This window comes from Vidua chalybeata, chromosome 6 (genome assembly GCF_026979565.1).
Source record: "Vidua chalybeata isolate OUT-0048 chromosome 6, bVidCha1 merged haplotype, whole genome shotgun sequence".
NCBI classification, from domain to species: domain Eukaryota; kingdom Metazoa; phylum Chordata; class Aves; order Passeriformes; family Viduidae; genus Vidua; species Vidua chalybeata.
Window position 1 is genome coordinate 30977886 of NC_071535.1, and position 123856 is coordinate 31101741.

The following is a 123856-nucleotide window of genomic DNA, read 5'->3' on the forward strand; positions in this document are numbered from 1 at the left end:
TAATAAAGCTTACATGTGTGACTAGATTTAGTTCAGCAGTTCTATAAAGACAATTCCATTGCGTTGATTACTTATCTAAATGAAGCATGGCTTTAAAATAATCATAATCATGTGCTCCATGGTAACTTACTGAAAAAAAATGGGCAATATTTTCACTTAATGGGGTTCAGAGAGTTTCTGTTACTTGTCTGACTAGCGTTTGCTTTTATCTTTTACCCATGAAGGACAGCTTAATTTGTAGAGTCTAATGACCAATCAAGGAAATAATGCCTACAACTTCTGTTCCCACATAATTTGTTTAGGGGCAGCTTTAAAAGATACCTTCAGATATCTTAAAAGAAATGTAAATCTTCAGGTAACTTAAAGCAATGCCATATGCTTATATGACTATGGCATTTGTAACAGTTGAAACCTCATGGGGAATGCTGTATCTTCTGTCTAACAAAAAAAAAAAAAAAAAAAAAGGAAAAAAAAAAGGAAGAGCATATTTTTAGTATATTTTTACTGTCTGTGTCTTATTAAAATTAAATGCAGCAGCAAATGCTAGCCATGGACTTAGATTCACCTCAAATTCCTTAAGCAGCTTTAGGACAGGTGAAACTTGATGGTTTTGCTATGCAAAGATTTGTGAATATTTATTTCTTGCTACATGCAGAAGATTTAAAATGAGCTACAAATCTAAGTGTTCAGACTGCCATGTTCTCAATGTTTTCCTATTATATTGGTTCTGTTTCTCAAACTTCCAGAAACCTTGTTTCTCTTTAGAATATGCAGTAAGAATCTGTGTTAAAATTCAGTCTCTGCCCATTAGCACTTCAGAACCATGAGCGTTGTATAAAAGAGATTATCCCATACTTGTTCTTACACAGAAAACAGGAGTTGACTTGCTGTTGGTTGTGTTTGGGATAATGGTTAGTGACATTATTTAGGACATGGGAGATGGAGAGCTAATGTCATTCTCAGCCTGAGGGTTTTTTAATCTACCTCTCTCTCTCCTCTTTGTGGCAATTCTGTAATCATCCACTAACAAAGCAGGGTGGGTGAGATGTGGTGATACTGAATTACCACAGAACCACCAGACAGGAAAAAAAGGTTACTCTAGTCTCACTGTGTAAAACTCAACCAAGTTATTTTACAGCACTGAATTGGCAGAATTTATAAGTAAACAGAGACATAAATAAGTCATTTTGTGACTGTTGTGACAGTGTAATAAAACCAGTTTACAATAATTATCTGTTTGTATAATTCCCAGAAAATATTGATATTATTTAGACACCCAAAGCATCTAGCAGCTTTGTACACTAGGCCTTCATCAACATAACATTACATGTTTAAGTACTTTGTTGCATTAAAAATTGTGTAGTATCTGTTTCTCATCAGACATGATAGTTAGATGAAGAAAGTATTTTATAAAAACTTAAAAATTTGTTGTCTCTTTATGCTTGTGAAATTAGAACAAGTTAGATGAGAATCATCATTCTCACTTGTAAATGGAAAAGCTTAAATTATTTTTTCAAGTAGTTTATGCAGCTACGGTGGCAGTTTGAAGTAAGGCTCTTCTGGCTGCCAAATTAGTGTGTCTTCCTTAGCAGCACAGAATGGTTATTTTCATCTGTAGAGAGTTCTTGTATTCAAAATCTCACCCTTTTTTTTATTGTATTTAACATTTTAGAATACACTTCTGCCTAAGCACCTTTTTCAGTAATATTCTGAAGTTCAGCCTGTGCCATATGTGCTGGAGCATGAAAGGATGGCAACACTCCAAACTTTAATACCTAAAGTGTATTACAATTCCTGCCATAAATTGGAGTACACATAGTCAGTTAACTGAAATTTGTACTGTAGCAGCCTGTGAAATATGATGCAGTGCTGCAAAGTTGTCTTAATTCTTCTTGTACCTCCATGGAGTCCAGCAAATGGAGCACCCAAAGGATTTTTTATCTTTTGAAGCAGTTATACCTCCTTAATCGTAGGGATTGCCAGCATCTGTCTACTTTGGTCTGAGCAAGAAATCAATGTTACTGTCCGTGGAGTACTCTGAATTTTATAATAAAGTGAAATTATGGGAGAAAGACTGAAACAAATACATGGATGTAGAGAATACCACTCCCTTTCAACTGAGGGTCACAAACAAATCGGATATCAGTCACAGGCATTATGGTTTTACTGAGTTTTGAACAGCTTCTGTACACATCATCAAAAGAAATATCATCTTCATCTTCACCTGATGTTATTTGCTTCACATGTCTTCAAAGCTTACAAGCACAGAAGTACTATAGTAAAAAAATCAAAATCTCACCAGCCCAAAAAAGGTGTCAAAAAAGTCATGGACAGCTGTTTTTTATCAATCTTATCTGAATAATTTCAACACCTTCAGGCATCAGTTAAAGATCCACACTCCTCTCTCCTCGGTATTGCATATACATTAACTTAAGACTGTACAAAGTTTCTTCCTGTTTTTCCATCTGATATTAATAATTTTAAGGGGATTTTTTTCTCTCTTTGTTAGATTCATGTAAACAGATCCCAGCTTCCATGAAGTGAGTGAATTTCTCTCCAGTAGAAAGAATTAGATTAAAAGTTCAAGGCTGATAAGAGCGTCACCACCAATCTGTGGCACAGAGCACTGCTGCTGAATGCAGGGGCCACAGTAAAATTAGTCCACTTGAGATGAGAAAATCCTGAGAACTCTTTTCTTTCCCCTCTAGTTTCAGCTTCCATTACCTGATCACACACATATTAGGTTTGTTGTTTTCTTTTCCTTTGGGCTAATTATTGTGTCAGAAAGCCTGTCCCAGGCAAGATTTAGTCCAAGTCCTGCCTGTTAGATCCTGGTAATTACTTTGAGAAGTAAACTTCTAATTCTGCTTTTTTTCCAGGTAACAGGTAGGACAGTTTAATTTGTATTTGATTGCTTCTCTGTAGTTAAAAGGATTCCTGATGGAAACTGGCTTTTAAAATAAATCTGGTCTCTGTAGTAGGCTACATCCTGGTCAGGTCATTGTTGGGAAGGGGGAATGGGAAGAATATCTGAACTCCTCAGGTCATTTAAACGAGGAAAAAAAAATTAATGGGCTCCGTAAGAAATTCAGTATTGTAATACACTTGTAAAAAGGCCTAAAATTTAGAGAATTTTCCTAAGTCTGAGAATTTAATTAAATATGTTGTAGGTTTGAATATGAAGATATTTCTTGACCTTTATTCTCCTGTGGTGGGAGAAAGGAAGAGCAATATTGACTGATTTCACAGGTGAGCATTCAAGATGATACATGTTTATATAAGGCTTTGATTATGTAAATTGATTTAGTAGAATGAGAATAAGCAAAAGCCATATACAGTGTATCATTCTAGTAGTTTATGTGCATTCAGAGTTACTATTTGTTACATAAAGTATCAGAGTTATTGAAATCTCAGATCTTTAAAAAGAAAATTAGGATATTTCAAGCTGGAGTATGACTCAGAACTCTGTCCTTAAGATCCTTTGTGCTGTCTGAAAGATCCACAAAGCAACAGGGGGGACAGACTTTATATGAGAAGCAGCAAAAATGCTGTCAAAAGCGAACATAAACAAATATAAAATATAGAGAAAAATAAATGTGTTTTGCCATTCTGTATGACTCAGCGATGCATTATGTTTAGTAGTGTCAACCATATGTGTTTAAGGCAAAAATGTGATTGTATTTCAGCTGATGCTTTTTCTTTGATTTCACAATATACCTGAATCCTGCGCAGCTCTGTATTATTCACTGAGACAAAGGATGACAGCAAATGAATTCAATACATCAAAAAATTACAATTCAAATTCTTCAATATATATTTACTGCTAAAGACAGTAAGAACAAGATAATCAAGCTCCTTTCTGCTTTCCCTGTTCATCTCTTTGGCCCTGTTTGAAACACTTCAGTGTTTTTCTAATGGGGTTAAAGGAGAGTTAGCAGGCAGTGTAGAACCATTTTTACTGTATTTCTCTGCGTTACTAAGATGATGGTACCTGAATTTGTCAGCTTGGCCCCCTCCTTGCATCTGACATAGTTTTAGTGTAGAAACAGGAACAAAGACTTGTTTAAAACAAAAAGAAGCAAGAAGCAGGGCCCAAAATTATAAATGCATATTAAGAATGTGCACAGCTTGGGAAAATAATCTCTTCTCTCCTACATTCTCCAGTTCATCCGTTTCTTAGAAAATCACAGCTATTCAAGTTTATAGTGATCTCTTCATAAGTTGGACATTCAGAGATTTATGGAAAGATGATAAATTTGACAAATAGTATTTATAGCAAGATGAGACCAGCTACGTTTACAGATTTTGACTTACTAAAAAACAGTGCTGACAGATGTTTCTCAGTATGGAATCATCTAAACAACTAATATGTTATTAGGGCAGAAGTAATAAAAGAGGAGTTGTAATTTAATCCATTAGTGAATATTTTTGCTACTAAAATGGTTTCTGTATTGCCCCTCAGAGATGGCTGTACTGAAGTGAGAGATGTGATAGATACAAAGTGTCTAAGCCCTTCCAAAAGAGGATATAAACATTACTGTAACAACTCAAGAAAATTCTCCAGAATGAATGCCATTTATAAGAGTTATATAAAAATATTTCTTCAAAAAACAGAAATATAAAAATATTTCTTCAGAAAACAGGAATATAAAAATATTTCTTCAGAAAACAGAAGACAAAGAAACTAAGAAACAAACAAAAGAATTGCTTATTTGTAAGCAACAAATAGTCAGTAGATTTATTTTTCTTCAAAAGTAGAATACTGTGTGTGCCCTAGAATGCTTCTTAAAAAAATATTTGTGCTTTCCTGGTATTTGTAGAACTTTCTTTGATAATTGAAGAGTGAGTTCATATGCTATCACTTCCTACTGATTACAAAATATAAAAAAAAATTTTATTTTCTGAGACAAGGCCTTTACAGAATGTTGCTTTACAGAATATTTTATTTACTGATTTAAATTCTATAAAGGAAAGAGTTATTCCCAATAAGGCTTAGAGAGGTTTTGCAATAAAGCCTGATGACATAGTCAAAATCCTAAAATGATTATACAGAAAAAGAGGGCAAGGGGATAAAAATTAACTATAAAGGCTTTAAATCTGAACTTCATGATTCAGTGTTTCTCAGCAGTAATTTACTATAACTGAAATGAGGACACTGTGCCCTTACATGACTGATGCCAATTTGGGTCTAAAACATAGGACATCCCTCATAATGAAGTATGGGTTTGGGTGTGTCAGATCTGTGTGTGGCTTCATTTGAAATTAGCTCCACAGCTGAACATTACAGGAAAAGAATATGCTGAAGTTTCTTCCCATACCATAGCAGAGAATGTCACAAATGAGTGACTCATTGCCTGAGCTATATTTTCAGTTTCTGTTGTGTTTGGTCATCTTTCTCCTGCGTGGGAAGATGGCATATCTGGTCTCCTAAGCCCCACTTTATGTGCAGTAGCTGAGACATAGCCAGCCGCAAAAATGAAACAATTGTAAAATATATCCCTTCCCCTTATTTTTCCAGTGGACCCATGTCAGACAGCTGGAAAACCTACAGTGACATTTCATTGACTGTCTGCTCTTCCACACATGGTCTGTAACACACAGAGTAGGTTCAACTCTACAATACACTATCCTGTGCTTCCTATGTGTCTCTCAAGGCCACTAATGTGGCACTTTGGGATATGGTTTAGTGGTGAACAAGGCAGTGCTGGGTTACCAGTTGGATTTGATTATCATAGAGGTCTTTTCCAACCTTAATTTATGATTCTAAAGGTTGTAACAAGGCAGGGGTCAGTCTCTTCTCCCAGGTAAAAAGCAATGGAAAATGGAAATTAATGGAAGTTATACTGGGGAGGTTTAGATCAAATATTAGAAAAAAATTCTGCCCTGAAAGGGTAGTCATGCATTGGAACAGGCTACCCAGGGAAGTGGTAGAATCACCATCCCTGGAAGTGTTCAAAAGGCATGTACATGTGGCACTTGGGGATGTGGTTTAATGGTGAATACAACAGTGTTCATTTAAGTTGGACTTGATGATCTTAGAGGTCTTGTCCAACCTTAACAATTCCATGATTCTTATGAGAAGACCTCCATTATCCATGCACATCTGTGACAATCGGTATCTCATCTTTTCTTTTTTTGATTTTGAAGATAGCCTATTTATGTAATTTCAAACAGAAGCATTTAATATGAATAACTATACTCTTGCATATAGAGAGGACAGCTGATGCTGTTTCTGGGGAAAAAAAAGAAGAAAACAAGATTAATATTTAGGACCTTTTCAGGACCCTTCACAGTAAATGGAAAATATCAAAATTGACATGATTGTACTGTGGATTTTACGGACTACATTCCCTCTAGTATCTACTTTTATCAGGGTACAAAAGTCACTGAATGTCATGGAATACAACCTGTGGCAGAATTTCTGTCCAGACCTTTCAACAAATGTTATTTAGCCAGCTTCAGTTTCTAACCAGAGCCCTCACTGTATGGAAGCTACATATGGCTCTTGTGTATCTATGTCTTTCTTTTCTGTTGCTTGTGTTTTATTATTTCAATAGTAGCTCAACCAAATCAGTTTCAAGCAAGCCTGCCAAGCCAGAAAATGCAAAGGTCGTCATATCAGCATGGATTCTCATGTACTGCACTACCCACAGTGCAGTATTCCAGGGTGTGGAGGACAAGCTCATTTATGTAGATAGTACTTGTTGGTGATAAATTATTCCTCCTAAAATAATAAAAGAAATAAGTGAACACGCTGCAGCAATAGAAAGAAATCTGCAGATGATTTACACACGAAACAAGAAAGAATACTTCCATTTGCTTGACAGAGTCTTCTTGCTCTGAATTAGCTCACTCCTTTTATTCCACTCTTTTTTCTCTTCAAGTTGTCCTACAAGTTGGCTGAGTGCTTTACTGTGGTAAATTCTGGCATTTATGCAAGTGGACTGAGTACTTGCTATACATCTTTGTACACTAGAAGCTGAACTTCAATACCCCTGTTGACTGTTGAAAAGATGTATGGTGTGTATACATGGAGGAGGAACAATTATGGGGCTTCCTTCCTATTTGTCCTTGTTTTCTCTTCCTTTTTCCAGTTTTGTGCATCCACTGACTGTTGTCACAATCGTATTTCTTCTATGTGATAAAAAATATAATAGCACGAAAAATGTATTTGACATCTCCTTCAGCACCTCATCTTAGAGCCTTACATGTTTTACATCTTTCAAATACTTAAAACAAAGTGCACAGTTCTCATATCCTGTCCTTCCCACAGAGATTTGGTTGATCTCATATATACACTCATTTCCACTGGACTTCACGAGCATCATGATAGATAGCAGGACTGTTTGGAATATGATGATCTTTCTGGCTTATTCCATTACTTTCTTTTCCTTGATGATCATTTTAAGAGAGATGCATTTCTTCCTCTGTGCTCACAAAATTCATTATTTCTTTGTATGGAGATGTTGCCTTGTGTGCTCAATCACTTCCTGTCTATGAGAAATTCATTAGACATAGATACAGTCACTCATGGTATTTCTTAAACTCTGTTGAACATGTATTTCTGACAAATGCTATGTGTTCACTCCAAGGCATGATGCAGTGTTAGTCATCTTTATGTATTCCTACTAAAAATAGTCAACCCCACAGCCAACTACCTCTGTGTTAGTAGAAGCCAGCTCTGTGACTGTGGAAGAGTGACTAACTCCTAGAGCAAACACTCTCCAGAATGCCTCCGCTTACTCAGTTTATCTAGGACATTTCCTCCACTCTCTACATGATTAATGTTCTAACCATTGTCTTCAACATTAGCTTTGTATTGACAATGGTAATGAGATATATTTAGTGTGAATCTTTGTTCCAAATTTAAAAGATGCTCTTTAGGAAGTTAAAGGGGATCTCTTTATTGTTTGTACTGCCTGATGTTCCATTTTTGCTAAAGCACATGAGATCAAAGTATGCCCTAAGGCATCTTACACCACTGCTACAGTTTAAAAATTGGCCAATAACTAACAGCAATTGATTGCTGTCAGATTTCACCAGGCACCACAGAAGGGGTCAAACTGATAGCAAATTTTAGTATCTTACAAGAGAATGTGAGAATCTCTCTGGTAGCAGAGAAGAAAACTGTTACTGACCTTTCTGTTCTGGACTAAGCCAGATCTCTGCAATGCCAAATAATGGGTACAGTTAGCAACAAATTGTACATTGTTATGTCTCCTAATTGTATATGCATGTTTGTATACATTTGTGTGTAAAATATTTCAATGTCAATATATAGATATTATTGATAAATAAAAAGATGTATGGACAAAAATTGACACCTGTCATTTCCAGCTTTTATTTTGGCAAACTGCATTCCAAGTCTTAGTTCTGAACTTAGCTTAACTTAACTTAACTTATAGGTCACTCTTTAACTGAAACATATTTTCAGAAACCAGGCAAACATATATCAAGCCAAACTATTAACACCAATTAGAAAGCAAACACCAGTTTGAACTTCCATCTGGAACTCGAAGCATTGTTGTGTCCAGTTCTGGGCCTCTTGCTTCAAGAAACATGTCCAGAGAAGGGCAATGAAGCTAGTGAAGGATCTAGAGAGTCCGGGCTATGAGGAGCAAATGGGAGAGCTGAGATTGTTTAGCCTGCAGAAAAGAAGACTCAGGGGAAACCCCATTGCTCTCTACAACTCCCTGAAAGGAGGTTGTAGTGAAGTGGGAGTCAGCCTCTTCTGAGTGACAGGACAAGATGACATAGTCTCCAACTGTGCCAGGGGAGGTTCAGGATGGACATCAGGCAGGAAGAAATCCTTCATGAAGGTGGAGCCACCATCCCTGGAAGTGTTCAAGAAACAACTGGACATGGCACTTAGTGCTGTGGTCTAGTTGACAAGTTGGTGACTGGTCAAAGGTTGGACTTGATGATCTTAGTCTTTTCCAACCTAAATGATTCTGTGGTTCTGTAATATATAAAAATAATAAGTTCAGAGGAAAAATATCAGAAGTTATCCTACAAAGTTGTTTTGATGAAATGTGGTTGAAAAGATGAAAGGACAGAGATTTCAATCCTTATGTTTAAAGCTGAGTATTTGTTTTGTTATTATATTACTGTTTGAAGAAAAGTTGGACATAAGCCAACAGTGTGTGCTCACAGCCCAGAAGACCAGTCACATCCCAGGCTGCCCCAAAAGCAGTGTGGCCAGCTGGCCAGGGCAAAGGAGGGGATTCTGCACCTCTAGTCTGCCATTGTAAGAGTGCAGAATGTCCTACCTGGAGTGCTGCATCCAGCTCTGAGGTCTTCAGCATAAGAATGATGTGGACCTGTTGCACAGAGTCCAGAAGAGGGCCACGAAGATGACCAAGGGCCTGGAGCACCTCTCCAGGCTGAGGGAGCTGGGGTTGCTCAGCCTGGAGAAGATTTCAAGGAGACTTTACAGCACCTTCTAGTACCTAAAGAGGGATTATAAAAAGTGGAGAGACTTTTTATACAGGCAAATAGTGACAGTGAAAGGGTTTTAAACTTGAAGAGGGCAAATTTAGATTAGGTGTTAGAAAGAAATTCTTTACTCAGAGGATGGTGAAGCACTGGAACAGGTTGCCTGGAGGGATTGTGAGTGTCCCATCCCTGGAAGTGTTTTGTGGCAGGTTGGATGGGGCTCTAAGCAACCAGATATAGTGGGTGGCATCCCTGCCCATGGCAGGGGGCTTGGAATGAATGAGATGATTTTAAGAGCCCTTCCAACCCAAACTATTGTCTTGTTCAATTATTCTATGATTCTGTTTGAAATGAAAGCTTGTCTGCTCCCTGAATCTCGGACATTTTCCTTCCAGAATTTAAACAGAGGTACAAGAAACTGTTGTTAGTTAATTTTATTTCAATGCTAGTCATTCTAAAAACAGCTATCTCCACAAGGACCTCAGAAATTAACAATTAATGCTCTTACTGAACGTTCAAAATATTTTTTATTGTTTCTAAATGTACTTTTTGTCAAGAGCACACCACTCTTGACTAGCTTCCTGTCTGCTCTTGACACAGCAGAGATCTAGAACAATATTAGCGTGACAAACAGAAATAACATCAAGGGGCATTATATACAAAACAAATTACTTGCTTTTACCTCACTGACTGCCCAGACTGTCTTTATAAATAATACCCTGGCTCCCATTCAACTCCCTGCTTGCAGTCCTAAAAATTATGACAGAGACTGTGTTTCAATGTGTGTACTGAAAAAGAAAGATCCATGCTCAAGAAAAAAAAAAAAAAAAAAAAAAAAAAAGAGAGAGTTCAGTCCTTAGCTAACTAAACATAAATAATCTCATTTCTAATCTGGCCATGGAAAAGAAGTGCAAAAATATCTCTCATCTGGTGTGTACAACAGTTTTAAAGTAGTATACTCTAGAGGATCAAATTATTCAGGCAGCAGAATGAGAGGCAAAACAAGAGCCAAGGATTTTGAATAAATACTACAGCTGTGGGAAATGAGTTGCAGAAATAAAAGGAGGAGGGACCAGCTAGTTTTGAGGGTAATAAGCATATGAAATATCAAGGAAACAGAGCAAAACTGACTCTGATTTATACCCTAAATAACTTCATTGAGTTCATTAGAGTTCCATAGGATACTGAATACATCATCTCAGAAATTGGTTGGTATATGATGGCTGTGAATAAGAGAGAGGGAATTCTGCAGAAACACCAGTCCTTTTGTCTTAAGGTTTTCATATTATACTATTTCAGAAAACTTGGAAAGTGACAGACCCGGAGCGGTAGCTAGCGCCAACAGTATTGCAAGCAGGTGTTACACAACTCCCCAGCTCTCCCAGCTCGAGTGCTCTGCCTTCACAATTCCTCTGCTGCTCTCAGTTTGGATCACTTTATGCTGTAAATTTTGTGATGAGCAGGGTAGTGCTTTTGTTAGGCATACAGATGTGCAGCACTGAGTAGAAACAGATCTCAAGATTGTTTCCACTCCAGGCATCTTGGCCTTTTGTCAGAGCTTTTCTGTTTTTCCATGCTTTCCAGTCCTCTGTTTGTAAGGTTAAAAATAAAATGGGCTGAGCCACCCAAAAGTGATTCTACACTAGGGACTGTTTCTGCTTCTGCAATTCTGTTCTGTGCACCCTTCCTTCCTGTTGACTCTGCTGCTTTGGTTCTCCCAAGCTAAGTCTCTTATTGCCAGGGAAAAGACTTTGTTGCTCTCCAACAGTCTGTCCTCCCCACCATCCCCATTTGTGTTTGGGCATGACAACGAGATGAATATTGCTTCATTGCCTCCTGTCTGTCAGAAAAAGTGTTCATTTCTGTCTGTAGCTAAAAGGTGGAGAAACAAATAGTGAATCCTAATTCACATGGAAACGGTGTTTTATTTAAGATACATTGTGTCTGAAAATATACACGCAGCAGCAACTGTGACTCCCTGTATCAGACCCAAGTTTCTCTATCCTTCTGAGGTGGCCCTTTAAAGTTTCACCTGTTTCACTTATTTCCTATGAGCTTTTACAATTTTTCCTAGCTTTACTGGAGATGGAAGACAGAAACCTGAGATTAACCCAAAGAAGGAAGCCTACCACTCAGGAGTATCACGAACCAAATAGGCTTATTTTCAACAGGTAAAGACCTGTGAAATCAAAAAGGTGAAATCTCTGCCAATCCCACCCCTCTTTCTTGTTCAAAGGACTCCTTGGTCAAAATCTTGAAGTTCTTAGATGCATCGCATTTGCTTTTTGCATACAGCTGAAACCAGGTCCACCCATCCTTCTAACTACTAACATCAGGCAGTACTCATGGTCAGCCTAAACTGTTGTCATTTAGAGTACAGATATTCTGTGCAGGAGACTGACTCAGCTTCACGTGCTGGACGCACTGCAACAAGAACCCAAGTCATGTAAAAATGTGTTGATTTTGCATTCAGTTTCTTCAGAACAGAATAAATGTCATAAGTGATACTTCAGTCACAGACCTAAATATTAAGAGTCCAATGCATTTGGGATTCGGGAGGGGTTGGCATTGTCTTGGGGTGCCCACCAAAGCCACCCTGTCATTCACCTCCTCAGCTGGATAGGGAAGAGAAAATACAGTGAAAGTCTCATGGGTTGAGATAAGGACAGAGAGAGAACACTCATCAATTTCTGTCATAGGCAAAGCAGATTCAGCTGGGGGAAATTAATTAGATTTATTAATAAGCAAATGAGAGTAGGGTAGTGAGATATAAAACCAAGTCTTAAACCATGTTCCCTCCACCCCTCCCTTCTTCCAGGGCTTAACTTCCAAATTCTCTAACTCCTTCCCACAAGAAGCACAGGGAATGGGAAATGGAGGCTGCAGTCAGTTCATCACACATTGCCTCTGCCATTTCTTACTCCACAGAGGGGACTCCTGATATGCTTCCCCTGCTTCACCATGGGGTCCTTCCTCCAGGAGACAGTTCTCCAAAATCTTCTCTAATGTGAGTCCTTCCTCCAGGCTTCAGTCCTTCACAAACCATGCTGCAGAATTTCTCCAGCATGGACTTCCCACAGGATCACAATCCCCTTCAGGCATCCACCTGCACCATTATAGTGTTCTCCACATACTGCAGGTGGATACGTGCTCCACTGTGGCTTCCATGGGCTGCAGGGACAAAGCTGCCTCACCATGGTCTTCTCCATGGGCTGCAGGGGAATCTCTGCTCTGATACCTCCTCCGCTTCCTTCTTCACTGATCTTGGTGTCAGCAAAATTGTTCCTCTCACATAGTCTCACTCCTTTCTCCTGAGTGCTGCTGGTGTTGTGCAGCAGTTCTTATTCTGTAAGGCTTGAGGTGCTAACACCATTGCTGCTGAGCTCAGCCTTGGCCAGCAGTGGGTACACGCTGGAGCTACCCGGCATTGGCTCTGTTGAACACAGGGGAAACTTACGGCAGCTTCTCATAGAAGCCATCCCAGTAGACCTCTGCTACTAAAACCTTGCCACACAAACCAAATACAAGCACAAAGAACAAATTAAACTAGAGGAAAGGATAAAGCAATAAAAGTTCTCTACTTATCACCCACATTTATAGAAGAAAAAATTCTGGGGAAACATGATCTGGAAGGAACTTTTTTCCTCACCTGAGCTGTTTATTTTCTGCAGTAAACTTCTAGTTGTAGTAACAGTAGTACTAGGATCATAGGCAGTAGGCAAAAGAAGCAGTTGAAAAGTAAGCTATTTCGGTGGGAAGATCTTTCCAAGAAGAACCAGCAATTCAAGATGTTTATCATAAAGGGTGGAAAAACACATGAGGGAAGCAAACCAGTATTTGGTGCAGTATCCTTCCAAAGCATATAATTACAGTTACCTATTCTCATGAAATCAAGATTAAATCCATTGGAACAATGAATATACAGAGGTTTTAGGTCCTTACATGTTCAAATGCTGAAATACAGTTTTGAAAACTTAATCTTTTTTACTATGGTTAATTGAAAAAAATTGTGGATATGCTTGGAAAGACAACAAATGGCTCCAAGCCACTGGATTGTTCCACACATCCTGTGACCCTGACCATCTTTAACTACAGGTGTCTTTATAAAGCTTTCTATCATGAGTTTGGGAGAAGGCCAAATTATCAATTGTATCTTTTCTTCCTTCCAGGGGCTTCTCTCCCAAAGCAATGTGGCCAATATTTTGGTAGACGTTACCAGTTTCTGCCTGGCAGGAAGGAAGGAGAAGCCTGTATCACATGAATGAAAGATAATTATGAGAGGTTTTTTTTTTTTTTTTTTTTTTTTTTTTTTTTTTTTTTTAGAGCAACAAATGTAGGGCTTCTTTTGTTATTCTTTCTTCTGTTGTCATTTCAAATATTTTCTATGGAATTGTTCTTAGAGTACATACACATACATACACTGAAGTGGTTCGCAGTCCACATATGAGAATTTGTTCACGGATCTCAAAAAAAAAAAAAAAAAGGGAAAATACTACTCTCACATCTGGCAGTGATTTGTTCATCATAGAACTGTGCATCTAAAAGCATTGCATAATAGATATGCAGGGCCAAAATCATCCTGGGTGTAACAGTACTGACGTCAATTCCCTTACACCACGAAAGAATTTTTTGTGTAGAATGCAAACTGTTTTCATGAAAGACAGAGAAACACTTCAGTATGGATTCTTCTTGACTTTATTTTCTTTTAACAGCTGGCAGCTAGTAGACATTGGCTTGCTGGCCACTTGCAATAAATGAGATGGACCATGAAAAAACAAAAAGGAGAATGGGTATGGAGACTAAAACAATTGGTTCTGAGGATTTTAAATGCTATGTGCTGTATGTAAGGGATGCTATTTCAGACTATCTCTAGAATGGTCACTTGATTTGTGTACCTACTATAAGCTAGAAAACACAGGGTATGCTCCTGAAATATCTAGGATTTTTTAATAACTAACATGCTTGGATCTCCTAGAAACATGAATTATTTCCTACTAACAAAGGGTAAAAATTTTAGGCGTACCTACATGACCTAAAAAGCAGAAGAACTCTTCTGAAAAAATGCAGGAGAAATTTGCAATTCTTGTGCTGTCACTTAAATTTTAAATCTCCAAGTATATTTCTTCTCTTGTTTTCAAGATGGCTGGTCCTTGGAGTACTCCCTAACTCACAGCATTACAAACAGGCAGACTCCTTTAGCTGATACTTGAATTTACCTCCTGGTTTCATCTATTGCGGACTGAGAACAATTCTACTAGCAGAGAAGCAGCAAGGGAAATTTCTTGCAGAAAGGTCATGAAAAATGGGACTATTAATATCTGGACAAGCTGACTGATAGCTGTCAAATTAGTATTTCTCTAAGTTTTGTGATGTTGCATTTTGTTTTTGAAATCCAGAGGATTTTTTGGCTGATCCTTTGTGTCCTAAGAAAGGCACATATTGTACATCTCCTAAAAGCAACAATGCAGATTATCAAAAATATTACCATTGAATCATAAGACATTATAAAGGTTTAGGTTCTGCGTATTAAGAAATCATAAAGATTTAGAGTCTGCATATATAATAAAATTATATAAACACTCATTAATCACACATCTCTGTAAACCTTAGCTGCAAAATTTCAGGGTACATTTGTGGCTTCAGTGCAATAAATGGAATCTCTGCTATAAACAGAACTTTACCCTTAGCCCAAAATCAATAAAAATTGTTTCACAGATTACCTATGCTTTTTGCAAGTAATGTCTGTGATTTACTAACTGTGTTTGTAATTTGCTAACTGTATTGTCCTGCACAGAGGAAACAGCATGACACAGCTTCCTCCCTTATTCCTCCACGTCTTTGGGTTCCTGACCCTGCTCAAAAAATTCCTGAACTTCTCTGAACAGAGTCTGCATTTGCTGCTGATACTTACAGTAAGCACAAAACTAAGTGGAGATTATGCCACTTAAAATGCTAAATCAGGTCTTTTCAGTTAGGAATATTACCACTTCAAAAAAGTTGTTGGGTTTTTTTTTTAAGTTGTACAGCTCTTTTTTAGAGAATTATAATCTTAAATGTACCTGATCAATAACTTCTGTGTGGTTTTTTTAAACTTCTGTTCCTTTACAGTGTTCGCTCTTTGATTCTATTTAGAGGGAACAAGATCAGGATACAGGATCTGGACACATACACATTTAAATATACACATACAAACATTTTAAAAAATTATTAAGGATATATCCCTTATAAATTTTACATTGGAGTTGGTTGTGAATTTATATATTTTATATTGTTCAGGTAGCTTGCTTCAAGAGAAATTTCTCTAAATTCAATTGAACTACATATAAACTAGCTGCTAGAAAGCAAAAGGAAATATCTCTGTGTGTGCATATGCACAGCTTTGAATTAAAACTATTATTATTTCTTCAACTGAGCAATTTGAGACTGAAAAAAAATCAACATTTGCAACTTCAAACACAAATCATAAAATAACATCCTTACTCTAGTCACAGTTAACCACATAGTGACTAAATATAGCATCAGCCTGTCCTCAGGATGTGTCCACAATAACAGATTACTCAAAATGTTCTGCTGCTATTCCCTACCTAATATTATGTCTACAACAAAATGTGGAAGTTTAAAATATCTCTGTAATTATGGTAAACAGACAACAATCACTAAAATTGCAGAGTACTGTCCACTTCTCCTAACCTACAGGCTGTATATAGAAAACTAAATCAAACAATTCTGCCTACTGCTAGTAGTCAAACGCAGACTAAATTCCAGGTATTGGAACACAGTGGAATCATATTTTGAGTGAGATATAAATTCCAATCCTGATTTTTGTTAAGATTTTTAGATGATTTCTAATTCTGAACAATTAATGTGTGTTTCCTTACTAACTGTGTTGAGAATTTTCATAGACGTTTTAAAATGTAGAAGTCATTAGAAAATTGACACTATTTCCTCTTGCTTCCTTACATTGAAATGGGGAAATTACTCAATGTCCAAAAGCCTTTATTCAGAAAATGCAAGCCAAATTCCTCTTGGAGTTGAATGCAGAAAGAAACAGGTATCCTTAAGTGTCTCTCCACCCGTGTTTTGAGGAAAGCATTCCTTATTTCCGGGCATGGCTTCCACCCCTCCCTGCCTGCGACCCCGCCGATGCCCTTCTGCTTACGTACAGCAGCCATGGAGTGAGAACAGGAAGAGGCGAATAAAAGAAGCAGCTGTTCTCTGAATCACAATCCTCTCTGGATTTCTCTATTAAAAAAAAAAAAAAAAAAAAAAAAAAAAAAAAAAACCAAAAACCAAAACAAAGTAATAGAAAGACAAGACCCAGAAGAAGCATAATATTCCTTGAAGCCTCCTCTGCAGCTGCTACCAAGAAGCTCAGCATCACTGTGATAAAGACGGGTGCAAGTGCACACAACATTTTTTCTTTACAGATTGTCTCTTTCCATTTGATTTGTACAGTCTACAGGACTGGATAGCTACAAATTCAGACTCATTTGTACAAATGGTCTGTTAGAAGCTGCCTTAGTTTGGCTGCAGAAGCTTTCCTTCTATCACACCCTGAGTAAAGTCTTCCTAAGTCCACTTTTAATATTTTCAGTTTGTATTTAAGAATCAGCTCTGTCTTTGCTATTCAAATATATATCCATTTTCAGTCTACTTGCTTCCTGGCCTAAATGAGCATGTAGAGGCCAAAATCTAATATCAACACCCTGTAAGCAGATTTCTATCAAGACACCTAGGAAAAATTTATAGATTTGAATAAAGGTTGTTTTGCAAATTCAAGAAAATATTTCCTTTTTTGTTTTAGAAACACCAATTTGTATTGTATTTTTCTGAATGCAGATTATCTGTTTCTTAATTACTTCAAATGCTTTTTCAATGAATAGAGCTGTAAGACATCCTGAATTTCAAAATAAACTTTCTTTTGTCTTTCATATATCAGATGAATTAGACAGTTTCTGTACAAGATACTCTCAAGATATTTGTAAAATAGCCAAAAATCAGAGCCATTTGTTCTGAAATGCTTAGAAACATGACTGAAATGATAACCTATAAATATGGTTCAAGTTTTCTAGCCAGAGACCTGACCTTCTGTTCATGCTTTGCTTGTAATTTCATCAACAATTAGAGGTTACTAGCAAGAGCTAAGATCATAAAATCATAGAATATCCTGATTTGGGAGACGCACAAGGATCACCGAGTCCAGCTCCTGGCCCTGGACACCCCAAGAGTCACACCCTGTGCCTGAGAGCGTTGTCCAAACACTTCTTGAACTCTGTCAGGCTGGTGCTGTGACCACTTCCCTGGGGAGCCTGTTCCAGTGCCCAGCCACCCTCTGGGTGAAGAATCTTTTTCATGATATCCAACCTAAGTCTCTCCTGACAGTCTCATGCCATCCCTTTGGTCCCGTCACTGGTCACCAGTGAGAAGAAATCAGTGTCTGCCTCCTCACTTTTCCTCATGAGGAAGTTGTAGACAGCCATGAAGTCTCCCCAGAGCCTCTTTTTCTCCACGCTGAACTAGCCAAGATGTTCAGATGCTCCACATATGTCTTCCTCTCTAGAACCTTCAGCAGCTTCACAGCCCTCCTTTGGACACTCTCTAATACCTCTATGTCCTTACACAGCAAAATGAATGTAGGCATTCCTATATTATTAGAATCATAAATGACTGTGCTTTTGCCTCTTCTGCCATTAAATTGTACCCAAAACTGAGAGGTACATTCACTCACAACTGATCAATTTCCATGCTAATTGCTGAAAGCTTCTAAGACTTAATTCTCTCAGCTGCTATTTCCCTTGTGCTATTTAGAGAAACAAAAAGAAAAACCACCCAATCCCCCCCCCAAAAAAACAACCAACCCCCCCCCCCAAAAAAAAAACCCAAGCAAAAAAACCCCACCAAATCCCCCCTGCAAAAAAAACCGCATTAATGACTCTCCTTCCTGGCTCATAGTTCCTTCCTTTCTTTCTGCCTTTACTGAGAAATTGTATTCTGTGTGATCCTCTTGAAAACTAGACACTTGGTCATTCCATAATTTATGTATCAAATCAGATGCAGACTTTCTTAGATTAATAGATATTAATGTTCCCTAGACTGCCACTTGTTATGTTCTTCCACAATAGCTACATGGTTCTAAAGTTTTACCTACATTCTTCCATTTTCCCATTCAAATCTAGATTTTTTCATAGTCTAATGTCATTTTGTTAAAGGAATCCAGGAACTCCTTTCAGTGGGTCAATATGAAAAGAATTTCTAGAAAGTATGCACTCAAACTACAGGAGCAAGCTAATGAGTATTTCACATTTAGTATAATAAATCCCTGCCACTTAATCTAGCAGCCTCTTTGGTAAAATTACATGAACCACCCTGGAAATGTTCAAGGCCAGGTTGGATGCTACTTTGAGCAACCTGATCTAGTGAAAGGTGTCCCTGGTCATGGCAGGGGGTTGGAACTGGATTCTCTTTAAGGTACCCTCCCACCCAAACCACTGTATGACCTTATGATTGTGCCTCCTTGCAAAATCTTTACATTCCTTCAATGAAATAATAGGTGCATATGACTAATGGAAGTGGCTACATTGAAGAATACTTGCAGTTTTGAGGATATAGAACAGGTTTTTATGTGTTGAGGACAAAATTTGTCACTCACATATTAGATTTCCACTGTCTGACACGAAACCAGAAAAATGTGGCCACAGCTTACTTGCAACATGTTTGTGGACAACATGAAAAATGCATAGACCTCATTGGATAAGGGAACTGCCACATTCCACCATGACTCAGTTTAAAATGAAAGCATGATATGCAGAGTGTGCTGAAATTGGACATTTGCTACCGTGTTGTTTTGTAGTCATTAAAAGTCACTATGGACCTTCAGAAACCTTTTCTTGCATTCACTGTGTTTTTAAGCATAGATGTTAATAAATTTCATAATGTAGAAGATGGCAAAAAAAAATAAGTCGCTCTTCTGACATTATTAAAACTGTGTTTTAAATTCCCATTCTGGTAAGTTTTGTAGACCTTTTCTATATATTTTGCCACATATATTTTACACGTGGTACTAATATGAGCAGAAAAAAGAACTTTCCAACAAGTTTAGTTTGTGACCTTGGATGACACTTTACATTTCATAAAGTGTGACAACAGACTACTTGATTACTTAAAATCTTTGTTTTCTTGATTAAACATTTCATGAATACATGACTAATTTTCACTGTAACTTGGGTTTCTGAATGGAAAAGTCACTGTTGAAAAAGATCTTAGATGCCTGACTTGGATTTTTTTTTTTATCATCCTTTGTTAGCTTTAGCATTAAAAAAAAAAAAAAAATTGAAGCACACATTCCTGTAATATTTCATCTGTTCTGACTAACAGAGAATCAGAAATGTTCTAAAATGTACAATTACAAACAGGCATAAACTCTGAGACATTTTTGTGGTTTCAGAGAAAACGGACTTAAGTACATACGTCTGGAAAGTCCCACCAAGAAGCCACTTCTGTATTTTCAGGAAATTAAGCAAAAATGCCTACTGCAATTTTTCTATTGTCATTTGTTTATTTATTTTAAGCCACATAATAAGCAGAAATTTGTAATCGTAGGTGCAGTATTTACACCAAAAAAGGATTTTTTGGAAGATAAAAGAGTTGTTTATATAAACAACCGTTCTGAAAAATTTTAAGACCAATTCTAATGGTCTTATGTTCTGTGAGACTGTGAATAGTGGGAAGGTTCAAAGCTTTGTAGCTGTGGAACCAAGTCATGATCACAGTAATTCTCTTAATTGCTTTGTTTTTACTTCCTTTTTCTGGAATGACCCACGGAGACTACTGGACAGATAAAAAGTAGAAGCACATGCCAGAAGATGCCCCTGAAAAGTCTTGATAAAAGAGTGACCGGAAGAGTGGTATTCTGAATCATACCCTGAATTGCTACTCTTGAGCATAACAAGAGCTGTACTAGATCTGAAGGACCCCGTCCTGGCCCCAGCACTGGTGAAGAGCAGGGACTTGCAGAAGAGTAAAGAACAGGAAGACTATATAATCTTCCCTGGTATTTGGAAGATCCTGATGACCAGCAGTTTGGAATCCAGAAATTTCTTTATATAAGAGCCTTGGGTTTGTCTAGCCCCATATTCTATCACCAAAAATATCCATAATTAGATGCATAAAATCCAGTAAAAGTGGGTTAAATATACACTTTTCCTAGTCTCTTGATTCTTTCAGATTTGAAGACTTCCTAATTCTGATAACCATTTGTGCAGTAATCCAGGTCTCTCTCCCAATTAGATAACCTTTCCCCGAAATGCTGTAAATTGCCAAAATCCACAATGTCCTTTGGCAATAAGTTTCACAAGCCTCCTACCCCTCCTCCTTTGAATTTTACTTCCAATAGCTTAATTTGACGGTCACTACTTGCATTTGATAAAGACTGTGAGAAGTTGGTCCATGTTAATAAATGTTAGAACTGTAAAAATTACAGTCAGTGTGTTTCTGATGTAGCTCAGAATCACATTTCCCCTTTTCAAAAAGCAAATGTCTTTATCATGCCTACTCTCTGCATTGACAAAAAGGAATTTTTTCCCCTTTTTTTTTAGGAGAGTTTACCAGATCAAAGGCTTTTCCAATTCTCTCAGAGTTTCTGGATTTCAGCAGCACTTTCTGTCTAAAGCCCTTGGCAATCCAGAACCCAGGCAAAAGGTACTTGAAAGATTTCAAGCATGAGTAAAGAATCCTCTTCCAATCCTGAGAAAACAGATAAGGAAACCTGGAAACCAGACTTTTTGTAATAATACAGATATCAGACAATTAGAGACTCACAGCTGCCAACTGAAGCCTGATCATTCAGGATACTTTGACTCTGTCCCAGATGACTTCTAAGCAAAATTCCAAAGCTGTGAGACTCAGAGTGAACTCTAAGCTGCACAATTAGTGATCATGATGGATGGATCACAAGTTCAAGTTTTAGAAAGTATCTGCTTCATATAATTGCTGGGCAGTCTTTGCACCTTTGTGCTGAGAAAAAAAATGTAAGTTCTGTAGCACTAACAGAAAATGGAAGGAAACAAGAATATTTTTCACACTGCCATAGTAAGTACTGTAGTTCTGTCATATTTCTGCCACTGAAAGAGTCATGAGCTCACATAGTTTGTACAATCTCAGCACATGCAGATTGTGGAATGTCCAGCAGCAGTTAAAGACACTGTTCCTTTGTTCAGCTGCCTCTTTGGTCTTGTGAAAGCGTCTGTCTTCTGATAATGCAGGGTGTCTTTTCATATTACTATCTTACCCTTGGTTTCTGTTTTCTATTTTTAGGACAAGGTCCCCAAATGTCTTACCTTACTAAAGGTAGAATGTCATATAGAGTAGGCATTTTTGTAAGGGTTTCATTCTGAAAACTGTAAGCAGCGATGTGAATTTACAGAAGAACCATCCTGTCATCCTGCATCCTGCTACTCCCACACACAGCACAGTGCTGTGTGCAGTGTCACGGCCTCACCTCACATAAGCCTCCAATCTGACAAGACATGACAGCCGAGCTTGCACACACCACCATGCCTTAGTGAAATTCTAGGGCTTCTTATGCATAGTGACATGCTGATAAACTCTTAATTAGCTGCTGTTTATGAGTGTCTGCTTCTACTGTAGATCCTAATTCATTTGCCTCTGCCTATACTATGTCTCTATGTGCCAACTATGGATTACATTGCAACTGGTATCCTCCTGTGTGTGCCTATACAAAGGACGATTAGCTGTAAAGCCTTCTGTGAGACATTTTATATGGAAAAACTACTTACAAAATATATCATATTTCACCAGACAGCTGCCTAAATTCTGGAATGAATATCTGCTAACCATTTATATGCCAAGATTGACATTCAAAGTTAGTTGTAACTCTATCCACTAAAGCGAAAAAACTATTTGGCAACTAACATTTTTCTGACTCCCAGTTGCCCTGGTACTCAACATTATACCAGCCCAGCACAAGGGTGTCATTATGCTTTTTCTCATGTTACCACTCTCTGTCGTCTACTGTGTTGTCACTCAAAATTTCACGTCTGTTTCTAATTGAATGCTTCCTTCTGTGATAATAAAGGTGATTCATATAGAGATAAAATCTCCTAAATATTACATGATGCCTTTTAGAACACACTTTAATGCCAATCAGTACTATTCTTTCATTATACATGTTTTTATCAAAAGGGGGTTAAAAAAGACAGTGAGGATTACAAATAATATGACCTCTAAAGAGATTAAAAACGGTATAAAGAAATAAACTTTTTTCTTTGCACTGGCATCAGTGAAAGCATTTCTGACACAACTCCTTTTGTGACAGTATGTATATTCTATGGTGTCTTCCCTCTTTCAGACATACGACATTCTTTTAGAATATGTTCTTCAGTAAAGATGCTGAACAAAATTAGGCTGTACTTAGAAGCAGATACCTGTTATATGCTGTCTTTGAGCAGCAATGAGCACAGTTGAAATCTGTGCTTCTGTTGGAATCCCTTGTCACTCCCACAATTAAAACAACATGACTATACTGAGTAGATATGACCTCGACATTTATGTATACTGCTTTTTTTTATTATTATTATTTACACCCACATTTAGATTTCACTCTAATTTAAACTGTTCTGTCATAGGTCATAATTTATGTTTCACCACCCAGTCTTTTAATTTGCATTCCAATCGTAGTAAAGCTTGCAAAAAAGAGAACCCTGTAGAGGGAAATACAGAGAAACAGTGAAGGCTGTTTCACTAGAACAAAAGAATTTTTCCCTCTTCAGATACCAAGAGGCTTTATCTGTGAACCTAATGGGTGACCTTATCTCTAAAAATTCACAAACATGCTGAAGTCCTGATTCCCTGCCACTTTAGGTTTAGCAAAGTAAAAAGAGTTACGAAATGATCCCTGTGGCTTGCTACTTAATTTATCTACTCAGTTATTCCTCTCAGAACATAAAAGGATGGGTAAAAATAATATTCACCCCACCTTGCCACCCACTTACATTGCCCTTTTTTACCTCTCTGAGCTTTTTCTTGTCTAATGGACATGGAAGTGACAGCAGAACTTCCTTAGTTTGGCTGACAAATCCTCTTTTATTGTGGGAGTTGGGACACCTGCTAGGAAAGGTACCTTCTGCATATTCAGATTTGAAGGTCATTGTCTGGCTTTATCTTACTTATGTAGTAAGCCCAGCACTGATAATACAGGATCCCTTCTTTGAAGCTTTAACCCGAAAAGGCACCATTTCCATTTGGCAGTAGTTTCTGATTCACATGTTCACTGAAGCCAGGCTTCCTCTTTTGAGAACTGGAGTAAACTAGATTTGTCATTTGAAATGTCAGCAGCTTTTACATAGAAAAAAAAAAAAAAAAAAAAAAAAAAGGATGGGAAGTAAAGCCAGTGATTTGTACTTCTATCATAACACTGTCAAGACCTCCGAAAACAGGAACAAGAGTAGGTCTTGGAATATTTTAAGTGTGGTGCCAAATTAGTTCCAACTTGCATCTATTAAAAAATAGAAGTCAGCAAGAACATAAAACACTGCTGATTTATGTTCCTTAATCTCCTCCCAATGTCATATTACTCTCATTGTACAGTTGGCTTTACAAGCTCCAGCAAAGCACTGGTATCACCAAGGGCTATGGAAAGCCCTGTGTACACATGTAAAGAAAAAGAATGTCTTCTCCTTAAATAGCAATCTTACTTATTTCTCTCAGTGTGAGATTAGAAATGGTAACATACCACTGCCAAAATACACTCTAAAAATAAGAAAGAAATCAACACAGAACTGTCTTTGATAAACTATTTTACAAACAACCTAAGGACATTATTGTCATGTGGACAGAAAATCAGTTTTTGTCAGAATAAAGTTAATTACAAAATCTAAAACAATATTTACATATTCAAAACACAACCACATAACGACGCTGTAAGGAGCCTCTGTGCAGGACAGTTTCTGATCTATAGTCCATTAAAATGGGATCATTTGGCCTATTTTCAGAAAATCTACCTTGAATCAGGTCAGCAGTCTGGTGACTTCACCCATTACAATCACATTTCAGTGCATTCACAACAAGAGACTGAATATAAGACAGACAGACATGAAACTGAAGAATCAATCAAAATAAAATCTGTGGATATTGTAGTCTCAGAGCATCACACAAAACCCAAGGTGAATGAAATGTTTGTAGATACAGGAGTGCCACCTTTTTTGACACAGGATGACAGGTGGATAAAGGTGTGATTCACAAGCATTTACTGAACAGAGAATTAATCTCAATATTACAAGCAAATTTGTGCTGCAAAGGAAAGTCTGAGAGAGACCATATGGCTTTAAGTCAGGAAAATAACAGGTTTGCTGCCTGTAAAAAAAACTCTCTTACTGAGTTATGTGGTTTTGATGGCAGATTTAGCAAATGATTGGCACAATATAATAGAGTGTAATTTTAAGAACCACAGAATTATCCTACATTGGTGGTACATGCCTTTATTGTATGGGCTGAAGTCTCAGCCTGGCTTCTAAATGTTTTTTTTTTTTCAATATTCATTATTAATTTTTTTCATAAAAGATATTTTGCTTCAAGGAATGTGTAATATATCATTCAATCTATCCACTGGATTTGGCTACTTATTTGGGGGAGAGACTCTAAAAGCAATTTATTTCCATTTGGAAATGTGAAAATTTAACAGGAAAATTCTGTTAGCATCTGATAATTTCTTTTTATGGATGCATAAGTCAAAATTGAAAAAATTCACATTTGACAAATTTTGTCCCATTTTGCAGATGAGATTACATTCCTCCGCAACACTGAAAAAAAAAAAACCAGGCTGAGGAAAATCACTTATGTGTTTAGTCTAAATATTTTCGATGTATAGAGGAAAAAATATCTAACTGTATCCTGTTAAATATTCCTGGAAACTGGTGGTGACCTTAACAAACAGGAAACACAAGGCAAGGGACAGAACATGATGCAGCAGTGATGCAGCAGCTTCCAGAAGTCACACCTCAGCTGCACATAAATGAATTTATACTGTGTGCATAAACTAGAGAACTAGTAGACAACAAGTGCACTAAGTCCTTTCCATGGAGAACATTCACACTGCTCCCTTCTCTCATAAAGTTCCCAAAAGCCCATGGAGTCCACTGGCAAAGGTGGTCCTGTGTCAGCTGGCTACAAGAGCAACGCCTGGGAAGCAGTGTGGGGGGCAGAGAGGAGCAGCCAGCGCGCAGAGCTCCCCTCCAGCAGCACTGCTGTCCCCTGCTGCCACGCTTCCTGCCCAGCTAGCAACCCCTCCCTCCCAACCAGCCCTACTCTGGCAACAGACCTGAGCAAATTGCATGCATGAAGTCCACTTTAATCACAACCCTTGCAGCCACAGAGACAGAACTTGTGATGCATCTTCTCAGTAATTCACCCAAAGGCAGACCAACCAGCTGAGGAAATGAACAGCAATTCCCCTCAGAACATTTGCATCCTCTTTCCAGTACTTCCTCATGTTCCTCATTGTGTCTTTTCTTCTCAATTTAGAACTTCAAATATATGCATGCATAATTCAATTCTGTATTACACAGCTTCTTCTGTGATTTTTCCTATCCTTTTTCAGTTTTAGCATGATTCTCTCCATATTTCTCAAATGTGGGACTAGAAAACATTAACAAAAAAACCCAAATCTGAAGTGCTTCCTAGCAATTTTTGCATTTCCATGATGATGTTCAGTCTTCTGTGTAGCTGTGAAGAACCTTTATCTAGTTTGTCAAAATCTCTTTTGACCACTTTTATAAATCTAGTCAGGCTACCAACTCAAGTGCATAACAGCAGTCCTAAGTGCCCCTAAATTACCTTCAGAAAATACCTGAGATGCCTCTCTTCCATTTACATGCCTGATTAAGTGCTTATTTGCTATGCAGAGCAAAGCTCTTGCTTTGAAAGTTCTGTTTACTTAACAATTATCTTTTTGAACTAGAGCAATGCTAGAGGTTTCTACTCTGGTATTTCCAAATCCCTTCTTGGCATGGTTAATCAATCCAAAAGCCTTTTTCTTGTTTAAACAGAAGACTGGATTTATGAAGGCCACAAATCAAGTTTCTTTACTTGATGTAAAGTTTGAGTAGTCTCTGAATTTCTCATCTGTAATATGAAGACACTGACCTACAGGCCAGCTTAGCAGCTCTGCTCCAGTGAGACAAAACAGTTTTAACTACTGATAGGCTTCATAGAAAGATTATTCTTTTCACTTTCCTTCTGTAATGGGAAATGGCTTTCCCTTTTCCAAAGACTTGGCATGAACAGCTCTCTGGGAGAAAGCAGGTGTGTTCCTCTCAGATTCATCTCTGCCTGAAATGTGGAGTTTAGGCAGCGTCCTTTAACTTCTCTGAATGAAAAGCTTTTTCTTTGTTCACTCTTTGTTCTTTTTCAGAATGAGTTCACTTAAAGGAGAACATGATCTGTCACCTTCTGGTGAGACTGGATTTATTTAGCCCCCAAATTCTGTAAACAGAAAGAATTTATTTAGCTATGCTCACATCCATCTTAAGAGAGGCTCTCTTTGTGATTTCAAGCACGCTTCAGTATTTGCCAATATATAAGGCAAAATGTGTATATTTTAATTCTTCCAAGAATAGCCTAGTATTAAATAACCATAAATCAGCTGGAGACTGATCCCAGCTGAGATCACAACTCAAAATTCCAAAACTCAGAGCAGAGCCCAATATTTGAATCTCTTCTATCCAAAATTATATAAATCCTTCATGAATGTGGCCAAAGTACAATATAGACAGCATCAATTGCTTTCTGTATCTACTTAGCTGCTTTCATGGCCTCAGTCTTGTCACTTTATCTTTCTCACACAATTTCTCCAGCTATAAAATGGTGTTAAACTGTACTTCTTTGTAAGGTATTTTAAGATAAACTGGGGAAATATTTCTGTAGTTCTGGAGTTTTATTATAGCGATTGTGATCAGAACCCTAAAGATTGCAATGAACATAAGCAAAAGATTTCTGTGCCATTCATCACAGGTACAAAACCAAAACATTTTTCTGGATATCAAAAGTGACTGGACTGCAGTTGCTGCTCTCCAAGTAATTATCCATTTGTGAGGGACAGACACAGTTACTAGGTTATGTATAGCACAAAGTATTGACCTGAGAACTCCCAGTAAAATTGATACCCTTGTCCACCTTTAGTTTGTGATCTGGCATATAAATGGAAAGTCAGATAATTTAAAAGTTTTCCATATTTGATGTGCATCTTGGTAATATTAAGACTGGAATTTGCTAGGGAAAGCATTATTTAACCAAAAAGTACCACCACTTTGTGGTGGTGTGTTTTTGCGTTAAATTTGTATTTGTTCCCTGTTCCTTTCCCTAATCCCTCCTCTCCCCCATTGTCAATCTTCCCAAGCCCATCCCTAACTTCCTCCCTTCCAAGTTGTCAATCCTCCCATCCCTGCCCCCTCTTCCAGAACTCTCCCTGCCAATCCTCCTTGTCCCAACCCCTCCTTCCAGAGTGTTCCCTGTCTGTTTTGTTATACTCGACACCCCATTTGTTACTTTGTGTTGTTCTACTCCCCTATTTCCCCTGATAGGTTTACAATAGTTTAGTCCCACCTTAGACCACTCCCCAGCTTTATCTTCATTGGTTAATGTTCCTACACCCCTCCTCCTGAGTTACTGTGTAAAAACTTCTGTTCACCCCCCAGCTTTGTATTTGGTCTTTGGTTTTAGTTTTGTCCACCTAATAAACTCATCCAGCTTTTACCCCAAAGACCCATGTCATCGTTATCTGTCCCTGCGCCAGACCAGCGATTACTGGGAATTGCAGAGCTCGCAGGCGGACGGTCGCGCCGCCTGCTTTCGCCGCCCAGCACGCCCCCAATGGCACGCGGCAACACTGCTTCTAAAAGACAACACGCATTTCTGGCAGGCACTTCTCAATACAGGACAGCAATGAATCTTTTACTGCTTTGCACATGCAGGTCATTGCCAATTATGTAAATAGGGTAGATAAGAAATTAGAGAATCTCAGATTGGAAAGTGCTCTTTACTAGGATAAATAATTCAACAAATGTAGAAGTAATCAACCTTGGAAGGTTAGGTTTACTTAAAAAAAATATCACTTTTACAGTAAATTCAGTTACCCAGGCCTTGCATCATTTGCCTTACAAATTGGCCACATACTCATGCTGACCTAAATTACTGGTTTGTAATTGGACACAACCTTTGAAAAGTTTCTCATTTGGGACTGAACTTTTTATGACCTGCATAGAAAACTGCTATTTGAGGGGAAAAAAAAAAAAAAAAAAGATCATAATTTGATGAGTTTTTCTCATAGGGAGACAACAATTGATTTGGGAATTTAATTTACATAGAGATCATTCCAAAAAACATTTTACAAATACAACAACCATAGAATGTATTTCTGTTAAAGAGTTAAATCTGACCCTTAAAAACATTTAAAGCAATTTCTGACTGTTTTCTTTTGGCTTTCCTGTCCTTTCATACTTTCATGCATGAGATGCAAAACAAGTCCTTCACCTGGGATTTCTATGCAAAGGTTAGGCCACCAGCTTAACTGCTGAAATTGGTTGGTTGTCCCAGTGATATATTAGTGATTAGCTAAATAAAATCATTCTGTGCTACAGATTTATTTGCCAATGCTGGGCTTATGTATGTGGACAACAAATATGAAAGTATGGCTCATCTTGTAGCCAAACAAACCTGAATTTGAACATACCCAGTTTATAAACTGCCAGCTAGATCTAGACAAGCTGACTATAGATAATATGTAGTTTTTGCCTACAAAGCAGGGGTCCAATGGGTCAGAGTTACTTCACTTACAACTTTTCTTCAGAATACTGGTGTAGACAGTTATTAAGATCAAAAATCTGCTCAGCAAAGAAAGCAATATAAGCAATAGTTTGCTGAATCATCCATTTTTACAGTTGAAGGGCTTCACTCTTTTTTCTTGCATAGCAATTGCACAAATGCAGCCTAAACTGGGTATAAAATGCTCCTAAATGTGGAGATGTTCCTTTGTACTCTCTGCACTCAGTTAGTTCCAGTACAAATATTACTCACGATAAATAAAGACTAATGGCAAACAGAACCTGAAGAAGAAAATCCAGGGCACAAAATATTCTATGCTATCACATGCTCTATAGAATAAAACATAGAAATTCACACACAGGAAAAAAAAAGAGGTTATACTGTTATATATTTTGCAGCTTAATTATTTATCATGTTGCTGTGGGCCAAAGATTCTATTATTAGGGTTTAGAAATAACATTATGTTTATATAAAAAAGTATCTTATTTCAAACCAGTTACTAGTGCTAACTTTGCTTTAGAAAGAGTTTGTTTTGAAAAAAATTTGAACATGTTCACTTCATTAATTTTGTGTTAGTAGCATAATATCTGACTTATAAGTGCTTCTGGTAGGCATTACATAAGTCAGAACTTAGTTCCTTATTTTTAATTGACTTATAAAATAGGAAGAATTAAATCATGTTTTGCAGTATCAAAGGATCTTCATAAAAGATTCATTATTGAAAGTAACTTCTATCTCCACTATGCCTTTTGCATAAAATCCCCAAGGGACTGTACAAATATTTAAAGCTAAATCTCACAACCCTAGCATGAAATACTGATAATAATGTGGGCTTAGGGGTACAGAAAGAGCTCTATAAGATATTAGGTTCACTGTTCATCATCATCATCATCATCAAAACAGCCAGGCCTGAGAAGAAAATAATTTGAAAAGTACCTTGCATCTGAAAGTCAGCAAGAAAAACAGCAAGGAAAGTGCTGAGACAAGATTGGCTGGATTCAAACTTCCAGTCTTTGCAGACTTGTTACTCTGTTCATCTCTGGAACTATTTTCAGTGCTGGGAATCTTTTGTCATAAATGTATGTTTTACATTTGTCTATTTCAGTAGTTGTGATAGTGATAGTGGTATATATTATTATTTCCTTCATATGCAAAACACCAGTTTCTGGGCACCAAGGAAACCCAAATGTCCATGATCTCAGGCCGGACAAAAGTTGGGTTACTGGACAAAAACTAAGCTGTACTGAGTTTCAGCAGCATGGATGTCCATAGGTTACTGTGATTAAAGCACTATCAAAACTTAGCTTGGTTCTCTGATTTTTGTTGGAGCAAATGACTGTTTCAACTTTTCATTTAGAGCTAAGCCTCCTACCAGAAGCGGCTTCTGGAAGATGCATTTCTTGAATGCTTTAAAATAATATTAAGAGAAGTGCTAACACATAAGCAACTCGATGCTGCTCTTTAGGAAAGAAGGTGGAGACTCTGACACGCATCAGAGTAAGAAAAACTTTTCTCTCTGCACATCTTTTCTTGAGGTGCAATGTGATTGTAAAGCTCCATTTTAGAAATACAGAACTGGTCAGGCATTAGTTCAAAATACATTCATGTTAAGTTATAAAATATGACTGTACTATGAAACTCTGAAATGGATTTTGGAAGTTTTTGGATATATTACCAGCCCAAAATTATTTTCATTCATTAATAAAAGAAATTAATCTATTTTCCATCATTTAACCAAAACTAAGAACTTCCTGAAACCCTTAGCATCTGTGTTACAGCACACAAACTGCCTTAATGAGCTTGCACAAATCTACCTTAAGGGGGCTTATTTGAACATTGCTATCCTCATTGTAAAAGCCACAGTCACCACAGCCTTCTCCATTATGGCAAAGCTGTAGATCCACCTATAGATACATCGAGGGACGGCTTTTGCCTCGCACTTAAGGTAGGTAACATTCTCTTTGTATGCAGGTGTCTTGTCAAGTTACTCATTTACAACATTCTTCTCCATCTTCTATTCTATATGTGTATAGATGAGTACAGAAAGACACATATACATTAAGATGAAAACTCAAAAGCACACATAAATATCCAATCCACAAAGGGTTTTCCAAATCCATAACACTTCACTCTTATCAGTACAACCAATCTCACTGATCTTTGCTAGGAAGCAGACATTCCAGGATAATAATATGACACACAGGGTTGTTCCCTTCCTGCTGAATGAAATGTGGATTTAAAATTTAGGAAATATTTACTATATATTTTAATATACTCAAATGCATTTAAAGTATTTTATACAGCAAGATAATTGTTAATTAAATGATCATGTTTCAGTTCATTTACATGTGTAATATTTGCATGATAAGGTGTTGTGTTATGCATTTTGTTGACATTCTTAAACTCTGCCAGAGAATATGCTGCACAGAGTTAATGAAAGAAATTATATGATTTTGCTTGTAATGTTTATTTACTGTATTATCACCATAAAATTTAATTATTCTGAGCAGTTGAGACCTGACTGTCATTACACTCATGCAGAGATATGACAAACATTTGGAACTGTAATGGTAATACTCTAACCACTTTGCATGAAATTATAGGCAATATTTAAATTTCTCTCCAAACTTAGAATAATTTCAGCCTGGGAACATACGTTCTACTTCAGGTTTGGGGGGCTTGTTTATTTTTGTTCCTAATAACCAGGGTTATTTCTAAGTCATTTGAGTTCCTTTAAAAATCAGGCTATTGCGTGCATATAGATTTGCTCTTGAATGTCTAATAAACAGTTTTGATTTGGAAATTAAAGTTGGCAATTGATCAGACCACTCTGGAGCACAGTATAGCTCCACTTGATGAGAGCTACTCATATAGATTTTACTGAAGTGAGGCAGTGCAAATTGCAGCTTATATACAAGCACCTTTCTTAGAGAGCTAAATGACAGATACTTGCTCTTTCATTGACTTGAACTTACTTGCAACCAATAACATAGACATGATAAAAATCTGGGCAGTAAAAAAGCATTTGCTTAGATTTTAAATGGCTTGTTTGAGACCTAATCTTGATCTTGTTAAATTTGCTGGTAAAATTCATGTAAACATCAATTGGAGGTTTAATCCTTTTGTGCATTAAAATGTTCTTGCCCATAAGTGGAGATATTCGCTATTGGTGCACCTGAAAAAAAACCTGTATAATAATCATATCTGCCTGAGTCTAACTTAGATGGCTCCTTCAATATTAATACATGTGGTTCAGCAGAGGGGGAGGTTATCTTTCACAAGGCGCACTCCTTTAGACTTACTGAATAATTCACTAAAAATGAATACTAGAAGAAATGTACTTAATTCTTTACTCAATTCTGAAAGTCTGATCAAAATGTGTGACTGGATCAAGCAGAAGCTTGGCACTAAATCTGATATGCCTTTTTCTAAGGGGAAGATGCTCAAAAGATCTGGAGTATTTTGGTTGGTAAATTGGCAATTGGGATTGCCTAGGGGTAGAAACTCTTTTACTGAACAGATAAGAATTCTGAACACAGCAGGAAACACAATCTACAATGCTTTCCAAAAATGCTGGTACTAATATTAAACATGTATACCTCATCCCACTTGAGTAATAAGAGTACTGTGACTTAAATTTATTTCTCATAGTGGGGAAAAGCATGTCCCACTGTGATAAAGCACTAGAATAACAATGAGACAACCTGGAGCATGAGCTCTGTGCTCTTCACTGTACACCTGTGCTGTAGTACCTGCCAGCCAGGCCCCATGGCCCCTCCATCCTATGTCCTGCAATCCTGTGCCAAATTGAATCCCAACTAAAAGACTGCTGGTAATGTTGCTGTGCTGCATGACTTCCAAGCTGAAGTTCTAGCCGATGAGAACTAATGGCAATGGTATTAACTATTAAAGCACTATTTGAATGCTAAAAGCATGAATTCTATATTGTTTTGTACTTCCTGCTAATTTTTCCATCCTGATCCAAGAGGAACTGCAACAAAGGGTCTGTCCCTGTCTTCCAATATCCTTATTTTATAATCCAAGAGAATCTGGGATATAGAAAACACTTCTGGTCAGTGGGAAAATATCTCATCTGCATAACTGCAAGGTCCATTTCCTAGAACTTGCCTGACCCAGTTCCCTAAATGTGTCAATTCCTACTACGTTCCCTGGACAAGCTCAGCACAGTGTCGTGCACGTGTCCCATCTGCAGGACGCTTACCCTGATCCAAGGATACCTGCAACAACAATGTGGTTTTACTGCTGAATCTTTTTCAGGATCAAAAGAAAGATGATGTTGCTTAAAGCCTTCCCCTGAGTGCCACAGCCAATCTTACTCCACAGTAAGAAACACCCCTTGCTTTCTCGTCCTTCTCTCCATTTGCTCTATATCAAGCTACATTTGGATGTGACGGGAAGTACAGCCTCTACTTGAATAATAAGGAAATGTTGTTATGCAGTAGCCCTTGGTGATTTATTGTTCTTTAAAGAAAAATATGGGGAAAGGAGCCATCAAACAGTTCAACCAGGACACCATACTTCAAGTTGCATCTCCCTGTGTTTAGCAGATGACAAAGACATTGAACATCAATAATGAAACCATATGGACTAAATTTCTTACCCACTCCATTCCCAGTTCCACTTTTTCTTGTGGCAAAGTCTGGTTTTGGCATTTGATATGTTCCAGTCACCCTCCCATCCCTTTGACTAAATTAGTTGCATATGTAGATCTGTGTTTGTGTGTTTTCTAATATCAGATAGCATCTAATACTGCATCTCTTTCAAATGAGAGTCAGAGGAATGGGCACAAGCTACATTTTGCCAGTAGGTTTCCCTACTGTCTTCTCAAAGAATGTAACACTCTTCTCCTCAGACTTCTCTCTTTTTTTGCCTTATCTTCATATATCTTGAAGAGTTCTTTGCATGTTAATTTCTGGTAGCTAATTCTCCTCTATTAAAAATACAAGGATTGTATTAGTAAAACACATAGAAATACATAGAAATAAAAAATAAATAGATAAAAAAATAAAGTTTTAAAAAAGCTGAAAAAATCAAATTACATTAAGAAAATAGCAACAGGCAAATGTGATCCCACACTATTTCCTAACTTGTGGTGTATGAGGAGGCAGTGATGGATTTCAAGCTGTGAGTGTTTTATAACTATACTGAAAAAATAGCATTTTATTGTAGGTTTGTTTCAGACCTCAAAAGCCTAATGATGGTCATGCCAAAATAGCACAACATGGAAGTGGTAAAATAAACCCCAAGCAGATGCCTCGTAGGAATATTCTGTGCTGTATGATTGCAGGGTTTTACTAGGGAAGGCTTTCTCATGCAGATAGTCCAATAGATCAATATGAACCTGCCAGTCTTAGTGAACATTTCTGTTCTCTGTGAAGATATAATTCCTCTTCCTGGTCCTTAAAACTTGTTTACTCATGTATTTTTGCATTACAAAACCTGAGAGATTCATATATCATGCTAAATATACTAGATCACTAATGCATTGCAGAGGAAGTCTACTGAAAGTAGAAAATAAAATTTTCAGTGATACCACTATGAAAATATTTTGTAGCCTTTTCAGGTGCATTACTGCAATTTTCACCAATTCTAGTTTCCATATATGAGTTACCAGACACATGCATTTGAGAAAAAGGATGTGTAGTATACATAGAAGAATGACTCACAGAAGAAAAGGGCAGAAAAAGAAGGGAGAGAAATATCTAAAACTGGTAAATGGGTGGCAAAAGAGAACAAAAAATCAGAAAAGTGTGAAGCCAAATCAGGGACAGTATAAAATCTAAAAATAAAGCTTTCAAATAGATACAAATAGGAGTAGAATTAGTGTGATCTTCTATAGGGGATCTCTCCTTAAAATATTATTTGCAGTCAGATTGAAAGGGATTTTATTTTAAATGCTGATCATATTTGTGAGGTGCAGCCTGAGAACCATGATTTATGTAAAGAGACTCCTACGTAATATTAAGGAGAATTATTTGAAGCTAGAGAAAAATATTCCAGCTCAGCTCTTCATCACATTGGCTGATTAATATTGACTTTCTAGCCTTTTGTGTATTGCCTGATACCTGCTACTGCTTTTTCCAGCTGGTTATTATCTGCTCAGCAGTAAGAGGAGAGAGCACCATTTCTTTTACCTGGGTGGTAGTTATGTGTTAGTAACAATCTTGCTTGGAAAGACCAAGTGATTCATCCAATGATGGAATGGGGTATCCTGATCCATCTGAAGGTGGCACAGAAAGAGCTTCTGAGTCTCTGTGGGTTTTGAGATGAAGTAGGATTTATTCGTGATGGTGCAGCAAAAGAAATGTTCTCAGAACTGTTTCTAAGAATAGCAGGATGACTTCTATAGCAATCCTGTGAGTAATTTGAGAGCAGCATCTATTCTGTGTTTCTGAATTCCATGAGAACATTTGAAACATAAATATATATAATTGTACAACAGCCTTTTTTTATCTGATTTTTTTTCATTTAAAATAGCTTGACTTGCATAATAAATTTTCTGTGGTCTATAGTGTTTGAAGAATCTTTGTGTTATTTGGAAAGCAAAAGCATGCACCAAACTTTGGGCTTCATATTTCATTACCTTATTCTGCGAGCTAATGACAAAAGTTTATGGAAATGTAAGTGGCAGATTTGAAAATGAAAGATCTGGGAGCTTTAGCAAGGCAGCTGAACCACAAGAGAATCATTCTCAGAAGATTCATTAAGATGCTGGCAAAGTTTCTTCTATGTGTTTCATTTAATAGAAGCAATCACTATACAGTAGCTAGCATATATGATCAGTGAAATATGCTCGTGGCCAACATAGGAGATCGTAATGGTCTCACAGTTTGAGGTAATCCCAAAGCAAATATCAGCCACTCCCCAGTCTTGAAAGCCATTGATTAAAACTCTATTTCTAATGGAAAATCAAATAAAAGCATTGACATGGTTAAAGAAAGGAAAATGCGATGCGGAAAGATTAAAGGACAGACATCCCGATTTAGCTGAACCCAGCTGAATGCAGCTGAAATGTTCAGATGATTAGTAGTGGCAAGAGGCAGCTCCTTTTGCATTCTCAAAATCTTCAAGTTGTTGGTCCCAACGTCAGACTGCTTCAGGACTGCCTTGTATCTAAATCATGAGATCTAGAGAATGTTACTTAGCAAATTATTGCAAAACTATCTATTCCCAGTAACAGTGTCTTTCCTTTGGAGACATCCCTTGTACTGCTGGGTTGACAGATATCAAAGAGACTATTTCCTGTAATCTAGAAGAATATGATTTCTTTACATGTCATATATATTAATGGCTGCCATAAGCTTATATTTCTCGATAATATAATTTTACATTCTCACACCAGGCAGAAATTTAATCCCAAACCTTCTATAAGCCATACAGCAGCATTTCTAAAAGCAAAACTGAAACTGTATAGGTAAACATATGCATATTTGGAAGTTTGTAATATTTGTTAGATCAGTAATAAAGTGAAGCACAGAAAATTCCCAACAATAGGCGCATATGAGTCGTAGAACTTGAAAATATATACAGGAACAATAGGCCATAAAGAAAGATAGCCTGAAAGTTCCAGTTAACTGCTACAGTCAATCTGAGCTACATAAATGCTAAAGTAATAAAAGCTAGAAAAAGCTTATTGCTACATATTGCAATCAAGTTCTCCACCTCAAAATTCAGCAATATTTTGAAAGTTTATAAGTAGTAAGAAATTTAGCACCAGATCAAGAAAAATGGCCTCCTTGATTATTGCAATATCTTTGTCCAATTTTGTCTATTCCTGCACTTTAAAAAAATTTAACAAAAATCATTTATCCTACCAGATCATTATTAATGTGAAGCAAAATTTTTCTGATGGTTTCAGGATAAGGGACAAAAAAATAAACAAATGTGCTGAATGACTGTTTTGCTTGACTCCTTCTCATCCCTGTAGATAAACTTACTTTCTTTATCTGTTTTGAACAGTGTTTATAGAAGTGCTTTTCAGATGGTATTTTTATTTTAAGAGAGGTAATTACTATGCTGATTCAGGAGGGTATAACAGCAAAGAGATGGTATCTCAAGACTTCATTGCTGGTAATCTAAAAGACAAGAGTCCAAAGAACATGCTCAAAGAGTATTTTTCACTCTTTCACTCAAAGGATGGCTTTTTGCAGCTCACCAGGAGTCTGTGTCCTCAGCACAGCATATTTCTAGTCCAATGACTGAAAAAAAAAGTTATTTGCTTTTACATTAACATTTGCTTTTGCACACTAGGTGGATTTCTGTATAAAATATTTGTCAGTCAGCGGCTTTCTCCATTGACTTTAAAGAAAGTTTTACTCTTTGATGCTCTCTTGAGGTTTATATTTTTCATTTCCCAAAATGCTTTACCAATCCACTTTTAGCATGCCCACTCTTACTGTTCTAAATTGATGCATAGCCAGTCAAGCTAAATAACAGTTCCCAGCAATCTCAGATATGCAGCATTTTCAGGTACACAGTTTCTAGTAACAGCAGAATAACGTGCAGTTAACATATCAGAGTGAAATCAAGAGACCTAGAATCAATTCATGCTCTTACCACAAAGATTCAGTACAACCTTGGGCTAATCATAGCAGAAAAAAAATATACAACACATAATCCTTGGGCCTCTGATGACTTAGGTGTCTCACTCACAATCTAGTCTCCCTAGCCAATTCCAGGCAATAGACAGATAATAGGTGTCTCCCATCTCTGTCTGCAAACATGATTGGACTTCCACTCCTCATTGGATTATTCTCTACGTGCTCATTCAATGGCAGTGCAATGAAGCCCAGATTTTGAGAACCGGAGACAGCAGCATGAGAGCCTAGCAGGCAGGTATAACGTCATGGAAGAAAAATTGCTGGAAATGTTTATTAATTTTGAACTGCTTCATTTTTCAAGAACAATTGAGATATAAATTTCCAGAAACAGCTGGAACATCCTCTTCTGAGGATAGGCTGCCTCAAGAAGAGACAACTGAGAAGCAACCTTGTCTGAAGGGAGGTGGTCAAGAGGACGGAACCAGATTCTTCTCAGTGCTGACTGAGGAATAGGACAAGAGGCAATGGGCAGAAACTGATGCACAGGAGTTCCATTTAATTATGAGGAAGAACTTCTTTACTGTGTGGGTGACTGAGCACTGGAACAGGAGTCTTTCTCACTGGAGATATTCAAGAATTGTCTGGACACAATCCTGTGCCATGTGCTCTAGGATGACATGGAGGTTGGACCAGATGACCCACTGTGGTCCCTTCCAACCTGACTCATTGTGATTCATGTACGAGATATGTGTTCATATATATATGTATGTGTATCTGTGCACACACTTGTGTATGTGTGCATGGCTATACATGCATGTGTGTCCATGAATGAATGTGTGTGTGTGTGGGTGGGTGTGTGTGTATGAAAGACATTTTAAAAATGAGGGTACTTCACAAGCATTTAGAAGATTGATTTAGCAATAGAAGAATTCAACCAAAAACCCAGAGCACATTTCCAGCCATGTGCTCTTCATTGTACTTGTCTGCATTTCCATCTAGAATGAATAACTGGAAACACTCTGTCAGTACACCAGATCACAAGAGAAGCAGGATGCTTCTTAACTACCACACATTTCATAAAGGAGAAAAGGCTGTTTGCTGTAGTGTAAGTCAGATCAGGCTGAAGAGAAGCAATTCTGTCTCTTCCTCCCACACACAGACAATTTACACCTGCACAATTCAGCTGTGCTGAAGCATTTTAATCAATCTCAGAAAATCAAGAATAGGGTTTAAAATTCCCTTCTCAGGGAAGATCAAAGATATAGGAATGTCATATCATATATGTTGCAGCTGTATGTGCAATGGAAAGAATTAAAAATAGTTTCTAAAACCATACTATTTTTTTCATTTACTTGTGAATTGGATTTAGTCATTAAATTAACTGAACACTGTTCTTTGTACAGCAAATACATGTACTTTGTTATTTACAGTGGGAGATTTTTTTTATCCTTACAGAATGTGGAGGCTAAGAGGAAATATGTAAAGCATTACTATTATCCATGATTCATTGACAACAGGGCAGTTTTTGTCCATACTTCTTCAGAAATGGTGTTTCTTACAATAGTGCCAACTAAGAAAAGGAGCCCATTTTTCTAAGCACTATGGAAACAGAATAATCTTAAAACAAGCCCTACCTCAAACAGTTTACAACCTAAGGAATGAGAGAAAGCAGATAGGGGTTGTTACTCTTTATGTCTTGCCTTGTATAATGAAACTGTAAAGAATTATATAAATTGTTGCTAGTTCTGATGTAGCTCTGTGGTTTGCAGATTAAACTGAAACTAACTATGGTTTCTGCCGTACTGTTCCAAGACACATTTGAATGTCTGGATCTGAATGAACCTGACAACCTTCTTTCTCACAAAGGCATTTAGTTTTACTTCCACAGTTTTTTAATCAACCTTAGATGAAAGGGGAGACATGCTGAAGGTTTTCTGGTGCCTTCTAATCAGAATTCTAAATCAGATGAGGCTTCAAAATCAGATCACATTTCTTTATACTTAATCTGAATATTAATACTGTTTATTTGCCCTTAATTGTTCTGAAGTTGTTAAAATGCTCTCATATAAACTAGTGAATTGCCTGCAAATGTTAGCAGACTGAGGTAGCAGAGGGAAATTTGGTGGACAAAAATAGCTTTAAGGCCTTGAATGATAATTCTAATATCTTTGGGAGAAAAAAAAAAAAAAAAAAAAAAAAACAAACAAAAAAAAAAAAAAAAAAAAAAAAAAAAAAAAAAAAAAAAAAACCAACCAGTTATCCTGTCTCTACTTCTTCTGTTTACAAAATGCCACTTCAAATCTCATTTAAAAATAATATGCAGGAGCAGTGGTCTCCATGCCACCTTACAAACTGCAGATGTGTTTCTCATCAATTGTTGAAAGGAAATCATCAAGCTGCAAAAAGGCGGCAAGTAGAGTTCCCAAAGCACTGCTCTTGGATTAGTCCTGTTTGCATCTGGATGGATGTAGATGTCACTGAAAACAGCTGCGCTTATGAGATGGACTAACAAAGCAAAATAATGGCAACAAAGGGAGATATTGCACCAGAAAAACTGGGTAACTCTGGGGACTGGAGTAGCAGAAATGAAATTCAAACATTAAAACCAAGCATTTTTAAACTAAGAACAAAAATTCTACAGTAAAATCCAAGCTTTTTAGCTAGAGGACACCCAGGAGGAGAAGGACGTGTAAACATCAACTGGATACAAAACTATTTGAGCTACCAATCTGCTATAACCAAAGAAAAAGAGAAATACATTAATAGGCTATATCAGGGATAGGGAAGGATTAGTACCACTAGTGTAGAACCCTGGCAATCACCCATATGAACTGTTCTGCAAAATTTTATGTTCAAGAAGAAAGAATTCAAGCTAAAGTAGTTGCAGAGATGGACTGTTCAACTGGTGTTGGAAATGGAGAGCCAGGCACATGAGAAGACAATGGAAGACTGTGGTCTGGTTCATCTAGAATATGGGGACTGATGTCATGATGGACTAAATATATCAAAGGGGGAAATAACTATTTAAGGTAGCAGACAGTGTTGTCATAAGAACACTTGGGTATAATCTGAATAGATTGAATGAACAGATTTAGGCTGGATATTATGATGTTTTCTCTTAATTAGGGAATGAAGAGAGAGACCATCTTCCCACTACCTAGGGAGGAGAAACACATTGGGTGTTCTAACACAAGAGTTTGTTCTAACACTAACAGGTCAGTACAACAGAGAAATTATCTAACCTAGGTGCTCATGTGAGCAGAGTCATGTAAATTAACTTAATGTTTTTCTGTCCTTATTACTTTATAGAATTATTTTAGCTATCTATGCAAAACTTCATTTTTGAATTAAAGTGATGTTTCAGCAGAGTAACTGAACCCATTAATCCTTTATCTACATACCCAACCCCACTGAATTAATCAAATAAAATACATGGGTTAAAATACTGGAAGTCAACAATTTTTGCTCAAATGATTCATGTGTGCCATGCTGTGCTGTGTAAGATGGGGACTCAGCCGTCCAAAAAGGTTGTGATATTATTTTAAATATGGTGTTTTCCAGGGTTTCCCAAAGGCCAACAGTTTAATTCCTTCCTATTTGGTATGTTTACCATCCATTGTATAAAACGTTACTATAAAAATAAATTTGTTGGTTGTATTGCTTAAACCCTGGAGAAGTCAAATATTCCTAGAGAGCTGTTGAGCAGGCATTTTACTGTCATACGCATGTAACACTGAAATACATTGAAAAGAACTAATAAATTTTTTTGGCACATTTGTCCCTAAACTTGTGTATCTGTGATCTGTTCACTAACAGGTACTGCCTTAACATCTGACAGACTACAGACAGCTTCAACATCTTTCCATTTGTAGCTGATTGTGATGTCTCAAAAGAATTAATTTCACCATTGATAACTCAATTATTCTTGAGAAAGTAGAGAAAACAATGCAAAAGTATTTATGGAGTCCAGTCTTTTTTCGGAAGGATTGTGTCTTTTTTCTCTATAACTCTCTGAGAGTTTCTCTATATCTCTCTGAGATCCAAGACTACCTTTTTATGGTTTACAAGTTGTTGTTGTAATCAACTTGGCTGCAGGCCCAAAGCAAGCTGTGTGACTCAGTGACAGTTGCAATCAGTGCAACTGGGAAAAAGACAAAGAGCCAATACATTTGGAATCCACAGCAATGGATGAAAATGTTTGGAGAGCTTTTCAAGAAGTCTATTGGTTGGAGAGTTTCAGATTAAACTGATGTTTAAAATATTAAATATCATTACTAAGGAACATGTATACGGCATCTAATGCTGCCTCTTTTTTTTTTTAAAGATTATTATGTTTCAATTAGATACAGTTTTGTTAATACCCCACAATAAAATGTTTCAGTGTTGCTGTGCACTACAAGACTATTGTTTAGGAAATGCTTAGACATGTTTTAATAGCAAGTTACACTATCTTAAAACTGCAAAGAGGTATGCATGAGCTTAACTCCTAGAAACATCAGTGAAATTTAAATATGGCCTAGACAGAAAATCAGTTGATTTTATTATGATCATGTGCCACCCCAGAGCCCAATACATCTTCTTGATAAATAATGTTTCCCATTCATATTTTGCAGATTGCTTTGAAATAAAAATGTTACTTCAGTAAAAGATATCTAAAATTTTTCTTGTTGTAAATGATAAAGTCCCTTGGTACAAATTTATTGTGTAAATTCTTTCACAAGCATTTTGGTAACATTTGTGTGATCTTCTTGTGAGAGCAATCAGGAATCCACGCTAACACTGTAGGGAGGAGTTGAATCTAGGGTGAGATACAGACGATGTTAAATAGTTACACCTGTTCTGCACTTTCTGCAAGGAGAAGAAAAATGCACAAGCATATGAGAATGAGTTAAAGATATCCTGAATAACTCCAACTTATGTAATAATACTCCCACTTTCTCTGCTAGCAATTCATTGCTTCTTCATGAACAGAAATGTACTTTAAAGTCACCCACAATCACACATATGAATACAGTCCCACTCACACATTTGTACAGCGATTCCTACATTACCTTGTATCAAGTAGCCTAAAAATGAACTTTTAAGGAAGAACATACAATACACATTTTAAATAGCCCTGGGAACTCGGCACATATATCAGTGAGAACTGTGACATGTCCCCTTGTCACAAAGAGCCTTTGCTTACATAAAAATTGCCAGATTGGCTCAGATTAGTTGTCCATTGAGTCTTGAATCCTGTTTTTGAAGGTGACAAGTACCAGATGCTTCAGAGGCAGGTGCAAGAAACCCCCATACTGAACACTTATGTAATAGAGAGGGTTCTTCCTAAAATCAGGCAGTTGGTGGGTGGCTTGTGCTTCACAGCAGGAGAGTTTATAATGCCATGAAATGTTTATCTTTGTTATGTAACCCTCGATGTGATTACCCATCTATAGTCAGCTTGGGCAAAAAGTGCCACAGGGCTTTTAATAAACACTGCTAATCAAGACCTTGTTTTATTTCTCAGCTGAGAGACATCAGAGCAATTGAGGATCTGAGAGACCCTAGAGTATTATACCAATTTGCCAGCCTGATCATCTTTTACAATATAGAAAGTACTCTTAAGTAGAGTTTGTTTGGCCATCTAAAAGGCGAGTGTCTGCTCTAAGCTAGTCACTAAACCAGAAATACATTCCAGTGCTGATAACTAGAAGCAGTGAATTTTTAGGGTTACACATGATGAGCTTGAATTGGGGAAGTAAGCAATAGGACTTCTAGGACTTCAAGTTCTTCTTGGAAAAAAAAAAAAAAAAAAAAAAAAAAGTCTTAGGCAAATTAAATTAAAAATAGCCCAGACCTGAAGCAGACTACAATTCTAAAATAATATTCATAATCTCCACTACTCTAGATTAAATACGGGTTTTTTTTCTAAAATAAAAGGATGAATTTGCTCCATAGTAAAGAAGTAAGAATGGAACATTCCTATGTTGCAGTAACAACATAGGAATGGAAACATGCAGTATACGTACCAAAAAACTCATCTATACAGGATGTTTGGTTTTTAAATAAGTTTTTATTGGTGTTTTAGATTTTTGCTATACTTCCCCAAGTTAAAGCTTTTCTCCAAGAGGCAGCATGCATGTATAATGATTAAATTTAATTTGTTTGATCGCACAACCATGTCATTAGTTAATATAGCACAACTCTATGTGGCTTCCGGAAATAAGGGCACATAGAGTAGTCATCATATTGCTTTGCAGCACAAGACTATTTGTAGGAAAATAAGTACAGTGCAGAAAGTCTCTGGGTTTAACATTCTTTTAAACTAAATTATTTTGATGAAATGGCAAAAATAAGCATGGTGGAAGAAGATATTGGAGTAACTGGGCACCTGAAGTGGTACAAGGCAAGTTCCCCCTTTGCTATCCTGTCACTGTGCAGTCTATTTTCTAAAGCAAGGACTATGTGCAATATTCCCTTGCACTTGAGTTAACACTCCATTCAGACCTTGTTTATCCATTCCTGATTTCTTTCTGCTTCTATCGGATCAGAAGAGCTTGAGAGAGTTATGTATCTGTTTGCATATCTGAGGTACCCTTAAAAATAGAGTGGATATTTCCATTCTCATTTCTAGAAGTGAGAGAAATCAGGGTGGAATAAGAATTATCCTCCCATGGAAGTCAAGTGATGTAGGAACTTACTTCCTCATGACTGAACATATTAAATGGTTGTGCAAATGCTCCTTGATCATTTTACTGAAAAAAAAAGGTCTGCTTGAACTCCCTGCAGTGGTAAGTTGAAACTTACCCATCTGTGCCCTGAAATGAATTAAAAGTCTGCATAAAACTGATCACAGCATCTCAGCTGCAATCTCTTCAACAACATTGCAAACTCTTGTTCCATCACACCAAACCCTGGAAATATTCTAAATGAATTGCTGAAGACTTCACAAAACAGGGTTGCAGGGCTGGGAGGAGAACCAGGACTGCTGATGGGTGATTCTGTGTTCAGTGCATTAGGCCACAGTTTCCCCTAGACAGGGCATTTCTGCATATGGTATAGAAATGTGTCTCCTATTTCTATTTCATATGGCCTGAAATGACCGCAATTAATCTGTCCCCAGCTGCTGGCCAGCAGGTACCAGTGTAATTTCTGAATATATTTGGGTCTTTCCTTTTGGTTCCCTTTTCCCTTTGGATCCTGATTCCCAGGATCAGTTTTCAGATCCTGAGAACTGATTTTCTAGGTGACTATTGATCATAACAAGTCAAAAAGCAGAAAAAAAAAAAAGAAGAAACACATGAAAGCTTATATTAAATTAAGAACAATATTCTAAGTATGATTTTAGCATGTTCTTCACAGAAAAATTACTTCTTAGCATAACCATTTGTGAACAAATGAGATTGCAGCCTTTTTAATGCACTTAAATAGTCTGTTTTCTTCCTTGGATTTACCCAAATTTTGTACCAAGCCACACTTTAGGCTAGCACAACTCACCACTGCCTCCATAAAAAGCAGTTTTGCACTGTCACCATCTTCTTGCTCCCTTCTCCATGTTATCCATTCTTGGGCGAGTGTGAGTGTTTATCTAGTCACGTGGTTAGCTGGAAATACTGAAAGACTAATCAGGGTGGTTTTCCCACGCTAGTTGTAATCTAAGTGAACATCCCAGTGAAGTACATTGCCCAACACACAGATATTTGGGCCACCTAAGGTGCCAGATAGGGAAGGGAACAGAGGAGGAGGAAGGTGGGGTTGTTTTAGTAGCAATGCTGTCCTAACTGGCCTTACTTTAAAGCATGTAAAATATCACCAAAATCAAACATATACTAATCCCAAAGCACCCTGTGAGCATGCTCCAAAAGGACAGAATAAACTTCCTGAACTGATACCACAGATCATCACTGCAACTGCTGTGCACATCAACCACATCTGCCATATCAACATCACAAGATGTGTTCCCCATCCTCCCACCTGGGTCTCCATCTTTCCAACACGTAGCAGTAATTTCTATCCAGATAGTTCTGGGTTATTGCAAATCATAAACTGGAGTAATTTATGAAACTTTGATATTCTGATGAGTTAGATCCATCTTTAATATATTAGAATTGATAAGGATTTAACTCTAACATTGTTTTGTATCTTGCCAGAAAACAATTTTTGAGCCAGTAGCATCAAGTAGAACAAATGATTTTTTTATCCCATGTGCGGTAACAGGATTCCTGCTTAGAACTTAACAAAATCTGACTTTGCTGATATACTAATATAGATTTAATCAGCTCGGTTTAGCTAAATCCTTATTAAGATGTGTGTAATGACCACCCAGTGTTTTATCTCACACTAGGATTGTGAATGAAAGCTACTGCAGAAGAAATTCCCAAATGATCTAATAATTTTCCTCAAAATGGCAGAACATCCATCTGACTTTCATTTTTTGTAAATGTATCACTAGCATCTGTATACAAACATAAGCATCACGGTGTTTTGTGGAGGCAGAGTTCAAAACTTTAATATTTAGGACTTAGAGCTATTAATTGGTCACTTAAGTTCTGCAGTGACTGACTAATCTGGATTGCATTACTTAACTTCCACTGATCCTATTATGGATTTTAAGATGTGAATGCCATGCAGATCAGAATTATGCAACCTAACCTCCATAATACATCCATATATAATTCTTCTGCCACACACTCAGAGTCCTGCTTACTCCGTGGCCACTCCTGACCACCTCTTTCATCAGAGGTGTCACAGACACATGTGGAACTGTTTCAAGGAATGGTGAATAAGAAGACTGGGCCAAATGTATATGTTTTGTACATATTTTGCCCATTATGGTATTTGGTGAGTGATCTCTCTGACCTTATCGCAATCCACAAACCTTTCTCTCCCCAGTCCAATTGCAGAGGGGAGTGACAGGGATGCTCTGGTGGATGCCTGGTGTCCAGCCAGGGTCAGTCCACTACACTCACACAGATTTCTTCTTGTATGCTATCTGGTTTCCTAATAATATACATTACCTTCATTTTGCTTTAGCAGTAACGGTTGCCTACCCAGTTCTCATTTCAAAAGTCCCACAGCTATCAAAATGTTACAGCAGAGCAATGGCATTGACATATAAATTAGTTTTCGTAAAGTGCAACTTAAGAGGTATTTGATATAGGAAAACATCAAACGCAATATAAGAAATAATGATTTTTAACCTCACTTGCCCTTTTCCATACTGAGCATATCTTGTCTCTAGCTAAGGAGTCACCTCTGTACCCACACCAAAAAGTGAGTACATTTCAGCAGCTCTAGTGAATAGAGTAATAGAAGCTTTCCTTTTTAGAGGTAACTTTTCCAGGTCATAGCGAAGGTGGCCAAATTTCAACTCAGAACACTTAAATGGTCCAGATTCTAACAACAGAAAGCAAAGAGGCACAGAATTTACAAAGACAAGGCCCCAAAACATGTGGTGGTGGGAACAAAATGTAGTAAGTTGTCTGAGGTGTCTGAATGGTGACATATATGCCTAACTTGCCTCTGCCTTGTTTGCACAGGTAGGACTCACACATACTACAGAAATAAACTATTTGCACTGAAAACACCTGTTCACTTAATTCTGCTCAAAAGAATCAAACATGGAAAGCCGTGAAACCAGCTGCTGCTCAGCAAAACAATACCAGTACTCCAGGACTGTGTTCTTCCAGCTTTCTAGCCTGGACAGAGGAACACAAACAAACAGGATTTCAGAATCGAGACACAAATCAGAGCAGATTTTCTGTCCTCTTTAGGATATTCAGGTAAAGGGAGGGAAACTGACTGCAAGATCTCTGCTTCACACACTGCTGCATGAGACTGCTTGCAGAAATCGAAGGACCTACCACAGGTGAAGAAGCAGTGGGTCCTTCTCCCCTTACTACCTCCACACAGAAAAATAGAAGCCCAGGATAAGTCTCACATTTTTCAGGTGACAACTGAATACACATTTTATTCTTAACAAAGAAGCTCATGAAACCTTTAAGGAGACTGAAATTATTTGAAATTATTTGTGGTATATTAAAAACCAGTTCATTTTATTGAATTGTCGCTATGAAAATATTTTTATATTAAATATATTTAAGGAATTAGCATAAAAACCACACACCTAGATTAATTATCTTATCAGCATTGTTTCTCATTCTTCAGATGCAATGAATAGAGCTATACCACCAGACAAACTGAATTATTCTTGAGCATTCTTGTACAGATTCATGTAAATTGACTTATCTTAATCAAAACAACAACTTACAGAATGTTAAATAATTTGACTTTAAAGCCAAAAGAAAATGGGAAATAAATTAGCAGGAAGTCACATTATCTTGCCAGTCACAAGACAGGAAGTTGTCTGAAAGTATTCTCACTGCTAAGTAGAATATTATATTGTGCCCATAGCCAAGTTTTAAACACTTTTCATGTGAATTGTAAAATTATATAAAAGTGTGCTTGTAATGTTTAGTATCTGGCTGAGGTTATGCCATGAATAACTGTTCACATTTACAAAACAACTAGAAATTTTCCCCTCAAAGCCTTCTAGATAAAGAAGCAAACTTTAATACTGCAGGTTTGAGATATGTGCTGCTTGAAACATGTTAGTGTCTTTATCAGATAAAGCATGATAACAGTTTACTGTAATTGTACCATTAAGTTTATGGTAGAACCCTTTTATAGAACCATGGAATTTCGATCCCTGGGAATATTGCAACATAAACTATCTAGAAATGAAACATGCCTTTCCTTGCCTTCTAGGTAAAATAAAAATATGTTTTGTTTACAATGCTCTAAGTAACCACTCCACAAAATAAAAATCTGACTAAAACTGTATCTGCTTAGTGAAAAGGAACTATTTCCTTAACAAAAATGCTACATAAATGCAATACTGCCCTGCTTCTGGGCATTCAAACAAATAATGCAAGTTTATAATCTGGCCTTCAGTGATGTGAGGCACTCCAGATTCCCTTGAAATGGTGAAAATTCCTTCTCCTGATTTCCCATGTTCCTGTCTCTCCCTCTTGGGAAAAAGTCAGTCAACAGTAGTGTGGGAATGAGACACATTATTACTGCCAGTGGAGCTTGCCCCATCTTTTTCAGAGAGAACAGGTCATTGCCACTCCTATCGTACCACCAGAGTAGGGGGAAAAAAAATCTCACAGTTACAGGAAAAATGAAATGGGATCACAGTTGACAGAGAAGGTTCTTAGAGAGTAGCTGTGAAAAAGTGAGGAAGAACACAGGAAGCCTGGTATAATGGAATGTGCATTGGGAAAGTGACGTCTTACAGCAGCAGCACCACTATGTTTTGGGTTCTCCATGAAGCTTGGACAATGAAATATATCACTTGGCAAGCATGCATACAAAGACTAAGAAGGAAGAAATAAAAATCCAACCGAAAGACAAAACCACAATATAATCTTTTATTATAACTTAATTTACTTGATGGTCTGTCTGACTCATGATTTTTGAGTCCTCCGGGTTTGCAGCTATTCTCCACTTTTTCATCAGCTCAAGCAGCACATTTACCATGTAAGTTCCTGAAAAGGGATTTGGTTGCTGCTGCTTCTTGATTTCACTGCTTTACCTAAATCAACTACAAATGCTTCCATTTCAGCGTGCATTTAGAAAAAGGGACGACTCAAACTTACACAAACCCTCTCGTGCCGTCACTCCCTTAGAACCGCATTTACGGAAACAATTACAAAAAGGGCCCCGCTCTCCACGTCTCCGGAGAGCACACTGGCACCGTCTCACACGGCACCGCTCGAAGCAGCGCAGCCCGGGCTGCCGGACCGCTCTCCTCGGCTCGCCAGTGCAGCCGCTCCACGCCGCGTCCCAGCGGGACCCGGGGGCTGAGGGCGGCCGCGCCGGGAGGAGCCGCCCGGAGCAGCTTTCGGGCAAGAGGACCCGCTTCACCAAGCCCCCCGCGCTCCCCAGAGACGGCCGCGCTTTCGCGGCTACATTCACTCCGGCTTAAAAAAGTAGCAAAAGAGTGGGAGCCCGACCCCCAGGCGGAGACTCCGGCGCTTAGCCGCGCCTGCCCCGAGCCCCCAGCCGCTGCAGGCGCCTGAGCCGGGCCCTTCGCCACCGGCTTCCTGCCACCACTCCCGGGACGCCCTCCCCGGCCCGCGGCAGCGACCCCGGGGGTCTGCGCGGACCCGCTTCGAGCAGCGACCGGGCGGCGCGCCGGGGCCGGCCGGGCCCGGGAGCGGCGGCCCCGCGCCCTCGGAGCAGGAAGGAGCGCGGCAGCGGGCAGCCCGCGTATCCCTCCGCGGCGCCGTGCGTGCGTGTGCGGCGGCGGCTCCCCGGGAAGCGCGTGAGGCAGCGCCAGGGGGAGGGAACTACTTTCAGGAAACTCGAGCGTCGGGCAGCGCCGGGCGCCGCGGGGAGGGCGGCGGCGAGAGCCCGTCCGGTGGCGGGCGCGGGTCAAGGGGATTACTTTCCTCCCCTCGCTCTTCCCTCCTCTCCCGCCTCCCTTTCCCCCGTGGTTATTTTGGATCAAGCTGTGGCGGCGGAAGGAGCCTGAAGTCAACGCTTCCGCCCAGTTTTCCTGTGTGGAGGAGGCGGGGGCGGCCGCGAGGAGCCGAGGCGGCGGCAGTGGCCGCTAATGGAGTTGTTGCCGGGGGGGAAGCGCCGCCGCTGAACTTCCCCGCGGGCTTTCTCCCTCCTCTCCCCCTCATCCTGCAGCCGGGGGCTCATCTCTAGCCCTGGGAGCTCTGCTCCCCCTCCCTCCCCGCGCCTCTCCTCACACAAACAGCCGTGACGCATCCTCGCTCTCCGCCGTCCCCCCCCTTCCCACCCCCAGGCTGGTTTAAAACGCCTCCCTCCCCCCGTCGCCAGCCTTCTCCTTCGGGCCGGCGCGTCCTCCCTCCGCAGTGCTCGGCGTCGCTTTGGAGGGGGTGGGAGATCCTCGCCGAGCCTCTCTGCCCCCCTTTCCCCCTTCCCTCCCCGCCTGCCCCGGCCTGTGGCGGCTCCGGTGTCTGGAGGAATTTCTGCCGCCGCCTGCCCCGGCTGTGCGCGGGCGGGCAGGGAGGGAGGCGGCCGAGCAGCAGCAGGAGGAGGAGAAGGAGGAGGAGGAGGAGGAGGGCAGCAGCGAAGGCGGCTGCAGCGGGAGATGAGCTGCAGCGGGAGGACGGTGCGGTGCAGCTTTTTGCGGCGGGGAGCCCTCCCTTGTCTCCACAACTCTATTCCCCTCTAACTGGGAGCAGCTCAATATTAGAAGATCCGTGAGTTTTGTTTCTGTTTGCTTCACCATCACCACCGTCATCATCGTCTCCAAAGACAGGGGAAATACGCTGCACCGCCGGACATCAGGATTTCGGGTTTCCAGGATAAAGACCGCTCTCCTATTCCTTCTCCGCCCCCCCTCCCTTACTCACCGCACGGCCCGTGCCCTGGCCGGGGGCGGCAGACCGGGGGTAACAATGGTGAAGTTTCTGGTGAGTTCTGGCTGCGCCCTGGCTGCGTCGGTGCTGCTCCGTGTGCCTGTCGGATCGTGGTGAGGAGAAAATGAGCGAAGAGACGGCGATTTCTAACGAGTAAGTGGCGGTGCTCCCCCTCCCCTGCGCCCCGGGATCGGAATGGGGATGGGGCTCGACGCGTCCCTTCGGCTCCGCGCCCCGCGGGGCCTTTGCCCGCGCACGTACGTGTGCTGTCCTCCCCCTGCGCGGACTGCGCATTTCTGCTCGCGTACATGGAAGCCCAGAAGCTCCCTCTTTGTGAAGGAGCTTGGTTTGGAAGGGCTACGAGCCGCCGGCCAGAAAAGCCTGATTTAGTTAAAGCCCGGTAGAAAACGGTGCAGGTAACGATGGTGTCTTGGAGGGGGAGGATAGGTCTGAAATGCCCAGAGAGGTGTCGGCACTTACTACCTCTGATAAAATCCTATTACTTGTAGATATTTCACATGGAAACTAGTGTGTGGGAGCTTCATCCTGCAGGAAACTGCTCCTGAATTTTAATTGGATGAGTCAGTCAGTGTAAATACAGTTTAAACCTACCCTAAAGCCCTTTTTTCCCTTTCTTTTTTCCCTTTCTTTTTTTATTTTTTTTCCTTTCTTTTAATGAGCGCTTGGGACTTTTTCCCCCTTCCCTTCACCCTCCCCACCCCCCTGAGAGGAAAGGGATAGTTCAAGGATCTCTTAAAATTTTTGCTGTGACTGGTTTGGAGGAAATCCAGAGGAGATTGTGTGTGTGTGCGCGGCTGTATTCTCCTGCATGTAATCAGTCTTTGAAATACATTTGGGTCGGAGGCGGTAAATGTTTGTTGGAAAACATCCGAGTTCTTTATGGCGTTGAACAAGGAATATAAAGTATTTTGAAACTTTTCTTGTGATCGGGAAGTTTAAAGTTGATTGCTGCGGTCTCCGAGCCGTAGCGTTACGATTTGCGATGTCGGTGTTTGCTCGGTCTGATTTTATGAATGATGCGGTGACGGCCGCGGCCATGGCGGTGGGGAGGGAGCGCTGCGCCCATTGTATCTGTAGGTAGCGGTGAGCGGCCGGGGAGCAGCCGAGCTGACAGGCAGGGTGCCGACGGGGCTCCTCCGGCAGGAAAGATGGATTTCCCATTTCACTGCCTTCTTCTGAGCAAAGCCTGCGCACCTTCCCCTGCGCTCCCCAAACGCGGCGTTCGGGTCCCCGGGGAGCGGCGCGGGCCGGGCCCCGCGGGGAGCGGAGCCCGGCGGGACGCGGGGCTCGGGCGCTGCCGCCCGCGGCGTTCAGCGGGCCGGGGAGAGCCGGGCCGGGGGCAGCCGCCGCGGCGCCCGCGGGGCCGGCAGCCGGGGCCGCCGCCGCCATGTTTCCTTTTTTTGTGAATCGCTCTCATTTGCATACCACAATCTCCATTCATAAAAAAAAAAAAAAAAAAAAAAAAAATGCGAAAAAGAATTGCTGTCACCACCGCTGACCTGCGGCGGAACCTGCCCTGCGGAGCGCACGAAGTGGCTGCTCCCGGGCTGCGGGCCGGCCCGCGGCCGGCGGCGGAAGGTCTCCAGGACCTGCTGTATTAATATGTACTGTTCACTGCTTGTTGACACAGTTATGTGGGAAATATCAGCTCGGGGAGGTGCTGGGAGCACGTGATCAGCTCCATTCATAAAATACCTGGCTGTCCATTCACAGTGCAGTACAGTGTCTGCATTCAGCAGCCTCGCAGATCAGACCTGCATGGGAAGGGAGAGGCAGCCAGGCCGGCAGGTTTATCGGAGAGGGCAGCAGAAAGAGAGCTTATGGCTGCGAGCATGGGAAGTCACTGTAAAGGGAGATGTGGAGGGACCAGAAAGGCTTATTTTTATGATTTATGTTTATCTTTTTCCTATAAAGGAGCATGAATTCAGAAGTACCTTCTCGCTGTATCATCTTACATTTAAACTAGGAAGAGTTTTATTCAGAAAATGTTGAAATATTTTCCCCTTCAGGAATACTGAGTCAAAAATAGAATACTGAAAATCGAATTCATTATTATGAATGTATTTTCAAGACAGTGTATTAATCCATTTGGAGTAACTTACATTTTATTGAACAGTACAGCCTTACATCTGCAAGAGATCAACATGGTGCAGAAGGAAGTCAGTCATACCTAATGAGGCATCTGAAAATGTTGCCTATTATACAGGTGACAGTGAAGACAACTAAATTGATAGAAATCAACATTGTGATTCATTTTTCCGTCTGTTTACTCCGAGAATTTTACAGCAGAATAACAATCGTCGTTTCTTCTTAACCTATGCCATGGCTAAAGAGACCTCTGAAATATCAGAATACTAGGAATGTTTTTAATATGGCGTAAATTGTTTAGAGGGCAGTGCATTACCTTTGAATTTAAATTTATTGAAAATTAAAAAAACCCACAGTGAAATTTACTGATGAAGGATCCCAAGAGCAGACAGTGTATTTTTTGATGCAATTGTTTTGTGGTTGCCAGTGTTAAAATGATGTTCATTGCTTATGAGTACAATTTTTCATTATCTTAACAAATTACACAGAGGTGATCCTTAATTATATATCCATGGGGTGGAGGAGGCTTGTTGTTAGTACAGCCTAAGAGAATACCTGAAATATTACAAATCTTTATTTAATAAAAGAAAGTTCATATACAGTATTTGCTTTGAGTTTACTCAGTGGTGCTATAGAAAAAAAATATGTTCTTATATTCCCTTACAAAGAACTATAAATGATGCTTTTTCTTAAAGAATAAATGTTTGGGGTTTTTTTGTTTTTTTTTGTTTTTTTACTTCGTGTATTTAAATATCAGAAATAAAATAAGAAAAATGTTTCTTGGTTGCTTTGCTTTTTTTGACAGCATTTTTGGTGCAGCAAGAGTCATAATTTCTCTCTGGCTGCTTTTGCATATAGCACAAGCGTGTCACTTCAAATGGCTGGGAAATATGATTGAAATGCTAGATAAACTGTTAGTGAAAATAAGAGATCTACAAATTGAAATTCATATATTAGAAGTTCACCATGTTTAATTTTATCAGTAGAATTGATGGCATCAATGGCCTTGAGTTCATTAACAGATCATATAAGAGTGAATACGGGTACTTTGCAATGCATTTTGTGTCATTGTAGCTACCAGAATATTCTGGTAATTGAGCATTATTCTTTGTTTATAAAACTTCATTTTACAGAGTCAGATATAAATATTTGTGGTGTCTGGAGTTTGACCTCAGTTAATAATAAATTCTCAGTGGTGGTAGGAAAGATTAATGAAGAAGCTACTATTAAGGACTACTACTATCATAGGTTTCTTCTCGATCATGAATATATGGAAGGCAGCCTTATACAATTCTGATTACTACAGATGAGTCTTCATTGGTGATTTTTACATTGTTCTTGTAAAGATGTTACTGAATTTGTCAGTTAGGTATTAGTTAAATGAAAGTATTTCTATACCTTCAGATAATTTTATTATTTTCTTCCTCAGTGATGTTTTTGCAGTCAGGGTGGTCAGCATCAACACAATATATTCCCAAAACCAATCAGTTTTTAAATGGGGGAATTAATAGAACTTTTGGACTCACGGGTCAATTTGCTACTCATGAAACTGAATATAATAATGTTAAAGGAGTCATGTCATTGAGCACTATACCAAATTCCTGTTTTGGTGGCAGGTTTTAATTGCTGTCTAGAAATGTGACTGAATTTCAGTGTTAGGGAAAACAGAATAGATGTTGTGCTGTGTAGTCCTCATTCCGTAGGGGTGAATGATGACAGGCTTAAGATGGAGTCGTAGTTGCTGCAATAGAAAAGTAGGAGCACTGCTTTACTGGCTTGTTTACTTTCCTCTGTATTGCAGGTGGCCGCTTTTTATTTCAGGGAATTCAGAGTTGTTTTTACATATTGTATTTCTTACAGATTCAGACTGTCACATGCTGACGGTTTTACCACATAACTATATGCATTTTCCTAGATAATTTAATTAAAGAGATTGTAGATTAAACACAGTATATTCTAATGCTGTGTGCTTAACAACCTCAGGTTATGATGCTATGAACATCCTCAAGTGTTGATTTGAAAAAGTAAAGGTGAACTAAATTTTTAAATAAGGTATTTATTAATGTCTTCCTTTAATATATATGAAAAGACTGTTTGTACTTCAAAATTGTATTAAATTTGTCTTACAAGCCCAGATACTGAAAGATGAGTGTGAAATTGTACCACAGAAAGTAATAATGCCTGTTAGTTTGGGTTTATTAGTTCTGGGAGGATTTTAACACTTTCCAGCAGGCTAAATTTCTTTCTGCAGTTTATATTGACTCTGAAATTCTTAATCTCTTAATGAAAGGAATTTGTAAATAGAACTATATGTTTTTTTAAAGGATAGGATTTTCTGACCCAATTGATTATATTAAATCATTGCAATTCTAATATACTTTCATTTGAGGGAAAGTCACTTATAGAGTCCTTGGGAGGCTTTTCCAGTCTTATGAACTGATTCTTGCTGTCTGTTTAGCTTTATGTTGTATGAGACTCTTTTGAAGGTGAAACTGAATTTGCATGTTACATAATCTCAGAGTCAGTTGGAGGGGGGGGATGGGTATTTTTACCTTTTTCTTTCAAAGAAAGGTTCACCCTAGCAACAGTCCTTGATTACTGTGATATTGCAGAAAAATGCTTTTGGATGTTTCACTGTAAGTGGAGCCAGCAGTAATATTTCAATTCAAGAATGCCGAGTGTTTCCCTTGTTTGTTCATTTAAAATGTAATGCTCTTGATGTGTTAAAGTAACTGTGCGGACATCAGCGTGATTTTTAAAAGAAAAGATGGTTCTTGAAAAGAATATATCTTGACAGGATCAGAAGTCACAGGATTAAAGCTGAGGGCAATCTTGGTGCATTTGGGAGAAAATGCTGGTAATTTTGTTTGTTATTTAGCCATTCTTGTGTATATGTGGAGAAATTGTGTGTATTTGTGGGATTACGATGAACACCAGAAGTAAAAAATACTCTTCAAAATATTAACACAAGTTTGAAAAGGAGACAAAGGAAATAATTTTGTCTTTTTTGGTTTTTACTCCGCTGATTCCAAACGAGTGACTATGATATGACATAGAGTGTATGTTGTCTTAAATGCTGTTGTTCAAATGTTAAATGTTTGCTTTCTCCCTTTTACTCTTCTTCCTCAGTTACATGTCACACGTTACTCTAAAGAATTTGAAAGATGTCTGGAAGTTGTCTTATTGTTCAGGATCCCAGTTTCCTTATGGCTGCTTTGAGAAGGAAATGTCTCTCTTTTTTTCCTTTCCATTCTGGTGTGCAACACTTCAGCAAGTAAATTTAAACTAGCAGTTTGCACAGTTATTGAATGTCTGGAATTGATTGCAAACAAAAATTTAATGTTCCCTAAAAATATAAAGTTTGTTCCTCCCTTCTCCCTTGAAAATATTCATACCTCTTTCTGAAAGCATTTTCCATTGTTTTGTATCTATTTAATTATGGGCAACCAATGTGCTACAAAGTTTCCAAATTAAAATTCAATAAGATATAAACGCATTTGCAACTTTTTTTATACTTTCTAATACTTCATTAGGTGTGTCTCCTATCTTCAGCAATGCTTATTTCTTGGTGAAAGGAAGAGGACTGAATGCTCTTGTGTATTGCCATATATTTCTAGACTTAAGACAATAGCAATATATACTTCTGTTGTGCTTGGTTTTTTGTACTCTGTAAGTGAAGTTTGGGGTTTTTTTTGTTAATTCTTAGACTATGCTCTAGTAAAATCTTTTGGCTGTCACTATTTCCTGTGGTTTTTCTCATTCATAAAATGATAACATTTTGTATATGGTAAAAAATTTTATGGCATGTCATACTAGCTTAAGCACAGCACCTCTCCTTCCTGAAAGTTGTAATAGGAATCAATCTATAAGACTGCTGTGATATTGAACAGCACTTACACTTATATAAAGTAACAGACATTTTAAGTGCATGTGTTTTCTAATCTTTTCAAGCTTATCTTTACAATAACGTTCATGCTGATATCTGTGGTATCAATTTTTTTTAAAATAGATATTAATTTGTCTATATTCATTGCTTTATTTTAATTTCTCTCCTACATAGGAACAAGAAAAGGAAGAAGATCCAAGCAACCTACAAGTCTTTAGATATGCTGAGGGACAAAAAATTTGCATTTAAGTGCTCTGAGTGCTAGAATTTGTTCATAAATGTGGTTCTGATTAAATAACAATTCACTTGCTACACACAGGCCCTAACTCCCAATGCTCCAATTAAGGTGGGGAAAACAGATTATGATACTATTATTATTATTACTATTATTAATTTTGTCCCAATATAATGACAGTAAATTAATCTATCTCTGAGAGGAAACTACTCACAAGCATTTTTCTCTGTAAGAACTCAATGTCATATGACAATAAATAATTCAAACAGGGAAAACAGGCCATAGAAACTTCATCAGTTAATGTGTTCCATTCTGCACTGCTATGTGGTACCAAACTTCCATTCAGAAGGAAACATTTATGTGTACACTATGCAAAAAATCACCAAATGTGTATAATTGAAACATCTAAACCATCTTAAAAATTAGGTGGTATGGCATCTGTTTCTTCTTTCCCTCCCCAGATGTATTCATTCCTGTGTCTTGACTACTGCTATTCATAATGGTTTAATTATGTAAAGAAGTCTAATTCTGCTGAAGCAAGTTTAACACTCACCTATTCAGAATGCCAGAAGGAATTCTGTGTCCCAAATGCTTGGCTTGAATGGTTTTGTGAGCCAGTTTTTGACCGGAATGGTTTGCAAGACCAGGTGTCATTAAAGTCTACGGAAGGGTTGGGGTATTTTCGAGTTTTTTTTTAAAAACTCCAGAAAACAGTAATAAATGAATAAGCTTTCTCCAAGATGATCTGACAGCTCTCAACAATCACTCTTTTTCTTTGACTCCTGCTGGTTAGTTGAGATACTGAAGTTTGTCAAAGCAAAAATGAAACTGATTTATTTCAGTTTTAAGTAAAGTCAAATGTTGTCAACAAGCATATATAACAACAAGAAGCATCAAAAATTTCATTAATGAAACAAGTAATTACTGAAGTCTAGTGCCAAGTTTATTAAAAATTGTTACTGAGACTGAGTGTCTTCTCTAAATAACCCCAGAACTGGTAAGATGTGGCTGTCAGTGAGGATTCCTGCCTGGCATTTTTATTCCTTCAGAAATTGTGCAGAACTGTTTTGGTAAAGTGGTCTAAACCTTGAGGGCAGAAGAGATTTCTCTCTCCTTAGCCTTTTTTGAAAGGGTACCCTTTTTTAAGGGTAGTGAAAGGTGGGAGTACAGTGCCTGCTCTGATTTAGGAATTTCTATGTAGCTTCTTAGAAACTTTCTAACCTCTCAGATGTGATAAAGTATTATGAGCCCTGGGTATTCCTTTCTGTGCATGGTGTGCTTATTCTGGATCCCAGTACAGCATGTCTTAATATGAGGCCTGTGATTGAGGCTGATATATGTTGAACCTTGAACAGGAATACATTTTTAAAAGATGTAAAGAAGCTAATTCAGGATTTAGAGATGAGATTAGTACATATAAAATGGGAAATCCTGAGGGTTTTGTTAATCTATGTATGGAGCTGACCTTATGTAACAAAGCTATATGTTTGTAAGCACTAGTTGTTGTTGATAATCACTGGTCTTTGCTTGCTTTAGGGCCAACAATAATTTGGAAGTTTTATAGTAGGATAGACTTCAGATAGCTATATTTGTGCCCTCTTCAGGGGGTAGTTAACTATCTCATTACAAGTTCCATTTGTGATTCAAATGATACTGATCTGTGCTACTGATGTATGACTGTGCTACTGATGATGCAAAAAACTTTTGGCATTGCTGTCTCTAATTTTAGATTTTTAAGAAAAAATTGCTGGTACCAATTGTACATAATGAGCGTGCCAGGGGAATGCAAAATTGTAAAATTAAATGTTTGAGAATTTTTGGGTTTGAGAACTGAGATTTTTTTGTGCAAATAAAATCCATGTGGCCAGGATGTATGAATTTTGATGATTTTGGTAATAAGACAGATACATAGCTGTAATCAGATTGCCTGGGTTCTGCTCTCAAACCTTCAATATTAGGAAATGGCCAATTTTCTTTTTTTTAAACCCCTTGCCTCATTTACTTCTCCTGTGCCAGAGAGGATGATTGTGTCTTCTGGTCATGCACAGGTGGTTCTGTGTAATTGAAGACTGTGTCTTAGTAAGTGTTAAAATTCTATAAATACTAATATTGAAAAATAAAACAGATTTGTTAGGGACTTTTTGTTTGATTTGTTTCTTGAGTCTGATTTTAGTTTTTAATCTGCAGATTTCAACTATGTGAGCATTTCAAATGTTGGTAATTGCATCGCTGTAATTGCATCCAGACTTGTAGCATGCTGTTTCTTACATTCTTTCTGCTAATGTGATTTTCTTAATCATTATCTGAAAGTTGGGGTTTTAGTGTTGGGGTTTTTTTCCCCACCAGTTCAGAACCTCTCTCTAGTTTTATGAGAATTTTATTTGAGCAAATAATACAATTGCTATGTTGAACTTTATTTTGGTTTGGTTCTTCTAAGGCAGTAATGGCATCTGATATGAGAAGTCATGCATGCTAGACACATGCATCACAATGTGGCAAATCACAGAGTGCCAGTGAGACTATTAACAATGTATGGGCTTATTTGCTGTGGAGCTACCCAATGTAAGGGATGCCATTAAGCCTGGGTTTTCTGTGGTGTCCCTCATGTATCCTATAGGAATGGTGTTATAGTTCGGGCCTGTAAGTGCAAGGTACTTGCTGCTCTCATTGACATGAAAATACCAGTTGCTTGTCATTTCTTAATGAGTAAAAAAAAAAAAAAGTATGTTTTCTATCTGGATCTTTTTTCTCTTTTGGGGGGTTGGGGTGGGTGGGGAAACTTGTAGGTAGACTGTGTTCATAAAATCTTTTACTGTGTTGTGCTTTGTGGTTCCCAAAGAAGTTAGTTTGTGTAAATCAAGCCATTATTAATTACACAGTTGTTTAAATGCATTAAGACCCATAAGTGTCTCTACAGAATCTTCTTCAGCTTCTACTTCTTTCAGGCTCCCAAAAAGTTTTTAATGGATGTGTAGCCACTGCTTGAACAGTCTTGTGATAATCTCTAGCACAGTACTTTCATGCTTTCTGTATTTGTACTGAACGAGGCTAGCTTAAAATATCTTATATTGTCTTAGGTGTATTCAACTTGACACATCCTCTAGAAGAGCCCCCATATGCACCTTAAAATGTATGTGCTTTGTTACTATGGTGATGCAGAAGAATCGTGCATGTTAACAACCCGTGTTAGGTAATGGAGGATTTGCAGAAATCAGTTAAGCATCTGCCTGGGGCATGGAAAACTGAGTCTGTGACCATACCTGCACCCCAGCCTCTTGGCTGCAGGAAGGCTGAGGGGATCTTGTTATGGGATTACCTGCTTCCCTGTTTTCAGGTTGTCTGAGGGGTGAAGATGACATTTCGGTAATGGTTTCAGAAGGTGAAGTAGTCTTCCCTTATCATATACTTTTAAGTATCTTCTATCATATACTTAGAGTGTTCCACATAGTGTAAATGAGATGCTTGGGCAAATGTGTGTTTGTCACTGACACAAACCTCATTTTTCTTTTCTTTAAACTACCTGGGCTGATGATGCATGAATTCACGAGCTTTCATTTCTCAGCTATGGCTGCCTGCAAATCCTGCACAAGGAGAACATGTCCACATTCATTCCCCTGAAGCAAAGTAGAAAACATGAGCTCTTTTTCATCTATTAGTTGAATTCTGGATGAAGAACAGGTCTATTCAAGGAAGCTATTCCAAAACACATGAATTTAGAGTGTTGTACATTAGTATCGTGTAATTTCCTGTAGAGGCCTTTTATTTTCCTTGTTCTGGAGTAAGTTGTGGTTAACTAGGGGAAAACTAGGGGAAAACTTTAGTTGGTTAATTAGAGGAGCTTTTTCAGGTTCTCCCTTCTTTCCTTCTTTGCTGTGCATTTTAAAAAGTATAGGTTTTTTGCATTAATTATTTTGTTTATTTTGTTTCTTTGTGGTTTTTTGTTTGTTTTTCATTTGATTGTTTTGTTACTGCTGAAAGTGATTTATCTTTTCCATGTTTTGAATGTACTGGTTTTGAAGTGTGTGGGTTTCTCACCATCCTCATAGATTTTGGCATGTTTTTAGTAGTTTTAGGAAGCATTTTTTTCTGAATATTTCTCTATTAGTGTTTTCATACAGGTTATCCTGAAAAGCTTGTCTGGAAAGTAAGCCACTGTTTAGTGTCTCTTGGAGATGTTTCACTGGTCCATTGAGCATCCTCACAGGTCTTAATACCAGGGTTTTACCCTTGAGCAATGCTAGCAAGAAGCTTGTCTTTTACCACTTTGGAACAATAAAAACATAACCCAAATAAAAACATGTGTTTCTTTTGCTGTAGAAGGAGAGAATGCTTCCCACAGGCTACAAGTTCATCTTCTTTTCATCAGTGAACGAAGACGACATTACAAAAATGTTGAAAATCAATGTTGAATCACTTCTCTGGTACAGAAAATTCAACTTTTTTGATATTTGCAAACAAATCTTTCTGAAGTAGAACTGCAGTTAGATGTGTAGCTCCTTTTCAGAACAAAACCAAAATGTATGGATTAGACTTGAGGAGTAACTAGAAATAATTTTACCAAGTCTGTTATTTCAGCTGGTGTTTTAGGCCTGAGGGTTCTTGGCAGATATAGGATTGGCTTTTCTACCATTTGGCAAATCTATACTGCTTGAGCTTGAGCTCCACAACTGAATCTCAGTGGATGAAGTAAGAGCTTCTAGTTAGTTTTAAGATCCTCATGCTCCTTTCAATATGAGCTTGGATCAACTTAGCATCCCAAATAAAGCATGATGATCCAAATCTCTGCTATGTACTTCAGTAAAAGATCATTTCAGTAGGGAAGTTGCAAGAGAGATCCTAATTGTATTTCACATGGCGAAGGAGGAAGGATCAAGTGACACTTCTCAAGGGCAAGAGTTATTTTGGTCAGCTTTTCTAAGATTGCTTCAGTTTGTTTTAGAGGCAATTACAGTCAGGTAGTGCAGAAACTGTAGTATCCTACAGGAGAAATTATTTGCTTTCTGCATTTTTTGTTTCTTCACGTATACCTATGTATTTTACAGTGTAGAAAACATAACTGTCAGTTACAGCATTAATGTCTGTGATGTAGGATGTATTTGGTGAGAGGATTTTTTTCAGTGTTGTTACTGCTTGGCTTCCCTTATGTTGTCTAAAGAATATAACAGTATATTTGATTCCTGTTGAATTCAGTCTTAATAGTTGAAATTAAAGATGCTGTTCAATCTTTTATCATTAACAAAAAAAAAAAAAATTGGTTGTATCACGTTTTCAGTAGGATATAATTTCCATTAGCTTTATTTACACTGGGAAATGGTGTTCTCCAAAGGAGTGGTCTTACTTTCCTCTGCAATGATGGTCAGGATATAATTTGGTCAGGATGTATTCTTGTTTGTCTTTTGGATTTGTCCTTTGTCAATAACAATGCTGGACAAAAAGTAGGAAAATCTTTGGTCTAACCTTTTCTTCATGCAATATTCCAGTAGGTCACAAGAAGCTCAGATCAATAGTTTTCACAATTTAAATAGCCAGCTACTATTTGTATTCCTTTCATTTCCATGACAGTGTGATGAGAAATTGCTGTAGCATCTGGCAGTGCTAGTAGGGAGGTTTATGTATTCCTTCTTTCTATCTCTTTTTGAAGTTTTGATTTTTCCTAATGATAAACTTAGGTTCATTAACCTTCAGTCTCTCAAGCTCCATTATGTACCATTTTCTTCACAAAGGAAAATGTGTGTGTGCTTTATTCATTCCAATATTAGACTTGCACTGCAGTTTCTCAGTCTTAGCTGCTACCAAGTGAGGTTCCAAGATCCACAGGAGTGAAGTTGAATTCAGTGTTAATCATATTCCTTGAGATTGCACAAAATTATTTATCTGTGGCTCTGAAGGGTCTTGAAGTTGCTGCTCCTTTGTAAAAATACACAGAAAAGGGTACTCACAAGCAGATCTTCATAAATCTATAGGTGTTTTTAAGAGATGTATGTAAATGCCCCCTCTCCCAAGCAGTATGAAGATTTGTAATGATATATCTGATATGTGCTATCAATGGGTTTGTTGTAAACGTTTCTGATATCCTACATTATTTGAAATACTTAACTCTTCAGGATAGGTTTAAAGGTTTGGTTTGGGTTTTTTTCAGACCCTTTCTGTTAGCCTATGAAATATTTCAGAATAAACTACAATTGTATAAGTACACAAGCAATTTAAAATAGGAATAAAAGAGAATTCCATTAATGCACTGTGTTTAATCAATACTGACAAATCCAGTTTCACTAAATACAAGAGTACTGGTGCTGTCATTTTGACACACAAAATAACATTGTCTCTATATAGTTAATAGTCCTCTCAAAGCAACTAAAGCAAATTTACAGTTGAAATCAGTTAATGAGAGAGAGTGGGAGTAGATTTATTTAAAATCTACTGAACTTAAATGCTCACTTGTTTGCTTTTTAATGGTAAAACAGATCTGTGGTTTGAAATGGTTTGGGGAAGTTGTGACAAGGCAGATGATGTTTCAGAACTGTTGAAAGACTACAGAGGGGTCAGCTACAGTTTCTCCTTTCTGAGAGATTGGAAATGTCTCTTTGAAAACGTCTGAGAAACTCGATAGACATTGAAGATGCTCAGAGATGCCATTCATATCTGGACAGTATTCCAAGAGCATCACAAATGAATAATGATTTACTACTTTATTTTGTTATTTTAACTTCTTAATGCTGCTGTTACCTGAAGATTATCATGCTTTACATAAAAACATAAGAGTTTCCATAGAGGATCTGGCAAAAATTTTTGTTGACATCCTTTCTCTGACTTTTCCATTTGCTATGGAACTTGGTTAAATTCCAAATGCATCTGTTTCCTCATCAGGAGGTTTGAGCTGAAATATTTTATTTCTTTCCGGATTCTTTGGTGGGAAACTTAACCATGTGGTTGTTTGGTAGGGCTTCATTTGACCTTAGCAGAAAGTTAGGTTTGGGTGGTTTATCTGTTCCTAATTGAAGTGTTGTGTTTTTCAGTTCAAGAGAACTGAAATTGCTATGCCAGCTTATGGAGTTTTAATCTTTTGATATAACTGGCTGTTCATGCTTGATGGTAGAACCTGGAATTAGTCTTATCTAAATGAAGTATTTCAGTATGTGTGTATTACATGGATATTTCTTTTCTTGAAACCATTTGTCTCACAAGAACCATGTCAATAAGGTGTTGAGGGAAAATAGTAAGCATGATGTTCTAGGGAAGAACTTAGCAATTCAGGTTTTTTAAGAAATTCATTGAATTTATAGTCACGTCAGTGTCAACTGCCTTCTTTCTGATGTTAAGGTGGTATTTTAGCAGAGAAAGGGATTGGGAGGTGCTGGTGCTCTTGGGTTTTGTCCTTGAGCAAGAACCTCATGAAGTAGGAGGGAGATTGCCTTTGTTGCTTTCATTCAGTCAAGGTTCATTCATTAATGCTTGGAAACCGGGTGGGTTTCTTGTTTGCTTTGTTGGGTTTTCTATGTGGTTTTTGGTTGGTTGGGGTTTTTTTTAAGATGCTGCTTTACACTAGATACAATTGAGGCACAAACAAAGAATTTATTGATTACAGGTTAGGTACTTCAAAATTTGCCTGTGTTTCACTTAACTGTAGATGTGTCATTTTTGTACACAAAACAAAATATGCTTAATGGAAATCAATTGAATTCAAGGAAATTCTAACTGGTTATTTGGGCCAAGGCGATACTGACTGCAAATGTGAACTCATATGGATTTGAGAGAGCTGCTGAGTGTTTTAAATTACATTTTTTGTGTTGTTGAACTAGAGTTAAATTATACCAGGTCTGGTTTTGTTGCATGCAACACTTCCTCAACTGTAAAATCTTTTTCGAAGGTGGTATTAGAGAGATGAAAGTATGAAATGAAAATAAGGGCAGGAGCATGGAAGGGCAAAAGTAAAGCTGCTGTAAGGGCTACCTATGTCTGCAAAATATAGTAATTCCTTTCCCCTAATTAGAGCTGGACCTTCTGCCAAGACAGGTCTGCTGTTCCAGCTGGGGCTTGCAGTAGGTGATATATACCATTCTTTTAATTCTCAGTGGCATTGATGGAACCTGTAGCTACTTTTCTTTGCCCCTGACTATCCTTGTTAGAAGTTGAAATGGAAGGCAATAGAGGTAGTATGACAATGCTGAAAGAAAAAAAAAAATATTGACAAGGACAGAAATCTGGGGCCTAGTTTTAGGTATGCATCTAGAAATCAATTAGGCAAACTGCTGGCATTAAATTTCTAAAATTATTTCAGATGCCTGTCTTGCTATTTGAAAACTCTCGCTGTAGCAGATTTTTAAGGTTTTTCATTGAAGTATATAGTACAGTGAACATTAGAGTCCTTTATTAAGACTGCTTCTCCTTTTGAATTACTGCCCTGTTGCCCAGTGCATTGAGTTCTGGAAAAATACCTAGTAAACTCCACAGCCTAATTCATGTTCTGTTTGGCAGTGTTGGAAGCTATAGATAGTTTGTCTAAGAATTGCTTCCAGTCCTACCAGTGGTATCCATGGCACTAGTAAGAAAGCATTTTTAGGCAATTTTTATCGGCTTTACTTGTTAGCTTTCTTGATACTTTAAAAGAATGCCCAAACACTATTCTAAAACTTTAAAGAAAATGCAAAGAGAAGTTTAAATGGCTCTGTGGGCTATACAGCTGCCACTCTTTATATGAAGAATGACAGGCTTCACCAGAATGTCTGGCTCTTAAAGCAGGAGACCATGATGCTGAAACACATTAGAGCAACGTTATTTATATTCTGCCAAAAGCAATTATCTTGCAAGACTTATAAATATGTGTGAACTTATATGTGTGTGATAAACTCTACAGACTTCCACAGAGATCTGTAGGTCTACTCAGAGTGATATATTTAAATTTTTGCAGGACTGAAGCCCAAGTGTTTGCATAAAAAGATGTTTCTAGTTGCAGACATATGCTGATTATTCAGTAGTGTGGCAGGAGTGTTTGGGATTGGCCTGCTATGATTAGGATTGTTAGTGTGTCGAGCTAAAGAGTTTTATATTTAATAGTATTTGATAAGAGTTGTTTAAAGAAACCTGTCTGGATCCACTGGTATTTCTTTTCAGCAACAACTTCTAAGCTCCCAAGAGCTCTTATCTATCCAAGTACCCTATTTTTAATTTCTGTGAATCCTTTACTTTTTTTTACTATGAAGATGTATTACTCCTTAAAAATACCTTCAGTTAGCTACTTCAGGCCCTAAAACTGGCTTTATTTTATGCTGTGTCTTTTTGTCACCCTGTGACAGAAAATGAGCTCCACTGTTTGAGAGGAAAGGCCTGTACTTTGGATCTTGGCTACCAAATAGAGCAGCTTTTCTCTTCACCCCACAGCTGTTGTTAATGTTTCATTCTGCAACTGCTAGAGGATGGGCAAGTAACCATCCTCATACGAGACAAAAATATAACTCCATTAGTCAGCTGGCGTGGGTTGTTGAAGCAAAAATGCAGGCAGTATTTTCTCCTGATGGAGAAAAATCCATCACATCCTATTAAAGTTGCCATTAGCTGACTATGGGCAATGTACATTTCCTGAATTCATGATTGCCTGTTCTCCTTACTTTGATGGCTGTCTACTTTAAAACTTGTAATTTAGTCAAACTATTATAGGATCATGTTACATCTCTGGGGTTAATTTTATTTGACATATAATCTGTCTGGGAAAAACTTATAAGAAATAATGATATTTGATGCTAACTGAAACTCAAATTTCTCAAATTATTGTAGTGTGAATTAGAGAACCTCATTCCTAAAGAGGTTCCATGAGATTTCTCAAATCTATATTACCCTATAGGACTTCTAAGATATAGTATTTAAACTCATTGCTGTTAAACACAGATTTTTAAGTTTCTATCAAAGATGGCATTGTGGGGAGGAGGAGGTTGTGATTTTTTTTTTTTTTTGGGTTATTTGGATTTTTATTTTTTACAGCTGTCTGTACAGGTTGAAAATGTGATAGGCTTGTGGCATCTCTGATATTCTCTTGCCAGTCAATATTCATTTTTAATTTTAAGTGAGGGAAAGTTATAATCCTTCAACTTTTTTACTGTAACATTTGAACCCTTAAGATTTTTGGATGTTTAATCTTCATAATGTGAAATTATGACCTAAAGCACAACCAAGAAAATAAAAAGGTGCAATCTTTTCCTAGCTGCTTATCAATGAAAAGAAAATGATTTTTCTTTTGTATTGTGGAAGTGTGACTCTTCCATCATATCTAGAGCAGTGTTTCAATAGAGGATTACTCCCTCTCTGAGGGAAATACATATGTGGTCAGGCTTCTTCTTAGTTTGGTGCTTAGGGATTTTGTTAAAATCCCTTATTTCTTTAATTGTTTATGTACTTTTTTTTAATGCGGACAGAGGGAAATGTACGATCTCTTAAATTGAGAGGGATGCATATTTAACCTAACCATGAAGATTGAATGGTTTTTTGCAATAACACTTCTGGTATTAGTGTATCAAATGTCATAGATCATTGGTTGCAGGTTACAGGTGCATTAACACCTATGAGTTAAAGGCAGACTATTGTGCAATTCCTATGCTGAGTGACCCATGTCTATTTCCATGTTCTGTAGGGTATTGATAAAGAAATGATGCAATAGAAAACTGTGGTTTAGTTTTGGTCCTTATTGCAGTAATGTTTCAATATAGGCAGATCCTGGATGTATCTCCAGCTATTTGACAGTTCTTTGTCTCTGGTGGTTTTCATGTTTATTTAGGGCAGGTAATTGGCAACACCTTCTGCCACTTCAGTTTTGCTCCCTATTCCCTCAAGTAAAGCCTCTTCTTGTTGTTCTCAGTAAGCTGTCTATGTGGTAGTAAAGAATTTAAAAACATAGCAGCGAGCAGAAAAGTTAAATTGGAAAATTAGATGACTGTGTTCTAGTTGAATTAAACTAAAAAGTAAAAATTACATAGCTCTGGCTGAGGAAACTATTTTCTGTCTAGTCACTTGTTGCATGTTCATGTATGTTGTATACTGTAAAACCTAGTGTAAAAATGTTGACAAAATGTTGTACTATTTTGCACAAAAACTTGGTTGCTTGGCTAAAAGCTGTTGTAAAATGCAATTATTAATTTATTAGGTTGAAAATAAAATCTCTGTAAAAATAATTTGTAGCTTCCCAGAAAAGAACATGAGCAAGATCCTATTTCAGTGTATTTGATCAGAAAATTCTATTTTTACCAGAGTTAAACACAGGTTTCATGGATGTAAAGGCTGGGCCCTTTTGGGAATCCTATCAGCTCTTCACTGAGAGTAATGGAATATCTCCTCAGGTGCTGTGTCTTGGAGTGGTTGTCCTACTGGATTTTTGCAGTTTGGTGTTCAATAAAACTTTAATGCTTTCCCTTCATGAAAGGAAAATCCATCTTCACTATGTTTCTGATTGGCCTGGTTTTGTCTGGCAGCTTCCAGGCAGCCATGGAGGTTTCAGATTCTAACCTTTCTCTCAAGTCTCACTCTCCAGCAGTGAGTTTATCCTCTGCATGCATTGCTTATCAAACAGGCACTGTTTTTTTCTTCAGTGCAGTAATTTTCTTTATGTCAAAGCCTTCCTGCGTGGTAAACAGTACATCCGAGTCCTTGTTTTTTCTCCGGACCACTTGAAGGTGCATGTAGGCAGCTAGATAGAAGCTGGAGCATGCTTCTGTGAGTATGGACAGGGCTGCTCTTGTCCTTGAGTAACATTTTCTGTACTTCCTACTTGTTACATTAGGCATAGATATAGTACTGGTCTCTGTGAACATAGGCATGTGGACACTGGTATCTGTAGTCTCTCCCTCTTACAGGAGGGTTTCTCTTCAGATTGGTTTGGTAGGAAGCTTGTTTTGCCTCTTACAAATTGAGAGAGATTGCCATATGGTCTGGTACAGTTCATGTACACAACTGTGATCCAGTAGAGGAAAGGCAAACTCCCAACCCCCCTACTGCTGTTTCAGAAAGGAACAGACAGGAGGAAGTAGGAGTGAGAACAGATTTCTGGATAGATTGGTAGGCAGTGGGGTGAATTCTTAGCACTTCCCACCAGAAGTCTATTCTAATAAGCGTCGGATTTTAACTGTGTGTATGCTGCTGAGGAAGCTGGAATATGAGTATGAAGAGTAAATGCATAAATAGACTTAAAGGGATCATTTCAGTTTAAAATCATAGAAGTGTTTATTTCATATCTGAAACAAGGCTGCGGTGCTCTCAGCTTCTAGATGGGTGAAGTTAATAATGGCTTGATTTTTTTTGTTTTGAACTTCCATTTTTTTCAAACTCTACATTCAACTGAATATATGCACTACTGGCTTTATCTAGAAAACACTGCTGTAGCAGTATCCTGACTGAATGAGACTTTCCTAGGGTTCACACCTAGGAAGTATGTGTATAAATAGATTGAAAATTATTGAAATATGCCAAACGCAACAGAAATTTTTTTCTTGGTTTCTGGGTCCCTTAAAACAAAGGGGTAATGTTATTTGTTCCCAGAGTGTGCAGGAAGAAAAACGAATTTTTGTTTGACAAATGGCTAGGATATTGATTATCAGTTTCAGTCTGATTTAAATCCTTACTTCTTTACTGAGTTAAAGTAGTAAGCAGTTAGTCTATTTAGAATTTTAAAAATTGTGTAGACTATAGGGAAACTTTTATGGCTTTCCTGTGGATAAAAAAATTATTTTATACATACCTGTGTCCCTCAAAATGAATATTTTAGATAAGTCTTTAAAAACCTATGCAAACCTGCATTACTAATGATAAAAAATAGTTTTGAGCTGCCAGTGAAAGGCATAGTTGACATTCACAGACTTGGCTGTAGGCATAAGGGGCACCTGACTTAAGTAAGTTGGGGCACTGATCCATCAGAACAATCTTTTGGGGAGGATGGGTTTTCTATTTTGGTTGCACAACTAGTTCTCTTTACAGTTGTATACTGATTTAAATTAACACAAAGGAGGTAGGAGAATTGTACCCCAAGACTGGGGAAGAAAGGGGTAGGAATTCAGGCTGGATTTAGGCACAGAGGTTTAGCTGCTTTCCCATTATCCCATAAAAGCAAATAATTTTTGCTGCAGACCTACAGATGCTGAATCACTGATAGAGCTCTGAATCTTTGGCTGCTCAGACATCTCCTATGAATAACATCTTGCAATTAATAAGGAATTCAAAAAATGAGAACTTTACGTAGCATTTATGTGCTATGCATAGTACAGTGTACTCCTGTCTCATAGCTGTTCAACGGAGCATCACCCTTTCATTTGTCTCCTGGAGATGCATCGTCTGTCTGTGTCAAAATGCTTACATGAGTGCAATCTTTTCTTTTGAGTGTCAGTTTACTGGAACCCAATGTTAAAGTTTCAAATCCATGGATTTTGAATTATTTCCTTGCATTCTCAGCAAATGCTGAATAACTTTTTATAAATAATGATCCTTATTAAAGGATGAATAGCTGCAAAACTTGTAGAGTTTTCATGTTTGGGGCTTTTTTTTTTTTTCCCTTTCTTCCTCTTTTGTAAAGAGGAGATTTGTATTTCCTCTCCATTATGTGCTTGGCATAATAATGCAGGAGCATGAGCAAGAGGGGGGAAAAATGTTTACAAGCAACAGTGGTTCATGATGCCAGTAGTACTGTGGTTGGAAAATGTGTTTTACCAATAAATTGACTAATCTCAATTTAAAGTATCTCCTTAACAAGTAGTTAGTTAGCAGCATGGTCACTTCATCAGTTTTTGTTTTTCTTTATTGTAAATAAATATTTTGTGGCAGAAAAGGTTCAGTTGCCAAGTGAATTTTTCTAGGTTATTTTTAAAAGCTACTTTTCTGTTGTAAAACCTTTTCTGGGTGATATTTCCTTGAGTGTTGGTGACTATGCATCAGTGAAGATGAGGTGATGAATCACTTCAGGCAAATCACATTTATTTGCTGTATATTAAACTTCTTCTAAACAGAGGCTGCTATAATTCCTTTCCAGTAAAAAGATCCAGACTGAATACTCCTAACCCTTCCTGAGACTTATAGTAGCTTGCGTTCAGACTTCTAAATTCATACAGTATGACTATTATCTTTAGTGCTAATTTATTGTAAAATTATTGACTTATTAGTATAAAGGTTTGGCCATATATGCTGTATCAATGTTTTAATGTGTAGAAAGGTAGTACTTATCTTTTATATCTGCAATGAAAATATTAGGTTTTGCATGGATTAATGATAGAGTGATTTAAAGCTACATGCAAGGTTATATGTGCTTATAATTGATCCTCTTCTTGTGATGTATTTTCAATTGTATTTCTTGAAAATTGTTGTTTCTCTCACTACATTAAGGGATGAAATTTTTAATGTTCAGAATACCTATTTTCTGTGCTACCGGAGTTAATCCCTTTGCACCTTCTGGAATCAAGAGTGCTTTCCTTTTGTGTATTCAATCATTACATAAAGGAAATGGTTTGCAATGTTAGCCTGTAAACTGGGCTTAACTAACACAAGGAGGGCCAAAACCTCTCACTGTAAGAATTCAGAGAAAGAAAATATATGTTTCTTGGGAGGAAGAATGTTTTTTTTCCTTTTTTTTTTTTACATGTTTGATCCTCAAAGTTGCTCACATAGGAAGCCAAAAAACTTGATAATTAGATTTTCTCTTTATGTTTATACTGCAGAAAAAGGTCACATGTGCCAAACTTTGTGACTTAAATCCTGGGTGTTTATACTGTTAGTTGTGTCCTAATCTCAAAATACATATGTAATGTAGATAAGCAGGCAAGCTCCAACTCGGCTGTAATTTACTGATCAAGGTTGGATAATTGTTCTGGATTGAAGTTGCTTTTTCTTCTGGATTATTCTTGATTCACATCAGCTTTCCCAGTGTTCATAACTGCAAAGCTGCAGAAGCAGTGGAGAAAGTGCATGTAGAAATAAATGATCAGGGCAAGAGAAGGATGGAGAGTGCTTCTGGCAACAGTGCCAGATCACATTACTTTAAAGTGCTTAGAATAATAATTGTAGTGTAGGCATGCAAGTTGCCTCAGATTTATTAGCAGGAGATAGTGTAGAACTGTCAGTAGCTTTGTGTTCTCTCACAAGTCTCTGTTAAAGGACCTCTGGAGATCATGGCTGCAGAGAGTAGTTTAAGCAAAGATTAAAAGAAATCTAATTGCTCTGCATTTTCAGCTATCTCTGCTTACTCATTGGAAATGCTTCTTAAAACCATTCTTTCCACTTCTTCATGATGCTTACCAGTTTTCCACCTGTTATGGTATAGATTTTGATATACAATTTAAAATCAAAAAATTCTATCTTACTCTGGGTTTTTTAATTAGAACCAATCTAACCAATTTTTCCTAACTTAAATTTGGCTGCAAGATTTTATATTGCCCTTTTAATCCAGGAAAAAAAAATCTGTGTATTATAGAAAGCCATAGCATAACAATTGCGTGTCAAATGATGATGTGCATTGTAATTATGCTTGTCATTGATGAAGGGCACCTAGTTTTTCCTCATGTGTCTGCTTCTCATTTGGGAAAAGGAGATACTGTTTCCTTTCTCTTTCCTACTTCTTCTGCATCACTTATTTTATTTTTTTCTTTCCTCTCCTCCTTTTTTTTCCCCCTCTCCTTTTTCTTTTTTTTCTCTCCTTTTTTTTTTTTTCCTCTCTACTACTATTATTTATTTGACAGCAGACAATTTATGTAAACCATATTTTTCTGCCCGATCTTTTAATGTCACTGACTTTTGAAACATCTATTACTTCACTTTGGTTACTTGAGTTCTGGCATTTTAGCTCCCTCTTTTTCCCCTTAAATAACACTTTTTTTTGTGCTTCCTAAAGAAACAGCTGTGTCAACTGTTTTTTGTTTGCTTTTTTATCATCTTTTTATGTAGAATAGGCAATATTAGGTTTTTACTCAGTCTTCTCTGAAAATGCCTCATACAGATGATTGTATTGAGTTCTGGGCACACAACACTTTCCAGTCAACACAGGGGTGAAGAAAACAAGGATAAGCTACAAGGATTTAGCTACCTAATGGTATCTAAAAGTGCAGTGACAGTTCTTAAATTCTTCTACTCAAATAATCGCTTCTCTCTGTAAGTATTACTATTTCTAAAAACTTATTGACTAAAAAAGTCTTTTATCCATTCCTCCCAATATTACTGAACTTATAGGCAAGTGAATCTGCCTAGGAATTGCTGCATGACTAGAGAAGATTCTTTTTTCTCTTCCAACTCAATTTAATTTCTTTATATTTGAGCAACCAAGTTTAAGAAGCAGAGCCCTCAAAAACAGTATTTTACATCCTGTATGTAAAGCTCGTATGTGATAAATGCATTCCCAATGTTGGGTTTTGAGCAAAATGTACAGAATTCTGTCAGATGAACATGTGTGATGCAGCTGATACTTGAGGCTTAAATTCCTAAACAGTGAACATTTTACCTCAAAATTTAGAGATTTGTTAACACCACCAAAGCAGTTACTTGTAATATGCTCTTGGTCTTTTGACTTTGCTTTTCAGCATGCATAACAAAATGCTGATTGCTTTTCTTCAGCTAATAAAACAGTTAATTACTTCTCCTGCCTTATTTTAATTACTTGGACAGTATCCTTGCAGATAAAAGTACTGAAAATTCATTGTTACTTATAATAAAGGAAAATTATTTGTAATCCTCACTGTTTTGATAGTAGACCCTATCCTTGGAGTTTAAATATAGAAGGTCCTGTTGCTGCAGTAAGAGCAAAGATCTGTAACAAAACACATGGGTACTAATGAAAGAGCCAAATTGAAATCCTTGAGTTTGATCTTCTCCATCTACACCTGTTTGTCTGTTCTACCAGTTTAATTTCTCCTTATTTTTATTGAATATATAATGTCTTCTGTCTCTTTAAGCAGAGATACTTAATTTTCTGGTTGTATTTCTTCAATTATGCAGCTATGATTCATTTCCAGTACTGCTAAATACAAAGACACAAATATTTTTGGAATGGCTTCATGTATAGCTCATTAATTTAGTAAGGTTTTTTTAGTTTTTTACTTTAGCCTATATTTTATAAACTATTACACTTTATTTTGTATAACAAAAGGGGAAAATACTACTTAAAACATTTTTACAATGGATAGCAATCAGCTTTGTCTAGTAAAGCTGTGCAACACTGATGTCAGAGCTGCACCCAAAAAGAAAAAAAAATCTGTTTAGCTGCTCCTATGTGACATTTTTGTCTCATTGACTGCAGCTGAAAGGCGGTTGTTTCACTCCTTGCTTGGATTCTACTGTCTAAAAACTGTTTTGAGCTTGCATTGCACAATGTTGCGCTTGCTTTCTTGGTAGTCTAATCATATATTTTGTGCAGTTTGACCTAGCTGTCTCCATCACCTTTTTCAGAATTTCCTCCTTAGGGTGAAGTTCCACCCTAAACCATAATTTATCATAGAATGATTCGCATTCAAAGGGAGCCCAGAGGTTGTCTAGTGGAAGATTTGGGCAGGGGGTTCTTCCACTAGACCAGGTTGCTCAAAGCCCCATCCAAGATACCCTTGAACACTTCCAGAAATGGAGCATTCACCACTTTTGCTGGAAACCTGTTCCAGTGCTTCACCACACTCACAGTAAAAAACTTCTCTCTACCATTTAAGCGTATCCTTCATCAGTTTAAGACCATTACCCTTCTAATGGTATTAATGGTTTTAAAAATCCAAAAAGGAAACAAGGAGATGTGATTATAACACTAAATTATCTCATTATCTCATAATCTCTGTTGTAACCCTTTGTTTAGGGTTGTGTTGTTGCCAAAACAAAGAAAATGTATCTGTTGGATCCCTTTTAAGTTGAATAGACGGAGATTCAGTGATTATTGTAGGAGTTCTCATGACTATCATTTATAAAGCGTGAATTTGTTCTTATTTTGGTTTATTACATCTTTGGTGAGGAAGGGGAATGCACATGTATTCCTTATTCTTTTTCTGTGCTGTTGCTTACAAGTTTCTAAACTTTTCTTCTGCAAAAGCAGCAAATAATGGAACTTAAATAATCTTCATTTTAAATTCAGAGGCCTTGCAGTACCTTATAATTGCTTGTCTCTGTGTTATGTTCATACACGACCCATGTATTCATTACATACAGCTTTCTGTAGAAACTTGTGAAGAATAATACTTTAGCAGTAGTTGGAATGGGGAATGTAGTAAAATCAAGGCTTAGCTACACTTTTTTTGTGATGTGCTGTTAAAATTCCTATGTTCTGACCTTAGTGCCCATGGGTCAGCTATTTCTATGCTTAGACTGCTGGTTAGGCTGCTAATTATTACTGAGATTATCAAACATAATAACACAATTATATAATAGCTGTGTAAATTACATTATTCATGCTGATGTGTGACAAATATAAAGGGCATACCGTTGAAACCTTTTGTATAATCTTATTAATATTTTGGTTTTTTCTGGTTTGATGGACTATTTTAATAGAATTATTTGCATTTGTTTTTCCTTTGTTTATTTCCATTTACTTCCTGTCTCTGAAATATTCATGGTTTGTTAAAACTACAAAAAAGACTGATTCAAGCCATGAAATGTGCTGTGTAGCGAGGGAATGGTAACTTCTCTTTTTGGTCAGTGAACCACCTTTAAAAAAGTACTGTAAGTTCACAAGCTTCTTTCTTAAGGCTCATTCGGACTTTCTTTTTTACTTTGGTTTTGGTGTTGTTAAGCATTTTGCAGTTTGGTTTGTAGTCTTTCTGTTTTGTTAGTGCAGACATTAATGATTTGTCCATTTGTGTATGTTCAAAACATCGTTTTGGATGTTTACTGGTTTTTTATTATGTTAAAAGAGAAATTTAGCATTAGGGATTTTCTTAGAATATAATTTACTTTGCAAGATCCCTTTCATACCATATGGTTAAAGTCCTTGAAAAGCCATGTAAATGTTAAGACAAGCTTTAGATAACAGTATCAATGAATGATGCTACAGTTTCAATTCACGGGTTTAAACACGTGAATGTTTTTTGTATATAACATTCATTAGCAATCTCACAACTCAGCAAGGCTGAGTATTTTTTAAGTGTGGATATGCTTTATTTGCTTCCAGGTTCTTTTCCTTTTCTGTGCAGGCTGAGTGGGAAATACATGTCAGAAATGACCTGTACCTTCTATAAATTTCTTTTAATGTGATAAGAATAAAATTTAGATTTTGTGCTTGCCTACCTAATATCAAGTGTTATTTTAGGTGAGTAACCTCAGTAGGTCTGATAATTTTTTTTCTTCCATAATGCACTGCCAAAAGTTCAAGAGTATGTAGCAGCTCACCCTCTAAGCTCTATACACCAGCAGACAGCTCTGAGCTTCATTGGCTTATGCTCATTACAGATGTTCTCTGGCCCAAAGGGTCTGTAGTCCAGGCTGACCTTACAGAAATTCAGGCAGAGTAAATACAAAAAATCTGTGATTATGTTTTCTGACCTGTTTGAGAAAGTATAACAGCTTTGTCCTTTATTTTTGCTATATAAGTTCTTAGGTGGAGGAAAATAATAGCTATCTGAGCATTTGTGGAGTACTATTCCTAAACACAACAAGCAGTGGAATAAAAAGTACATGGGTGCTTGTTTGAAAATAATATACGTAGTACAGTCTGTTGTACCTTTGGGTAGCTAAAATTGTTTATAAGGAATGTGTTAGTTACCTTCATCTTATTTTAGTGGTCTAGAATTTTATGACAAAATGGCTTGTTGATTAATGTAGTCACATCTGTTAACAGGGTTTCCAGTCCTGAAATCCATAACCTCAGTGGCTAGATGACCAGCTTTGACAATGAGAGTGATCTAATTGCACTTGCATAATTCATACTTGGACTTTGTGAGCTTATAAGACTGGAGGACAATGACTGTGAGAGAAGAGAGAATTCTCACCTGTTCAGATACAAATATTACCTAAAATATTTCCATAAATTGTTGTCCTAAATTGTAGTATTCCCAGGAAAATGAAAAGCGCAACTGAATCTGCAAGCTTCACTTAAAAAAAAAAAATCTAGACTGGATGGTGTTGTCTGATGAAATTTACTGGAAGTGTCAAGTTGTCTTAGTTTCAGTGGAATCTGCCTTAGGCTGCAGACTTGTGCTTGTTTGCTAAGGAGCTCAAGAAAATGAAAACCTTGTGCTCCATCATTTCTTTAGATGTTTCTTTGTTTTTGCAAGGTTGGAAAGAAATTGTAACTTTTCTCACTAAAAACACCCAAACGAAGCCTTTTCCTCTTGTTTCATTTGTGGGCTCTTCCATCTTTCTCTACATGTTTCCATGTTAAGCAAATCAGAATTAATACATGGCATCAGTACCCAGTAGCTTGGTAAGAAACAAGTAATAATTTCACAGACTTAGAAAAGGGTACAGACAGTTCTGTGCTATAAATGGAATTAAGAGATTCCTGTGGATCTTCAGAAGTTCTGAGGTAAGGAAAAAGTAAAAACTATGAGAATATATGGAGGGAAGGGAAGACAGGCTAGAATAGAGAGTGGATATTTCTGGAGTTACGGCTGTCAGCATTTAAAAATTAGACAAATTTAGGATTTTTTGGAAGAAAACCCATTAAACTTGGAGGGTACATGAGTACCAGGATCTGACCACTCAAATTATGTTACCCATCTGCCTTAAACTGGATGGAATTTAATCCTGAAGTCCTTGGTACCAGCAGTCCTCTGCTGTGAACAGGCAGCTGTAGAAGTGGTCAAAAAGCATCTTCCATGTCCAGCTTGTCTCATAAACCACTACAAAGGGGAATTACATATTATATACTATTTATTTAGTTCTGCTACATATGTCCAAAACCTGTAGAGCTGTCTTCGAGTGCTACCTTGATTATTTCTAATTCTTGTGGGGAAGGGTAGAAAGAAAAATAAGTTTGTTTGGGTTTTTTATTTGATTGTGCATTTTATATTAGATGCCATTTTCTGAGTAATGTGCCTTGACCAGATGGTGTTACAGAACTCTTTCTATTACGAAAATTTAGGCCTTCAGAAGGCAGTTTCTTTAAAAGGTGTAGAATCCAAGTATGCGTTGTGATCTTTAGTGTGATAAAATATTACTTCATTTATCCAACCTTCATGGATGATAATACAGAAGTAAGAGAAACGAGCTACAGTTATCAAAGAAGAGAAAATGCTGGGGAACAGGGCTAAAATGTTTTTCATACAAATGTCAAATATGTACTTTATATGTAATTTTGATGGGTTTCAAATCTTAACAGCTTCTCCATTCTTCATATGTTCTTGTTCTTTGCAAAAGCGCTTACAGCTCTTACAGCCATTCTTCCTTACAGCATTGATTACTTTACATGGACATCATTCTTAAATTATCTGTATTCAAATAGGAGCACTATAACCCCATTCCTACTTTATTTTTTTTAATTATTCGATATTGTGTCCAGGAGAACACTTCATGAGAGCAATATAGTATTTTGACACTTATTCATTTGTGTCTCATTTTCCTTTTTGAATTGTATGTGTGCTGTTAAACAGCTTGTTTTATGAGCCTCTTCTACTAAATAATAATTGTAATAGTGTATTTTTGGCTCTTTCAGGATACCAGTTATCCCTTCCTTACATAATACTGTTTCCCATGTAGTTTTTTCCTTTTGCCATTTTGGGTTCAAGCTATTTTGCTTGGTAGCTCAGGTGTCTGTAAATAGAGTTTCTTCTTGTTGTTTTGTTTTGTTTTACTGTTTTTTTGGGGTTTGTTATTTGAGCAGAAATGTTCCATTCAGCTTTTTTGACAAAATGCGAAGCTCTTCTGTAAATCAGTGTGGTTACCAATATCCTAAATGTAATAGCATTTGTCTGTAATTCCTTCTAGAAATCCATGTCTTTCCTTGCTAAACTCCTCACAGAAATAAACTTCCTAGGCATAGTAGCTGTGCACATTTGCTGTTTATTATGAGGAATACCTCTTGCCTCTTTTTAAAGGAGAAAATCTGACAAGTCTTGCATTCTACCAGAGTAAGAGTTTGGTGTATATTCTGATTTGTTGATATAATTTTGAGAGGAGAAAGGTAACAGACATATTAAGCAAAGCCTCATTTAGTAGCTGTTATTATGGCAATATCCTCTTCATTAAAAAATAAGAACATATGCTGTCATAAATTTTCTTGATGTAAACGATGTCTTCTTTAGCACTTGTGCTACATTTGCAGCTCCTTCTGTTTTAGATAAGTCTTTAATATTTTGTGCCAGTGGCACTCATTCTCTAAACCTTTAGTAATGAAGGGTTTATAACATCAGTGGCGTACCGATAAGGTCATCTGGTATTGGTGACATTATTTTTCTTTCTATATTGCGTCAATACTCAAAAAATGCTATCTGCAAGTAAAACAGACTTTAGCTTAGTGTTCTGACAGTACCTTTTGGTATGTGGACATGTATGTACTCATGAGCACGTCTCTAGCTGGGAATCATGAAGTCTTCTGCTAAACTGTTTGGATAATAAGAGCCATAAAAAGCCAAGTGTGCTCAGGTATGCCCTCAGAAGCTGGAGGGAATAAAGTATGTGTGTGAAATGCCAGTCAAAGGTAAAGAGCCTTGGTCCATGACCATTTCACATTTGGAGACCAGCCTGGGGCTGTTACATGGGTGCCAGCAAAGATAGTGTAATTTCATAGCAGAGTGTGTCATGATTTTTCAGAATGCCTTTTTTTTCCCCTTAGCCTTGTCAGAAGTGTTTAAATAGCAGTTTGCACAGTGACAACTCTTGCTTCAAAGTATCATGAATTCTTCTAAATTAACCCATATATTTATGGATTATATTTATGAAGTTGTATTTTATTGAAATTGCTATGCTTTGAAATATGATATTAAAGAAAAGAAAGAATAATTGAGATTGGAGGGCATCTCTGGTTGTCATCTTCCCTGCTACTCAAGGAAGGGTTACCTAAATCAGCCTACCCAGGACTGTGTCCAGATGGATTTTGGAACTCTTCAAGGATGGAGACTCCACAATTTCTCTGGATAACCTGTGTCAGTACTCAGGTACCCTCACAGTGAAGAAGTGGTTGCTGATGTTCAAATGGAACATCCTGTGTTTCAGTTTGTGTCCATTGTCTCTGGTGCTGTCACTGGGCACCACTGAGAAAAGCTTCTGTCTATCCTCTTTGCAGCCTCCCTTGAGCTATTTGTATACACTAAGAAAATACCCACGAGTCTTTTCTTCTTCCAGCTAAGCAGTCCCAGCTCTCTCAGCCTTCCCTCCTTCAGTCTCTTAATCATTTTTGTTGCACTTTGCTGGACCCACTCCAGGAGTTCTACGTCTCTTGTGTACTGGAAAGCCCAAAACTAGACAAAGCTCTGTGGCATCAGTAGGGCTGAATAGAGACAGAGGATTGGCCTCTGTGACCTGCTGGTGAAATTGTTGGCCTGCTTTGTCCCAAGGGTATGTTTTGGCTTGTGTTAAGCTTGGTGTCCATATGAAAATCAAGGTCCTTTTCTTCAAATCTGCTTTCCAGCTTTGAAAGAAAATATAATTCTAAATATTTTTACCAAAGCTGAAAGAGTCAGTTTCTCTTATAGTTCATTTATAATTCCACTTGCAGATTCAGGTTTCTTGATGGTAATGGTAGTAGCTGTATAGTACTAAAAAAAGAATTTGCAATTACAATACAATCGCTTTAAACAACATTTCTGAAATCACTTTTGTTTTTCAGTCCTATATTAAAATAGAAATGTGCAAAATGCAGTACAAGTAAGAAGAATGTCAAGGCTTAATATGAATTAGGAGAGAAGATTTGCATACTGTTGAAACTAGGTTAAAATATATGTAAAGCAACAAGATGGCTGCTTCCCCTCTATCCCCAACATCTCTTCCTCTTTTTCTCTGGGAAGAGTATTTTGGCAGAAAAATCTAAATATTCATTCTCTTTTTCTTGGCTAATGGAATAAAGGACAAATGCAATAACATGTTATCTTTACGGTCTTGATATTAAATGTAAGAAATACCCCAAATTATCAAAGCAGTTTATTTTGCACCAAAAAAAAAAAAAGTGATTAAATTACAATTGTGTTCCTTCCCCAGCCACCAAAAGCAGATTTGTTCCTTAGTTGTTGAGCTGAAGGTCCCAGCCTTTCTTGGCCAGTGATTTGCCTCCTGCACTTGCACAACAGTTTGGTCATCCAGCTTATAAGTCAGTTTGGGCCCAAGAGCATTGCAGTGATATAAACACACAAGGACTGTTGGTCATATCTTTCCTGTCCACTTACGGTTTATAACCTTTTGATTTTGCCCTTAATGCTTTCTTAGACTGCTTAATTCACCCCACTTCAGATTTTGATTTTGAATAATCTTCATTTGATTATATTTTTAGAATGAAACTTCACACAACATATTTATTATGCTATCTTAAAATTGCTTTGTTTCAAGTTTCCTAGTTATAGCACTCAGACACATGCTATACTCCTCAGTAAGTCTTCACTGCTGGGGGGGAAAAAACAGTGTAGATACCTTTTTTTTTTTCTCTTTCTCCTTTATTCCAATTTATAATTCCCTTTAATCACATTAGAATACCATGCTCTTATCTCCTACCTGAGGCACTCAGTTGCTAGAGAGATCTGTTTCCTTACTTATTAAAAAGTAAGGAGATCTTTTATTAAAAAGTAAAAGATCTTGGATTCCAGTGTCATTGTCCCCAGTCTTACTGATCCTCAGTACTGACTTCAAGAAAGCAGCATGCTCCTTTGTCCAGAATACCATCTCCTTTAAACCTAGCTCTGCCTTAAGAATTTCCAGTGGCCACAACTAAAACCAGGGAGTCTCAGGAAACGTTGGCTTCAGTACAGTAGCTGTGGACCTGCTGTTGCAATGCTGCCTTCATGCTCCATTTCACACTCTTGTCCTAGCTCTGGTAAAAGGCTTTGTAAGAGCAATGCTCAACTGATCGCCCTGTTTGTTTGGTTTTTCTTTTGTTCAGGTATTCCTGATAGAGCTGCCAAACATGCAAGAGTAGGTAAAAACCTTAGGCCGTGTTAGGAAAACACTAGAGCCTTGTCTGCCCTTTTTCCCACTGCTAAGGTGCACCAGCAGTTTAACAATTTGTGCTGAAGTTCCCAAGAGTAGATGGGGCTGTAATGCTTACAGATACAAGACTTCCAAGTGCTTTTGTAGTGCCAGTAATGTGACAGGCAGATCCTGTTTTGTTTGCAGAGGATTTTGGAAATGGGAATCATCTATAGGTCCTGCCGCTGCATTCTGGTTAATTGCAAACCAGCTTGTGTTGTTGCTAAAAATAGCTATTGTTACCAATTGTGAGTTCCATTCAAATATAAAAAACATTAGAAAATAACAACCAACGGAAACATAAAACTAAAAATCTCTTTGTAGACTTAGGCATTTTTACAAGTACAGTATTTGTCTAGTTAATCTACAGGGTGGTTATATGGAAAAAACTGGCTTGTTTAAATTTAAAAGATTGTTCATTAAATATTACCTTTTGGGGAATTTTAGTTTTGCACTAATGCAGTGGATTTGATAGTAGTTTCTAAAATATTTGAAAGGATGAACGTTTAAAGCATTCATTTGGAATATGTGAAAAGCAAATCACAAGATTGTTAAATAGACCAGATTAAGCATCTCACTATAGGACAGGGGGAAAAACCCCAACACTGACAGAGAACTCTATTGAATGGAAGTAGCTTAAGCCTCTGTCTTTGCTTCTTGTTAGCAGTTTTTGGAAAGAAAATGTATGTGGAGTGTGAACTTCCATTTTAAGAAAAAATTAATGTTGTGGGTTTTTCTCATGTAGCCTAAGGGAAGTTCTCTTTAACTAAATTCTTGCTGCAGTTGGTTGATATACAAATAAAAGCTCTAATATTCAACCAGATTTATAGAGTGAAAAACTTAAAAGCTAAATTCGTGGTTCACTTAAATTGAGAATAGCAAAGACAGTTTTTAGGCTTAACCAGTCATTGCATCCTATTTCTTATTGGTTTACAGGAGAGTCCTGGTGTCCTCATTTTCTGTCAGAAGAGGCTCTTCTGAGAGGACTGAGTTGAAAGTTGTGTATGAAGTGCACAACTACAGTCTGATCTTAGCTCTGAGTGAAACGCAGTGATAGAGACCAGTGAATGAATGATTCAACTTTCAGTAATGTTATTCAGCATCGAGATGTAGCCAGTTGTATTTGCAGATAGTCGATTTGTGATAGATGCATACCATGAAGGATTGGATTTTTCTTTATTATATTTGTCTGCTGTGTTTGAGTACTTAACTAAAAGATGTTGGTAAAGAAATGGTGAGCAACAATGACTGAACTGTCATTTTAACGATGAGATTTAGAGAGAGGAGCGGGCTTTGCTCAGAGGCAGCAAACTAAATACAGCTGCCTATAAGCTAAAAATTTATAGTCTTGTAAAATTTTCCATTTTACAAAACATGATGTACTTAGGCTTTACATGCTTGCAGCAAAATTCTTATATATGTGTGTTTTTGTGTGTATATATATACACACACAAGTGAATCATATTTATGAATCATACGTGTGTGAGAATGTAATATATTAATTATGCAAAAAAGCCTACCTTTGTTATTTTGGGGATTTTCAGGGGGGTGTTGGAAATAAAGCAGTGATCTTTTAAAAGTGCAACAGTGTTATCTCAAATATGGAAGGAACAACTTTGATCTCTTCTAATGCTTCTTCTTCAGCCTTTAAATTTGACATCACTGATGCTAAGTGGCATAAATACTTAAACCCTCAGGAATATGTTGCAAAAAGATAACACCATATTTTAAGGTGTTGAAATGTTCAATCATCAACTGCTACATTCTTCCAGTAAACTGTACTTCAAATGTAGCATCCTTGGCAAACCATGGGCTTTTCCAAGTGATGTGCTGGCAAATTCATAACCAAAACTAAAAGTTTTCATTTAATTTAAAAGAAAAAACTAAGAGCAGAGAGAGAGGGAAATGGCCAAAACCTCTTTTTCCAATACTCTGGACTTTGGCTTTTAAGTAATGACATGGTAATAATTTGTTTATTTTATAAAATCCCTAAATGATGGAAAAATATGTTAGATTGTAAAATTAAAGTAATTTTACACACGGTGCAAATACAGGAGAGAAGTGGCAAGTAGACACTGCAAATACGGATTTTAAGTAGTTGTAACTGGTTCTGTTTTCAAACCCCACAGTGCATGTCCTGACCTACCCTTGCAAAGAACGAGTTATATGCATGGGGAGGAGGGATGGATGAAAGGAAGCAGAGTGTCTGGCTAGAAGCCTGTTCTTGTTTAGATTTCAGTGACAGAAGGCCTGACCTCTTTCTGTTTTCTTGTTCTCTTTTCTGTGCAATTTCATGGTGGCTGAGTGGCTTCATGATTAGTCTAAGATAAATCAGGAGTTGATTCGTATTCTCTTTTTGACCCTCTAGCTAGATTATTGAGTGTAAAGTTTTTGGAAGAATATTAGTTTTGATTTGGCAACTATGTTCTCTGGTTAAGCCTCTTTACAAAAGATCATGACCTCTGAGAAGTCTTAATGAAGGCACAAAAATACAAAGGAACATTTTTAGAGGGTGGTCTTAAATTGTTTTCTTTTAGGTGATGTTTGTGGAAAGACAGTGCTAATTATTGTGATCTTGGTTGTGGGTTTGTTGGTTTTGTTTTGTTTTTTACTAGACTTAGGTTGTTTATGTTTATGGAAAACTAATTTCTTCTTTTGCTTCTCTTTCAGTAATAGTTATGCACGAGTGCGAGCTGTGGTGATGACCCGGGATGACTCAAGTGGTGGATGGTTACCACTTGGAGGGGGTGGACTAAGCTGTGTCACAGTCTTCAAAGTCATTCCCCAGGAAGAGAATAGCTGTGCTGATTTTCTTATCCATGGAGAACGACTCAGGGATAAAACGGTAACAATTTTTATCTATTTAATGATGATACTAAAACTATATGGGACATAGTTGTTGATGCTTGCTTATTATTGCCTATAGACTACAATGTAAATTTATAGTCTCAGTCTATTGCTGGTGCTGAACTTCTCTATATCAATGTTTGTGTACCAAAAGAGCCAGTTATTTGTTTTTGATTCTGCTTTTTTTAGAATCAAGCACATTGATTTTTTTTTTTTTTTTAGGAACTCTCCATCCATTTTGGGAAAATTTTTGCTATTAATTTTTTTCCAATGAAAGATTAGAGTTAAATCTTGTTTCTATACCAGTGATACTGCATTTAGGAGGAGTGTTGGAAATGAGAATTTTAATAAGAGCATGAAACCAGGTGGAATTGCTCAGTAGTGATTTGGTTAGCTGTGGAATATGACAAAAAGAAACCATTTTACATGAGAACAACTTTGTATTGAAAGACAGCATGAAGCTGACAGGTCCAAGAATTGACCTGGTTTGATGAGTATGTAGACAGTATTCACTTATCAGCTACCTTACATAAAATACCAGTAATAAACGTCTCTTAAGAGGCATCATGAAAATCAGCCTCACAAAAGGAAAACTGGTGCAGGATCTCAGCCATTTCTACATGCAGACCTTGCAGACCTAATGAAGACAAAATGGGCTTACTAAGGATTGCTTGGTTACTTGTATGGCAAACAGATTTCTGAATGGGGCTGTGTTTTACTGTGGAAATAAAGAGAAGTAGAGAAGGCACAAAAGCTTCGTCTTAGTGACTTTTTTCAATAATTTATTATTTTCTGCAAATGAACATTGACTCCTCTGTAAGCTTAAAAGATAGAATTATTTCTTATACTGTACTGCTGACCCTTCCTCAAGCACACCAGTTTCTCCCCTGAGGCAGGACTGCTGAGTTTTATGCCTTGACGGTGACTATTGTAGGAAGAGAGCATATAAATAGAAATTCTGCTGACTCAGTTGTTTCAGTGAGGCGTAGCGCTATTAGCAGAGTACCCTGTGTTCCCGCACAGCTACGTGCACCTGCAGTTCCTTCCTCACTTTGCAGTAGTTCCCTTTAGAACTTTTTTTAGCCTTGTTGAGGCTCTTTTTGAGAAGCTTAATTGCATTTAGAGATACTTGATAATTTTTTCTTAATACTTGAAATATTACAGCTTGCCTTAAGAATAATAAAATGCTCCAAAGTAGAGACTGGTTTAATGATTTGCCTGCATGCATATAAAAATGTCCGGTCATCAGTGTCCTGATCTGTTTGCACTGTCCCCTCTCCCATTTCCTGTAGACAAGACTTGTTTTGTTTCCACTTCTGGTAGAAGGTTTTAAATGTTTCTCCTCCTCTTCCTGTCTAAAATCAAGCTCATGTTAGCATGAATATGTTTTCCAAACCTTTATTGTCTTGAACAGTTTGTTTTGTTTTTGGTTTTTTTTTTGTGTGCCCTATCCTGTGTCCATCTGTCTTCCTTGTACTTGCCCCCAAAATGTGACCTAACAAGATTGTAACCTTGCTGCAGTTATGGGAAGTTGCTGTTGGAAGTCAGCCCCTCAAAAACGTGGGATAAAAGGTGGAAGAAGTGCAGCTAGGATGAACATCTCTCCTGTGTATATTGAATAAAGGTCAGGGAACTAACAAATATAGATTTAGGGTTTGGAGAAGAACACTGGAGAACCAGTAATTAATTGATACATGAATACACAGTGACTTTCATTCAGTTATTTCTACAGACTTCAGATAATGCAATTATAAGCAACAGCTAATGTGTAATGGATTAACAACCAAGTTGTATGGAATGCAACAACAAGATCCCACTTGGCACAGAAGAAACAAGGTCCTACACCAAGAAATGTCATGACAAAATTAGGTCATAACACTTATTAGAAGGGCAGAAGATAGCAGGCACTGAAAGAGAAATTCTGTTGCACACATCACTGATTCTAAAACTGTTCTGATCATTATGCTTTCAATATGGTTAATGGTTTTACATTCGTTCTTAGGATATTCCTGTGGATTCACTGTTCAAGCTCAAATTTTAACCTTTTCTTTAATGAAGCCAAACAATTGGGGCTTTAGTCCAAATAGAAATGACAGGTGACTATTATATTTCATCATAATTATATATTTTATTTTTTATTTAAAAGTAAAGTAAAAGTGGAAGCCACTGTATTTGCTATTGGGTTGAGACCAAATATTTTGATTATCTTCAGATTTTGTGGAAGTGTTATGCTGAATCTACTGTTTCTGTGCACCAACTTCCCTTTAGTCTTGTTTTAGAATGCCCTTGGTAAATCTCAATGCCTGAATAATCTTTGAAGTTAGTAGTACGCTGTTTAGTTTGTTGCTCTGCCATTGTATTTGAAAAGAGTGTTACAATATTTTTTTAAAAAACTTCCTAAATAGCTTTCTAACATAGATTCAGACTTTGAGTGCATGTGTCTTCAGGAATGTTTAATTAATAATCTACTGTAACATCTACAAGTCACGTGGACCATGTTTTCCAGTTCACTAACATTTTTGCAAGGTACACACAGCTGTTTCTGAAAATACTTTTATGGATTAAAAGAGAAATAGTTTTTACAAATCAACTTCCCCACATTCTCTAAAGTCACATTACACGTTGCTAAAATACCTTTCTAATCAAGATTATGGCTTGATTTTCTCTGGCCAACAAGTCTCTTTTGTGAACTGGCTTACCTTCCAGAAAAGGCACAGAAATTCCCTTATCCTGGAAACCTAGAGTGTGGAACTTGGAACACTTCTCTGTGACATAGGGAAGCATAGGTTTTGAAATATCTTAGGTTAGAAAGTAAATGGAGTTCAGATCTACAGTTTTTACCTAATATAAATGGGAATCATAATGCCAGTATAGCTGTTTAACCAATGTGTCAATAGAAAGGTGAAATTATCTCCAAACCAGCTTGAAATCCATAGGTGAGGTATTTGATGGAGGTATCTTCCAGATGCCTCTTAAATGGTTACACTGAAGAGGAATTAGCTTTAGTTGCTGCTTCTGACACGACATTGCAGTCCATTCCGGTGTGCCAGATCTTTTCATGTATTTTATAGGCTCTCCAGGCATTTAATTATAACTACAGATCTCAGTCTGTAAGTCAGCTGTATAAATTAAATACTCTGGAATGAACATCAAAATATTGAAGATCCTTATTGGAGAGGGCTTGTCTTGTTTATTTTTAGACATGAGAGGCAGGTTGCTGTTAACCCTTCTATGAACCAGCTTCAGAGTACATGTAGAACTTCCAAAATTTTTGTGCAGTGCACAGCTATTTAAAACATCTTGTGGCATTCACAAAAAGCATTCTAGTTATCTGAGAAGAAAATCAAAGTGGTGGCTCCACTGAATTAATTTGAGAGAGAATGCTTCCTGCTAGTTTGCTCAGGTTGTTTAGATTTGTGTTGGAAAGTAAGGGTATTTCATGAAGACTTTTCCCATAATTGCACATTTCCCCCTTTATTATAATCACCTTCCTAGGTCAGGCTCCAGATAGTCTGCTTGGAACAATTGCACTCCCTCATAACCTGGTCAGGTCTGCTGTTCTCTGTGTTTACAGTAGCTCTCTTCTATCTCAATAGCTAAGCACATATTAGGTTCAAACTTCCTGGTTTTTAGGCTTTGGTGAATTTTACCTTCTTGAATGAAAAGTCTAATAGACTTCTCTGGTTTATTGTCTTCTCCAGACTTTTGCCATGCAAGTTTTTATCAAAGGAGAAAAATATTAGTAGTATCTTTTAGATCATTAATCAGGGGTAAAAAAGTTTAAAATCTTTCCTTTGAATAAGAGCTAATTGTGTAAAGGCAGAGACACAAAGCTAAAACTGAATAGAAACACCTTTCTCTTCTATAAATCTGCTATTTACAAATATTTACTTTTTAAATTGTCTTTAAAGTTTGAGGGGAGGTTGATTCTGATGGGCTGTAGTATGGCCCAGTACATCATCATCTTTTTGAACGGAATCAAGAGTATGCATAGAATAATTATGCTCATATGGTTACTGTGGCACTGGGTTCGTATACTCTGCAGCATGAATATCCTCAGGTCGTGCTGCTTGTTTCCAGGAGTAAAGCAGAAAAGGCATTGAAAAACCATGTGCTTATATGTTTGTAGATTTGAGTTGGGAATGAGAAACAGTGAAGCTGTCTATCTTACATGTGCTCTTATAAGCTTTGAAAGTACAGCTAGAAAATAGTATCCAGGATCCCAAAATGTTCAATTATTGGGTCTGTTACCAAGACAGAAATTTGTATCAAATGCAAAAGTTTTTTGTTTTTTTCTGAAATAAGCTCTAAATAATGATGTCATGTCTTCAGTCCTCATTTAATTTCTGTTTAAGAATATTTGGGTTTTAAGTGCTGAAGTAGAAAATTTCTGATTCTGGAGAGTGATCTTGTCTACATAAGCCAAACAGATTTTATTGTCTTTAAAGATTTAGTTTTTAGAGATGAGAAAAGAAACATTAGGCAAAGAAGTATTTTTGAGTAGCAATGAATTCATTAGTGTTGCATTTAATGACATCTAGATATTAAAAGGAGCTTTTCATTAAATAACAGGACATATAGAGCATAAATAGGGGTCTATATTTATGCTCTGAGAATTTAAATTTTGGTCATGTGGATCTGATTTTCTTCTCTCTTGAGTCTGATGATTCTGCAACATTTTCCGTTATGCAGATATGTTTCATATTGGCATGGAAGTCTTATATTTAAGTCTCCAAATGAAGAAAACTTTCAGAACAGTAACCCATGGGGTGTTTTCTGAAATGAAACTTAGTTAAGCTCTAGGCATTTTATTTACAAATTTTCAGGCCTTTGCTGTGCTTATCCCTGGAGATCTTGGGGAAGGTCTGCCTAAAAAGGTTTGGGAGTGCATATTTTGGGTAACCATGTGGAAGAGTATATGACCTTCACCTGTGATGTGGAGAGTTCTGAACCATAGCAAATTGCACTAAAAATAATTGGAGTTTTGAAATATATCTGCATTGAAAAAGCTTGGTTTCCATTTCCAGGCCTTGGAGAATATATGTATGAGGATACTTCCTCCCCAGCCCTGATGATAGTTCACATGCTTGAGCATAAGGTAGCCTTTGGCAAAATTAAGTTTTACAATTTAAAAATTTACTACTGCTGCAAAGCATAGAAGTGTTTCAGGGAGAGAAAAATGCTTCCCGGGATGGTTGGTATGTTTTTTAATTTGATTTGGATTTTTTTGTATTTCTGAATGTACTGTTGAAGGGCTTGATGTTTATAAATTTGTGTCCCACTGCTGATTGAGATCTATAGCTTTTCAGTTTTCTCTCAGGTAGGGCAGGCATCAAGTCTTGCTTGTATAAATTCCTGTATCTGATAACACATACGATTTTGATGCGACATATTTTTCCCTTTTCAATGCCCTTTCACTTATATCTTCTGTGTTAAGCGGTCTGTTTTCATATAGGTTTAGATGGGAAAAATCTGTGTCACCCCCTCAAAGGTGTTGTTTCCTTGAATCAAGTTGAAAACAATTAGTGTTGGATGGGATGTTTACTTGTTTTGTTAATCAAAGCTTATTATATAATACGTGAGTGTTGAAAGTGGGGTGAGTGTTGCTTTTTGGGCTGGAGAGAGTTGGTTTGGTGATTTTCTAGTTTGGTTTGTGTGTCTCTGAAAACCATAGCTTCTAGTCAGTGAAGTTTTAATCCAGTTTTTATCTCTAGTGGTAAAATTATTACTGGGTATGAATTTTCAGAATGAAAATCTGGATTAATCCCTTGAGCACCAAAAATTCATTGTGATGCTATAAAATCAGGCTTGCAGTACTTTTTGTTGATGTTTTGGGTGACACTGCATACGAAATAGACTGTGAAAATAGTTGGTGTTAATGTATTAGAGGTTCCCCCTAAAGAGCTCTCGACCTAGAAAAGGCAGTGATGTGAGAAGCCTTCCTTTTTAACTGCTCTTTGAAAGAGTAAGCAAGTTTAAAATCATCCAGAGGAACAACGAACAACTATTTGATGCACCTTAGAACTGCAAAACAATCCGTTTTTTCTTCCTGCAACAGCTTTTCCCACAGACCTACAGCAAACAGATTCCTTTTTTATGTTTTCTTCTAGGCAGTTCTACCTACATATTGTTGAGCATTTAGGGAGATCCGAGTAGAGAAACAAAAAATTACGTTAATGCTGAAAGAGTTTATATGTGCAGATAGAATATTATCCTTCAAGAGGCAGAGGTAAAAGGCAGTAAAAGTTGAGAGGAAATGATTACTAGGGGGTTGTAGGGGGAATAAATAATAAAGAGTAAGAGAAAAAACTCTATTTGCCTATGTAATAATTAGACAATGAAAGGAGAAGAGGAGCACAAAGAATATGTAAGAATAACCCAAATATTTTTTTTTTTTTTAAGTTTGAGGGTTTTTCTCCATTGTTTATACTTGTCACATATGCCACATATGTAACAGAACAAGAAATAAAGGAATTCTAAAAGTGCATCAATGAAATGATAGAATTTTGAAATTCCTCATTCATCTCTCAGTCAGTGTAGGCCTTCACCAGCAAATACCGATACAGAGACAATGTTGTCTTGCTGGGAGCTTTATTATACTATTATACTGCTGTGAGAGCAGATCAATGCATCTCCCTCCATACTTTCTTGTTCACATTGGATTTTTTTTTAATCAATAAACACTCAGTGTAACAATGTTGTTTAAAATCATTTTTGCCAGTAAAGTAAATATGCAAATACCTTTTTAAAAACAGGCTATTTAAATGGGAAATGATAAGGCTTTCCAGTACCTGAAGGGAGCCTGCAAAAAAAGCTGGATAGGGATTATTTAACAGAGAATATAGTGTCAAGACAAGGCAGAATGGCTTCAAATTTAAAGAGGGTGGATTTAGATTAGATACTAGGAAAAAATTCTTTATTGTGAGGGTGTAAGGCACTGGAACAGGTGGCCCAGAAAAGTGGCGAATGCTCCATTCCTGGAAGCATTGAAGGCCATTTTGGATGGAGCTGTGAGCAACCTTGTCTAGTGGAAGGTGTCCCTGCCTACGTCAGGGGGGTTGGAACTGAAACTTGAGGTTTCTTTCAACCCAAACCATTTTACGATTCTATGTGAAGACCGTGACTCTGCTTTAGAACTGAATGTATATGTATACCTAATCTAATGATTTTGTAGCCAAATAATTCTGGTAATTATTCACAGTTACTGTTTTTTTTTTGTAATTGAACATGAGCCACAAATGTATTTTTATCTAGGTGCAGGCAGTTGTACGCTCATAAAGATTTTAGGTTTTATTAATTTCATTTTTTAAACAATTCTCTTGTATTACTTTCACTTGTCTAGTAGCCTTTCTGAGAGAAATCTGAAAATCTGCCTGAAAGCAGCATGAAGTTAGTCTAGTGCTAAAAGATTTTGTAGATCCTAGTGATACAGTAAAATTTGACACCAGCACACATAATGCTTTTTGGGGGGATGTGACCCATTTCATTTGCTGAACATCTACCAAGTCTGTACTGCTTGTTGCAGGTATGAGATACTTTTATGCATATGAGATTTTTGAGTAGGAAGGTTGACTCAGTTAACAAATTTTCTTCAACCCATACCATTTATCAGCAACTGATAGTGAATAATTTGGCCATAATGGAAATGAAGTTAAAATTACATCCTTGTAGCAAGAAGTTTAAAAAGAGACCTCTATGATGTATGTTTTTGGTAGTTCACAAAGACTACCTTTTGTTCTCAAATTTGATATATTGGTCATTGATATCTTTTCCTTCTGTTTTCTTTCTGAAAGGTGGTCTTGGAATGCACATTAAAGAAAGACCTTGTTTACAACAAAGTTACTCCTACTTTTTACCACTGGAAGATTGATGACAAAAAGTTTGGCCTCACATTTCAGAGTCCTGCTGATGCAAGAGCATTTGATAGAGGTATTCGGAGAGCAGTAGAGGATATTTCTCAAGGTACATATTTCAGGTGAAATGGTGGTGGAGTGGATGAATATTGAGTGTTTGCTAAAAAAGATGTCAAAGCACTTTGCATAACATTTACGTTGGCAGTATTTAAGGATGTGGATTAAACTATAGTATATTGGGATTTTAATAGTTTTTGAAATAGTACTTCTGGCATTTCTAAAGTGCCATTCATTCAAGTGTCTTAAATTGCTTCACAAACACCAATAAGGTAATTTCCTGAAACATCCCTATATAATAAAGCATTGCCTCTTTCTTTTAGACATGAAGAAATTTAGACATGAGGAAGCTGGATTGTAATATTCTCTCACTTGGATCTTAGAAGCTTTTTGTAGCTCCTGTGTTCTTGTAGGATAAGCTGGGAAGTTGAATAACTTCTGACCTATTGAGTTCTCTTCTTATCAGCACATACTTCCAGTTAATAGTTTTATTTTTTACTAACAGCTGAGTTAGTACTGGTTCTGCATTCAGTGTGGTTCTGAGGACAGGTTTTTTTAGGAACAGAGGAAGAATTTACTCAGATAGCAATATGGCCAACTGGTTCCAGAGCTTCACTGAATTAATGGAAACCAGTGAGCAAACTGGTATCATCAAGCCTAGATTCTGAGCTGAAAATATGATAAATGTATTGCTGGGTTGAGTCAGGGAGGGAAGAGAACTCGTGTCTATTGAATTGAAAGAACATGTCTTTCAGGCTTGTAGAAAGTAACTTCAGGGATTTTATGTGTGTTATCCTACTAATGAAGGGAGGAGCATGTTTCTGAAGGGAAACGCTTTTTGACATACTCTAATGACTGCTTTGGAATTTTGTTGGCATGATCCATATCCCTTCAAGACAAATATTTAGATAACATGAGAATGATTTTTTTCCCTTAGGGTCTCACACTTTCAATTTCTGCTGATTTATGGCAAAATACAACACAGTGTGCGTTCATGCCAACCAAATGTGTCTGCCTTTAATTTTCAAAATGCTACATTAAAAGGAATATTCTCTCTTGCTTCTGACTGCTGATGACACTTCGCAAATGCTTTTATAAGGAAGGTGGGAACAAGAGAGAGGAGTGTGGCTAGGAATACTCAATATAGAAAATGCAGTGTAGAAAGGAATGATGCTTACTAAATCAACTTGAAATGCAGTGATCTATAGGTTAAAACAGTAAACAAGAATATTTATATAATCATCATCAGATATTGAGAGAGGATGTGGATTACTGGAAGCAGTAAGTGGTAAATACAAAGAAAATAACCTTGTCTGTTTTTTTTTTTTTTAATAAAGGTTATCCACCCTCCCAAAATGATGTTGAAGTGGCAGAAGACTGCTTTCAAGTGAGTAAATTTTTAAATTAATTGTGCATTTTTTCTTTTACAAATGTACTGAACAGATTTTGCTCTCATTACTGAGAGTAAGCAAAATAAGAGCAATAGCAAAATTGAGTTTAATGAAATAAGTTCCAGAAGAATTATCTAGAAGACTTATAATATTACGCGTCCTAAAAAAAGTAGTTATTATTTAATCCATAGGATCATTAAGTGTCCTGAGTTTAATTTTTAAGTTCAGTCTGTTCAAGTTATATGTCCTCTTTGATCTTATTGAAATAAGAAATATTCTCCTGGGAAACAGAAAAAAAGAGGGATGAAGAATCTTTTTACTTGTACATCCTATTTGTTTCCTTAGATTTCCCTTTGCAGTGATAAAACTCTTCTAACATCAAATGGTTAGAGTTGAAAAGATGCTGAGGCAATGGTTGAGAGGATCTAATCCAAAGAAAGACAGAAGTTCAGACAATTTTTAAAAACACACTGAAGATAAAGTAGTCACTTGTTGAGATTCAAGTTTTTATTGATCCTTATTCAATTTCTGTAGGTCATAATGGCTTAAGAGATAAAATTTTTTGCCAACCATGCTTCAGAGTTACAGTGCTTTACTTGTATACCATACCATATACCATAAGTACTGTAACACTGATGCATAGCACTGCCTGGTAATATCCAAGAATCATAGAAGTAAAAAGCCAGTATAAAAAAATATTATGGATACGTATACACACACAGAGTAAATAACTATATTATAAGTGAGTAAGTCCTATTTGCGTCTATGTATGCTTGTCATTTTTCCCTTCTTATTTATGGTTTTAGGGAAAGCCGTGTCTTCATTCACACGTATATTCAGTTTTCAGAGTGCAGAAATTTAAATTAATGTGAAGATGGTAAAGAAACAAGTTGACTCAGGGGTCTTAGTGACTATTCAGAAAACTGATAGTGTTGCTAAGTGATTTCTTCTGGGAAGGAGTCTTGTCACTTATGCAATAATAAATCCTGTATCAGTGTAAATAGATCCAGTGTAGAACCTCTAGAAACAAAATCAAGAAAATTAGCAGCTGACTTTGAAGATATGAGACTGAGAGTCAAGTATTTAGAAAGGATACTGCAATGCAGTGGCAATACAGAAGTGTCCTGATATCTTTTCATTTTATGGTAGAAGAAATGTATTTCTTTGTGTTGGCTGTGTAACCACCTGTTGTTCTTTACTTGCAGTGCTTTTTTTTTAACACACTTGAAAGTAAAATTGCTATGAATATTAGATATTTTAGATTTAAAAAAGAAATTCGATTTTGACAGGGTGAAGGAAATATATGCCTAACTTAATGCAGTCCTTAATTAGCTCTTAAAAGACTTGCTTAAACATGCTTTGTTGCAAGGATTAATAATTGAACAGTTTCTATGGGCCTAATGAGATTAGAACAAATCAATTACCTCTGATTTTGCTGCCTAGTTATTACGTTTCTGTATAAGGATGCCAAAATTGAGGAAAATGTCTGAGATTCATTATGGTTATAAATTTGTTATTGGGAAAGTGGAGAAAAGTGTATTTACAACATCTACTCTATACATGTGAATATCAATACACCACCTATTTACATATGTAAATTTAGGCTTGTTTTAGATTATGTTTTAAAAAATAAATATATATATTTTTTAAAATGTCTGTAAACCAGATTTTATATATGTAAATACTCACATACTATTTATATATTACAGGTAGAAACAATCTTGTGTGGTACAAACTGCTGGCCAAACTATCTTTTACATTCTAGACAGGAAAACATACTTCATGACTTCATCACAATAGACATTGTTTAACTGTGGATAGATGTCCTGTTTTCTAAAAATAAAAAAGCTAGCCAATATCTCTTACCATATCTCTGCACACCAAAGTAAAATAAGTGATACTGATACTAGCATTTATCAAAAGGAAGGAAAAAAACAAGAAATGGAGAGAAAACTGAATCCACCCTGATTTAGCTATGCTTCATTGAAACCGGGTTTTTGTATCAGTAACGAAGCTGTAATTGCAGGCTTATGAATGTGAGTGTAGAAAAGCTACACAATTTTAGTTACAGGCAGCAGGTCTAGTCTCCAAGAATACCACTGAAATACCAAATAGTCTACATTCTCTTTCAAATTATTAATTCCTTCCCCTTCCAAGATTGATACTCTGATAAGTGAAACTGGATACCCCAGAGTCTTTTTAACTTGATGCATATGGACATCATTCTTTGAAGAGAATGTATTGAGTCATGTTGACTTGTCCCCCACTTTTTGCCACTTCTATGTAGTTTTTTTGTTTACCTGTTTATTTTATAAACTGTTTTCCAAAGTCTCCATTAGTATTTTTGAGTATGTTTGGGAGTATATCTATGCAAGGGCATTTTTGAGTGTGGATAGAATATTAAAGAGTAGTTTTTCCTATACTGTTCTATTAATCTTACACAGCAGGAGTCCTATATTTAGTGTACATTTGAATTATAAGTATAGTATTTGGTTTGTACATAAATTTCATTAACAGTGGCTTGTTTTTGTTGTTTGGTTTCTTTAAATGAAGATGACTAGATGATGAAGAAAGCTAAATGTGTTTCATAAATTATTTTACTGGCTGGTTATATTTGGTGCTACAGGGAGCAAATAAAATAATCCAAAGAAGATAAAAAGTTATCATCTCAGTGTGAAATCTCAGTGCTTCCTTGTAATAAGTATTATTTTATTTTATAGAAGTAGTTAGCAAAAATAATTGTATGTACGTATCTTAAATGTAAATCCAAAAACTGAACTCTTGTCTTGTGCCTTCTAGCAATTGGCTTGTATGTTATACCTTGGTTCACTAAATTTTTTATTTTTTTAATTTACATTTTGTAAATAAAATCTCCCAGAGAAAGCGTTCTTTTTGCTGAAGATGAAATGTATCATTTTAAGAAGACATAGGCTAAAGAAACTATAATGAAGCTATCTGTTGTTTACAAATAATGTTAAAATACTAGTACTAAAAGAATATGATCACTTAAGGGTTTTCATGGTTGGTTAAATTATTGCAATTATTTTTAGTTTTTAATTAACTTATTAGATGAAAATTGTTCATATCATCAAATAAGCCCTAGTGTTACCAGATTCATTTCAAACAGAAATACACAAATGCATTAAGGCAGAGCTATCTGACTTCCTATAATGTTGGTAAATGGAACCTTGAAAAGTATATGTGCTTACATGGAAATATACATTGGGAATTTGTTCTGTTAGGAAGTTTAGATGGTTTTGGTACAAAACCTTGAATTTGAATGTAGGAATAGCTTGTGTAAGTCAGCTTGCTTGTTTGTTAAAATATTGGCTCAGGTTATTTTCCTCTACCAAATATAAACTTATTGCTCTAAAACTCACCTAGCTTAACTGAAAAAAAAAACAAAAATATAATTCTTTTTCCTTGAAGTAAGTCTAAATGAAATCTAGAGCTCATGCATTTAAAATTATTTTTGTGGGGTTTTGGATCCTGTAATGCATAACTCTTGCTTTTGTGAACTGAAACACAGAGTAGTTGAGCTTTAGTTTCTTTCAGTTTTTGTTGATTCAGCCATATTGGTGTTATTTATAGGCTAAATTTTAACGGTTTGAAGTAATAAGAATTGGATCACTTATGCTTTTGAGTTTCTTACTGCTGGCAGAAGAAAACTGTAGACTGATAAATTGTAAGCAGAATATAAAAAGTTTGGCTTGTTCTTTCAGAAGTAAATATGCTGGACTTTTTGTTAATAGTAAGGGCAAAAGGCCTGAAACTTACATGCATTTTAAGTGGTTTTGGTGCAGGCAGGGAAGACATTAATTGTTCATGTGCCACTCTGTAAATGCACTATTTTGTGACCTCTTCATAAGGGCCTTCAATGACCACTCAATTTATTTTGTCTCTAACAAAATGTTCACAGAAGTTTTATTTTATAAAAATAACATTATGACTTTTAAGGAAATGTGAAATAATTTACCCTTGATGCACTATTGTTTTATGGATCAGACAATACTACATGGTAAATACTAAAGATTAGAAATATTTAGTGCAGTTTATAAATTGCTTAGGTCCAGTTCTTAGAAGTAAAAGTAATACTAATTCATATTATCAATTTCAAATAAATCTATTTATATATTGTGCTAAACCATTTTGGTTCATTAAGCTTTTTTCCTTAGAGTTGTATAAAATAACAGGAGGATTTTTTTCCCCCTCACCAGTATTCCTAGCAGCCTCTTTATATGTAGTGTTCTCTATATATTCAGGTGGAAAAGCCTTTGAAGAAAGAGACATGTCAAATGTCTTATTTTTTAGTTTAAACTGTATGAAATATTCAGAGTAATCTAGGTAATATTTTAGCCTATGTCAGAAATGCATACCTGAAAATAATAGAGTTTCTTTGCCAAGAATATTGCTCCATCAGTCTCAGAAATAGCCAAAGCAGAAGGAAGTAATTCAGATGTTTTTGAAACCTGTATAATTTATTCAGAATTGAAAAATTAAGGAAAATCATTTAAATGTTTCTTGTGTTGTTAGCATCAAACAGCAGATTTTCAGGCCTCATGGGAAGTAAATGCAAGAGCTGGGATGCAGCGGAAATGTGGTCTCTCATCCATCCTTCTGTGTAATCATTAAACTTACTTAGAGGAGAACGTTTTTAACAATGTTTGCAGAACAATGTTGAATTCTCTCCCAGACTTAACTCTGGCAAACTGGGAGAAGTAAGGAGAGAAAATTTGAAGAACAAGAGAAGCTCAGTCTGGTTTTCATTTTCTCTACAGCTGTCATCTGGCTTTGAATTCTGCTGGAGAGCTACAGCTGGAGTCATTTTATTGCTTTACCCAGCATCCTTTTGCTTGTGTGCACAGAAATGTTTTAGTAGTCTTGGAAAAAAATTCAGAGTATCTCTTAGCAACCATAGGACAGTAATTATTATACCAGCAGCTGGGAGCAAACCAGATTTCCGTTGTGCATTAAAAACTGGCGTAGGTTACTTTACAGATGATACTGAATAACCTATGCCAGTACTGTACTTTGCAGGCTGTGGTTAAAGAATATTGAATGTGGGCGGTGTAATTGCTTTGGACAGTAGAAAAGGAGAATGTGTGCATCTGTGTTAGTGTGTGATACTCTGTATATTTGTTCTGTATATGTTCTTGTGGAAAACTTTATATGTTTGCTTCTTACTTAAGTGCATTTTCAGCACAATACCATTTTTGTTTCTAGGGCTTCCTACTACAGATTGTTAGTGTTTCCATTATAAATGTGGGTTTTCAGATGTTTATGTAATAAAACATCATATTGGAGCAGGAAATTATCCAAGGAAAAGGTTTTTGGATACTGATAAGCATGGTTTCACTGTATCAAAACTGCAGTTTAATTAAAAGCAGAGTTCAGCATGTTCATCTGGCATTTCTGTAATTTGACATAGTGAATATTTATTGGCTAAAGGACTGACATGAATGCTTTTCATTTTAATATCAGAAGTTAGTCTGTGTCCACTTACCTGTAGTGTATAGGATGGTAAGCTGAGCATTGTGCTTTCAGAAATGCTGTCTGGCGAGTTCTTCTTGCCTTACAAAAGGTCACATGCTTTTCTCTGTCTGCTGCCACCCTGAAATTTGTCCTTGAAGTCAATTAGTTTGAATTGTGGTATCTGTGTTGGAATTTTCTAAAAGCATTCTTTGATAATTGCTGTGTATAGGGCACCAAGGTTTGCTTTAAGATTAAGGTTTGGGTTTTGTGCATCATCTGGCACTGCTAGTTAGCACAGTAAGAGGTCATCTGCGCCTGTATCCTTCATTAGTTGGAGCCCTCCTTGACTGCCAAGGGGAGTACTTGTGTGTGCCTATGTGAGCATGTGCATGTGTCCTTTTTGCTCTATAGTGTAGATAGTTTATTTTTAAAGAAGAAAGGTGTGAATCACCTGCAGGGACAGGAAATAAAGCAGGCCGCTGCAAATCTCACCCAGGGATGAAAATTGGCTTGTGGGTAGTATTTGTTTTTATCCTGGGAAGGAAGGAGTGGAAGTTTTTGCAGCTTGGTCCCTTCTCCCTAGATCACTCAAATTTATAATAGCCAGAGGAAGGGGAAAGCGGATGCTTATCACTGTGGTTTCTGTAAAATGGCTTCTAGCTGTGAGCTTAAATGCTTGTAGTCGTTTTTAGCATTGCTCAGACCAAAAATGGTTGTAGGCATTTCTTCCTCATTTTGAATACAGCTCTTCTGTAGTTTGAGCCACTGTTTTGTGGCTTGTTGTGTCATTGGGCAATGTATCTGCAGGAGTACCTCCTGCTATGAAGATGTTTGCTATTCCACTAATATGTGATGCTTTTTGCTCTTAAAATAAGTATATATATATGAAGTCTAATTGCTTTTAGTCATTCCAATATTTCTTTTATACTCATTTCCCAACAATGTTTGACCAGAAAATTTAATTTTGACAATAACAGGGTCAATTACTTTGTGGTGGTGTCATGCTCAAGGATCTGCCAAGAGTACTTCTTTTTGGTGTTTTGTCTGTCTTCAAAATTTTTCAGGGAAACTTTATCCTGATTGAGTGAGCTTTTGTCTTTCTTGGGTGTATGCTCTCTAGTATTAATTACGCTGATCATGAATTAATTGTTAAATTTAATGTTTTCCCTCATGGTGCTTCTGAAACAATATATATATAAATTCAGTGATGTGATGATTTTCTTTCTCCTACAAAATCAGCTACAGACCAGCTACTTCAAACTATCTAGATCTCTTAGAACTTGATACATTAGGCTTTTATGTATGTGAGTTACTAATGTAATCCTAGAATAAGTTCCTTAAGTACTTTGATAAGTGAAAACGAATGATTCTGAGTTAATATTTAACCTGCCAAAACTTTAGGTTTGCCTCTGCCTCAGTATTTTTCTGTTGTATATTATTTTCCTCTAAATGTTTTCTTGATGCATACAAATCCTTACAATAAAGCTGAAACATTCTCATTGCTGGAAGATGGATAATGCCAGAATTTTCTCAGTGCTATCCATGATGACAGCCAGTTAACTTTACAGCATCCCTCAATGCAAACAAAACATACAGTACATTTTTGGCAGCTCAAAGAAATTTGTATCAAAATGCTTTGCTGTATCCTAAGTATGTCCCAGTTAGTCAAGCCTAAAGAATGAGAACTGTTCATTTTTCAATTCATTTCAGAAACTGGATCATCTTACAAGCCAGTATTCCACCCAAACACACTTCCTCTTTCTTCTTTTGAATGGCATAGGTCCTGCAGCTATCTCATCATGCATTGCTTCATAGTCTCACTTTTGTATCAAATTGCCTGATACAACTTTAATTGTAAAATGACAGTCATTCATGTTTAATGCACACTTTCTGCAATTAGATATTTTAATTGGGCCAGTATAGGTTAAAAATTATTTTTTCTTACAGCTGATTTTGTTTTTAATTTATTAAAAGATCTGACTAGCTTTTGTCTTATTAAATAGTCTCAGAATTTTTTTTCCTCCAATTGTATTTTTGTAAATACTGGCAGCCTCATGGGTAGTTAGAGAAAACATCATCTCAGAGACAGGTTAATCTCTATTTCCTTAAAAAAGTCTGATTTTGCAACTGTATTTCAAAGGCATGTATCTCTAGTGCCCAAGTTGTGTACTGTCTGCAGAGAAATTCTGTATTTACCAAGGCTGACTCAAAATAAAGAAAATACTTGCCTACTTCTAAATGCTTTTAAAAAATTGTGTTTAAGAATACTGGTGTTTATAGATACCTCTAACACATTATGTGGCATATTAACACATTTATGTATGAACTTGTTTGGTTTGGTGGTGTTTTTATATAAATGCAAAAATCACTTCAAGGAAGTTCTTATGTGTTCTAGACTGCTCAAGAAAATACATCAGGTTCACTAATGAAAGATCACCTTTTTCAACACGAAACTGTAGTAACCAGTGAAACTTACAACAGTGCAAATTTAAGGCCTTCAACATTTGAGGATTTCAACACCAGGAGAGCCTGTTTTCCTAACCAACCTAACCAGGTAAGAATACCAATAAAAGAAGCAGTCCTTACTTTGCTTTCTGTATTAATGGCACAGTATGTAGTTTCTGACAATAAATCACTGCATTCCAAGTCCATGTACTTTCAACTTCTTGAAATGTTCAATATAAACTTTGCAGCTGAAATATTATAGCATTATTATGGCAGAGATAAAGCTTTGTGAAGGTATTTACCTATCATTGCAGTGCATCAGACTACATGAACAAATATTTAATTTCTTTGAAGTCTGTTTTTGTATTGCAGACTTCAGTATCTGCAGCCTTAAAAAGCAGCTTTTTTTCAGAAAATGTTAATTGGACATTAGCTCAATATTAGTTATATGTATATTAATACTGTTTTGCTTAGAAATATTGCAAAGTATCTTTAAAGTTGATGTCTTGGATGCATTGTACAGTAGGGCACTTCTGCTAAATATTTTATTGAAATATTGCTTATGCTTTCTAAATGCCTATTTAAACTAAAGTACTCAGTTTTAGTACAGAAAGGAAAAAATATATATCAGTTATGTATGAAAAGTATTCAGCCATTGGAACAGCTATATAGCACTATATACCTTTCTTTTTTTTTAAAGCTAAAAAAACTGACAGTTTTTGTAGACTGTAGAAGTAATCTTAGTATGTTGGATTACAATTAATTTGATGGTCTTATGTCTAGAACCAAAGACCTGGGAAGCTTTTAGAATATGCTGAATAACAGATGTCAAAGCAGAATGCAAGTTCAAGTAGTTCTGAAGACTTACCAAAAAATAATTCTGCTGCTTGCAATAAAGGTTTTTAGTACCTTCAGTTGTTATTTTTGCAGAGAAAAATAGGATTGTACTTAAGTCTTATATCAGATACTCTTAATCTGCTTTATTGGGCAAAGGAAGCAAGCAGTGGTGTCTGGATGACTAAGAAGCTTGAAATTATTCATTTTTTATCTTTAATCATTGATCTACTCCAATTATCTTTTTGTATAAGTCACCTCATATTTTCGTTTTACATATTTTTCTCTCTTCCCATTTACCTGCAAAGAGAATTGTAAATATTTTTTAGAATAGAATGGATTGGTGATTAGGTTATCGATGCTAAAATTTAATGGCTATAGTAACCAGTGATGTATATCCTGTTAGTCTTCCTTGCACTGTAAAGAAAACTGCAGTAGCTTGAAATGCCTGTATGTTTTAAAAGCATGTATAAAATCGACTACTGAGAAAATGATAATTTAGGTTGTGTTAAACTGATTAGTCTGTGTCTGTCTGATAGAAATTACATAGAAATTTCTTTCAAAAAGAGAATTCTGTTCTAACAAAAGTGAAGTTACGGGGGATTCCATGAAAATTTAAGTAGATATTCTTTTAAATATTCTTCTCATATTGTAGCACCACCTGCAAGCAACAAACACTCTCTGCTTTTTGTGTGGTCTTGTGGTACACACATTTAGAATATAGGCAGGTCACCAAAACTTCACATTCTATATGTGCACTGGCTCTGCTAAACTGCTTGCATGTGACCCGGTGGCACTGCAGATCTTGAGGTAATTACTGGGTTTATTTCAATTTTGTGTAAATAAGTTTGAACTGTTGAACTGTTACTTAAGAGTGTGCTCATAAGTTGAATAGCTCAAGAAGTACATGCTCCAACTGAAGAAATTATTAATGACAATTCAGATTTTACCTGTAATATTTTGACTGTTAGTAAAAAAATACTCAAGTCCTTCAGCTTTCCAGCTTCTGATACATGGAAGTGTGTAAAACTTAGTACTTTGCAATGATGTAGGCAGCTGCTGGTGTCTTCATACTGAGAAGCTGCAAGATGAGTAAAGTCAGGTGTAATTCTTTGAGGAGAAGCAGCAAAGGCTGCTGTACCAAGGAAATGACTGTGCTGTGTTTAAAGGTGCACCCTTTCAAGTAAGGTGCTATACTTGTGGGTTCAGTTGCATCAACAAAAATTTTCTGCCTAATTTCCAGATGGCTAATCATGTTCAGAATCATGAGTGGAATTTCAGTTTGCTCTAACATTCTTCCTTCAGCTTCATGCTTCAGCTTCACATAGATGACATTTGTACTGAGTTTTAGTTTTGACTATTTAGAGGACTGAATGCATTATTCTCATTAAATTTTGCTGCTATTTGTACCTATGTGGATTTGGGTTGTGAATTGTTCATAAGTTTTATGTACTTCATGCATTCACATAGGTTCCATTTAAAATACCCAATGAGTAAGTTCTTGCCAGCATTTCTTGAGTTTTCTTATTTTTCAGCATGTTCTGCTCAAAAAATATTTCTTAATATCAGTCCCTTAAAGAATGTAGTGGTGTCTTATTTGTAACATGCCAGTTAAGCATTTTTAGGTGTTGGACTCAAGACTTGAAAAAAATAAATGAGTTCTATGTATGTGGTGTGTTCTGCTCAAACTAATAAAAAGCCTTCAAAGGCTGAGGAGAGGTCAAATTCTACAGTTGTTAGTATTTGTAGTGATCTTTAATGACTGTTAGCTGTCTGGGCAATGGGAGTTTGAGGGTGCATTTTTGTATTGAGGTTTTAGGGTTTTTTTCTTTTCAAATAATGGGTTTTATTTACTGTCTTAAGTGCATGCATAATATTCTATGTGGATAGTGGGGTAAGGATCCTTCATGCCTGTAACATATGGAATTCTAATAACTTTTGTGGCTTTTTTTCTTAAATAAGTTTACGCTGTAAAATGTTCAAATAAGCCCATTAGCCATAGTTAGTTATTTTTGCTAAGCAATAGATTCTTCCTCTTGTTTGAAAACAGAATAGGGCTGAGAAGCAATCTGCTTTTATAAGCAAAGGGGAAGCCTAACTGCTTGCATAGGAGCCTGGGGACATAGGGAAGAGAAGCAATGTTAGCTGAATAGGGTATAACCTCTCTTCTCCCTGTATCCTTGAAACCTTGTGGAAGTTCAGCTATGTGGCTTGGAGCCAAGAAAAAACAAATGTTCTTGTTACCATACTCCAGTTGAAAGTCCCAGGGCAAAGCATCTCTAATTACAGTTCTGTACTCATCACACGAGGATTTTTGAGCAGGGAAGTGATGGTTAGAGCAGGCTACAGATATTCTTACATAATCAGAAGATAGCATATTTTAAGAAGCTCTTCCTTCCTCTTTTCCAGCTGCCTTCCCTTTTCCCTTCTCTGTCTCCTACCCCAAAATCAGGACATGCAGACTTCAGCACAGTAGGAGTATAGATGCATGCAAAGTGACATAGAAGTGTTTTAACCTAAAACATCATCTTCAGTAGTTTCACACACTGCAACAGATTAGGAACATGCAGTTCAATTGTTGTACTTGACTATGGAATGGTGACACATTAATTCTCATTAATTTGAGTACTAATAAGATAAACTCTCTCAAAGCAACAATACTGATGCCAAAGATTATTCCCAAGTAATTCATGATTCTGAAGAATTTGTAAGACTGATAGGTTAGGGAGGGGAGGGGTATTTTGTCATTTCTGAGATGGTTTACAGGCTGTGACTAGACAGAGAAAAAGGCAGAATTTGACTTGAAGCCCACTCATAATCTGGCTCTGATTATAATAGCCCTACAGTGTAGGAAAATAATTGCTTGCCTGTAAGGTAGAAATACTGGGACATAGTGAGACCCTTGCTTTTTTGCTGCACTGCCTGCTATTTTCAGGAGCTACTTTTATACACGTGTGCTAAATTTTTATCCTGTCATTATTTGTACCTTTTCTTGCAAGTCACTTCTAATGTGATTTCAGTAACATTTAGTGGCAATCCACTATCTTACACTTACATATCTAAGGCCTGCAGTATTTCAGTTTGGATGATTCTCTGAATTTTTTCATCTTTGTCAACTTTTTCATGTTTCCATGCCCTTTCATTGTAAGGCAGAATAAACAAGAACTCTTACCTTATTTCTCTGCTGGTTTTGTACGTGTTTAGCACATTCCTTATTACTTGCCTTTTGAAGTAAAAGGTCTTAAATTATGGTCAGTTCATTACAAACTGAGAATTTAAGAAGTACTTGGGTCTTTGCCTGATGGTGTCCTAAACTAATCAATTTAAGCACTGTATATTATCTAAGGAGAGATGCATTCAGAAGATGCTGTTATTCATTGATCGTCATACTGAATGTTGTTCTTCATACTGCGAATCTTCATCTAGAACACAGCCTTGATAATAAGTTACCAGTATTCAGTACTCTTGTTATGAATTGGAGAAACTTTGAAAACTTAGAGCAGGACTTAAGGAAAGCTTCTCCTGGATAACACAATAGTCAATAGAGCAGAGAGTTAGTTCTAAAGCAGCAGATCATCACATGAAATCAGCACATAAGGCATAATCAATCTGTGGAATTAGTTTCCACTTTAAGACGTTAACACTCTGATTTTGAGCATAATTCACAGAGTAGCATCAAGTTTTATGCGGATACCAAAATACTCAAAGGTCTTACGAGACACTAAAAAGTCAGGAAAGAATACTGAAGCTCACAGACCTAATACCCTGCAGAAAATTCATTATTGTGGGGATGTTTGTAAATTTTAGTAGTGAGAAAGTAATCTGAATTTTTTTATCCTTAGGCAGCAAAAGAAAAAAGTATTGTTCTTTAGTTTTCTAATCTAAGTTTTGCATTGTACATGGACATAAATTTGGGACTTCATCATAGTAAACTTCTCTTACTTTGCCATTTCAGGTCCCACTGAAGTCAATCAGACACGTTAGTTTTCAGGACGAAGATGAAATTGTCAGAATAAACCCTCGTGACATTTTGATACGTCGTTATGCAGACTACAGGCATCCTGACATGTGGAAGAATGACCTGGAGAGGGATGATGCGGACTCAAATATACCATTTTCTAAATCAGACAATAAAAAATCTGACTATTTATACCCATGTGGAGATGGAACTAAGTTGAATTCCCTAAAAGACTCAAAGAGTTCTGTGGTATTTAAAACTCAGCCTTCCTCATCAAAATTTAAAAACTCAAAAAGAAGAAAAGAGGATGGTGAGCGTTCCCGCTGTATATACTGCCAGGAAAGGTTTAATCATGAAGATAATGGCAGAGGAAAATGTCAAGATGCGCCAGATCCTATTAAAAGATGTATCTACCAAGTTAGTTGCATGCTTTGCGCAGAGAGCATGCTGTATCACTGCATGTCAGACTCTGAAGGAGATTTCTCTGATCCTTGCTCGTGTGACACTAGTGATGACAAGTTCTGCTTACGTTGGTTAGCACTGGTGGCACTCTCGTTCATTGCTCCATGTATGTGCTGCTACCTCCCCTTGAGAGCATGCCATCACTGTGGTGAGGTGTGTGGGTGCTGTGGAGGAAAGCATAAAGCTGCGGGATGAATCAGTCTTGTGCCAAACAGAGCTGAAAAATCTTTGTTTCCAGGAAGCATCTAACTTGGATTTGTGGAAGCTTTTTGGCAAGCTGAAGGGAATCTTCTTTCACGTAAGAGATGCTTGATGTGGAGGAAGCAACAAGACTTGTCAGACCTTGGCATTTTACAAGTGCTAGCCACGCCTAACTATTTCCTTTGAGTGCGTGGCATCTGTTGCGAGTTGTGAAGGAGATTTTGCGAAGGAAAGCCTGTTCTTATTATTGGCTATAAAATGAGTATATAAACTATGATTATACTAAAAGGGATTAACTTTTGCCACTTTGTACATTCATGGTTTAGATGAGGGGGCTCTTTTAAAAGGATTAAAACTTATCTGAGGGGAAATTTTAACTAAAAGTGCACTAGTGACAGTTGATTTAAGATTAAGAAAAGTTAATACTCAGCAAATGAGAAATGAAACTGATTTTAAGTGCAACTAAATCACTTATTAATAGTTTTTTGGAAGCAACTTTATGTATAAATAACAAATGTTTATATTTAACTAAATGTGTAAGGTACGAATTATTACTTGTTAAACTTTCCTTCCCTCCGATATAGTAGGTATGGACCATATCTACTGTCACATTCCATGGTAGTATTTTGAATAGTTAATTTAGTTACATTTTTATTCCAGATGGACAAATTGATATTTTCAGTCCTGGTTCCCTTCAGCTACAGTTTGTGTTGAGTTGTATCCATGCATTCTGATAATCTAAAAACCTTTAAAATATTAATTATTCTAGTCTTGAGTGACCAATATTTTTTTTGTTAAGCACAGATGTAATTGTCTAAAATGTTCTTGTTAGAACATAACATTTATTTTTATATATAAATTACTTTGATTTCAACATAATGGCAAAAAGGACGTTGTTTCTGTTGTTCAACCAGCAAGTTGTTTTCTTTTGGGGTGTCCTCCAAAAATACTTTCTTGCATATTCAAATGTTCATTAAGCAAAAGGTACATTAAGGCAGTTGTAACAAATTGTCACCAGTGTTCTTGTTTATCCTTTTGTTAAACTAGGATCCTGTTCAGCTGTTTATCAAGTACTATGATTAAAACAAAAGATTAATAACAAAAGTGAAATTGTTTTCATTATTTTGAACCACAACTTTTTCTAATTTGAATGGGCAAGAACAAAAGTACTGTGTGTTTTGTTCAAAAAGAACAACAAAAGACTTAGCTTGAGAAATAAATTACAGCCCAGGCAAAACTGAGTGAACTTCTTAATTGGGGAAATTTGAAGGCAGGGCTGGGGAGGGAGGCTGGAGAGTGAGAGAGTGTGTGTATGTATGTGTATGAGTGCTGGTATATTGTGTATGGTATTTCTTATGGTTTTGTACTTGGTAAGTCTAACTTTCAGGTAAGAATTAATCAATCAACCCGCAGAGAATTTTTAAAAGCATTACATGTTGTGCTGTGTTATGAGATAAGAATAATTTACTTCCTATTAAAAACATGTAAAACACTAAAAACAGTCATAATTCATTAGCAAAGGTGCCAGTTTGACACCTTGGCTGGAGTGGGACAGATTGTCTTTAGTATATCCTTGTTCTTAAACACAGAACCAAATAATTTTATTTTAAAAATGCATTACTTTTCTCACTTACATGCATTTCTTCAGTATATTTTGTGTAATTTTTTTCTGCATGTATCTGACCCCTTAATTTTCCTTTGAAGCCCAGAAGTAAAATGAGCAAATGTATATAACTATCTGTCTGTAAAATACTTTTTAAAAGAAAACATTTATATTTATATTACAGCTTGACTTGACCACCTTGTGTACATAGATCATCTCAAAGTATTATTTCACATTGAAAAAGATGACAAATATCTTGATAACTATAGAAGTTATGGAAGAGCTTCTAGTTTTGTATTAAGAGTTGATTGGATGGCTGAAATCCAAGAATATGACACGGTAGCAGCAGTCTTGGGTTTTTACTGTTTATGTATTTGAAAGCTGCTACTCTGGTTGGTTTTCATGCTTCACACATTTTCAGCTAAACTTGGTTGCCTAGAATAGACTGTTAACTTTAAAAACAATTCTCATTTAAAAATGCTGATGTTTTTCTAGTGAATGAGAGGAAATTAATATTTCTAAGTGCTAGGTTCCTAATTCAAGGTGGAGAGGTATGAACAACCTAAGAAAAGAACTTGCTGGCTGTATAAGAAAATGCTATATAATCATATTGTATATATACTTCAGAAAGAAATTAGTTTTAGCAATTTCCTCTGAGCACTATACAACATGGTGAAACTCCTCGTCCTGTACTGTATTTTATATGACACATATACTTTAATATTTTTATTAAATGTGTGCATTAATATTTTCACCTTGCATTTAACCACTTTGCTGCTAAAATGTTTTCACCTTTTGCTTTTTTCTTGAAAGACTTGTATCATCTAAAAACGGTTACTGAAAGGGCCTATGCTTGCTTTTTCCTGTTGTGCAGCAAGTGTCAGCCAGCTTGCCTGGTTTGAGACCAAACAAATGCAAAGATCCGAGGTTGCATAAGGATTGGTTTTAGTAGCATGCACATGTACTTTTTCTCTGGTGCTAGGGATTTTACCCACTGTTACATTTAAGAGATGAGCAGTGGAAGGTATACATACAGCAAACCCATTCCAGAACAGCTTGTTGCATCCATACATCTTCTGGTTCTGGCAGCACATAACATTCATTCTATCTCCTCTGAAATACTTCCTTGAGCATTTGGAAATAGAGAAGTTTCTTCCCCAGTCCATAATCCTTGCCCTTAACATCGGAGCTGTAGTTTGCCAGGCATGTAGTAGCAGAGCTTTGTGTTGCTTGGAGGGGACCTGAGCCTTTGGAAACCGTCACTGAATATTAAGTCCCTCGCTCATTGAAAGCCTCAGTCACCGTGAAAATTGTTTCCCCTTGAAAGTGGGGAAGTTAAGGGAGCGCGGCGCTTGGGCACCATCTACTGGGGGAAAGCTCGGCGGCCTTCAGGCACGGCTCTTGATGACATCGCAGTTAACCGGCTATCCCTGCACGGCTTAAGGTACACGATTAGGGGATGCTTTAGCCATGAATTTACAGAATACTCATTTGCAATCTGACTGGAATGCTTTAGCTCACCATGCCTCTTAAGTTTCATTATTAATGAAGTAAAAATCCTTTAACCATCTATTTTGTTAGGTTTTAAATTGTTGTGATGGCCTGTTACAGGAGCATAAGAACCAGGAATGAAATGAAAATTCTTTTGATTGTGTCACTGGACTTCTAAGAAAGGGATTTTATTATTTTTTTAATATTATGATTATTTTATTTATTTCCCCTCTCGAAGTTCTTCCCACAGCAAAGTGATGGAGTTTTGATGCTCATGCAGAGGGAATTTGGCCTTTTGTGATACAGATACAGATCAAGTTGTGAGTATGCACAGATGGGTGTGTGCTCTCACATGTGAAATTCAGTAGCTGTGAAGGATACATCTACAGCTGTGTGCATGGTTAAAGCAATATCTAATGATAATCTACAATTATTATGGTAACTGTTTAGTAAACAGCATGATGTCATAAAACTCTTCAAGAGCTTATAGAAGGGATGTTTCAAACAGTCTTAACCAATGCAGTTTCCTCTAGAGAAGCAAATGTATTTTGAAGAATGCCTTAATTGTGCATGCTGGAATATAACATTCCCATTCTGAATGAGTTCTCCTCAGAATGATATGTTTGTGTGTACCTGGAGGATAATCTTGAACACTTACGTAAATAATGCCCAAGTTTAAATTAGACTTTAAATCTTTTCCAAGCTTATGGCACAATGTGCATCCAGTACAGCTATACATTCAATATTAGTAAAATGAAGATCAGGATCGCTGGCTGGCAACAAAAACAAGAACTTTTAAAAGATGCCTTATGGTACTATTAGTCCAGCAGCTGGGTGGATAAAACTTGTTTACTTTGGTGCATTTACAAATATAAAGAGGGGTTGAGGGGGCTGTTGGGTTTTCATTTTGTTGGGTTTTTTTTTTCTTCTGAAAGTTTCCCTTAATTGCAAAAGTTGTGGTTCGTTAAAGAAATCAAAGCATTTGGTGAAAAAGCAGCCTTCATGTCCAAAGCTGTGGTATAAGCTGTACGTAGTTTTCCTTCTTTTGCTTGGTGCCATTTGCTTTTCACCCTAATGACCTCAAAGTGCCTCGCATGTATATTGTTTCCATTAAACCTCAACTGCTATTTCTGTCTACTAAATGATGTATAATTTAATTAACTCATCCCATAGGTGTTTGTGTAAAGACTATGAATATAGCTTGTTACTTTGAGTATATAATGTAAATATGTCTTTTAAGTTTGTAACTGGTTTGTTACATCATATCCTTATAAGCTGACGAAGTAGATAATACCATAAAAACTGTTTCAATGTTTTTCCTGTAATTACCAGATTAAAACTATCTTGAATTGAAAAAAATACGTTTTTCCATTCTGTGTTGGGATTGCTCAGAACAGTGCACATGAAATGAAATGTTGCAGCTCAAGAACAGAATAAAAAGAAGTAAATACAGGTATTACCTTCAAACTCCAGCATCTTTCATTGTAGGAACTCTTAAAAAGAGTTGCTATAATGTTTTAAAGAAAAATGGGCTTATACCAGTTTGCTTTGTATGCATAGCATGCTGGGGAGGTCAAGATTCCTTTACATAAAACATATATATCTGAGTTCCCACTTTACCCCACCAGAAAAATGTTTATCTCTGAATATAATTCTAAGTTTTGTGTAAGTTACAGAATAAGATATACACCAGAAAAGGAAGGAAAACTAATCAGTCCATGAAGGAAAATGAACAAGTAGAAATCTGTGAGACCATAATTTGAAAGTTCAGTGGTCAAGGTTTAGGATAGATTATTTTAAATTTATTTGTATTTGCCTCTAGGTTTTACAAATGCTTTCTTATTGGTTACAGCCAATAAAGTAATTCTCCCTGTTCATTTGATCAGTTGCGAACTTGAAGAATTTTTATTGCCAGGTGTAAATTTTACATGGACTATTAAGTGTAGATACTTGAACTTTTAACTGATGATGTGAAAATGCACCTCTACCAGAGAAATGAAATATACAAATAAATTGAATGACAAATAAGGTGAGGAGCTAGTAGAGAAAACCATAGAACTATGTGAAAAACACATATGAGAAAGCAGCCCAGCATTAAATATGGTTTCATACAATTCAGAAACCTAGTGTTACATCTCAGACAAATGTAATGTAATAATTAATGCACAATCTTCTGGGTTTGAACAAGAAAAAAGGATAGGTAAGGGGTTCTTGTTATTTTATTTTTCTTGTTGACTTTATTTTTCTCTTCTTGGTTTGGTTTTGGGGGGGTGGTTGTGGTGGTGGTGGGTTTTGTGGGTTTTTTTTGTTTCTTATTCTTTTTTTTCCTTGTTTTTTTCTTTACAGCTGAGTCAGACACAGTTGCTGGAGTTCACAGAGCTGGTGGCCAGTTTCTAAAACGAATTTACAAAAATATCCAAAGTCATTTAGCAATTAATACTCGGCCTTTTGTATCACTGTTTCCTGAACCTTTTGGCTTACTGTCATGGATCACTATGGGATCCTGTGCCAGAACAGAAATACTTCAATCTGTAGGACTGTATCATCAATTCCATAATTTGAGAACACTGAGCTGTAATTTTAAAGTTTGGAAACAGACATAACAAGTAAATTAATCACAATGAAAAATAATCCACATTTCATACCTTTAATTTGAGATTGAACATTGTGTGTACACACACAATGGGATCTGACTTTTATTTGTGCTTTGAGTAGTATGTACTGTGAATCACTTACAATGTTTGGTTTTACCTAGAAGAAAAAGGAACAAAGAGGTAAGTCAGTCCTTCAAGAAACTTGTATCTCTAGATATCCATGCCCTGACTTGAGGGGTTTGGGAATATTTGAGAATATAATGTCTTTGACAGCATAAGCTTCTCATATTAATTGTGATTTCAGCTGAGTAGTGGTTTGGCAGACTCCAAGCACATCTCAGTACCCACCAAATTAAATACAATGTTTTTAGCAATATGCAATTATCTGTGTCAGTTCAAGGTAATGCACAGGATCAATTATTTCATGTTTGGCATTTGCTGCTATTTTATTTTTTAAACCACCAGCTAAAACCTCTTCTGCATTCTGATTTTGAGTAATATGAATCAGGGTAAGTAAGCTGACCAAATAATAACTGTTTGAAAGAGAACACACCCATCTAAATGCAGACCCAGTACTGATCAATCAAATCTGTTTCTGTGGTCAGTGCTAAAAGTAGCTATAAGAAAGCCTGTTAAGATGATTAAACATACTGTTGCATGTAAAACTGGCTTTGACTTATGGGCTAATCTTCCTTACTCCAATATTGCAACCTGCCAAACCATTCCTGTATGGGCTCTCTCCTTCAGTACTACATTTGTACGATGCAAATCTTTTTACACCTGACACCTCCTAGCTCTCTGTGTAAGTAACTTGCCATTTTGTATCCCGTGTAAACAGCAAATGGTGTAGTGAACTACTTCTTTCAAACTGAAAATATGAAAATACTGTTTTTGAAGTAGAAAGGGGTTGTGCAAGCATATTGCTGCTGTCAGCAGCTGTCAGTGCCCTTTGCTGGAGCTGGCTGTCTCTTTGTACCTGACAATGTTCTTAGGTGCTTTTCTGTTGTTGCTTATATTGCCTGTGAGGGAAGTGTTACAGTGACTTGATCTTTCCTGTCTTTTTTCCATAACTTGTTCCCTTTTTCTTTCAGTGTGTTTTGAAGTTGTCTTCAGCTTTCTCTGCCAGTATATAGAGTTTTTGCAGTCTGTGTGTGCATCTGATGATGATAGCTGCTGATTGCTAAATGCCCATTATAAATAGTATTTAAAACTTTTTTTTAAATAGTATTTAAAACTTTTAATTGCAGGCCTTAAAAGAGTTTGAAATACTGCATCACTCTTGAATATAGTAATGCTGAGAAGTTGTCTCCATTAGGTGGGCATTCAGCCACAGACTGACCAATCCAAAGAACTGTTTTCCAAGTCTGATATGGTTTTACCTAAGTTTTCTTTTGTCGCTTACCTATTTGCATTTAACTGTTTATAAGATAGGCAATGGGCTGGCTTCTGCAAAACATTGGGAGACTCTTTTCAAGGGGAGCAGAAAAACTAAAACACTGAAGCTCTAAACAACGGCTGGTTTGCTCTCGTGCCTAACAATCACATTGGTAATAGAATTAAATCATTTTAACAGTTGTTGGAACTATGTTGAAACCAACAAGTTGGAACAAATTAATTTGGGAAGGTTGTCACTGTTGGCCTTCAAGAGTACAAGAGACACTTGAGTCACCAGCTGTGCAGACCTCACTGTTCTTGTTTTCCTTGACTATACAGCTAAGTGTTAAAAATGCTGCTTATAAACGAAGGAACTCTTTTTCTTTCAGGGCTACTTCTCTCATGAGAATGGTGAATGATTTTTCCTGCTTCCTTGGGCTTAGTGGTCTTCTGTTAGTTCTTGGAAGCCTGGAAATTGGTGGAGGCGTGAGAAGTGAGAATAGTGATCCCTGCAAGGCGAAGAGGTACACTGTGGGACAGAGGTTAAATTACCTCTATGGAATCATAGGATTAGAGAGGGAGAGAAGAGGAAGAGGAGCATCATCTGGGTCCTGCTCACAAAATTAATCTCTTCAGGATGTGTTGACAAGTGATGCTGCATTCACAAGAAATTTCAAACATTCTAAATACAGCTATGCAGTTTCTGACTTCCCCAGAGCCTTTAAGCCTTTTTGTGCACCTAAATTAATAAGTAAAATCTGATACAGTCAAGGCCCTGGGTCTTCCATAACAGGGAGTGTTTCAGAAATCTGCCAAGTCCTAGTCCAGAACACTCCTCTTTGTACATGGTGCATGTCTGAGATTTGTGCAGATGAATAGACTGGTATTGAAGGTTGACTGCAGTCCAGACATTTCAATTAACAATGCTGTTCTAAATAGTGCTGCTATCCAGGCTTCTGATTAACTCTAGTTTGTGGCAGACTTGCACAGATTTCTCTGAGTTAGCCACATTAGTAAACTTATATTTCTAAAGTCATAGTTCTGAAGGCTTTAGTGCATTTGGAGCTGGTTGGTCAAAGAAGTGATGAGTCTCCATCCCCTGAGACATTCAGAGTTCACCGAGGCAGGTCCCTGACTAATCTGCTCAAGCTGACCCTGCTTTGGGCATTTGAGGTTGGACTAGGTGATCTCCAGAATTCACTTACTGCATCAGCAATTCTGTGTTTTTTCAAGAAAATTATGAATTTTGAAGAAGCAAGATAGTTTCAGAATAAGTGATGTGATTTTGTGCCTGCTAAATCTGATCTCTAATTTTAAGGCAAATCCTACCATTAATGCTTGAATATTTCAAGTTACGATCAAAGAATTGTCATTTTAGTCATGTCATCATTATAACTCAATGTTTTTCACTGTCAGAATTATTAAAATATGAATATATTTAATGAACAAAGGCTTTTCAATATAAGTAATAGGTATTAGCATGGTATTGAGGTGAGGGGGAAAGCTAAGTGTTAGTAAGCTTAAAAATATTCACAGGTGTTTGCATAAGTACTGAACAGCTGCTTCACATGCTCTTTTGGCACAAAAAATGTTTTCACAGAGTTGCTAACTTCAGGATAGTTTAGTTAAAAAAAAAAAATTCAGGACCTCCAAACCTTTTCCAGATTACTAATCTATCTTAAAAGCATCTCTAAAGCCTGGCTGGAATCTGGGGCCTGAGCCAAGCTAGGTAAAAATGCCTGTGCACAGTATATTTGGAAGGCAAACACATCTGCTCAGGCTGAAGCATCAGCAGCAGGGTGACACTGGACGTGGGTAAGTACAGGCAGAGCTGGCAGTGAATCTGGGACCCTGTTTCTACTACACAATTTAAACTGTTCTTAGTAGCCAGAGCCAGAGGATGGGTGGGGACTTGAGAAGACTTGAGTCATTCCACTTCATGCCACTACTAAAAAAATCAAAGTAATGCACACAAGTAAGTAAGTAAAGCACACAAACATTCATCCTGTTTTTAGTCAGACATTTTTCTCAAGTGGTTACTAGAATAGATTTTAACTATGTAATTGCCAGTTCACATTTCTTTGTCCTGTTTCTCTTTTATGAAGTTTAGAAAAATGAAATATGCTAAAAACTTTGGCCCTTTTTGTGTTTCTGGAAAATTCAAAAGTACCTGAACTGCATCGTTTGCTTGTTGGGTGTCTTGTTGCCAATGGATTCCTGCTAGTTTACCTCCAGCCAGCAGTGAGGTGGTAAGTCTGGCTCATCAGCTTACTCAATAACATGCTGATCATGACTCAAGTCCTTACTGCACTATCCTTGATGACTTCATGCTCACTGTAGCTTTTCTCTCTATTAATCTACCAGTGTCTCCAAAAATGCTCAATTATTGCCTAAGGTTTCTCTTTCCTTTAGACCAGTCACATCTTTGCTTTCCCCTCAGTCCTCATTTGTTCAGCCTTATACCTCTGAACAGGCTCACATTCGTGAGTGTGGTGACAGTTCTCACTACTGACAGTATTTTCCTCCAATGTTTATTAATCGTAAATATAATTTCTTGGTAAATGCTGCTGTGAATGTGAATTTCTTGGTAAATGTGCTTTACAGTAGTGTAAGGAAAATAGAATGATTTTGCCCCATGATCAAATGAAAAATCCCCTACTCCTCCCATAAGGTGGGAAGCAAACTAAGGGAGGGTGGGAGTGATTATGTTGGTTGTACTTTTCCATGCTATCACTCCTCAACCTTGCAGTAATATACCTTTGGCACCAGAGTTAGGAGTGTAAGGCAGTGGAGCTGTAAGACTCACTTTGACTTCACACCCTGAATGTGTGGCCCAGATGTATCTACTGAAACTCCTTCACTGCAGCAGTTATCTCCATTCCCTCTGAATTTCTTTAACATAAACATTTACATTTAGAGGGAAAAGTAGGGTGAGAACATTAGCAGATCTGTATTGTAACAGTTTATTAGGACAGTTGCTATTACTTGGAATAATTTAGAAAATGCTCAACCAGTTGATTTCTACATTTCTAGATGACATAGAATAGTTTCTTCCAAACTAACTTTTACAATGTGCTTTGCCCAGTGCAGGTATTCCTAATTGGCTATATATCTGCTGAAGAATGAGACAGAAGTTACCTTTAACCATACCTACCCCTGGGGATAGGCTTCAGTTACATCTGGAGTGCAAAGCTGCCTGCACTGGGAAAGCTTATTTGAAGTCTTGCTCCCTTGGTTCGGACATTTTTTCACTCTTTTCCTAAGGGCTTGCACTTGGGAATCTGCTTTTAATCTCCTGAGGAAGATATAGAAGCCTTCCCCTTCATAAAGCAGGCAATAATAAGGTTATACAGCGGAGTCTTTTAGTAGACCTGGACAGAACACCACCTGGGCTTGCTCCTTGATTGATACTAACTCAGATGCATGTACTAACTCAGTGATGGGTTGTGTTACTGTTGTTTATCCTCAAATGACCTTTAAAAAATGTAGGCTTCCTTATCAGGTTGTTGGCTAAAGAACTGTCCTTTGCAAGACATCAAAGTGATACAGATTTCTAAATGGACAAACTAGGTTCTGCTATGTGTGTAGACCTCTTCTGGGATTGTTTGCCTTCTAAAAATTTTGGGTAGGTGAAAAAATCTCACCTTGTGTAATGAATAATTGTACTGCAGAAAAGATCTTCAAGCATGCCCAGTTTAAAACTGTGTGTGTGGCAACTGAACGTAAGAACATTTAAATGGAACTGCTCCCATGTGTTGCAAAGGTCATTTAGGAAAGGCTGACATCATTAATGACTCATGTCTGCAAAAACACAGCAATTGACATACTATCACAACATCACTTGAGATGAAAGTCTTGGCTGTCAAAGCATTTGGTGAACACACTGCCAGGACTTGGTGGAACTTTGACATCTGTGATGCAGCCCAAGAGGAATTTCAGGTTACATATTTACATGGATGACACCTCATCAGCTGCAGTCGCCTTGCAATGGTCTTTTCTTCCCTATTTCCACGACATGGTCCGGTAAATGCTTAATTATATCTCTGGCTTTGAAGATCAATTCTACTTGCAGTACTCTCACCAGCTATTGACATGCTTGGATAGTCACTTACTAGGCTTCACACAACTCCTGAAATGTGGCTGGTAGCAATACAATAATCAAATTTTCAGTGAGTTCTTTTCTTCCTTTTTTGGACAGTAAGTAACTTGTCAGTAACACATCTACAGCAACAGTTTTAAAGATCTTGAAAGATTGTCAGTTCACTCTTACCTTGATTTCTTAAAAAGTGGAGAAAGCTAGTAAAGAGGTAGATATCAACAGGTGCTGCTTAGTGTCAGTAGGCATAGTCTAGCTATGTTATGCAGAGTGATTCAAAAGCCTGCCATGTCATCATGTCGATCAGCACAATAACTGAAAACTTATCTTTGTCTTTTGATACTGACTGTTAAATCACAGCTGACAGTAATTTCTGATGTCAAATCAGGACTGAAGCAACGATCTTTCCCTAATGTGTTTTTTTTTTGTAGTATCCTCCAGGTCAATTATATGTTTGAATATAGGAACTTACAGTGATCATAGATCTCAGGCATTCAGAATATAAAATTGCTTAAAATCTTAACTGGGCTCATATACAATGTGGTGAATGCCAAGGATTGCTGAGTGTACATTCTTGGTTTTATCCAAAAACTTGTGCTTGCTGAAGCCTTTTACGTCCATCCAGTATGTATGTCAGTGAGCAAGCAGCAGTTAATCAGTCAGCTAGATAACATGTAAATAATGTCTTACAGTGGTTTATTGACAGTCCTCTTCAGGTGAAATAGCTCCAGAGGAGTTATTGATGGCTGATGCTACACGTAATCTGTATAAGTTCATTTCAATGTTTTCAAGAAGAAACCGACCAGAATGAGAAAGCTGAGCTGGGGTTTACTTTAGCAGCTTGGTATTCAGCCTTGCTCAACTGCTGCATTAGTTCTGCTCATCTGTTTAACTCAAACACAGTCATTTCAGCTCTTCTACCAACACAAACATCGCATGCAGCACTCTGCAGAGGCATGGCATGAAAAGTTTCTTTTCAGCTGAGCAGAACTTAGTGAACCACAGCATTTCCCAAGGAATGGCAAATATACCCAGCCTGATGTTGAAGCAAATTGTGGTATCTTAAGCAAAATCTCCATAGCCAGGTAAACAAATTGTGGTGTCTCAAGCAAAATCCCCACAGCCAGGAGATTTTGCTTCTCTCCCACCAGCAAATAAATCCTAGAAAAGTGTTTTGGGTTGTTTTGTGTTTTTTTCTCTCTTGTTCTCAGTCACTTGTTTCCTTACATACATTGTTCCCTGAGCAGCAAATTTAGGTTTTTATGCTGCTGGCTGCCTGTGGCTTTAGAAGAGCATCAGCTTTGGGAACATTTGTAGAAGTGCCTCATCAATATGCACTTCTGCTGCTCTAGAGTTCTTTTGACAGTGTCATGGACAGCTCTTTAGGAGATCTGTTATAAGCCTGAATCTTCAACAGCAAACATCAGGCAAGAACATGATCAGTATCACTTGTAGTCTTAGAGGTTCCTGTGCTGTGACTTGAAGCCTCCTGATGCTTTTTGTTAATCTGATAGTGACAGAGTTACGCCTCATCTCATCACCATTCACCTCTATGATGAAATTGCAAATCTTGTGCTAAGATGTAGAAACCATGATAGCTTTCTTCCAATCATCCCCCAGGAGCAAACAGCAAAAAACTTGCCAAAAAAGCTACTCCTAAAAAATGTTTCAGGAAACAAAGAGCGTATAACAAGGTTTCCATCAATATTATCACACATAATATCGTTAGTTGTCAGGTTAGAGGCCAATGTACCTTCAGCTTGAGGTCCCAACAGAGGAAATTGATCTATGTCTTTTGAAATGCTGAAATGTGATTAGTTTGGCTCCCTGATCTTATATTCTTCTTTTTGCAACATCTTTGCTTCTTATCTCAGAACTTCCATTGTGACCCCACTCACCATTTAGTATTTTCATTATTTAAATACATTAATAAGCACTACCTGCACAGCTTCAAATGCTGCAAGGCTAATCTAGCTTTCTACCACTCCCCTTACACATCCTGACAGGCCAGGTGGGAACCCCTTAGCTGCTTCCTATGCCACCAAACATCCCAAACACCTAATCTTTAGAAGTTAATCTTAATCTTTAGACATTGGATTACAACCTGGAGAACAGCCCTATACATGTGCGACCCTCCTGTGCATTGGATTCCAATGACCTTGTTGTGCTCTGGTTTTAGCTCACTTTCAGACTGTGGTTGTCCAAATTCCACTTTCCCTCTTTGTTTGGTCCAGTACCTCTATTCCAGCTGGTAACAGGCCTCTAAGTTTGTCACTGCTCAATGAATGAACCACATTGATAATGTTTTTGTAAGTTGCATGGAGAAACCCTGTTGTGCTTTCCCTCCCTTACTCCCTCTGCTGTAAGGACCTTGCATAAATTTTAGTGTCACTTAGTCACACATGAATAAGACTCTTTCAGTGCCAGGGAAAAAAAAGTCATTGAAAGGCCAGTTACGAAACAACTTTAATATCCCTTAAATCTAGTAGTAGTTGTATATATTCATTTTTAAACTTTAGCTAGTAGAACTTATTATTTAGGTGCTGTTATTGTGCCTTATGTTTTAACTAAAGTAAAACTGCATGGATTACAATTTATGGAATGAGGAATGTCAACAGAGAAACACAATGAATATTTCAAAAATTGCTTTAACCCATAAGTGGTTAACATTAACATTTGTTTAGTGTCAATGAAGTTAAATTTATGTGGCACGTAATTTAGGAAATTGAGTAGGCAGAGAGCTGGTAGATGCCTTTTTAGTTAAAAAAAAGAAAAGGTTCATTTTCCATTAAATGCTCACACATTTGTCATAGCAAGCTTGAAGGTGGCCATAATGCTAAGCAAAATAAACAGTCCTAGCATAATGTTCACTGTAATAACACGTCTCATGAGCTAGTTCAGTACTCCTTTTTATTACCTTATTTTCATTGCTCATTCACTGTGTTGGAGTTCTGTTTTGTGGTTTAATCATTATTACATCATTTTCCTTTCTTAATTTAAAGGTGCTGCCCTTTTCCTGTCATTCCATGACACCTCTTTACTACATGCACGTATCCCTCTTAATTTTTTTTTTTTTTATTTCTTAACAGTGAGTTCTTTACTCTATTAGTTCTCAATAAAGACTAATAGTTGGGTACATTTTTTTTACAAATCTAATTAGAATCTGCTTTGTCGTTAGAAAAAATACAACAAGAAGGGCAACAGGAAAAGGGCAATACAGTTTAAAAAGTATGACAATACAAAATGCATAGAAAGATTCTTCAAAGTCTATCATAGTGATATCTGCGCATTACAAAAAGTTCTGTTTATAGCTAATGCTCATCAAATTTCATGAATCATGGACAAAGCACCCAATATTTTGCACAAATTCTGAGTTTAAAGTAGAAAAGCTACTCTACTCCAGTAGTCCTTTTTCCTCTTCCTTTTGGAGATGAAGATATGTAGGTAAAATTGAGCAGAACAACATAATAGAGATTTGCAGCAGATGGACAATTTCTCTTCTATGTGTATTTCCTGTCATTCCTAATATACACAGGAAAATCCCCACTGACTTTTCCTGGGGATGGACAACTGCCAGGTCAGGACTGAACAGGGACAAGAATTCAGAGCTGGCACCTGATTTTAGCATTTTACCCTTTAACAGTTGACATATTGAAATAACAATACTGTTCATTCTTAAGCAACATATATGTACTACATAATCAAAAAAAAAAAAGAAAACAAAAATAAAAAAAGAAAAAAGAAAATACTGTGTTACCCTTTTCCCTTGGTAGAATATGCTAGTTCCTCATTCAGGTGGATATTTTAATCTGGTAATCACCCTCATCTGAGAGCTGAAATTTAGTTTATCTCAGATAACTCAGGTAAATAAAGAATACTCACTTTTCAAAAATCCATCTGAGATTCCCATTTACTCAATTCTAAGTTAATTCATGTAGATTTGTTTTTTTTTAAAGTCTCATATTGTCCATCCTCTGATATTCTGTTCAAGTCTGTGTATAAAGGTATGAAGAAATGGCCTTTGAGACATCCAAAGTACATCTTACGATATTTAGCCACAGTGCCATATTCATGGAAAGTATCTAAAAATGATATAGAATCCTCCAGGAATAATGAAGAGCAGAAGGAAACAACAGAATGACCAGAAATCAAATTTACTGATACATTATGAATATTTGCTTTATAAAACCCCAAAGAAAATGTCATAAATTCTGCTCCCAAACCAAAAATATAATCCAAAGTAAATGTACTCACTCCCAGGAGGTTTTCCCAGGTGCTGATACTTCAGCAAGGTGTCTTTCACTTAACTGTGTGCACTGAAATTTTATAACATAATTATTGCAACAGTTGTGTGGTTTTTCTCTTTCTCACTATTCCCCCTCTCTCTGTGCAGTGCTCAGATACCAGAATAATAGGGAGGAAATGCCATTAGGCAAAGCTTGTTACCAAAGGTCCATCTCTGTAAGATCTGCTTGCAAGAGTGTAGATTCGGTCAATTTTGGATAAAGCATGACAAATTATTTATGGAATTAGATTTGAGTATCTAAGCCCTAACCTTTTCATGCAATGGTATTCTGAAGAAAATAAGAGATTAACTAAGAACGGATGGGCTAATGCTGTTTGTATTTGTTTTATGATGTTAATTAGGTTTACATGATTGTCCAGATTCAGGATTAACTAAATGCCTTCCTATTGACTCCCTCATCAGAAT

General features: G+C 37.0%; 1 protein-coding gene and 1 long non-coding RNA gene across 3 annotated transcripts; one reads left to right on the plus strand and one right to left on the minus strand.

Annotated features, from left to right (window-relative positions):
- Window positions 1-8362: 8362 nt before the first annotated feature.
- On the minus strand, window positions 8363-51285 carry LOC128789817 (uncharacterized). Its single transcript, XR_008431533.1, has 3 exons — window positions 51200-51285; window positions 9270-9449; window positions 8363-8959 (listed from the first exon to the last, which is right to left on the minus strand). It is a non-coding gene; the product is annotated as an uncharacterized LOC128789817 (long non-coding RNA).
- Window positions 50183-109097, plus strand: SPRED1 (sprouty related EVH1 domain containing 1). Of its 2 annotated transcripts, none has more exons than XM_053946046.1 (6): window positions 50183-51358; window positions 85138-85312; window positions 93108-93276; window positions 94562-94611; window positions 102483-102641; window positions 107322-109097. In XM_053946046.1, the coding sequence occupies exons 1-6, from the start codon at window positions 51330-51332 to the stop codon at window positions 107979-107981; spliced, it is 1242 nt and encodes a 413-aa protein (XP_053802021.1). In that variant the 5' UTR covers window positions 50183-51329; the 3' UTR covers window positions 107982-109097. The 2 variants fall into 2 exon arrangements, with proteins under 2 accessions (XP_053802021.1, XP_053802022.1); XM_053946047.1 differs by lacking the exon at window positions 50183-51358 and adding an exon at window positions 57498-57546.
- Window positions 109098-123856: the final 14759 nt, after the last annotated feature.

What these genes read in the sequence shown, in the direction of transcription:
- SPRED1 (XM_053946046.1), top strand. Translation starts at nt 51,330, where the DNA reads ATGAGCGAAGAGACGGCGATTTCTAACGA. An exon ending in GAGACGGCGATTTCTAACGA is followed by an intron (nt 51,359 to 85,137) that starts GTAAGTGGCGGT and finishes CTTCTCTTTCAG; the next exon opens with TAATAGTTATGCACGAGTGC. An exon ending in AACGACTCAGGGATAAAACG is followed by an intron (nt 85,313 to 93,107) that starts GTAACAATTTTT and finishes TCTTTCTGAAAG; the next exon opens with GTGGTCTTGGAATGCACATT.